Source organism: Triticum aestivum, chromosome 2B (assembly GCF_018294505.1).
Source record: "Triticum aestivum cultivar Chinese Spring chromosome 2B, IWGSC CS RefSeq v2.1, whole genome shotgun sequence".
NCBI classification, from domain to species: Eukaryota; Viridiplantae; Streptophyta; class Magnoliopsida; order Poales; family Poaceae; genus Triticum; species Triticum aestivum.
Window position 1 is genome coordinate 651,269,049 of NC_057798.1, and position 144,179 is coordinate 651,413,227.

A 144,179-nucleotide genomic window follows, 5' to 3' on the forward strand; every position below is an offset into this window, starting at 1 on the left:
CCTTTTGGCCAAAGTGAAAAAGTTGCAAAAGCATAAGCAAAAGCCCAAACAAACAGGGCCATAAAGGTGTCAATCTATTGCAAAGCTACCATAAGCAAGAAATAAGGTGTGAAAGGAGAAAGAAGCTTGGCTAGCCTAAATTATGGCGAACTAAACTCATCTGGGTAATGACGATGTGTGAGTGTGTCACGCTACTTAGTCAGGTCGACCAATTTGTATGTCACCAGTTTCACCATCCTCCTCGCACCTCCTTCCTCCCGAACTCCTCAGACACTTCCTGGGTCAAATCCCCCAACCCCGCATATGACCACATCAGGCGGCACCTCAGTTGACAGGCTGGACTCACCACCTAATGAACATCGCAACAAGGGTCTCCCCCGGAAGGCCAGCCACATGGAGCACGGCTGCGTGTTTCACGAGCTTCTTTGATGCAACCTATTCCTCAAGGTTGGGTCAAGGTTCCCAGGCATCGCTTGATGGTGAAGTTGTGAAAGATCGATAATGTAGGGCCAAGATTTGAACAATAGAACTAATCTGGACGCCAACCTTTGTTGGAGGACAAGGTGAAGACTTAGCTACCTCTGCCTTGGCATCATTCGAACATCACGAGATGTCGGCGCCCTTGGCCTATTGAATATCATATTGAGAAGTGCATGGCCTCTAGAAATAGAAGGTCTTCCACAAGGAAAAATGGGGCTCGATTCCTTGAAAAGCTTCAAAATAAGTGATAAAGCTCACCACTTGAGTATCCCATTCAGGTTCAAGTGGTGAAGCTCCAGTTAATAATGGAGTATCTTGGGAGGAAGGGTGGATAGGCAAGGAGAACCCAGTCTCGAAGAAAAGGTCAAATACCTCCACCTCCCTCTTTCTCTAAGTTTGTGAACTGCTTCACCTTCGGGTACCTTCCATCAAGGTGAGGAGAAAGCACACCTGCCGCCACCAGATTATGTATGTTTGGCACCATCGTCTTCAAAGAAGGCCATGTCAATAGATCTTCCTCGTGTGACCTTTGAATCTCTTCTATACCAGCACCTCCAACACCCTCCCGTCCACATCAGTGGGCACCAGCAACTCCACTGCCAGTGACCCCTAGCTCGGTCTCCGAAATGGGAGACAATGACAGATCTACGGCCTTGGGATCCATGTCGGGAGCTGATGGGGATGCCATATACATTGTCTGGATAGGAGGGACATCACAAGGATGAGAAGTTTAATAGTGATGGACAAACGACTGGGAGATAGAGAAAAGGAGGGGTGTCGCGAGGAATACAAGGGCACCAAGGGCTCGATGACCTTACCACACCCCTCCCCAGCCTATCTTATAGGTAAGGGAGGACCTAAAGCCTCACGTTCGGGAAGCAATATGTTAGCATCTGTGGGACCGATCAGGACATCGGTGGGGCCACCACCGACCCTGTGCATTATGATCGGGATACAAGACTCGGGGTGGTCGATTCCCGGAAGTCTCGACTACCATATCTCGCCTTCATGTGAGAGTGAGGGGGGTTAAACAAGCCACGTGCGCTCCCCCAGGCAAGTCAGACACTCGACACTCAGGGGCTACTGACGAGGATGTGCCACGTAGTCCTGTTTAAATGAGCAACGTCATCATGACCTGGTCGGGTGTAGCACTGATCAATCACTCGAGGCTAGGCATCAGGTCGGGAAACACTCATGCAAAGGCTTCAAAGTTGCAGGACGCCAAGGCGTGGTGCGGTCTGGCGGAACCGAAGGGCGTGAGCCACTGACAACCCAACCCGAGCCATGTAACCTCATTCCAGCTAGATTTAAAAGGGGGGCTTTGGACCTTCTTAGGGAACGCACATGAGTTAGGGGTTCTCACCTACCCCTCCTCTTTCCTGTCCGAGGAGATTGTAACCTGAAATCACTCTCTCTGACGATCCTCCTGATCGTCACTGAGCACTCGAGCGTACAAACAACCAAAGTTGCGCGTAGAATCTTACCTCCTACCGAAGAGCTTGAACAAGGGTAAGTCCCCAGTCTCGCGTCGTCCCATCCTGATCTGCCCCGCGCACCCGACTCCAGACAAATACGTCATCGCTCGATGGCACTACCAGTCTCAAAACACCGACAATGTGTATACAAATATTGTTGTAAATGTAAAATTAGTTTCCAAAATAATATGATTCACTAGCTTGCCACGTCAGTCTCTGTATCTATACAGTAACTATAATCACACCATAGTAGCAATCCTCCAGTGAAAAGTACTACTATACAAACTAAGGTAGAAAAAAATCTCTCGTTAGCATGCATCAGTAGCATGAACAAAGCACAACCTACTCGTTCTCCGAAAAACCAGGAGCCTAGCGACAGGCGACTAGGGTTTTTCGAGGGGAAACGGCGGCGCTCGTTTGATTCCGATCGGCGAGGCGCACCCGGGGCGGCGCTAAGATGAACTCATCCGGCGCTGGGAAAGGTAAAGAAGGTTCGCTCTCGCCGCGAGCGGCGAGAGCAAGGCTTGAGGAGGCGATGGGCAAGTTAGATCTGACTGAAGAAGAAGCCACACCCCTTGTGCTCGACGACGTCGAGGAGGGAGAGCCGGCGAAGTGGTCGCTGGCGGGCAAGGTACTACATCGACACATGCTCCATATTCAGACGATCTCCAACGCCCTGCGTCCCGCCTGGGGAAACCCTAAGGGTTTGTGCTTCAACTCTGTGGGAGAAAACACGTTTGTGGCGGACTTTTCCAACAAGCGCGATCGCGATCGCGTTTGGGACGGCAGCCCGTGGCACATCAGCAAGCATGCAGTAATACTCTCTGAATTCTCCGAGTGCATGCAACCATCTGAACTCCAGTTCAATAATCTGCAGTTATGAGCGAGGGTTCTTAACCTGCCCTTCAACTTGCGCACCGATAAGCGGGGTCAAGCAGTGGCCAAACAAATAGATCCGAACGCCCAACAGGTGCAGTTTGATCCCGTGGGGGGTTTTCTGACGGCGAGAGTCACCATTGATGTCAGAAAACCTCTGAGGAGGTGGATCCTAATAGACTCAGCGGCTCGAGGCAGTCGAGATTGGTATGACATCCAATATGAACACGTCCCAAATTTCTATTTTTCGTGCGGCCGCCTCGGTCACTCGGACCTGGTCTGCTCCACGCCGGGGACTAGAGACGAAAAGGGCAACCTGCCCTTCTCGACCAGTCTGCGAGCGACAGAGGAGAAAAAGAAGGCCTCTTCTGGTGAGAATTCTGGGTCAAATCAGCATAATGCTAAGACGAACCGCAAAGAAAATCCAGAGACCAGCTCAACCAAAGATGCCAACCCGGAAGTCAATTCCCCAATGAAAAAGAACCCCAGCGGGAGGAACAAGAGGAAAGTGGCATCTCCAAAGAAGGTCTATAGACCCCTTGCGCTACCCGCACCGGCTGAAATTGCACAAGAGCCAGTGAACACCACTGCCATTATCCCAGTCAATTCAGCTCAGCCAAGTAGGGGTGACACTTCAGAGGACATTGTGGAGGAACAAGCACCAAAGAAGAAGAGGGAAACACCCACGACATCTGATAATTCGGCAGGAGCTGCAGGTCAGCCCCGCCGGGAACCATGAGTTGTTTAAGTTGGAACTGCCGGGGGCTTGGGAACCCCGAGGCAGTTCGAGAGCTTCGCAATGTGGTGAAGCAAGAAGGGCCCACACTGGTTTTTGTTATGGAGACGAAAATCAGAGGAAAACGTGTAGAGGATCTACACCTTGGGGTTTGCTGGCAGTTTCGCGGTTGACAGTGATGGCCTCAGTGGAGGCATCAGTTTGTTTTGGTCCAATGATGTGCATGTGGAGCTAAAAAATTACAGCATCAACCATATCGATGTGTTGGTGTGGGACTCGTCAGCGGACACACAATGTTGGAGGTTTACAGGGTTTTATGGCGCTCCGAGGGCAGCCGATCACCACCATAGCTAGCGTTTTCTCAGAACCCTGCATGCCATTCCTCATGATTCATGGTTGTGTGTTGGGGACTTCAACGAAACTCTCTTCGCAGAGGAACATTTTAGCCGCTCCCCCCGCCCGGAGTGGCAGATGAGAGCGCTTCGAGAAGCCACAAGCGACTGTGCGTTTCAAGACCTCGGTTGGTCAGGTATTCCCTACACTTGGGATAATCGACAATCAGGGGATGCTAATGTTAAGGCAAGGATCGACAGAGCTTTCGCAAACGAACAATTCAGGCAACGATTTGAGCATACGCGAGTTTGGCATGTGTGTGCGGTGGAGTAGGATCACTGCTTCGTCCTCACTGATTTCAGGCATCACGCCTTCACACATCGGCCGCAGGGTACCAAGCAGTTCAGGTATGAAAATGTTTGGCAATCCCATCAAGATTACGATCAGCTGATTGTAGATACTTGGAAGAATCAGGTGCGAGTTCCAGGGCTGCAGGGCATCGCGGACTCCCTTGCTGGCCTCCAACGCCAACTGGAGCCATGGGGGGCGCGTGAATTTGGTAGGTTGTCTAGGACAGTACGTAACCTGAAGACACGCTTAGACAGATTACGGCAACGTTCAGTGGGTCGGGGGCCTTCAGATGAAGAGACGAGCATCATGAAAAAACTGAGAGAAGCTCTCCGCTTGGAGGAAATATGGCTCCGACAACGTTCTCGTGTGTCGTGGCTGCGGGCAGGAGACCGCAACACGGCTTATTTCCAAGCACAGGCCAGGCAACGGAAACGAACGAATAAAATTGCTAGTCTCACTAGGCCTGACGGCTCGGTCTGTGCAAACGAAGAGGAAGACAAAGCTGAAATCAATGATTTTTATCAGGCTCTGTACATGACACAGGGAGTCAATAACATGGACGTGCTCTTATCGCATGTGCCACTTCGGGTCACACCGGAGATGAACGCGGCCCTATGTAAACCATATGAACCTTCCGAGGTACGCCAAGCTCTATTTCAAATGGCTCCGTCGAAGGCGCCGGGAGTGGATGGTTTTACGGCAGGCTTCGTCCAACACCACTGGAAGCTACTTCATCATGAAGTAATGGAGGCGATGCTGGATTTCCTCAATGGAGGTGAACTACCATTGGGCTTCAACGACACGTCCATCACGCTAATTCCCAAGGTACGTCACCCCCAGAGCATCTCACAATATCATCCAATTGCGCTCTGTCCTGTGCTTTACAAAGTGGCAGCAAAAGTGATAGCCAACAGACTGAGAAGATGCATGGATGACATAGTAAGTGAGGAGCAGAGTGCTTTCGTCCCCGGACGTTTAATCACCGACAATGTACTGGTTGCATTTGAAAGTGTTCATACCATGAGGAGGCGGAAGAAAGGCAAAAACTACACTTGTGCGATTAAGCTGGATATGATGAAGGCTTACGACAGGCTAGAGTGGCATTTTTTGGAGGCTATGCTCTTGAAGTTAGGCTTTCAAGCGAGTCTGGTGAGGCTGATCATGAAGTGTGTTTCTTCAGTTCGCTTCTCAGTGTGCGTAAATGGGGAGCTGCAACCATACTTTAACCCATCGAGAGGGTTGCGACAGGGCTGCCCAGCTTTGCCATACCTATTTCTCCTATGTGCCGAAGGATTCTCATCCCTTCTGAAATATTACGGACAGTTCATCGACCGTGGCATAAGAGTGAATTTCAGAGCACCATGTGTGAGTCACCTCCTTTTTGCTGATGATAGTCTCATCTTCATCAAGGCAAATGCCGACAGTGCAGCAAGGCTTAATCAAATTCTTGAGATCTACGGTGATGCATCTGGACAAAGTGTTAACAGAAGCAAGAGTGCTATATACTTCAGTCCAAACACTCCAGAAAATCTCAGGCAGAATCTGAAACTTCTCCTTGGCGTGCAAGTGGAAGCATTCTCAGAAAAGTATCTCGGTCTACTCACTGCAGCAGGCAAGATTAACAGTGGGACTTTTGAACATTTGGGCGACCGAGCTCGGGGAAAGATGAATGGATGGTCAGAGCGGCTTTTTGCATGTGCCGAAAGGGAGACACTTCTCAAATCTATCGTGCAAGCGATCCCGACATTCAGCATGAGCGTTTTCCTCTTGACAAAAAAGGTGTGTAAGAGTTTGACTTCAGGCATGGCGAAATATTGGTGGGGAAGTTCCCTCGATCGTGGATCCTTACACTGGTTAGCCTGGGATAAATTGGCTACACCCAAACCCAGTGGGGGGGTGGGTTTTCGCGATATGCGAGTTTTCAACTTGGCTCTCCTGGGAAAGCACCGATGGAGATTTATGACCAATCCGGATTCACTTTGCGCCAAGGTTATGAAAGGTAGATATTTTCCCAACTCTGATTTCATGCAAGCCTCTGTGCCAAAGTCATCTTCAGCTGTTTGGAGAGCGATTGTATCAGGCCGGAAAGCACTAAACACAGGGCTTGTGAAGAGAGTGGGCGATGGATCTTCTATTCGGGTGTGGGAGGACAAGTGGATCCCATCCACCAACACCATGACCCCCCTGCTGCGACCATCTCACACGGCAGTCCAAACCGTCAATGACCTCATTGATACATCTAATTGGTCATGGCGTCGTGATCTAGTTCGAGAGACCTTCATTGCTCCGAATGCTGCGGCAGTGCTAAACATTCCACTGCGGCATGGAGGAGGGGAGGATTTCTTAGCCTGGGCACATGAGAAGTCAGGCATCTACTCTGTTAAATCGGCGTATCGAGCTCTGATGAATCAAAAAGAGCGACTAGCTCTAGAAGAGGGGCAGATTACCGGCACTTCAATGAATCAACAACAGATGTGGAAGGATGTTTGGAAGCTCAATGTAGTCCCAAAAGTAAGAGTTTTTTGGTGGCGGGTGTTAAGGGGCATTTTACCAGATGAGAGCACCTTACACCGTCGTCATATTCGACAAACAAGCACCTGCAAGGTCTGTCTCGCCATGGAGGAGGATTTGGAGCATGCGCTGCTGCTCTGTTCCCATGCACGCCGGTTTTGGGAAGAAGCCCGGTTGCTCTTCGACATCCATATCCCGCGGCTGCACCCACACACATGGGCTCGAGATATTTTATGTGATCCTCGCTTCTCCGAGAGAGAACGAGCGATCATCATCATGGTTATATGGGCTATTTGGATGTCGCGCAACCGGTTGACACACGATAGGGACGGGATGGATCCAGCCAGTTCCGTTCGAAGAATCAGGGAGGACCTCGCCATCCTAGAACTGCCTAAACAGTTCAGCTTGGTACTGCCTGGTTATGGTTGGCAACCACCAGTTGATGCTACCATCAAGATCAACACAGATGCGGCTACACATTTGGATGATTTGCATGCAGGAGCAGGTGGAGTTGCTCGGTCTTTCTCGGCTCTAAAGGGCGCATGGTGCAAGCCCCTTCCCGGAGTTACGGATCCCCTCATCGCCGAGGCCCTAGCTCTCAAGGAAGGTGTGATTTTTGCTTCCTTACGCGGCTACACACATGTGATCTTAGAGACCGACTGTCTAGAGGTGGTTAACCTCTGGAACTCGTGCCTCACCGACCGTTCGGTGATAGCACCTATTCTGGCAGAAGTTGGAGAGCTCTCTCTTAGTTTTTTCTCTTTTGTAATTCAACATGTATCGAGACCAGCTAACGGTCCTGCACACCTTTGTGCTAAGCGACCTTGTTCGCTTAATGTGACCGAAAGCTGGTTGGACTCTACCCCTAGCTTCCTGATCAGCAGCCTCCTGGCTGATTGCTCGGCGAATGCGTTTTGTTGAATAAAGCTCTCAAATTCCCCCGCAAAAAAAAACAAATCTCTCGTTGAGTATATACGTATAAAGTGGTAGCATTAATGTGGTACCAACTGGGCAGTTACTAGGCAATACGCATGCATAGCAATAAATTAATTACCTATTTAAAATATATAATCCACGATTTTTATGATATAATCAATCATATACGGTGCTGGCATGAATAACTAATTAATTACCTGTGATTGCAACACGTCGAGAGGACTGCTGGCAGTATCGTGCTCCGATGCCTCTTTGTCCTTGTACGTCCTGACGCCACCAGATGCCGTTTGCACGAACTCTTCAACAACATTGGACTTTCCCTTCTGATCCATCTCTCTGCAAATATTTACACATCAACAAACCGTAAAAATTGATTTTTATTTCTCACAAGAAAACTACACGAACATGTTCAGTCTACTCCTACCGGAGTAGTAGGTAGAAACAAGAGAAAGAAACATGTGTGTAAAGAAATTTAATCAGCACGTATATATATAGTACGAAAATCAGATCTAATTCTCTGTTGATAGAAGTATGAAAATCAGATCTAACTAGCTACAAAACCACAAGTCCAACAAAAATGATAGATGTAGATAAAATATTTGCTGTATGGGAGTTCTAATCAGCGAATAGAAAATTAAGCACGCCCAAGATCTGATCTAATCAGCGAATAGAGTTCTAATCAGCGAATAAAATCAGATCTATCGCTGAAAACATCAGGGACATCAGACATGAACAGATCTAGTTAAGATGCACGACATATATTTCGCAAAAAAAGATGCACGAGATATGTATGTATTGCTTGCCTTGCTTGAATTAAAGGAGAATCCGGCGGAGTATACAGCACGCAGTAGAGGCTCTTCCGTGGTTCAAAGCAAACACCGACTAGGGAGCCGCTGTCGTAACCAGCAGAGGATTTTCTCTTGTTCAAAGGAACACGACTAGAGCCCGGAGGAGGGGGATGAGTGTACAGAATGACTTGAGAATGAGACTTAGGAGCGGGCGAGAGTGAGATATAAGCCGGGCCGGGGGTGGTGCATAGACCACGTTTCTTCTTTTTGCGGGGTGCATGTACGTTTCAACTCGGGAGTGGAATTAGAAGGCAGAAGAATGGCGTGAGCATAGCTGTTGCCATGTGTGTGCGAAGCCAGGGACTAGGCGTGCGTGCGTTACCACAGCACTTTTCCTTGCATGCAACACGCGTTGGCCCATCACGTACGCACAACCAAATTGACGTTGCTGGTCCCCTGCTATGGCTCTGCTGGCTCCGTCCGTCCCCAGAAACGACACAGAGAAAAGAAATAGCGCATTCATGTATATACAATAAATACAAAGATACATGTTTATCGATCGATCGGACACAAGATGTTCCATGTGATGTGATGTGGGCAAGAATTCGGTTCGAGCTGCTCATATTTTAGCTAAGCTAGCTGTAGGTGAGGAGTGTTGTCAGGAATGGCGAGGTGCACCTCCTGATTGTATATTGCATGTATTAGCAGACGAGATCCCCAACTTTATTTAAGTAATGAGTGTGTTTCCACTCAAAAAACTCAAAAAAGAAGAATTTGGTTCGGAAATTAAAAAGGGGGAACTGAGATCATGCAGCATGGAAAGAGCAACCGGCGTGATTTCCCTTTTCTTTCTGAAATCAGCCACGGCCAAATGTGTCCTCCAAGGACCAGATGTTTTTTTGACATGTTTGTAAATTGACTGGCCACTGAAAAAATTTCAGGCGTTAGTCACCTTTTTATCGGCAAAAAAAAAGTCACCTTCTTTAAGCGCAGCTTGGGAGCTCCCAGGCAGGGCGACGGTAAGACATGGAGCCGCAGGCGAGACCGAGAAGGGAGCGAGACGGAGCCAGCAATGACACAGTTGGGCGTGGTGTCGCAAGCTGAGACGAGTCCGGGGCTTGACGAAATACATGGGGGGGGGGGGGCATTTCGTGGTCACACCCACCCATTCAGATTAGAGAGTTGCCGACGTGCTGAGACATGAACTCACCAAAAGCAAGGCAAGGGTGGCGCTGGTGGGAGCAGGAAGAAGATGAACTTCACTTTTCGCATTTGGGTATAATTGTGCCAACGGCCTCTTATTTATTTTTCTAGACTTGAATTTCTTGTTTGGATTTGATGGTTGTTTTATTTATAAAGCGGCATGAATGCCTATTCCGGGAAGATGAACAGAGGACGAAGAAGGAACGGTTGTTGGATTTCAACCCAATGGTCTTAGCGTATTTCACTGAACGGTAGAAAAATATTTTAGCGCATGATAGGTAGTCACTCCCTTTGTTTGATCCTACCATGAAAAATAGATTTATATTTGTAAAGAATAAATTCCAAAAAACCCTTGCAAGGGCGTTGCATGATCAGCTCTACACTTGGGGATCTTTTGAACAAGCGTTATGCAATAGCACTATATTTTATTTGAGATTTTTTTGGAATTTTCAATTTCAGGAAGTTCAGGAGAGCAAAATGATGAAAAAATTGAACTTCCGGCGATGATTCAAACATTCAGAATTTTTCAACTTTAGAAAAGTTAAACTTCCAGATTTTGAACTTTCAAATTTGGATATTTTAAAATCAAGATTTCATAATGTTGGAGCTTTTCATAGTAAAAAAGTTGAGAAAAAAATGTCGCATGACGGCCCCCACCAGAAAAAGGAAAAAAAATGAGAGAGGAGAGACACTGTGTGGGACTCACTAGGACACTTCACCTCCCTCCGGTGTTGTGTCGAATATGTTGTGTGTACTACGATCGCTATCCGATGTGTGTACGACACAAATATGGAGCATACAAATTCAAAATGAGAAAGAAATCAATGAGCCATATTATGATAGTTACCTGATTCGCTCAAACCATTGACGAACTCCGATCTAGATTGATCACTCAATTCGTTCCCGATTTGTGACCCAAGGGCGAACCCATAGGAACATGGGTGTCCTTCATGACCTCATCGTTGCTGCTAGACCGTGCTATCTCCGTCACCATTAATTGCAGGCAAGATGGAGTATCGGTCAACTAATAGCACCGTCAAGGAGAGGCATGGATGTGTCGCTGGGAGATGGGAAAGAGCAACAACCGGTATGGACCAGCATGCACACGACGCTGAGAAGACATGGGGCAACCAGAAGCAGTTCGGTAGAAGAAGGTCGTGGGGCTTGGCTGGAGGAAGGAAGTGAGGAGTGGCGGTAGGTGGTTTCGCTCTCATCAGCTTAGGGCATGTACAACAGTATATAGTCAGCAGTCTGTAAAATGTGCCAACTAGGATTTTCAACCACGTGGAAGAGAGAGACGGAGGAAGGAGAAGGTGCCCGTCTGTAGAAATAAAGACGGTAGGTTCCCATAAAATCGGCTGGTTACCAACACCTTTTTTACCGTTGTATGGATAGGTCGCCTGTTACGCTCCTAGAAAAACTTATTTTCTCTTTTCTTTATGTGCGAAACTAACCTCATCACAACCAAAACTCCAGATCATGGGTGGATGCGCCAGATCGTCTAATAGACATCGTATTTTACCGGGCGTCTTCTGTACCGTCTATAAAGTGACGTGGAGGTAATCTATAGACAACGGCTATCTAAACTGATGTACATGCCCTTATCGGGGAGGTTGGACAGAAATGGGGAGGGACTTCAACAGTTCAAATCACTATTCCAGCATCCCATGGTTCTTATCATGGGAGGGGAGTGACACTAGCTGGGGCGGCCCAACTGCTTGATCAGACGTTTTCTCTTGATCTTTTATTCTTACAAATATACTTCCATCTTTCCCACTCAAAAAAATAATATGTCATCTTTGATTCACAAAACGTAATCACGAATACCATTGAGCCGATTAACGAATCCTATGTCCGATTTGTGAATCAGAAATGTATACTCCCTCCATTTACTTATAAAAGGCCACTATGGAAAATACACTTTACATCTATACAAGGCCATCAACAGTAATCGAGACAAAAGTTAATGATATTTTCTCAAAATAGCAAACCTATTTAATACTTTGCATGCATGCCATCATAATGACACTTCAATCAGCTTTTTATTCCTTCTTTATATGCATGATGTATTAATTTGATGGAAATATGCCCTAGAGGAATAATAAAGTTGTTATTTTATATTTCCTTATATCATAATAAATTTTTGTTATTCATGCTAGAATTGTATTAACCGGAAACTTGATACATGTGTGGATACATAGACAAAAGTCGGTGTCCCTAGTAAGCCCTACTAGACTAGCTCGTTAATTAAAGATGGTTAAGTTTTCTAGCCATAGACATATGCTGTCATTTGATGAATGGGATCACATCATTAGAAGAATGATGTGATGGACAAGACCCATCTGTTAGCTTATCATATTGATCGTCCAGTTTTATTGCTATTGCTTTCTTCATGTCAAATACATATTCCTTCGACTATGAGATTATGCAACTCCCGGATACCAGAGGAATGCCTTATGTGCTATCAAACGTCACAATATAACTGGGTGATTATAAAGATGCTCTACAGGCATAGATCGAGATTAGGGTTCGTCACTCCGAGTATCGGAGAGGTATCTCTGGGTCCTCTCGGTAATGCACATCATAAGAAGCCTTGCAAGCAATGTGACTAATGAGTTAGTTGCGGGATGATGCATGATACGTCTCCAACGTATCTACTTTTCCAAACACTTTTGCCCTTGTTTTGGACTCTAACTTGCATGATTTGAATGGAACTAACCCGAACAGACGCTGTTTTCAGCAGAACTGCCATGGTGTTATTTTTGTGCAGAAATAAAAGTTCTCAGAATGACCTGAAAATCCACGGAGACATGTTTTGGCATTAATAAAAAATATTGGCGAAAGAATCAACATCAGGGGCCCACACCCTGTCGATGAGGGTGTAGGGCGCGCTCCCTGCCTTGTGGGCCCCTTGGGACTCCACCGACCTCAACCCCAACTCCATATATTCACTTTCGGGGAGGAAAAAAATCAGAGAGAGGGATTCATTGCGTTTTACGATACGGAGCCGCCGCCAAGCCCTAATCTTCCTCGGGAGGGCTGATCTGGAGTCCGTTCGAGGCTCCGGAGAGGGGAATCCGTCGCCATCGTCATCATCAACCATCCTCCATCACCAATTTCATGATACTCACCGCAGTGCGTGAGTAATCCCATCATAGGCTTGCTGGATGGTGATGGGTTGGATGAGATTTACCATGTAATCGAGGTAGTTTTGTTAGTTTTGATCCCTAGTATCCATTATGTTCTAAGATTGATGTTGCTATGACTTTTCCATGCTTGATGCTTGTCACTAGGGCCCGAGTGCCATGATTTCAGATCTGAACCTATTATGTTTTCATGAATATATATGAGTTCTTGATCCTATCTTGCAAGTCAATAGTCACCTATTATGTGTTATGATCCGGCAACCCCGAAGTGACAATAATCGGGACCACGGTGATGACCCTAGTTTGAGGAGTTCATGTATTCACTAAGTGCTAATGCTTTGATCTGGTACTCTATTAAAAGGAGGCATTAATATCCCTTAGTTTCCATTAGGACCCCACTGCCACGGGAGGGTAGGACAAGAGATGTCATGCAAGTTCTTTTCCATAAGCACGTATGACTATATTCGGAATACATGCCTACATTACATTGATGAACTGGAGCTAGTTCTGTGTCACCCTATGTTATAACTGTTGCATGAGGAATCGCATCCGACACAATTATCCATCACTGATCCATTGCCTACGAGCTTTTCACATATCGATCTTTGCTTAGTTACTTTTCCGTTGCCACTGTTACGATTACTACAAAACTGCTACTGTTACTTTTGCCACTGTTACCGTTACTTCCATATTACTTTGCTACTAAATATTTTGTTGCAGATATTAAGTCTTTCAGGTGTGGTTGAATTGTCAACTCAACTGCTAATACTTGAGTATATTCTTTGGCTCCCCTTATGTCGAATCAATAAATTTGGGTTGAATACTCTACCCTTGAAAACTTTTGCGATCCCCTACACTTGTGGGTTATCAAGACTATTTTCTAGCGCCATTGCTGAGGAGCATACCTCTATTCTTTGAGTCACTTGGGATTCATATCTATTGATCACTATGAGGAACTTGAAAGATGAAAGAAGATTTTTCCCTCAACTACGAGGGGAGGTAAGGAAATGCCATCTAGCTCTGCACTTGATTCATGTTCTGTTTTAAGTAAACTTGCGACACCTGCACCTGCTATTGATTCTGATATGTCGCATGTTATTGATGATGCCACTTCTGCTATGTATGATGCTTATGATGAAACTACTTCTATGCTTGATAATACTGTGCCATTAGGTGAATTTCTTCATGAACAACTTGTTAGGGTTAGAGAGAAACTGATGATATTAATGAAAGTGATGATGAAGATTCCCCCCCTAGATATGAATTGCCTGATGTACCTGAGGGTTATGTTATGGATGAAGAAACTGCTAGAGACTTTCTTGCTTGCAATGATAGATATGATCTTAAGAAACTGTTAGCTAAGTTGAAAGAAAAGTCTCTGAATGCTAGAATGAAATATGACCCTGCTTTTGCTAATTCACCTATCTGCGTTACTGATAAGGATTATGATTTCTCTGTCGATCCTGAGTTAATTACTTTGGTTAAATCTAATCCTTTTTATGGCTATGAATCTGAAACTGTTGTGGCACATCTTACTAAATTGAATGATATATCCACCCTATTTAGTCATGAGGAAAAGATTCGTTATTACTACATCCTTAAATTGTTTCCTTTCTCACTAAAGGGTGATGCTAAGATATGGTTTAATTCTCTTGCTCCTAGTTGTGTGCGTAGTCCTCGAGATATGATTTATTACTTCTCCGCTAAATATTTCCCCGCTCATAAGAAACAAGCTTCCTTAAGGGAAATATATAATTTTGTGCAAATTGAAGAAGAGAGTCTCCCACAAGCTTGGGGGATGCTTCTCCAATTACTTAATGCTTTGCCTGATCATCCTCTCAAGAAAAATGAAATACTTGATATCTTTTATAATGGACTAACCAATGCTTCCAGAGACCACCTGGATAGTTGTGCTTGTTGCGTTTTCAGGGAAAGAACTGTTGAGCAAGCTGAATTGCTATTGAATAATATATTGAGCAATGATAATGATTGGACACATCCTGAACCAACTCCTCAACCAACTCCGAAGAAAAAGGGGTATTCTATTTCTTAGTCCTGAAGATATGCAAGAGGCAAAGAAATCTATGAAAGAAAAAGGGATTAAAGCTGAAGATGTTAAGAATTTACCACCTATTGAAGAAATACATGGTCTTGATAACCCAACATAGGTAGTAAAGGTAAATTCTCTCTATAGACTTGATGAAGGTGATATCCCTCGTATAAGTCTGCTAGTCAATGCTTGGATGAGTTTGATAATTTTATTGTTAAACAAGAAAACTTCAATGCTGATGTCGGTAGACAATTGAAACATGATACGTCTTCGTTGTATCTACTTTTTGAAACACTTTTGCCCTTGTTTTGGACTCTAACTTGCATGATTTGAATGGAACTAACCCGGACTGACGCTGTTTTCAGCAGAACTGCCATGGTGTTATTTTTGTGCAGAAATAAAAGTTCTCAGAATGACCTGAAACTCTACGGAAGTTATTTTTGGAATTAATAAAAAATACCGGCGAAAGAATCAAGACCAGGGGCCCCACACCCTGTCCACGAGGGTGGAGGGCGCCCCCCCCCCTTCAGGGCATGCCCCCTGCCTCATGGCCCCCCTGGTGCTCCACCGACCTCAACTCCAACTCCATATATTCAGGTTCAGGGAGAAAAAATAGAAGAGAAGGATTCATCGCGTTTTATGATACGGAGCCGCTGCCAAGCCCTAAACTCTCTCGGGAGGGCTGATCTGGTGTCCGTTCGGGGCTCCGGAGAGGGGAATCCGTCGCCGTCGTCATCATCAACCATCCTCCATCACCAATTTCATGATGCTCACCGTCGTGCGTGAGTAATTCCATCGTAGGCTTGCTAGACAGTGATGGGTTGGATGAGATTTACCATGTAATTGAGTTAGTTTTGTTAGGGTTTACCATGTACAGACTTGGGAATCAGGAAGGGAAAACTGCGGCCGTGTTCGGCGTTGGCACCAATCCAACACTCCCGGATGGCTATATAAAGCAAAGCCGAGGAGGCAACGGGAGCACCAGAAAAACCCACCAGCCGCTGCGGCAAGAACAAGGAGGTAGACCCAGGAGGAGACGTGCCCGTGGCGGCGGAGAAGACGACGCGCCTAGCGGAGGAAACCAGAGGAGCGCGATGGCGCCCTCGCACACACGCCCATGGACGACGAGGATGCATGTCAAGCTCGGTGGATACACCGGCGACGACGACGATGGAGATCTTTAGGACATCCATATACATATATGCATCGTTATTACACATGGTGGGTTTATGGTACGCATATGTTTTCTCTGATGTATCAGGTGCAATGGGGCGGCGCCACGCACCAAGCAGGCAGTCAAGACCTCACATACGCACGCACAAGACGAAGCTAGCCACGCACGTCGCAGGCCAGGACCAGAACCTGGTGACGTGCCCCGGCGGCAGCGTCGAGGTGGAGAAGACGCGCCCCTAGCGGCAGCGTCGTCGATGAAGATAGGCAGGAGGCGTCGCAGCTAAAGCAGCGGCCGAGATGACCGCGATGCATGCAGGAGGTGTTTCTTGTTGCAGGCATCAACTATGTTTTGTTTCTTTGTTTTATCAGGTTTCAAAGAACGCACGCATTAGAAGGATAGAATGGAGGAGCTAGCGCAACTCACGCACCAAAGAGATGACGCATTCATCAAGCAGCAGGAGGACGGAGCCATCCAGGCAAGAAGGTGCCGCACAAAGAGAGCAAAAGAGGGAGACAGAGGCAGCCGGCGAGGCAAAAGCACCTCCCGTAGGCTCCTGCACACAGAGAAGACGAGGAGACGCACCCCTGGTGGCAGCGTCGAGAAGATCGGAGAGCGCGCCCATGCAGCGGCTTGTGCGCCAAGGGGATGCAGGCATGCGGCGATGACATCCTCACACGGAAGCAAAGCAGCGACAAGCAGATGAAAGTGCCCGCGGGAGGACTTCCGGCGGTGCAATAATCTTGTTGTTTCTCTATGTGTTATTGCAGGATGGCCAAAGGACATGTTAAGTTCATGATGTACGTATGCATCACTACCGTCTTGCGGCGAGGCGAGAACACATCCACGAGAGCCAGCAACAAGCACACATCCGCAGGCTCCCGCACGCGCAGAGAAGACGAGGAGATGCGCCCCTGGCCACAATGTCAAGGAGATCGGAGGGCGCGCCCATGCGACGGCGCGTACTCCAAGGGGATGCAGTGACGGCATCCTCACATGGAAGCAGAGCATCGACAAGTAGATGAACATGCCCGCGGGAGAACTTCCGGCAGTGCAATAATCTTTCTTTTTCTATGCTTATCATCTATTTTGTAGAATGACCTTCGCACGACGCGCCTAGCAGAGGTGGCCGAGGACGATGGAGCACTCTTCTCAGCTTTGAGGAGGCGAACGACACGCCCAACGGAGGTGGCCACGGACGAAGAGGCGCTCTTCTCGTACCAGGTGTTGTCGAGGCGACGGACGACACGCCCGGCGGTGGTGGCCGCGGATGAAGCGACACTCTTTCTCGTACCAGAGGCAATGAAGACGGCGGACGACGCAGGAAAAGGAGACTACATCAACACCGTCAGGCCCATAGCCAACATCATCAACCCAGTCTGGAGGCGCAGAGCTCGCAAGGATTCCGCCATGTGCGCGGAGGATGCCGTCGCCGTGCCGCAGTGGATCGCGGCGCGGAGTTCGCCAAGATGACGCCGGTGTCAACTTCATCAAGCCGGCACCATGGAGGATGAAGGCATGGAGGCTCGGGAGGATGCCGCCGCCGTACCGCGGTGGATGGCGCCATGGAGTTCGTCAAGATGACGCCAATGTCAACATCATCAACCTGGTGCCGCAAGGATCATGACGGGGAGCTCACAAGAAGGACGCCGGCCATCCACTTCGTCATGTTGGAGCTAGAGGACGGAGGCGTGGCGTCCATTGAGGATGCCGCCGACATCTACTTCGTCAAGCTGGAGCCCGAAGGCACGGAGCTCGCAGGGATGGTGTCGCGTGCTGCTGAGGATGGCGAGACGGAGCTCGCTAGGACGACGCCCGTCCTCTTCTTTATCAAGTCGGCGCCATGGAGGACAAAGGCATGGAGGCTCGCAATGATGCCGCCACCGTGCCGCCTTGGATGGCGGCGCGGAGCTCGCCAAGAGGACGCCCATCACCAACACCCAGTACCGCAGAGAATCGTGGCGTGGAGCTCGCAAGGAGGATACCACCAACGTCAACATCATCAAGCTGGACCGGAGGCATGGAGCTCCCGAGGATGCCACCGCGTGCCGCGAAGGACGACGGAGGCATGGAGCTCGCGGGACATCACCACCAATGTGTACCTCGTCAAGATGGAGCCCGCGACACGGAGCCAATAATATAACACACACTCTCGATGTTGTCTGCAACATGGAGCCGCGATGCGGTGCTGTCCGTGACCTAGAGGAGAAGATGGTGCCAGATGACGGTCTCCACGACCCGGAGCCCATGAAGACGAGGCGTGATGGCGAGGAGGCGACGTGACTTCACCAACACTAACTCCCGATGGCCCCGTGAGGCGGTGCCCTTGTCTTGGAGGACCGCCGTTAAACACGGCGTCCAGCCGAGATGAGGCGCCAACCACACCGGCACTGCCGATACGAACGATTGTTGGTTTTACACCGACGCTGGTCTCCATAAGAATACTCCCGCGAGGCGAACCCCTTGCATACCCGACGAAGCCGCTACATCATCGAGAAGTCCGAGCAGAGCAGGACCCATGCAACTTCAACACCGACTAAATCAACATTGTCAAGACCGACGAGGCGCGCCGGCGAGGGCGAACGTGGCCAGCACAAAGCCATGTTTTGAGCGGCACGTTTACCGACGAGGACACGGGCTTTGCCGCCGCCCACTCCACACACACACCAGCATCATCATGCATGGAGAACTCGAAGCGAAGATGACGAAGACGACCACACGGCTTAATCGTAGGTATCTCGCGGAGCAACCCGCGGGAGTAATTAATCGGGAGCTTTTCGAGGCCCCGGGAACCAGGAGACCGCACATCGCCATAGTCAGGCAGGCCGCGCTAGTAGGCCACGGGGCGCATTGCTTTTTTATGGGATCTTATAATTTTGTTTATCCGATGAGATTAATGAAATACTTGCTTCACATACCATTTTTTGTGTACTATGTACACTGGCACGCCCGCACACTTTTCTTTTTCCCGGCGCATGAGAGAAATCCATACTCCTTCTCTTCCCTAATCACGGAGTGCGTATAAGATTTTTCTCGTGTCAAACAAATTGGCACGCCCGCACACTTTTCTTTTCCCCGGCGCATGAGGGAAATCCATACTCCTTCTCTTCCCTTCTCACGGAGTGCTTATAAGATTTTTCCCGTGTCAAACAAATTCAAGTGTCATTTATCCAATTAACCCTCCAATTAAATGCGAAACTACAATAAAAAAATGTTGGATTTCATGCTCACAAGAGAAGCTACATTGTGTGCCCTTGCCATTTGCGTTTAATCAAATTGTCCTTAGTAAAGATGACTTTTCGACATAGAAACTGAAGGAATACCGTGTCATGTAGAGGTAATTTATATCAAAATCATTAAGATGTAAATCCAACTACTGTACCCAATAATGCCGAATATGCTAAGTGCATAGAAAAAGAATCAGTGGTATGAAGCTCATCCTACTTAAACAAGTCCTGCTCTCGAAGTTAGTTCTGCCTCTGTAACCTTGTAGGACAATCTCATTCCGGTCTACTAAAATACTGACCAATTTGGTCACTAGTGCGTACTTTTTTTACTTCCAAATCTTGAACACCAAGAGCATCTCCAGCCGCGCCCCCAACAGGCCCTCCCCAGGCATTTTTTCCGCGCCAGCGCCGAAAAAACGGCCCAGCAGCCCCCCAGAAGCCCGCTTTTCGCCGGCTCGGGCCGAAATTGGTGTCGGCGGACCCAGGCAGAACCCGGCGCGGGCGCCTGGAGCGCCGGCACAAGTGAAAAGGGGCGTGTGGGTCCGCCCTGTCGGCGAGTCGAGCGCCTCTTTCCACCGTTTCTTCCCGCTTTTCCCCCACTTCCCTCCCATTTGCCCCTTTCCTCCCGCCATTCTCCCTCCCGCTCGCCTCCCAGCCGCCCGTCATGCCGTCGAAGAAGTACGCCGTCCCCCACGCCGCGGCCACAGCTACCGCCTCCGTCGCCGCGCCGAAGCAGAGAAAGCCGAGAGTGCCGCCGTCCAAGCCGTCGGGCATGTCGAACGCCGACTGGAGGGTGGAAGGACAGCGACGGGAGGCCGTCACCGCCTACCGGCGGAACAGGGCCCTTGCCAAGAAGGCCCATGAAAACGCAGCGCGCACGACTGCGGGCGCCGCTGCCGCTGCCGCTGACCAGGACGAGGCCGAGGCGGCTCGCGCGGGTATGATGAATCCCCCCGTCAACCACGCGCAGTACGCGCCCTGGGGGTCGCTTGGCTACGCCGACGGGGACGCACACGATGGGTTCAACCCCAACGTCGTGTTCCCCCATGGCCACCCGGCCCAGCGCACGCCCTCGCCCGCCTTTGCCGGCGTGCAGTACCCTCCATACAACTACTCATCGCCCGTGTACGCGTCCTCCCCGACGCCCCTCTTCGCCATTGCGCGCTGCCCTTCTCTCACCGCGGCGGCGCCGACGAGACCGACGCCGACATGGACGAGATCATCGCGGAAGGTTCGGCCCCGGCCGCCGCGTCCCCCGGGTTCACCACGGACGAGGCAGTGGATCTCAGCGGTGGCATGGAAGGCGAGCTCGGCTATGTCTACGGCGATGAGGAACAGGAGGAGCAGGACAAGGAGGACGAGGAGGACGAGGAGGAGCCGGCGAGGGGCTGCAAGAAGAAGAAGGCGCCGGCCAGGCCAGAGCCGCGCATCAAGTGGGCGTCCAAAGAGGAGGAATGCCTTGCCGATGCATGGAAAGTCGTCTGCCTCGACCCGACCACCGGCGCGAACTAGAGCCTCGAGACGTACTGGGCGCGCATCAAGGCCGAGTTCGACGAGCGCAAGCTCGTCGACCCCTACTTCAAAGGCGTCTACATGCAGCGCGGGGCGAAGGCGATGGCGAACCATTGGGGGCGTATCCAGGGGGCGTGCAACAAATGGCACGGGATCGTCAAGGAGGTCGCCGGTCGCCCGTAGAGCGGCGCCAGCATGGAGGATCAGGTATGCCACGCCGTTCACCCGCCTCTTTTCGCCGTTCACAAAGGTGCCAAGAAGGGGAAACACGCTGACGCGGCCACAACTCGCGTGCAGGAGTCCATCCAGCACTGCCTCGCCGACGCACAGGTCCGGGCCGCCCTTCGTGAAGAGAAGACCGAGGCGCGTTGGTCGGCGTTGATGTTGACCAGCGCCGTCAAGATCGACCTACTCCGGACCAACGTTGCCGCGAAGAAGAGGAACACCGACCTGGTTTTCCTGCTCGATAGGACAGACATGCTCCAGAGAAACGACGAGGCGGTCAAGGCGTGGTACAGGGCGCATGTCGGCCTCATCCTGGACCAGCTTCCCTCGACGCCGCCGCCCACGCCCACAACACCCGCGCACACGCCGCCGCCGCCGCCAAGCCCGACCGGTGATGATGCCGAGACTGCCCGTAGCATAGATGCCACGCCGCCAAGCAAAGAGCACGATGCCCCGTCAAGCCCACGCACGCCGACTCCGGCGACGCCGGAAGCCGACCTCGCCGCCTGATGCGCGATTCCGTCGCGGTGCCGATACTGCCCGCTTTTTTGTACGCCGAACATTTAACTCATCCGGCCACTGATCGCCGCTTCATCGCCGAATTATGGCGTGTATTTTGGGCGCGGGAACGACTATGTTTGAATTTTGCCGTGGCTTGGGGGGTGGGCTGGGGGCGTGACTGGGAGCTAGGCCGGCCCCAGGGGCCGAACTAGCGCCGGCTCGCCCCCAGGCCACGGTTTTTCTGCGCCCTGGAGGGCCGAACGACTGGAGATGCTCTAAGGCCACCTTGGTCTTTCGGAGTAACCAAAATCTCTGACGTGCTAAATGGTATTTTGTATGCTGATTTGACTGCCATAATAAGTAAGAACAACAAAAATCTAACCTCTTCCATTTGGGATCTAAAAAAGGAGATCACAAAGATTGGGAGGCTGCTCGACACTTAATTAATTAAGAACAAACACCCATGATAGGATAAGTTTTTGGATCGCTACTCAGGTGCTTCTCTAAATTATCTTTTTGAATGCCAAAGTTCTTAATAGGGAATGAACCATGCCCGCGACACAAAAGGTATATATACTCTTATATGGGGTTATCCATCTTTTTTCCCGCGAGAGTAGAGTCGAGATTAGTAGAAATAGAAGGGGACCATGATGTAAGCAACCGCCTGAAAAGTAGTCTCCCAAGTCGTGTAAGCAACAACTTATTAACGTCAACTACCACGTCAACTACCCATTGACGTTGGAAGTGAGAGACCCAGAACGCATGATGCCATGTTGCCGGCGCATTTGTTGGGCAATCTAAGGTCAGAAGTGTTGTTGCACCGTGGAGTACGGTCGCAGCATCCACATGTGCACCATGTTCTTACACTTGTTCAAGGCCATCTGCCCTAGGGCCTATTGCTATGCCTTTGGGGGCATCTCATGCCTCAACCGATGCGTCAATTCTCATTTTGCCCACCACAACCTAATTGCTTCGTCACTATCAAACACTTTATATATTACTGAATCCAAAACCTGAATGAATAATTGGGTAGAACATGAATGCATGTTGAAGCCAACCAGCTCTAACGAAATGGTATGACGAACACACAACTTAAGTGCCTAACAAGTCTTTAGACAAGAGGAGGTTTGTTATTTAGTTCTCTTATAGAACCATGCAAATTCACCTAATGTGGAAAACAAAAGCAATTGATCTCACCATAGTTCAATTATTGCATATCAATACGTCTCCAGGAAGGAAGAAGAGACGCACACAAAGAGAACTATGCTAAAAACATTAACACAAGCTAGACGAATATGGTGGTGTTGGTGCAATGGAGCATTAGGGCATCTCCAGCCGTTGCCCCCCCAGGAGGCGCAAAAAATCGCCCCCTGGGGGCGCACCGGCGCTAAACCGCGCACTTGGGGCGTGATGCCCCCCAGTCGCGGCGCCCACGGTTAGTCAAAAAAGTCAAACACGGCGCAAAAACGACTCAAATTTAACGCAAACATCGGCGAGTTCGTTCAAACTTAAATATATTTTACAAAAAAAGAAAAAAAAATACCGTGGGCTACCCCCGCCGTCTCCCTCGCCGCCCGCCTCGCCGCCCGCCCACGCGGTTCTACATGCCGAGGAGGCTGTAGAACCGCGTGTAGTCACCACCGTCGTCGTCATCGTCGTCGTCGTCGTCGTCGCCGCCGCCTACGCCTCCGCCGTCCCTGCTGCATCCCTCCCCCGGTTGGCGCGGCGAGTTGGACGGTCCGGGGGCGGCGTCGTCGTCGTCGTCATCGCTGTCGAGGACCACGACGTCGTGCTCGTCCTCGCGCCCACGCTTGCGGGCAGCGATCTCCTCCAGGGCCCGACGCTGCCGGACCATCTCGTCGCGGAGGTAGTCGTCCCGCGCCCACTGCATGGCGTCCTCGTCGGAGAAGCCGCGCGGGGCTAACTCCTCATACTCCGTGGGGAGGCCGGGCTCCAGCTTGGGCTCGACGAGGACGAAGCATCCGCCGGTGGGTGGAGAGGCGTTGGCGCCGATGCGGACGCCGGAGCTGCGGGTGCACGCGCTGACCGGTGTGTCCTGGGGCTCCGGCTTGACGGGGCGGAGGCAGGGCGAGCCGCCGAACGAGGAGGAGGACCCCCCGGTCTCCATGCGCCTCGGGGTCCAGGAGCTTCCCGACGGCGTGAGAAGGAAGGGGGAGCGGGGTACTCGAGGCGCGGCGTGTTGCCGCCCTCGATGTACTCGAGGACGACCTCCAACGTGTGCCCGGGCACACCCCACCACCGACGCCGGCCGGCGGCGTTGAGCCTGCCGGAGGGCACGACGCCGTTGGTGGCCTCGAGCTGCTGGGCATGACGGCGGCGGAAGTAAGGGTCCCAGAGCGGGCTGTCGGGGACGTACCGTGGCCCCTCCCTCGCCGCACGCGGCAGGTTCGAGCGGATGCGTGCGATCTCAGCACGCCGCGCCGCGCCGGTGGGTACCGGGGGCACCGGCACGCCGCCCGCGCTGATCCTCCATGCCCCGGGCACCCGCATGTCCAGCGGGACCGGGTACTCGGCCTCGTAAAGGAGGCGAGCCTCGTCTTCATGAAGATGGCGGCGGCTGAAGCCGTTTGCCGCCGCGCCGTCGCCTGGGAAGCGCTCGGCCATGGGTGTGAACTGGAGACGGCAAAAGAGAGGAGAGGAGAGGGAGGAACGACGACGGCGGGAGAGTGTGAGTCGCCGAGTGCGCCGAGTGCGCCGGGGCTCGTCATATATAGGCCGAGGCGTGCGTGCCACCGTGTGTACGCGTGGCGGGCGAGGGAGGGCGAGGGACGCGCGTCGTCCGGTCTTCACTGCGCCGCCCGTGAGGCATCAATGGTGCAGCCTGACCGGGCGGCAGCGCGCGGCAGCTTTGGCATTGATTCGCCACGGGAAACGAGGCGATGAGGACGACGAAGGGCCGAGAAGAGAGCCGTGTCGCTGACGCGGCGGGCCCGCGGCTTTTTCACGCCAAAACAGTTCGCCCTGCGCCCCCGGGCGCCCCCCAACGCGCCGGGTTCGGGTTGGGTCCGCCGGCGCTATTTTCGGACCAAGCCGGCAAAAATCAGGCTCCTGGGGGCGCGACTGGGCCGTTTTTTCGGCCCTGGCGCGAAAAAAACGTCTGGGGAGGCCTTCCTGGGGGCGCGGCTGGAGATGCCCTTAGAACCCTTCCCTAGGGTTGACAAGCCTCTCGACCCGCATGATGACGTGTTTTCCGGTGGGTATACTTGACTAGAAGACCCCAGGTGGGCCTCACCATGTCTATGAACACGTTGAACTGCCACTCATTCACCGCGTCAATCACCCGTTGCACCAAATAATTGGCATATTGGTGGATCATCATACCCTACATGACCAAGCAACCACACAAAGATTAGTCATGTACATATGGATAAGTAAGATCTTAAGAGGCAGAGATAAAAGACCGTCTTGTATCCTAGGAAAGCCTCTCTGGTCGCTCCTGGGACTCACAGGGCGAACGTTGCCGCCGACCGAGGAACCCTCCCCAGCGCTCCTTCCCCTTGCCGCCACCGACGGCGGCCTCCGTCCGGCCCGTGGCAGTGGCGGGCCGGGACGCCTCCTCTCCTCTCCCCTGCTCCCTTCACGGGCCCCTCCCTCTCCCACCATGTTCGGGCTGGAACTCGCCCCTGCTGTCTCCTCTCGCCGCGGCGGCTGTGGCCTGCTGCGTGGAGGCGCATCCCTCGACGACTGTGGAGGTGAGCTGGGCTGCTCCCATCGGGTCCTGGTGGCGCGGCTCCTTGCGGGTGGTTGGCAGTCGTGGAGGTGGTTCCCGGCCACCGCTAGGGGCTAGATCCACCAGATTCTGCGGGCTCCAGGTCCGATCTGGTGGCATCCTTGGGCAATGGCCCCTCCCTTGTGGGAGAATCGATTATAACCCCCCTAGTTCATCTGCCTTTGCTCATACACTCCTTTCTTTGTCTGCCTTGCTTATGAGCCCCTTGTTGCTCAAATTTCTTGACCATAGCACCCTTTTCATGTTTAGCTAGACCATTATGCAACTAACAACGATTCTCACCCCTCTGCATCCACTGCTGCCATTCCCATGAGCTTGACAAACTCCGTGCAGTCATCCCCACACCTCGGCCGCGCCTCCCACGAGGGACCTAAATGTCGTGTTGGTGCTTCTTCTACCGGCAACCCCAGCCCAAGCTCCTCCCGCCGGCAGCCCCAGCCCAAGCTCCTCCGCCGCCATTCCCGTGAAACTCAACAACCTCCGCGCATGCGGGGCGGAAGGCCGGATCCCCCTTGAAGCCTCCAGCGCCATGGCGGCTTCTCCCTCCATGCTACATCCACCGCCATTGCCCGTCTCCAACCGAATCCAGCTCTCTCTCCGCGCGCCGTGACTCGAATCCCCTCCCCTTGTGGAAACAGACCAGAGGATATGCAGGCCTAGTCCCGTGAAGAAAAGACAAGGGAGAATATTTCAGTCTTTTGGTTATCTGTATAACAACCGATTCGGAATTAGGTGATGAATTAATGCTTAAACGTGCAAAAGGGGCTTATGATCAAGAGGCAAATCAAACAAAGGGGTTCAAAAGCAAGGCAGACAAAGAAAGGGGCGTATGAGCAAGCAGATGAACTAGGGGGGTTATAATCGATTCTCCCCTCTCTCGTGGGTGGCCCTCGTGGCTGCTTCTTCAGGGTGCCCGATTCCCAGATCTACGGTTCGTCTCCGTGTGGGTGCAAAGGGCAAGATTTGGGTGCAGTGGGTGGTGGATTTGCACAAGTGCGGTAGTAGGGCGGCCGGCTGCGTGCTTGCGGTCCACCGTCATGTGGGTGGTGGATGAGGGTAGTTTCTATTGGTCTCCAGAACGGCAGTTCCGGACGATGGGCAGGATGACACCATTTCAGCGGGTGTCGCCATGCGGGTGCTCTTATGTCGCATCGACTGCTTTGGCAGCGAGGTGGTCCATTTGGGGGCATCCGTCATGCGGGTGTGTTCTTCACAGCCATGCCGCTTTGCTTCGGGCGTCGTCTGCATCTTGCCTTAGCCGCCCATGGCTAATGGACCTAGTAGGTGCGGTCTTTTCCCAAGCGGAAGTTTTTTCCCACTACAAGAAATATGTCAACTTGTGACCACCACTATTGGTCACTGAAAGGTCACAAATTTCCATTTGCAACCTTTTTGTGACCAAAAACAGAAGGTCAAAATCTGGCCGTCATAAACTGACTATAGCGACCTTTCTTCTGGAATGGTCGAAGACGTTTATGACCAAAATACGTCTACTGTGGCGTTTTGGTCACTAGCAACCTCCCCAGGCCACGTAGGCGTCCAGCGTGGCAAGCTGATGTGGCACAAGATTCAGCCCGGTCCAATTCAGTTTTCCACATGGGCCTAGCCCAACAATTCAGCCTTTTTAATGCATTTTTTCTTGTTAATTTTCACTAGCTACATGGGCTTGGGCCATTAATTCGGCTTTTTTCTAAGATGCAGCCTTCTACTAATTTTTTATTTTTGTCCTTTTTTTGCCACTAGTCCCACCAATCAGATTGGTCCCACTTGTCATTCTTATCACAAAATTGACCCCACACATCAAAAATTTCAAAATCTATCAAACAACCATTATAACTTGGACCCCCTTGTCAGGTTTCCATTTGACGGGTATTCAAATCACATACACAATCATTATTTCAAACAATCCAAATAGCAAATGAAATTCGTCCAAAACAACACGGCACTAGTCTATTACAAACGTTACAGTATACTACAGCCCAGATAAGCCTACTACTGCCTACATTTACAACACATAATATGCTAGTCTTTGTTGATATGCTTCACAGCTTCGAACTTGGATTCACACTTCACCTGTGCAAAAAACAAGAATGAACATATAAGAATAAGAATGTGTACAGAACATCAAACAGTAGCCAATGAGGGATCCAATAACTTATAAGCAAGAATTGACAGCAAATGAGATGTACATAAATAGTATGACTAACACTAACCAGCATGCGTTCAATGAGTGACTAAAATGTTCTCACTAGCTAGGATCTTTTTAGTGTACAATATACTGACATGTGCAACTCTCTAAACTGATCATAGAAATGAAAACTGTAGGTGCGCTGCAGGTCAGATCATCATATTTGAGCATTAATATTTATGTATTACTACAACACTAGGAGTACACAGCAACTAGTAGCAGAACTAGAAGAAATAACAAACCGAAGATGGATACAAACTAGTGACTAAGTACAAACTATTATGTCACTGCTCTCCTGCAATTCTCTATACAAAAAGACAATGAAACAAAAAAGATGGAACCATCCACTGCCATTCATACACAAAATATCGAACCATCAACTGCCAGAAAAAAACATGAAACACCATCCACTTCAACAGCCACAAGTCACATGGTAAAGGTTCAGACTAAACTGGGACAAAATGCCATGCCGCGGTCTATGCTCTCGATACAAACAGACACAAAACTACAAACAGCTAACGGTAAGAAGCGAAAAACTGTAACATCTAATGGTATTGCATACACAGAAGCATTATATACTCGTATATTGCAACGAGCGTTTGCCTCGAATCCTTTTGGTAGAACCGTAGAGGCCAAAAATGCTTTTCTGCAGAGACAATCAATATATGCAGAAATTGCTGGCCTTTACAGTGCACATGCCTGCAGGCTTAGCAGCTTGTGTGAGCTGGAAACTGGCCTGGTCAGTCAGGCACACAATTATGCAGCCGGTAAAAGGAACAAATAATTAAAAGAGCCAACAAGAACTCATACAAAAGCAACTCAATAATACCAGGACGTCTTCCATTGTTCTCTATACATTTTCCATTCCATGTTTGAATTTGTTCCATTTATTATTTGCCGCAGAAAATGAAATCACAAAGTCACAACAGTACATTCAGACATTTACTCCATGAACAGACAGGTTGGCCGCTGGAGAGAGATAATCAAGCAGCTTACGCGGCAACTGGTCCAAGCCAAGAAAACATGGGGAACAGGCAAGCGGCCAATGCACGCCCAGCAGCAGCACTGCCATGCACTGGGCGCTCCCCTCCTTTCTACGACCCGAGAGCAGAGCGCAGCGACCATATGCGTGGCGATACAGGTACACGGGCAGGCAGAGGTAGACGGCCTGGCTGGCCGCCCTGCTGCAAGATAGACGGCGCGCGGCGCGCATCTCCATGCATGCGCCGGACGGCCGACAGCCCCCTGTTTTTAGAAAAGATGGGATTGCCGCCGATGCTATAGTAAACCATCACAGGATGCAGCTGAGCTCGACGAAAATGCCACAAATGTAACATCTAACGGTTTTGTATCCGTTGGCACATGGTGTTTTTAGAGTGCACATAGAGCAACATTCAGTATGACATGATTATTATTTATTTTTTGACCAAATTGCATTCACTTTGACATAATAAATTAGTAACATCTAATGCAATACATGATGGAAACAGACCAACAGAGTGGGAGAGAGGGGAGTCACCACCTTGGTGGCCTTGGTGGGCAGGCCCTTGGACCTTCTGCTCCTTCAAACTCGCAGGACCTTGGTGATGGTCTGCACAAACCGCACCTCCATGAACAAATACTACAGAATAAGAAGACAAGGGGAAGATGGATGAACAAGGGCATAGTGCTGAACCTCCATAGATGCCAAATCAGGCACCTTGGTGCGCTCGGTGGAGCGGGCTGGGGTACAGATCTCCCAGTCGAAGTTTCCTGCAACCAACCCAAACCAACAGAGAAGAGAAGCATTCATCAGGGAATGGAAGGGAAGGGGATAGATGAAGAGGAAATAGAGAGAGGGGGGTGGACCTTGATGCGGCGGCTGCTTCTGCTTTTCCTCGTGCTGGAGGAAGAAGGACAATCCATGGCGTCTCGAGCAGAGGAAGCTCCACTCCATGGCGCCTGCCTATAGAACGAGACGAGACGGGGTCAGAGAGCGAGAGAAGAAGAGGAGGAGAAGGAGGGGAGTAGGGATTCATACCAAGCATTGTCGTCGAGGCGAGCCCTGTGCCTGCGCCCTGCGGTCGGTCGCCATGGCCGGCGGCTAGGGTTTCCGGCGCGGGCAGGGGTCGAGGGAGGGCGGGTCTGACCGCGGGCTGAGCAGCTCCAGCGGATCTGCGTCCATGGCGGCCTCCTTGCACAGAGAAGTACAGAGGGGATTGAGACTTGAAAGAAAAAAAGGGAGACACAAACAGAGGGAGGAAGAAGAGCGGGGGAACACGTCGACCTGCGGGACTTCGGTCGACGGCGGAGCTGCTCCGGCGAGGCGCGAGGCCGAGGCAGCGGAGACCGAGGCTGGATCGCGTTGGATCTCCCTCCCTCGGGTTCTTCTCTACCTTCTGGTGAGGGAAGGGGAGGGGCGAGAGGAGGAGGGCGTGGGGGATCAGATCTCTTCTGATGAGAGGAGGTGAGGGGAGGGGAGGGCAGAGGTCGTGGCCGGCGGCGAGGTGAGGGAGACGGGGGCGGTTGGTGGCGGTGCGGCGTGGGGGAGGCCATGGATGGCGGGATGGTGGGGCGGTGGGTGGGCGGCGCGGCGGCGGGTAGGGTTTGGGAGGGAGACGATGGTGGGATGGGATCGGGGTGGGTGGGAGACGAGTGGGAGGGATGGGATCGGGGTGGGTGGGGCCGTGTGGTTTCCCTTTTTATTTAATTTTTTAATTTTTTGTTTTCTATAGATAGATGGATGGATGTGGGATGATGGATGGATGGATGGGCGCCATGTCATTGATCCGTGTCAAACCAACTCCACCAATGGGAATAGAGTATATGTGATTTGTGTTTTTTGTTTTGTTTTTCTTCTACTTTTACACATGAAAAAAAATCAAAAAAATGGTCTCATATTGCGCACAAGGGTGCATCTTGGAATTCCAAACAATGTTGCCTAAGGGAGTTTTCATTTTCTTTGCACGGAAAATTCATTTTCCATTTCCGAGTGCCCGAAATGAGGTTTTTTGTGAAGGAACTACCAAATAATTGTTGCAAAATGGACCAAATCAATTTTATAAAATACTAGGCCATATTTAATGCACAATTGACAAAATGGTTGGGTGAAAAAAGTTTTGATCCACCTCTGATGAAAAAGACAAATTGTCGTCGATTCAGCTGGAAACGGGTCAAATTTGAACTGTAGCTGCCTCATAGTTTGCTCTTTATTTTTTTCCAAAAATCATTTCTAGTTACATAAGTACCTATTTAATCATAGAAACACCAAAAAATTCCAAGATTCAACCACTAGCTAGGAACGGTCAAGCCCGCCGTTTTGACCGCATTTTGAAACGGGCATAAAAAATTCAAAAAAAATCAAAAAATTGGGAAAACCTTCGCATTGTGTCATTATATGTGACCAAGTTTCCAGGAAAAATAATAAACTTGTAATACGGTAATTATTTTAAAAAAGTGTTCTCAGAAATGAGCTATCAAGTGTGAAGATTCATGGCTTTCAAGCCAAATGATCAATCTTATGGCCATATTCATGGCATAGTTTGTTCAAATGATCTAATATTGTGCACAAGGGTGCATCTTGGAATTCCAAACAATGTTGCCTAAGGAAGTTTTCATTTTCTTTGCACGGAAAATTCATTTTTCATTTTCCGAGTGCCCGAAATGAGGTTTTTTTGTGAAGGAACTACCAAATAATTGTTGCACAAATGGACCAAATCAATTTTATAAAATACTAGGCCATATATAATGCACAATTGACAAAATGGTTGGGTGAAAAAAGTTTTGATCCACCTCTGATGAAAAAGACAAATTGTCGTCGATTTAGTTGGAAACGGGTCAAATTTGAACTGTAGCTGCCTCATAGTTTGCTCTTTATTTTTTCCAAAAACCATTTCTAGTTACATAAGGACCTATTTAATCATAGAAACACCAAAAAAATTCCAAGATTCAACCACTAGCTAGGAACGGTCAAGCCCGCCGTTTTGACCGCATTTTGAAACGGGCATAAAAAATTCAAAAAAAATCAAAAAATTGGAAAACCTTCGCATTGTGTCATTATATGTGACCAAGTTTCCAGGAAAAATAATAAACTTGTAATACGGTAATTATTTTAAAAAAGTGTTCTCAGAAATGGGCTATCAAGTGTGAAGATTCATGGCTTTCAAGCCAAATGATCAATCTTATGGCCACATTCATGGCATAGTTTGTTCAAATGATCTCATATTGTACACAAGGGTGCATATTGGAATAGCAAACAATGTTGCCTAAGGAAGTTTTCATTTTCGTTGGACGAAAAAACCATTTTCCATTTTTCGAGTGCCCGAAAGGAGGTTTTTTTGTGAAGGAACTACCAAATAATTGTTGCAAAATTGGACCAAATCATTTTTATAAAATACTAGGCCATATTTAATGCACAATTGACAAAATGGTCTGGTGTAAAAATTTTGATCCACCTCTCGTGAAAAAGACAAATTTCTGCCGATTCAGTTGGAAGCGGGTCAAATTTGAACTGCAGCTGCCTCATAGTTTGCTATTTATTTTTTCCAAAAATCATTTCTAGTTACATAAGGACCTATTTAATCATAAATACATGGTTTGGTGGCGATACGTCGAGGTTTGGGCGGTGGCCGAGGGCCCCAACTCTAGAGCGCGTAAACTCGCATGCCCGCCGCGTGGTCACCGCGTGACCGTGGCGTTGCCATGTGTTCTGGGCGGCCTAGGCATGTCTAGTGGGTTGGGCACTCCCCAGGTTGGTGCTAGGAAGAAAATTACAACATAAGATTCTCACGAGGAGACCAATCGATGCTCAAACATGAATTAGCAGCCAAGTGTTTGATTAGCGGTACGGGAAATGTACATGGCTAATGGGCGTGAGTTTTGGCTGAGGATGATCAGTTACTAAGAAGACCGTTTTCACAAATTTTCAGCTCAAAAGGAGGAGCCTAGGTGGTACTTGCTTTGCAAACTACCACACTGGACATAACTACGAATGTTGAAGCTCGGCTCAAAATAATGACTTGATTGAGCTGGCATTTGGTGGAGGATGGTTATTTGGGCATAGGAAAGCACTATAGAAAATGGATGCTATTTGGACATGCCAAAGTGGTACTTCCTTCACAAACTGTTATTCTGAACAGAATAGGAAAATGAATATTTTTGAATTATTTTTGAACTAGGCAAGGAAGGTTTTTACATATTTGACGAAGATATGACCCAAAGAATTTATGAGATTTGTTTGGGAATTTTGGCCATGACAGAAATATAGGTTGCTTCACAACCTAGGGCAAAAACTGCCACATGGACATGACACATAGGCAAAACTGATGAGATGGCGCCTAGTCATCGCAACCCACCACAATTTACAAGGCTATGACCATCTATATTGGTCGTTAACAACTAGAAATAAGGCAGCGGACTAGCGATGTTTGCTTTATGACCATTTCCTCTAATGAAATTATGACCTTTCTGACCAAAATGGTCATTATGGTTTAGGGTTTAGAGCCCCCCAGACAGCTTTTGACCAATTGGTCTAAAATGGTCATAAATTTATGACCAATTCCTCGAGGGTCACTGACAGAAGGTCATAAGTTGACATATTTCTTGTAGTGTCCGGCGGTGTCGGTGTCGGTGATAGCGACGCTTCTGTGTGCTGTTCCCCTCCTTGGAGGTGTCACCATGGGTGACCTGCATCAACCATGGGCTCTGGGTGAAAACTCTTAGTTTGACATGTTCCAGACCGGGTGGTGGTGGCGTTGTGGGGTCGTTTCCTCCTTGGAGGCTCCTTCCTGTGAGCAAGTTCCCATTTTACTGGTTTCTCGGGTAATCTGTGTGGATGAAAACTTCTCCTCGCCATGTTGAGGAGCCATGCTTCAATGGTAGCGCATTGTTGAGGATCTAGGATCTACAAGCTGGATGTGCTCGAAGGCCTCCCTCTATTGTCTTGGCATTAGCTTCCATTTGCGCTCTAGGGTGTTGAGCACTCCATCGCCCGACGGTGCAGCGCCCTTCGAGCTGGGGCAAGGAGCTAGGGGGCTTCTTATGGCGATGGAACAAGATGGCACTGATCTGCCGGACGCACAAGCAATGGCAATGGCATAGCTTCCTCTGCCGGCTGGTCTCCTTCTCGAGTTAGCTTCCTTTGCGGCGTTGGTCCTCCCATCATGTTTGGAGGGCCCTGATGTCTTGATGTTCTGTTTTCTGAGCCTTGTTGCTACTCCTGGGCATCCATGTATCTTGCCGGAGTTTTTCTTTTGTTTTGTTGTATAGCGGTGTATTGTTGCGTTGGTTGTAAGGGGTTTATCAATTCCATCCTCTTTTCCAAAAAGAGGCAGAGACCAAGAGATGGTCGGTAGTTTGACCATCGCCTGCACAGAGGATCTCATCTACGACTAGCTTGTGATCGTCGTAGAGCTGCCGTAGATTAGGCACTTCGACTTTGGAAGAGTGCTTTTGCTGGTTCATATGTACTAGTACTATTCTCGTGACGAGGCCCTCCATGCTCCACAATGTGCTACACCATGTCCATACAGGTAAAAAAATTTGTTTAGCTGAGATATCATTTCACGAATTACAAACCACTCCATACTGTACATGTACAACATAGTTTCCATATGGGTCTTTTTTCGAAAAAGGGAGCAAGCATCGGCTTCTATATCAAGCGATGCACACAGTCATATTATTAATTATTTAACAAAGATCTGACAAAAACATAAACCAAACAACTCAAAGTCATCACCCACACCTAGAAACTCAACAATGGGGAATGCCCCCATGCCCGGTAACCGCCGATCAGTCCGCATGACGTACCAGAAGCAAACACCCGGTGCAGTAGAGCCAAAGCATACACCACCTGTACAAGCTTCAGAAGCCGCCACCACCATCATACTGCTAACCCATCTTCAAGAAAGAGATCCACATCACCCTTACCAAGCCGGTCAGCCGTCGATGCCGTCACGGTGCCAAATATCACCACTGCCTCTGCACTCGTCCATCAAGACGCATCCACCGCCGAGATTCCATTGCACCATGCCTCTGAGGTTCGACGGCGTTGACACAGTAGATACGACGCCGCTCCACCTCTGGACCCCTCCAGCCAACACTTGTTCCAACAACGATGCCCCCAAGAGGGGGTGTGCTGCCAGACACCACCATCATCCAAACTGGAAGACCCAAATTCAGGGTTTTCCCAAGAGAAAACGACCCTTCTCGGCAAGTCTACGCGGTGATCCAACGCGGCTACGCCTTCACCCTTTCTCCGGCAAAGATGAGTTTCAAAACAGTGCCTCCAAGAAGGTAGATGATGCCACAGGCTGCCACTGTCCGGCTCGGCAAGCCAAACCTGAGGTTTCCCTCTGAGCTTGATGGGACCTCCACCGTGATGATGCGCTCCAAGGAGGTTAGCAGTGTCCGTAGACGTCGCCGCACCATCTGCGCTGTGAAAAGAAAGCAATGCATAAGCTCTGGTTCCTGATACTGTTCGAAAGTAGTGCAAAGAAAAGCGGTACTTCCCAGCAGATCCGGGCAAAAGTTTTCTCCTCGGCGGTAGTCCCTCGAACCAGGAGAGCGGGAGGCAGAAGTGCTCGTCGGAGACGCCCACTAACGTAGAAGGAACGACTACTTCAAGCAAAACAAATCCAGGAACATTGCATGTACCCATCCAACCCGACTCGACTTGAGGAGCCGCCGTCACCGGAGAGAGGATCCGGGCACGCCAGCCCTGGATCTGTTAGGAATAAGCCATGCGTTCATGTGTGTGCGTGTCTGTGGCCGTGGCGATGTTGAGCAGGCCGCCTCCTGCGCATTGGGCGCGCCGTGGACGTGGCCAGGCGGATCACCAGCACTCATTTCTGTTGGAGAGTTTCCAGGGAGTAAGTGCACGTAGGGAGTAGCCACCGCATGCGGTTAGTGGCTAATGTGGTGGTTAGTCTGTTGTTGGCGAACTAGCGCATGCATGGGTTAGTGGCCGGGTCTTGCGTGAGTGCGTGAGTGTGCTGGTGTGTGTGCTAACCTGGGTATAAAAAGCCCTCCGCTGTACTGCTCGGGTGTGCGTGTGGCTCAAGTTGTTGCTCGAGGAAAAGACCGTCGTTGCGGCAGGCATATGTGCGCTGGAAAAACACCACCGAGTCTTGTGTCTTCTTTTTCTTCTATATTTGTTCGTGCGAGAGAGAGAGAGCGAGAGGGAGCTGGGCACCGGCGCAAAGAGCAAGCTAGGGCTTGACGCCAACAGGATCTGCCTCCAATCCCTGCGGCCCATCACCGTGCCATCCTCCACGCGCCGGAGAACTCACACCCCATGATGCCCGGCCTGTGCCATGCCCTAGCCGATGACACTGGCCTGCGCGGGTCTCCCCGCGCAAGAGGACAAGAAAGCCCTGCTGCCGCCAGCGCCAACCAGGCTTTACCCGTCCACGCCCTTTGGTGGCGGTGAGGAAGTATGGAGGAGGGGAGGGAACCGATGGTGGCCGGTGTTGGATGCCCCGGTGTGGCTGGAGGAGCCGCACGGGAGCAATCCCCTTTTTTCTTGGAGATTCTTTTTTTTTCATATGGGTCTACCAATAGCTCGTTCATGTAATATCAAGAATCTTCGCTATAAGGCATGCATAATTTGTGGATCTATGAAGAACTTGAGTATTTCTAGGAAAATCAAGATGGGAAGAATAGTTAGTGAACATCTAAAAACAAACATCAAAATATGGAAGCCAGTCAAAAGTGCAATGCTCAAACTGAAAACCTGAACGACATGGCATCTAAAAGGGTGGGAGGACAGCAGTTTAGCCTTACCACATATGCGTCTATGGATGAATAGAATATATTATGAAGGTACATATTCTATACATTTCTGAACGAGGTTGTATATTATGGATGAATAGACTGGTTGATCACAGACGCATATCGTTGCTACCAAAATCCTTAGCCATCTCTATCTACTAATCAACGTCACTTATTTCAGAAGCCTGAAGAAATCGACACCGGATTAGTGACAAAGCTCACGGCAAAATGATATGGCATATCATGGTACACACTAAAGCAGAAACAAACAAAACCAGTCTAAACTATTTTGTGCATTTCACACAATATGATATGATATTTATAGCAGAAGCTATCTAAGATATAAGAACACCTCAACAAGAGAATAAGAGATAATCAACAGTTCATAATCAACGTCTTGGTTAAATTACATTGTAGCTTACATGAGCATTACACAACAGTCACATTTCTTATTTCTTTCCATCGCAAAATGTTTGAAAAATATAGTGTCCAGTTTACCTTCTGGATCACTCGACGACTATAGAGATGAAGGCTTTAATCCAACACATGTCCAATTATATCATCGATAAGTTTCCTTTTCTAGATCGGTGGTCCATGCTCTAGAAGCTGTTGAAAAAAAGGTAAGAATGTTATTTTGTTTACATTGAGGAAGCCCAACATCCTAGAGCCTTAAGTTACAAAAGACGTGGGAATTGGAGAAAGAAACCTTCTGGATTACGTAATTAGCAAGGACGTCCATGACTAGTGTATAGACATGAAGTTGGATTTCATTGGAGGCAAGTTTGCGGCCATAGGTAGGCTCTAGAAGCTTCTTGTTGTGCCTTGGTGCCCTCCTATCACACCTTGGTTGTGGGCGCCTAGGCACCCTGTCGGCCCTCGTGGCCCAAGTCCAGGTCTCCTAATGCTCTTTGGTGCAAAATCCATCCTCATATTTTTATTGATTTTTTGAAGGTTTGAAATACCTATTTTTCTTGAAAATGGAAAACAGAAACTCACACGGGGTACTATATTCATAGGTTAGTCCAAATAAACTTTTGTACATAAATGGTGGAAATGTGGTATGATCAATGCAAAAGATTATAGATACACTGAAGGTGTGTAGATCATTTATTTTTAAATTTAATATTGTCTGAAGCAGATACAATGAAACAACATTTTATCATGAGATGGAGTTAACCTTCCTCATGGTAATATGTGTTAATATATTGCCATATGAGGCAATTGTAAGCAATTCTTATTATTATACATCAGACTTCCTAAGTTGCAATCATGTTCTTCCTTTCTTATCAATTTCAAAACTTACAATGCATTCTATCCTCCACTGTGTACGTGATATCATGCAATTGAATAATATTAGTGCTTCTGGCAAATCCAATGAGTTACATTTTATACAAAGAGCAAACATATTCAAGTAAACTTTTGTTATTAACCACACATCCAGATATTTTACAGCAAGATAGTACATACTTTCAGAAAAACAACCAGGATCACAACGATTCAGTACTCAAAATATATTTGAAGTGCCAAATTATTTCACAACACAAAACTTATTCTTGGCGCCCCAACTTTAGTTCGCCATAGAAACATATCAAATATCCATAGCAACGAATGTTAGAGTTTTCAAGTCAAGGAGAACACATGAATTATGCATTACGGAAATATTGCATAGAACACTATGCTATCTATTTCATACCATCCACATAGTATGCCGTCTATAATAAAGTGGTTACTATAACCAGGTCATCATTTCTCTTGAAGAACTGCATCATGAGGGCTTTATTCTTCATAATCCCTGCTTGCTCACAGAAAGCCTTCCATCCAGTCACTAGCACAATTCTTCCATCTTTGGGTGGTGCTTTCTTGTATGTTCCGTCGATTTCAAGATTGAAAGTCTTGTACATTACTAACAGTGTCATTCCTTCATTGCAAACATCTAATTCATCAGCAACTTCTCGTGGTATTTTCTGCAATTGTGTGTTTTTCAGTTAGTAATAAACGTTAGAAACATCATACAAATATAAGCTATACATCATTTCTTGATTTTCATATCAGAGCTAAAATTATTACCATTTTTCCCATGTCGCTTTGTGTTATCCTATGCACAAATGAAGAAATCGCGAAAGCACCATAAGTTCTTATGCATTGAACCAAATTATCATCTTCATCTACCATAAGACGACAACCTCTCGTCATCACAACATCATCTATAATATGTTTGACATCATCTTCAACACTCTGTGCAACTAAAACATAAAGAAAAGTAATCAGTTTCTCAATTTAATATTCGGAATAAAAAACACATGTATAGTGTGCAAACCTACGAACCTGCTGTCGGTGACCTGATTTTAAAAACATTTTCCTTACTTATGGCAGCAACAAGCAAACCATATATTGTAACTATAAGTAGAACTTTATCTCCCTCCAATAGATTGTAATCAAATAGAAACTCGTTCCATCTAGCACCATGAATACTCGTGACATCAATCCTTTTAGTCACATTGACCTTATAGTGAAAACCTTCAGGGGTACATAGGACAACTTTATTTCCTGAGATGCTGTTTATGGCTTCTCTCATGTCACATGTAATATTCTGTAATTGAAAATAAATTAATTACAACACCGCAAATAAAACTAAAATAAAATAAATTTTGCTTCAGACATAGACAATTTTATTACATACCACACTTTTACAAAATGTCTGGTGCAGAGTTACTTCAACACAACGTTTTGTTGTTCCATCATTACTGCAATTCCCACGGTCATTCTTGCATGTCAGGCAGCATGACTTCAAACATTTGCATGCATAAACATGTTAGTGATGCCATATAAAAACTTAAATTTGTTAGTCCTTATTTATTTATGCGATATTAATGTTAGATATACAGTATGCAATGGAGGAAAATTTTAGTTTGTGAAATTCGAGAGATTAAAATTCAAACACATTTAGTGTACATAAATTTAAGAACTAGGAATCCAATATTATGTACATTTCTCATATTAAGAATCACATAATTGGTAAATGCATGTGCTTTGTATAGCTGTCAAGTGGAAGGCATTATCTTAAAAAGATCAACATTCAAGAGCTACATGCGCTAGAACACGAACATTCATCAAAAATCGGACATCAAAGATGTATTTTACACATTTAGTGGAGGTTCTATATTAGTTCTTTTGTCAAGTTCTGTTTACATGGTATTAATATGTAAGAGTGCCATAGTAGTATTGATATTTTTGTGCTACATATATATTGAGAAGACAAAATAAAAAATATTACCTACAAGATAGAAGACGATAGAAATGTCCTTACTTCTTCAATTTAATATACGAACATATGTAGACTTTAATTTCGCTAATTCTAAGAATAAAGAACCAAATATTTTTTTATGTAATTACAAGTAACTCAAAAATATAAGAAATTACCCTGTAAATAATGTTTGTTATATATTTTAATCTTATAATCCCATTTTGTTCCACAATCACTATCATGCATCAAACATAATATAGCTGCTAGGGAGCCTGCACACGTCATGTTGGCAACCGACATGCAATCCTCCTGAAAATATTGCTAAATGGCATCAAAATCAGCATAAACCTACATAAATCATCTCTCTCTCTCTCTCTCTCTCTCACTCTCTCTCCTCTGGAAAAGCTCACACTATTTCACACTATACTTACCATTGTATCTTCTGAGAGAAGACATCCTGAAACTGATTCTCCCCTTGTTTATAACGACGCCACTAGTAACTAAAATATTTTTAAAGAAACAATAATTCACCTCCTCCACACACTAGTTGGTTATAAGACACATGTTGTCAGGCAATCTTAGATGTTCATCAAACACTAAGCTTAAATATATCTTGAAAATAGATACTTTCCAAGTGACGAGCTGGAAGATCGTGCGAAGACCACTAATCGATGGGCATGAGAACTGTGTCACTTGACATGGAGCCACCATGTACCAAGTATTGGGAGGTATGCAGCCTATGGTTGGCAAGGAAGATGTCGTGAGAGTGGTTACCAAGGTGCAACAAGGGCGAGGAGGAGGGGCTAGGGCAACAGTTGGCTAAGGGAGATGCAAATAAATATGAGGTAATGAAGGTGGAGCTGGTACCATGCGCCAATGCCATTGGTTGGGCCTTGGAAATTTTCAATGCCTATAGTTGATATGAGACTTGGTTCTAAATCTCGGATTTTAAGCATACCTATTCCTCTGCCTCTCCAATCATCCTAATGGACTAAGAAAACAAACCTAGCACATCGGTAGTTAGATAGCTGTCTTGCAACACTAATTCTTGAAGTCGATTCTATATGAACAACTATTTAAATAATAGAGCTCACTGCCTTCATATTGACTATGTCGAACCCAAACTTCATCCTCGAGCATTCTACATTGTTGCAAATTTCCTCTGTTCCCGGGCAGGCTCACTGTCTAGGTGCATCCTAGTTCTTGCTACATGTTTGCGCACTTTATGATAGTAGACAACGCACGACACCTTGCCACCAATGGCTAGATCATATTTGAGAAACCAAGAACCAACACTCTAGCTCAAGATACTAGAAGGGTTTCAACCTCACATGTAGCTTAGTAAAATTTACACCCTGATAGTAGGTTGGTAGAATTATCATTTTATCTCCTCCATTTAGTTGATTTCCTCACTACGATGTGGGGGGCATATTGATGCATTTTCGTGGTAATTTTTTCTATGCCTTGTTATGTGGTACTTCTCAAGGTAGGTATTGAGACTTAGTTTCTGCTTAGCTTGGGGCTTGATCGAATCCTGCCTCTGAACACTTGGAGGGGAGTGGATGTGATATCTTAAATAGATCATATTGTTTTGTAACAATCATGGCATATACCTAATTTGACCTTTATGTCCAATACATTGTAACTATAATCATAGGTGACAAAATTCTCCCTGCAAAGTTTTAAATGCCTAGGTCATCCTAATATATCTAACACAATCATGTATCACTCTAACTCAACAACAATCCCCAATCTAGAATCCAATAAGCCAAATCTCACTTCTAAAACTATATTGAGTCAGTTGGGGATGAACTAGGAAATTGTGATAGAAAGGACTGGTAGCATACAAAGGGGGCGCCTTAATCACTTTCCACAAAATAAAGATATTTAAAATTACATGTACAACAACACAACTATCATTTGAATAAATTTACAAACTTGTAAGGAATATCAAACAAACCAAGTGGTTGGTTCACTCATTAATTGGTTAATCCATGAGATCAACAACAAATACAAATAATACATATGTTTGTCATTACATATTGCAATGACTTATTATCAATTTTGGTTTTATACATATATTAACAATAATGGTAATTTAGTATTACGATTTTTAAAAAATTATCCAAGAACATTTTTTGATTTAGTTATAAATTAAGTGGCCCCTTAATTTCTCCATGGTAATTATCAGGGTAGCTATCGACACTTAATTTGTTTTCCCGTTACATAGCTTAAAGTTGTGCTTAATAAGTGATATAAGGGAAAAACAAATCTATGATAATCTATTGTCATTATAAATATTTAACAATTTCTTGTAGTACTATCGTAGATTTGATATATACATATTTCTTTGTGTAGGCGCTAGGCAATGTACCCACGTTAGAAGCTTGATTACATGCAATGAGTAACTCTGCCATCATTAAGTGTAACACACCGAATTCAAATCCCAACATACACAACATTCTTAGTAGATATTTTTATGAACTAGCAATGGTGTTTGTTATCTCTCCCCCATAGTTTGACATTATTTTAATCTAACAATGCTATGAGGAACTAGGTCTCCACATAGACCCTATTAATAGGATCCTTGGGGATCATGAGCTCAAAAGGATCTGGGCCCACGCCTAAGCCTAATACACAATGTGCTCTTATGTATATATAGGTGTATGATTGCAACACTAAATCATGATGTGATTTTGGTACTAACATTATAGTTGAGGAAGGTTGAAATTTATATGCCATGACCTTTAACAAGGCATGGCCATGGAGAGTCTTGTGATGCTAACATCGACATAAATTTTCTAGAGATGGGTGTAAAAAAATCTATAGTGAGCCAGGGTTCCATTCCATCATGTAGGTGAGGAATGGTTAGCACGTTACGTTAGGTTTTGTTCACTTGAGCATTTCCAACATGAATGGTTAGTAGCTTGAATTTATAGGAAATAATTGTATGATGATGGTGTAAGATATTAGCTTCATAAATGGTATCTTCCATAGATGGTATTAGTATTATAACCTGACAAAGTTTATATAAGACACTTTCGTAGAAGCAAAATAAAACTTGGTCAAATTCACTACCATTCATGGAGGATGTCCTTTGATAGGATCCTTGTCATCTTACTAAAGTCATCCCCATAGTGTTTTTCTACCTCGCTATTTTATTAGTGGAATTTATGCTATTGTTTTTAGTGGAGAGTTTTTGTGGGTGTTAATTCAAATAAAGTACAGAACCTTCCTTCACATAGGTCACAAGGAAGGACTCTAGTGCATGACAGCGCATTCAATTTTCCCTTGATTCAAACTAGGTTAGAGATATGCTTAAAATCAATGAAATTTAGTTTATTTCTTTGAACAACTCTCTTATTGACAAGATAATTACCTCTTCAAATATCTTATCTAATATCACAAATAAACATAGTTACTCAACATAATAAGTTATTAAACATTACAATGCAATGTTAGTAAATGTCACATAAGTTACTGACCGATTGTGAATGTTCTACAAAGACAAACAAATTTGGATTTCTGACATGACCTTGCCAAGTTAATCTCCTGATTAATGATCCTTAATGACTCTCGCTGTCGGTGAGGAAGGATACCCACTCTAAGAAGGGGCACACACACACATAGAGAGAGAGAGGGAGGGAGGGAGGGAGAAAGAGAGACGACACACCTGGACCTTATTACAGGACCCGGTATATAAGTACTCCAAAGTCTTGCGCCCTCTGCACTCGAGTAGGAACATGTATGGGATAAGGGTCGGGATACCTACTTTAGGGATTATATGGTCGCAGGAAATTTTCACCTCATAACAGTGAAACGTCTAATCGTATCGTAACCATTGAAGGTTGGTACCAAACTATCAACCTGGGCCTGGCTATATAAGGGCAGTACCAGCCCCCACCAAAGGGCGGAAGATACGTGGGAGCTCATACTCATACCGTAACTCGATAGATAAGAAAATGCCATTGTAACAATCTATGGCCATCAATAATCATAGATAGGCATGATATAGGTTGTTATGCATACGGGGTCCTAAACCAAGGTAAAACGATTATGTCATCGTCATCACTAATGAGAACCCTTCGGGCACCATCCCTCTCTCTACAATCTTCCATGACGAAATCGTAAGATCAGTGAAGCATTATTCATCAACGGTCACATCATAGAAGAAGGCTTGCATTTTCATTAGTTGATAATGTAATGAGTGGGACTTACGGGTGTGCTTCCATGTACTAGTCATAATGATTCTGCTAAAACTAGTATGGATAGGATCTTATAGATGCAAAAGAAGCAAGTAGAATCGTTTTTGAGAATTCATGATCTCATATGCAACCAACTCAGCCAATAAAACCGTGCAAGATACTCAATTTTGTACACTCAACTATAATTGATAGCAGTCAAAGCATCTTGATACATGTGTTTACTTACTAACAAAGTTACAACAAGGATGTCTGGTGTATTCGTCCGACCTATGACCATGGGAGCTTCAATCACTACAACACTACAACTCACATCCTTCATAAAGCACATTACTGAAGAGGTAATCATTAAAATTGGGCTGGTTAAAAATTTCACCATTGCACATCACTCTTCGCTCCAATAAGCAGTCTTCGGTAATTGAAGTAGGACTTTGAGGTTGCATAATCCTTTGGGCATGTTGGGATACAAGACTTAAAGGATCAATCATGCCTTGTATTAAAATCACCTCGAAACGAAGTATATTGGTATTGAAGCATGCATTTGAGGCATTGGTCGCAGACCTATTAAGGAGTTCCACTTTTGATGCATGTTTCTCCTTCAACTTACATACTTGGAGGAAGCATGTCGAACTAAGTAGTTTATTTACCCCTTTGACCAACAGGGGTGCTTCTAGAGAAATGATCCATTAACAATGAATGATCTAACGTTGGTTGCCTAACACCCAGTGTTCAAGCCAGCAATGGCTTCACTTGGACACTGCCATACATAAACTTTAGTGTGAAAACCATGTATGTATTACTAGTATGCTACGTGTTTGAAGATTTGAACTAAGTCGTGCACCCGTACCAGCTGGTCCTGATTGTTAATGTATTTTTTGCTAATGCCTGACTACACGTATGCACACATTAAAACTACTAACAGTTACACGGGATGAACCTCAAACCCTCGCGATTAGGAGGCCACTTTTATACATGTGATCTTGCACGAAGATGGCACCAAAACAGGGCACAGACTGGCGTATGCGCTGGCAAGGTAGCAAGCAACCAGTGATAATGAGCAAAGATCAAAGAGGGTCTGGTGGCGGCCATTGGTTGGCGAGGCAAGGTGGAGACCAGCGAGTCAGCAACCCACAAGGCCGCGGGTTGATTATGCAAATGGTGTCGTAGAAAAGGAAGGGCATGTATATAACAAAAGGTAATATGTTATTGTTGTGACTGAAATAAGCTCTACCAATCCAATATTCAGTCCATCTAATGTTGTCCAATTGATGATAGAATAATTAATTAGTTTTATCTTAGGATTTCCTTATACCTTGTCTCCTTTATAACCTCTGCCACACCTTAAAAATAGTGCTACATCCGCCACTGCTCACACCCTAAGCTTCATGGTCATTTAAAGATTGGTGTCAAGGAAGCAATCCACACATCTTGAAAGATAATCACATTGCCTATAACTCAGTGGTTTTCATGATAAGTAGGTGCCTATGGCACGAGAGGAATGCTAAGGTCTTCCATAATGTGTTGATTGGTAGTAAGCCCTCAACAATTTTCATACATGAAAACAATAGGATAAAAAATTTGAATTTTTTTATCAAAGTGTAAGATAAATTTAAGATACATGCATTGATCAAAAACATTGCGGGAATGGGTCCTTCATTTATAGCGCCTAACAAGGAAAGTATCATCTTGTTGCGAGGGAGTGTATTTCCCCTGATGCCATCTTGGCTTCCATGGAGTTTGTGTCGCACAACAAACGAGTTATGTTCCCGAATCTATGGTTCTTCTCTACTTATTGCCTGGTCATGACCCCCATATCTGCGGCATGTATAGTACATTAATTTTCAGCCCCGTCAACTATGATGGAACAATCCCATTGTCAACTTCCTGCTACAACTTGCATGCCATCACTATTCTTTATATTCTAACAACTTATTTGTCTCCTAGCACATACTCAATGGGGCTTCCTAATCTAACACACTGACTAAAATAGAATTTTATTTATGTTTCATTACGGAGGCTATTTACTGGCCCATCAAGGGAGAAAGTGAAAGACCCTATACCATTTTTCCATAAAAAAATTTATGCTTCAAATAATGAAAATTTGTTTCTTTCTAGGGATAATTCTACTGTTGGAAACATCATTAGCTTGTCTAATATATTACCAATTGAGTATCACAAACTAAAATAGTTACTCAACTCGAGAAGTTCAACATTACAACACATTGTTTGTAAATTTTACACAAGTTCCCAACCAATTGGAAATTTGTTACAGACACATAAATTTAGATCCTTTCGAGGGAGCTCACTAAATTAACATCATGGTTAATGGTCCCAGATGGCTCTCACATCATAGAACAAGGTTGCAATTCAGTAGTTCATAGTGCCATGAGTGTGAACATAGAGGTTCTTCCATGCCCTAGCCATATTGATACATTCAAAGCAAACATGACAAGAAGTTGTATATGGAAAAGAAGCAATTAGAATCTTGTCCAAGCACTCATAATCCTATATGCTGCCATCTTAGCTGGTATAACTATACAAGACTTTTAATTACACTTGACTGGAATAGATACCACTCAAATAATCTTGAGACATGTTTTACTTAGTCATAGATTTATAATGTGGATATAAGGTGTTTGCACCCGGTCCCAATCATACAGGTGGAATCACTACAACATGGCGAGCTAAAATAATATCTTCTGACGTATGCATCGCTCTTCGCTAAAAAAAGAAGGCTTTGGTAATTGAAGCATGACTTTGAGGTTGCATCATCCTTTGGGAATGTTGAGAAATAATGATTGAAAGATGGGAGCATGCCTTGTATTAAGAACACCCCAAAAAGTAAGACCTTGGTCACTAAAGCATGTCTTTGAGGCATTGGTAGTGGACCAATTGTGGAGCACCATTCTTGATGCCTTTATGTACTTTAACTTCACATATTTGAATAAAAGGTATGGATCAAAGTATTTTGTTTATCTATTTTTATCTCTTGGGGCTGCCACTAGAAGCAATACTCTATTAACAATAGGTGGGCTAACCTTAGTTCTCTAACTCCCAATGCTTCATGTTCCTTTTAAGATTAGTGTCATGCATAGGAGCCAAATGTAGATCCAGAAACACAAGCTCTAGGTATACGAAGAAGTGGTTGTAATGAAGATTAGGTCCCTATGGCATGTGACAAACGCCAGCTTCTTCCAAAATGAGCAGATTAATAGTCAATCCTCATCACAATTCACACTTGAAATCAAAGGAAGAGTAAAAAACTAAAGACCTTTGCTTTAAGTATAGGATAAAAATGTAGATATATGTGCTAATCGGGCAAATTGCAGGAATGGATTCTTGGTTTTAGTACATACCTAGAATAAGCCAGACATTGTCCTAGCTTCTAGGAGTGTCCTACAACTGAGGTGGCTTGGCTTCCATGGGAGTTTAAATAGTTCATGAAATGACTGCAATCCCTGGATCTACGATTCCCATCCCCTATTGCTCGACCGTTGCTTTGCGCTCGAGGCCATCCATGCAAAAAGTGAGCGATTGCGCATCCATGAACCCGTGTCTCCATGGCACGTGCGATAGATGTATTTTTGGCTCAACCAGATGTGTTCGGATCATTATGTCGCCAACTTTTTGCAACCACATACCTCACCACTGCCACTATTGTTGCTTCCGAAGTTCTTTAACTTGTGACACAAACTAAATGTACTTTAATATTTTGTAGCACTGGCATGAATAGAAGATCTTTCATTTCACCAAGCAGGCTATGAAGTGGCCCATTAAGGAATAACAAGATGCAAAAACAATTATGTGAAAAAGGTAAAGATCTTTCCCAACCCATTCTCCTTCACTTAGGAGAGAGCAGTCGACACATATTTGTTTGCATAAATTTACAAATAGAAGTACAAACGACACAACCAATATGTCATTGTGCATGTGGTGAGGATGTGCCATGTCGACCTATCTAAATGGGTAAAGTCCTTGTCAGTTGGTCGAGCATAGCACTCAGGCTAGTGCACCAGCCTAATTGGTACTCACATAAAAGGCATGGAACTTGGAGGTGACCAATGCACGGCGCGGTTCGCCAGGACCGAAGGGTGACCCCACCAACGATCTGATCCAAGCCATGCAACCCCAGCCCATCCAGATATTCTAGAACACCAACAATAGGGAGGACCTTCTCGGGGCATCCAAGACATTCTAGAACACACAGAAGCTAGTGTTTCTCACATATTCCCTCATTTATACTCTCTGCCAACAGTAACCCAAGCAATCACTCTCTCTGATGGTCCTCCCTATTGTTGGTTAGCAATCGAGCAATACAAACTACCAAAGGTAGGATTAGGGTCTTGCCTTCTCCAGCAGGGTCCAAGCCTGGGTAAATCCCCTGTCTCGTGTCATACCAAACTGATCCTCCTCGTGTACCCCTTCAAACAAATAATTCAACGCTCGATGGCATTGTCGGTCTCAAAACACCGCCAGTTCACTTAGCAATTAGGGGGTGGTGAGCAGAGATCCTTTGATCGGCTCGGGATGGCTCTCTCGACCAAGATTGACGGACGCTCTCTAGGCCAAAATCTTGACCTATGTACTCTTTGCTTCTCCTCCAAGAGAGTTGATTCCCAGATCCTCGTAGTCCCCTTCACCAAGGGCTAGGCTTTTCTCTATAGAGGTCGTAATTTTGTCATAGACAACTTCAACAAATTTTGGTCCTATGACCTCGACCCCGATAGAGTTGATGGATCGACAAGCTACGATTCCACTCACAAAGTCTTCATGATGGAGGCAGGCACGGTATGATTGCCAAATTTGATACCTTTTTTACCCCCATCACCAAGAAGAACCGAAAGGGGGGCAACAGCTTGAATCAGTGCCCATCCAACTCACAGCCGAATGGGACAAATTCAAATGCCAAATGAATGAGCTCGCGACCTAGTTTAGCGAGCGGGTGCATGAGATGTGCAATCGTGCTAGTCGGGTCAATTCTAAATCCCCCCCCCCCCGGGGGGAAGAAGAAGAGCATCCTCATTGTCGCCTCTCCAAAGTAGAATCTTCTTGAGCCCGTAATAGCCATGGACGGGATCTAGATACCCCCAAGGGCTTTTGGCCATGACAAGCTCCATGAAATATGCATGCCGCTTGAGGAGACCATTGTCCTATAAGAGCAATTCTCCAAGTCAAGGCATGTTTAATTTTGGCAAGATCCAAGACTAGGCACATGAAGAACCGACAGTCCTCAGGCCCTTCTGCTCACCGCTCAGGGGCTCCGATCATGTCCACATCTAATCCCAGGACATGCACGAACTCGCCATCGTCTGCCTCCCATAAGGACATAAGATACCCTTAGAAGGGAATTGAAGAGCATCCACTACATGCAGCACAACCCCTGAGCCTTGACACAATGCGTCCATCGTGAGGGTGAAACTCTTAGAGAATACATTGAGCATTACTCCCATGTGAAAAACTAATTGTTTTGCCGACTGATGCGGAGGTCAATCTCCTTATCCACCAAAATTGTGTGCCTACTGATATTCCACAAGATTGGGCGCATGGCTATCTGGACAGTGCAAGACCTCCTCGACCTTGCTAATAGCTATGTGACCAAACATATGATAGTCTATAGCAACCATTACTGCGAGCACAAGCATGAATGAGAGGACGACTAGGCCACTACCATGAAGCGCGGTCCATCACATCATAATTCCCGAGCCACCACCACCTTCGATGAAATCATGGACGGGCCCTACATCTTCCATACACCAAAATCCAGCAGCAAGATGAGGAGGTACAACTTCTGCGACAAGATGACGAGGAACAAGGTCCCGCCATCATATTAGGGCGGCAAGGTGAAGAGGTGCCCTAGAGGATAAGGTGATACTTTTGATCTTTCTGGTCGCAGACACTACAAGTCCAAGCACAGGAGCTAGGAAACAACTTGCGAGGTCCTCATTGTTGAGCATGTGGTATCACACTACCTAAGGTGGTCAGACCAGCCAAGGGTCAGTCCGATCGCGTGCTCGGATCAGGACGTTCCTAGTGGTGGTGTATCCCATTCTCGAGGGAGTTAAACTTTCCAATATGCTCATGGATGGTGGGAGTGGACTCAACATCCTCTACCTAAGACCCTCAAAGGAATGAGATCTCTCTCTCGAATCAAGACTAATGGATTGCCCTTCCATGGGATCATCTCGGGGTACGAGCAATCACCCCCTGGATAGATTGCCCTTTGTGTGAACTTCGGCAACCATGATTACTTCAGGATGGGAGTGCTTGCTCTTCGCGATGGTTGACCTCTTGGGCTGCTACTACAGGATCCTATCGCATATGTATTACACCAAATTCATGGTGGCAATCCCTGACTATGTCTACTTCAACATAAAGGTTCCAGGCTCCAAGGGAGTCATAGCTGTGCGCAACAACTTCGAGAAGGCATACAAGTGTGAACAGTGTGAACCTCACTGATGCTTTGGCCGCGGCAAAGTGGAAGGGCCCCATTATCCAGGGACAACCCCTGGGTGTTACAATCCAAGAAATCATAGGTCGTAGTCCCACACCCTGAGACCCCAAGGTCTTATGTGCCACTAATTCCTTCTACGGCTACACTGAGGGTGGAATCTATCAGGACATGATTCAAGCGCCTTGGTGAGGATATTGCGAAGGTCGATGATGAGATCCTAGTTTTTCCTAGTAAAGTATCCTTGTACTTTCAGATTAAAATATCTGTTCTCATATTCACTACATGAATAAAAAGTAGTTTATCCTAAATTATGGACATTACTCTCTGCTCAAGCCCCAATGCTTGAATGCTTTGCTTTGACAGCCATGGCGTGTGCCCACCAAGCATTCGGGGGATTGACTTACCTCCCCTTGGTGCATGTCACCGCCTTCAATCCATTCCCACCTCGCTATCATCTCTCCTAGGAGCATGTAAGGTACTCAAAGTGTATCCCCTAACTCCGACCAACATTCTATGCCTTAGAGCTACTACGAGTTGGTAAGAGTGCACACGGAAGGTCCGCTTTACAAACAAAAGTGCAATGAAAAACATGCAATGGATACTAAGGGTTTGCTTTTTTATTCAAGTCATATTTTGCAAATATAACTTCGCACCACGAGTGTTGTAGCTACAATAATACCAAGAAGAGACAATCCTTGCTCTTTCTCATCATTTCCTATGAGATAGGGACAACTTCCTTTGCCTTCATCGCAGTGATGATGCCCCCCACAATCTTGTGGTCAGCACACATGCTTGGTCGGTCAGGGTCACCACCTCTTCTTGGGGAGTCCCTTGGGCAATCCCCATCCAACAATCTTTGTATCAACCCTCGTGTAAACAGACATGGCGGTGGTGATCACTACCTCAACACCCTCTGTATCAGCCTCCATCACAGGTGCCTCAAACTTTGGGGGCTCCACGAAGCGTCTGCTACAAGAACGACGGGCTCGGGGACACGCAACCGCCTCACCAAAGTACACCGCAGGCACGAACACCTCCCACAGCAACTATGTCATCTCAGCAAGGGCCCTTTGTAGGTGCCAAACAAGCTACTCTGCCTCGTTCACCTCTTCAGACGGAGTTTTGCCAAAGTTGGAGTGGCAAGAACCCTGGCAATCTGGTGGAAGAGTTTCTCCATGCCACATGCAACATCAAGATCCAAATTTTCCCGAGTCGACAGACAACTCGGATCAAGTGAAAACCCACACGAGGAGAAGGACATCACCCTTAACAAGAGATGTCACCCATTTCGATTCCTAAAGAGTGGTGTTGCTCTCCAGCTCAATAACGCGGTTTTGCTTCGCTAGTGCTTTGAGTTTCTTATCGAGATCCAACTCCTTGAGGAGCTTATTGGCATCCACCTGGTCGTGCTCCTATCTAAAGGTACAAGACTTCATAGCATTAAGCTCATCTCAGAGAACTCAATCTAGGTCATCCTCCTTTATCAATCCTAACGATCTTCTACAAAGACATCATCCAAAAGATGCTTAAGGACCCTACACTCTCCCTTGTTGGGTGAACCATCAGCTCGGGGGCCTACACCAAGTACAAGCGTCACTCAAGAAAATTGGCAAAAAAGGAGGAACTTACATGAGCTAGAGAAGGATTGCAAGCTAACTCTAGGTGAATATTCCTCATCATATCCATCAAACCGGGGAGTTGAGCGACGCTTCAACCTGCGCCTACAACTCCGCCCCTTGTCCATGTTTGACTCATGGTCCAACTTCTTAGCCACAACTATCAAATTAAGTTGGCAGGGGAGTACCAAAAGCGCATCCTTTATTGTCCATCCCCGACCTGGTCCCCTCTTGGTCGATAGGCAGTGTGAAACTTTGCTGGGCACCACCCGAGAATTCCACGCCATGGGTTGGGGGCTCCCGGGTTGGGAGGTCGACAATTCCTATTTAATACACCTTGACATGCATTCGTATGATGGGACTTCCATGCAAATCCTCCATCGTTGCTGCCATGCGCGAACTAGACCAAAATAATACAAAAACGAACTAGTTAGAAGTCTGACATAGAGGATGGATTAGACATTCACGCATATGACCTAGGAAGCGAAGAGGCCAGTTTGGACACCAGGCCGACCACTCCCTCCTCAATGATCGCAGGAGAGGACTTCCTCTTTCTCTTTTTGGTGGTCCCTCAAGGGCGACGCTTGGGGGCTTTATCACAAACAAGGGTCACATAGGGGCCTGGGCTGGGGCAACCTCCTACCACCCTACCTATTCTGCAGGGAGGGGAGGTCTAGATATAGGCCATGTTTGTTTGGGCTTTTGCTTTTGCTTTTGCAGCTTTTCCACTTTGACCAAAAGCCATAAAAGCTCCTAAATATATGCTTTTGGAGCTTTTATGGCTTTTGTAGCAAGCTCCAAAAGCACCTATTTAGGAGCTTTTATGGCCTTTTTGCCAAAGTGAAAAAGTTGCAAAAGCATAAGCAAAAGCCCAAACAAACAGGGCCATAAAGGTGTCAATCTATTGCAAAGCTACCATAAGCAAGAAATAAGGTGTGAAAGGAGAAAGAAGCTTGGCTAGCCTAAATTATAGCGAACTAACCTCATCCGGGTAATGACGATGTGTGAGTGTGTCACACTACTTAGTCAGGTCGACCAATTTGTATGTCACCAGTTTCACCGTCCTCCTCGCACCTCCTTCCTCCCGAACTCCTCAGACACTTCCTAGGTCAAATCCCCCAACCCCGCATATGACCACATCAGGCGGCACCTGAGTTGACGGGCTGGACTCACCGCCTGATGAACGTCGCAACAAGGGTCTCCCCCGGAAGGCCAGCCACATGGAGCATGGCTGCGTGTTTCACGAGCTTCTTTGATGCAACCTATTCCTAAAGGTTGGGTCAAGGTTCCCAGGCATCGCTTGATGGTGAAGTTGTGGAAGACCGGTAACGTAGGCCCAAGATTTGAACAATAGAACTAGTCTGGACGCCAACCTTTGTTGGAGGACGAGGCGAAGACTTTAGCTACCTCTGCCTTGGCATCATTCAACATCACGAGATGTCGGCGCCCTTGGCCTATTGAATATCATCTTGAGAAGTGCATGGCCTCTAGAAATAGAATGTCTTCCACAAGGAAAATGGGGCTCGATTCCTTGAAAAGCTTCAAAATAAGTAATAAAGCTCCCCACTGGAGTATCCCATTCAGGTTCAAGTGGTGAAGCTCCAGTTAATAATGGAGTATCTTGGGAGGAAGGGTGGATAGGCAAGGGGAACCCCGTCTCGAAGAAAAGGTCGAATACCTCCACCTCCCTCTTTCTCTAGGTTTGTGAACTGCTTCACCTTCGGGCACCTTCCATCGAGATGAGGAGAAAGCACACCTGCCGCCACCAGCTTATGTATATTTGGCACCATCGTCTTCAAAGAAGGCCATGTCAATAGATCTTCCTCGTGTGACCTTTGAATCTCTTCTATACCAGCACCTCCAACACCCTCCTGTCCACATCAGTGGGCACCAGCAACTCCACTGCGAGTGACCCCTAGCTCGCTCTCCGAAATGGGAGACAATGACAGATCTACGGCCTTGGGATCCATGTCAGGAGCTGATGGGGATGACATCTACGTTGTGTGGATAGGAGGGACATCACAAGGATGAGAAGTTTAACAGTGATGGACAAACGACCGGGAGATAGAGAAAAGGAGGGGCGTCGCAAGAAAGACAAGGGCACCAAGGGCTCGATGACCTTACCACACCCCTCCCCAGCCTATCTTATAGGTAAGGGAGGACCTAAAGCCTCACGTTCGGGAAGCAATATGTCAGCATCTGTGGGACCGATCAGGACATCGGTGGGGCCGCCACCGACCCAGTGCGTTATGATCGGGATACAAGACTCAGGGTGGTCGATTCCCGGAAGTCTCGACTACCAGATCTCGCCTTCATGTGAGAGTGAGGGGGGGTTAAACAAGCCACGTGCGCTCCCCCAGGCAAGTCAGACACTCGACGCTCAGGGGCTACTGACGAGGATGTGCCACGTAGTCCTGTTTAAATGAGCAACGTCATCATCGCCTGGTCGGGTGTAGCACCGATCAATCACTCGAGGCTAGGCATCAGGTCGGGCAACACTCATGCGAAGGCTGCAAAGTTGGAGGACGCCAAGGCGTGGTGTGGTCTGGCGGAACCGAAGGGCGTGAGCCACTGACAACCCAACCCGAGCCATGTAACCTCATTCCAGCTAGATTTAGAAGGGGGGCTTTGGACCTTCTTAGGGAACGCACATGAGTTAGGGGTTCTCACCTACCCCTCCTCTTTCCTGTCCGAGGAGATTGTAACCCGAAATCACTCTCTCTGACGATCCTCCTGATCGTCGGTGAGCACTCGAGCGTACAAACAACCAAAGTTGCGCGTAGAATCTTACCTCCTACCGAAGGGCTTGAACAAGGGTAAGTCCCCAGTCTCGCGTCGTCCCATCCTTATCTGCCCCGCGCACCCGACTCCAAACAAATACGTCATCGCTCGATGGCACTACCGGTCTCAAGACACCGACAATGTGTATACAAATATTGTTGTAAATGTAAAATTAGTTTCCAAAATATATGATTCACTAGCTCGCCACGTCAGTCTTCGTATCTATACAGTAACTATAATCACACCGTAGTAGCAATCCTCCAGCGAAAAGTACTACTATACAAACTAAGGTGGAAAACAAATCTCTCGTTGAGTATATACGTATAAAGTGGTAGCATCAATGTGGTACCAACTGGGCAGTTACTAGGCAATACGCATGCATAGCAATAAATTAATTACCTATTTAAAATATATAATCCACGATATTTATGATATAATCAATGATACACGGTGCTGGCATGAATAACTAATTAATTACCTGTGATTGCAACACGTCGAGAGGACTGCTGGCAGTATCGTGCTCCGATGCCTCTTTATCCTTGTACGTCCTGACGCCACCAGATGCCGTTTGCACGAACTCTTCAACAACATTGGACTTTCCCTTCTGATCCATCTCTCTGCAAATATTTACACATCAACAAACCGTAAAAGTTGATTTTTATTTCTCACAAGAAAACTACACGAACATGTTCAGTCTACTCCTACCGGAGTAGTAGGTAGAAACAAGAGAAAGAAACATGTGTGTCAAGAAATTTAATCAGCACGTATATATATAGGACGAAAATCAGATCTAATTTTTGGTTGATAGAAGTATGAAAATCAGATCTAACTGGCTACAAAACAACAAGTCAAACAAAAATATGTTAGATCTAGATAAAATGTTTGCTATATCACATAAGGGAGTTCTAATCAGCGAATAGAAAATTAAGCACGCCCAAGATCTGATCTAACGTTGCCTTGCGTAATTTTTGAACATGTACAAGAAGTTAATAAAGATGGGCCAAAGATGAGTATATAGCGACTGAAAATAAAATCAGATCTAGCACTAGAAAATATAGCGTCTGGAGAATAAAATCAGATCTATCGCTCAAAACATCAGGGACATCAGACATGAACAGATCTAGTTAAGATGCACGAGATATATTTCGCAAAAAAAGATGCACGAGATATGTATGTATTGCTTGCCTTGCTTGAATTAAAGGAGAATCCGGCGGAGTATACAGCACGCAGTAGAGGCTCTTCCGTGGTTCAAAGCAAACACCGACTAGGGAGCCGCTGTCGTAACCAGCAGAGGATTTTCTCTTGTTCAAAGGAACACGACTAGAGCCCGGAGGAGGGGGATGAGTGTACAGAATGACTTGAGAATGAGACTTAGGAGCGGGCGAGAGTGAGATATAAGCCGGGCCGGGGGTGGTGCATAGACCACGTTTCTTCTTTTTGCGGGGTGCATGTACGTTTCAACTCGGGAGTGGAATTAGAAGGCAGAAGAATGTCGTGAGCATAGCTGTTGCCATGTGTGTGCGAAGCCAGGGACTAGGCGTGCGTGCGTTACCACAGCACTTTTCCTTGCATGCAACACGCGTTGGCCCATCACGTACGCACAACCAAATTGACGTTGCTGGTCCCCTGCTATGGCTCTGCTGGCTCCGTCCGTCCCCAGAAACGACACAGAGAAAAGAAATAGCGCATTCATGTATATACAATAAATACAAAGATACATGTTTATCGATCGATCGGACACAAGATGTTCCATGTGATGTGATGTGGGCAAGAATTCGGTTCGAGCTGCTCATATTTTAGCTAAGCTAGCTGTAGGTGAGGAGTGTTGTCAGGAATGGCGAGGTGCACCTCCTGATTGTATATTGCATGTATTAGCAGACGAGATCCCCAACTTTATTTAAGTAATGAGTGTGTTTCCACTCAAAAAACTCAAAAAAGAAGAATTTGGTTCGGAAATTAAAAAGGGGGAACTGAGATCATGCAGCATGGAAAGAGCAACCGGCGTGATTTCCCTTTTCTTTCTGAAATCAGCCACGGCCAAATGTGTCCTCCAAGGACCAGATGTTTTTTTGACATGTTTGTAAATTGACTGGCCACTGAAAAAATTTCAGGCGTTAGTCACCTTTTTATCGGCAAAAAAAAAGTCACCTTCTTTAAGCGCAGCTTGGGAGCTCCCAGGCAGGGCGACGGTAAGACATGGAGCCGCAGGCGAGACCGAGAAGGGAGCGAGACGGAGCCAGCAATGACACAGTTGGGCGTGGTGTCGCAAGCTGAGACGAGTCCGGGGCTTGACGAAATACATGGGGGGGGGGGGGGCATTTCGTGGTCACACCCACCCATTCAGATTAGAGAGTTGCCGACGTGCTGAGACATGAACTCACCAAAAGCAAGGCAAGGGTGGCGCTGGTGGGAGCAGGAAGAAGATGAACTTCACTTTTCGCATTTGGGTATAATTGTGCCAACGGCCTCTTATTTATTTTTCTAGACTTGAATTTCTTGTTTGGATTTGATGGTTGTTTTATTTATAAAGCGGCATGAATGCCTATTCCGGGAAGATGAACAGAGGACGAAGAAGGAACGGTTGTTGGATTTCAACCCAATGGTCTTAGCGTATTTCACTGAACGGTAGAAAAATATTTTAGCGCATGATAGGTAGTCACTCCCTTTGTTTGATCCTACCATGAAAAATAGATTTATATTTGTAAAGAATAAATTCCAAAAAACCCTTGCAAGGGCGTTGCATGATCAGCTCTACACTTGGGGATCTTTTGAACAAGCGTTATGCAATAGCACTATATTTTATTTGAGATTTTTTTGGAATTTTCAATTTCAGGAAGTTCAGGAGAGCAAAATGATGAAAAAATTGAACTTCCGGCGATGATTCAAACATTCAGAATTTTTCAACTTTAGAAAAGTTAAACTTCCAGATTTTGAACTTTCAAATTTGGATATTTTAAAATCAAGATTTCATAATGTTGGAGCTTTTCATAGTAAAAAAGTTGAGAAAAAAATGTCGCATGACGGCCCCCACCAGAAAAAGGAAAAAAAATGAGAGAGGAGAGACACTGTGTGGGACTCACTAGGACACTTCACCTCCCTCCGGTGTTGTGTCGAATATGTTGTGTGTACTACGATCGCTATCCGATGTGTGTACGACACAAATATGGAGCATACAAATTCAAAATGAGAAAGAAATCAATGAGCCATATTATGATAGTTACCTGATTCGCTCAAACCATTGACGAACTCCGATCTAGATTGATCACTCAATTCGTTCCCGATTTGTGACCCAAGGGCGAACCCATAGGAACATGGGTGTCCTTCATGACCTCATCGTTGCTGCTAGACCGTGCTATCTCCGTCACCATTAATTGCAGGCAAGATGGAGTATCGGTCAACTAATAGCACCGTCAAGGAGAGGCATGGATGTGTCGCTGGGAGATGGGAAAGAGCAACAACCGGTATGGACCAGCATGCACACGACGCTGAGAAGACATGGGGCAACCAGAAGCAGTTCGGTAGAAGAAGGTCGTGGGGCTTGGCTGGAGGAAGGAAGTGAGGAGTGGCGGTAGGTGGTTTCGCTCTCATCAGCTTAGGGCATGTACAACAGTATATAGTCAGCAGTCTGTAAAATGTGCCAACTAGGATTTTCAACCACGTGGAAGAGAGAGACGGAGGAAGGAGAAGGTGCCCGTCTGTAGAAATAAAGACGGTAGGTTCCCATAAAATCGGCTGGTTACCAACACCTTTTTTACCGTTGTATGGATAGGTCGCCTGTTACGCTCCTAGAAAAACTTATTTTCTCTTTTCTTTATGTGCGAAACTAACCTCATCACAACCAAAACTCCAGATCATGGGTGGATGCGCCAGATCGTCTAATAGACATCGTATTTTACCGGGCGTCTTCTGTACCGTCTATAAAGTGACGTGGAGGTAATCTATAGACAACGGCTATCTAAACTGATGTACATGCCCTTATCGGGGAGGTTGGACAGAAATGGGGAGGGACTTCAACAGTTCAAATCACTATTCCAGCATCCCATGGTTCTTATCATGGGAGGGGAGTGACACTAGCTGGGGCGGCCCAACTGCTTGATCAGACGTTTTCTCTTGATCTTTTATTCTTACAAATATACTTCCATCTTTCCCACTCAAAAAAATAATATGTCATCTTTGATTCACAAAACGTAATCACGAATACCATTGAGCCGATTAACGAATCCTATGTCCGATTTGTGAATCAGAAATGTATACTCCCTCCATTTACTTATAAAAGGCCACTATGGAAAATACACTTTACATCTATACAAGGCCATCAACAGTAATCGAGACAAAAGTTAATGATATTTTCTCAAAATAGCAACCTATTTAATACTTTGCATGCATGCAATCATAATGACACTTCAATCAGCTTTTTATTCCTTCTTTATATGCATGATGTATTAATTTGATGGAAATATGCCCTAGAGGAATAATAAAGTTGTTATTTTATATTTCCTTATATCATAATAAATTTTTGTTATTCATGCTAGAATTGTATTAACCGGAAACTTGATACATGTGTGGATACATAGACAAAAGTCGGTGTCCCTAGTAAGCCCTACTAGACTAGCTCGTTAATTAAAGATGGTTAAGTTTTCTAGCCATAGACATATGCTGTCATTTGATGAATGGGATCACATCATTAGAAGAATGATGTGATGGACAAGACCCATCTGTTAGCTTATCATATTGATCGTCCAGTTTTATTGCTATTGCTTTCTTCATGTCAAATACATATTCCTTCGACTATGAGATTATGCAACTCCCGGATACCAGAGGAATGCCTTGTGTGCTATCAAACGTCACAATATAACTGGGTGATTATAAAGATGCTCTACAGGTATCTCCAAAGGTGTTTGTTGGATTGGCATAGATCGAGATTAGGGTTCGTCACTCCGAGTATCGGAGAGGTATCTCTGGGTCCTCTCGGTAATGCACATCATAAGAAGCCTTGCAAGCAATGTGACTAATGAGTTAGTTGCGGGATGATGCATGATACGTCTCCAACGTATCTACTTTTCCAAACACTTTTGCCGTTGTTTTGGACTCTAACTTGCATGATTTGAATGGAACTAACCCGAACAGACGCTGTTTTCAGCAGAACTGCCATGGTGTTATTTTTGTGCAGAAATAAAAGTTCTCAGAATGACCTGAAAATCCACGGAGACATGTTTTGGCATTAATAAAAAATATTGGCGAAAGAATCAACATTAGGGGCCCACACCCTATCGATGAGGGTGCAGGGCGCGCTCCCTGCCTTGTGGGCCCCTTGGGACTCCACCGACCTCAACCCCAACTCCATATATTCACTTTCGGGGAGGAAAAAAATCAGAGAGAGGGATTCATCACGTTTTACGATACGGAGCCGCCGCCAAGCCCTAATCTTCCTCGGGAGGGCTGATCTGGAGTCCGTTCGAGGCTCCGGAGAGGGGAATCCGTCGCCATCGTCATCATCAACCATCCTCCATCACCAATTTCATGATACTCACCGCAGTGCATGAGTAATCCCATCATAGGCTTGCTGGATGGTGATGGGTTGGATGAGATTTACCATGTAATCGAGGTAGTTTTGTTAGTTTTGATCCCTAGTATCCATTATGTTCTAAGATTGATGTTGCTATGACTTTTCCATGCTTGATGCTTGTCACTAGGGCCCGAGTGCCATGATTTCAGATCTGAACCTATTATGTTTTCATGAATATATATGAGTTCTTGATCCTATCTTGCAAGTCAATAGTCACCTATTATGTGTTATGATCCGGCAACCCCGAAGTGACAATAATCGGGACCACGGTGATGACCCTAGTTTGAGGAGTTCATGTATTCACTAAGTGCTAATGCTTTGATCTGGTACTCTATTAAAAGGAGGCATTAATATCCCTTAGTTTCCATTAGGACCCAACTGCCACGGGAGGGTAGGACAAGAGATTTCATGCAAGTTCTTTTCCATAAGCACGTATGACTATATTCGGAATACATGCCTACATTACATTGATGAACTGGAGCTAGTTCTGTGTCACCCTATGTTATAACTGTTGCATGAGGAATCGCATCCGACACAATTATCCATCACTGATCCATTGCCTACGAGCTTTTCACATATCGATCTTTGCTTAGTTATTTTTCCGTTGCCACTGTTACGATTACTACAAAACTGCTACTGTTACTTTTGCCACTGTTACCGTTACTTCCATATTACTTTGCTACTAAATATTTTGCTGCAGATATTAAGTCTTTCAGGTGTGGTTGAATTGTCAACTCAACTGCTAATACTTGAGTATATTCTTTGGCTCCCCTTATGTCGAATCAATAAATTTGGGTTGAATACTCTACCCTTGAAAACTTTTGCGATCCCCTACACTTGTGGGTTATCAAGACTATTTTCTAGCGCCATTGCTGAGGAGCATACCTCTATTCTTTGAGTCACTTGGGATTCATATCTATTGATCACTATGAGGAACTTGAAAGATGAAAGAAGATTTTTCCCTCAACTACGAGGGGAGGTAAGGAAATGCCATCTAGCTCTGCACTTGATTCATCTTCTGTTTTAAGTAAACTTGCGACACCTGCACCTGCTATTGATTCTGATATGTCGCATGTTATTGATGATGCCACTTCTGCTATGTATGATTCTTATGATGAAACTACTTCTATGCTTGATAATATTGTGCCATTAGGTGAATTTCTTCATGAACAACTTGTTAGGGTTAGAGAGAAACTGATGATATTAATGAAAGTGATGATGAAGATTCCCCCCCTAGATATGAATTGCCTGATGTACCTGAGGGTTATGTTATGGATGAAGAAACTGCTAGAGACTTTCTTGCTTGCAATGATAGATATGATCTTAAGAAACTGTTAGCTAAGTTGAAAGAAAAGTCTCTGAATGCTAGAATGAAATATGACCCTGCTTTTGCTACTTCACCTATCTGCGTTACTGATAAGGATTATGATTTCTCTGTCGATCCTGAGTTAATTACTTTGGTTAAATCTAATCCTTTTTATGGCTATGAATCTGAAACTGTTGTGGCACATCTTACTAAATTGAATGATATATCCACCCTATTTAGTCATGAGGAAAAGATTCGTTATTACTACATCCTTAAATTGTTTCCTTTCTCACTAAAGGGTGATGCTAAGATATGGTTTAATTCTCTTGATCCTAGTTGTGTGCGTATTCCCCGAGATATGATTTATTAATTCTCTGCTAAATATTTCCCCGCTCATAAGAAACAAGCTTCCTTAAGGGAAATATATAATTTTGTGCAAATTGAAGAAGAGAGTCTCCCACAAGCTTGGGGGATGCTTCTCCAATTACTTAATGCTTTGCCTGATCATCCTCTCAAGAAAAATGAAATACTTGATATCTTTTATAATGGACTAACCAATGCTTCCAGAGACCACCTGGATAGTTGTGCTAGTTGTGTTTTCAGGGAAAGAACTGTTGAGCAAGCTGAATTGCTATTGAATAATATATTGAGCAATGATAATGATTGGACACTTCCTGAACCAACTCCTCAACCAACTCCGAAGAAAAAGGGGTATTCTATTTCTTAGTCCTGAAGATATGCAAGAGGCAAAGAAATCTATGAAAGAAAAAGGGATTAAAGCTGAAGATGTTAAGAATTTACCACCTATTGAAGAAATACATGGTCTTGATAACCCAACATAGGTAGTAAAGGTAAATTCTCTCTATAGACTTGATGAAGGTGATATCCCTCGTATAAGTCTGCTAGTCAATGCTTGGATGAGTTTGATAATTTTATTGTTAAACAAGAAAACTTCAATGCTGATGTCGGTAGACAATTGAAACATGATACGTCTTCGTTGTATCTACTTTTTGAAACACTTTTGCCCTTGTTTTGGACTCTAACTTGCATGATTTGAATGGAACTAACCCGGACTGACGCTATTTTCAGCAGAACTGCCATGGTGTTATTTTTGTGCAGAAATAAAAGTTCTCAGAATGACCTGAAACTCTACGGAAGTTATTTTTGGAATTAATAAAAAATACCAGCGAAAGAATCAAGACCAGGGGCCCCACACCCTGTCCACGAGGGTGGAGGGCGCCCCCCCCCTTCAGGGCATGCCCCCTGCCTCATGGGCCCCCTGGTGCTCCACCGACCTCAACTCCAACTCCATATATTCAGGTTCAGGGAGAAAAAATAGAAGAGAAGGATTCATCGCGTTTTATGATACGGAGCCGCTGCCAAGCCCTAAACTCTCTCGGGAGGGCTGATCTGGTGTCCGTTCGGGGCTCCGGAGAGGGGAATCCGTCGCCGTCGTCATCATCAACCATCCTCCATCACCAATTTCATGATGCTCACCGTCGTGCGTGAGTAATTCCATCGTTGGCTTGCTAGACAGTGATGGGTTGGATGAGATTTACCATGTAATTGAGTTAGTTTTGTTAGGGTTTACCATGTACAGACTTGGGAATCAAGAAGGGAAAACTGCGGCCGTGTTCGGCGTTGGCACCAATCCAACACTCCCGGATGGCTATATAAAGCAAAGCCGAGGAGGCAACGGGAGCACCAGAAAAACCCACCAGCCGCTGCGGCAAGAACAAGGAGGTAGACCCAGGAGGAGACGTGCCCGTGGCGGCGGAGAAGACGACGCGCCTAGCGGAGGAAACCAGAGGAGCGCGATGGCGCCCTCGCACACACGCCCATGGACGACGAGGATGCATGTTAAGCTCGGTGGATACACCGGCGACGACGACGATGGAGATCTTCAGGACATCCATATACATATATGCATCGTCATTACGCATGGTGGGTTTATGGTACGCATATGTTTTCTCTGATGTATCAGGTGCAATGGGGCGGCGCCACGCACCAAGCAGGCAGTCAAGACCTCACATACGCACGCACAAGACGAAGCTAGCCACGCACGTCGTAGGCCAGGACCAGAACCTGGTGACGTGCCCCGGCGGCAGCGTCGAGGTGGAGAAGACGCGCCCCTAGCGGCAGCGTCGTCGACGAAGATAGGCAGGAGGCGTCGCAGCTAAAGCAGCGACCGAGATGACCGCGATGCATGCAGGAGGTGTTTCTCGCTGCAGGCATCAACTATGTTTTGTTTCTTTGTTTTATCAGGTTTCAAAGAACGCACGCATTAGAAGGATGGAACGGAGGAGCTAGCGCAACTCACGCACCAAAGAGATGACGCATTCATCAAGCAGCAGGAGGACGGAGCCATCCAGGCAAGAAGGTGCCGCACAAAGAGAGCAAAAGAGGGAGACAGAGGCAGCCAGCGAGGCAAAATCACCTCCCGTAGGCTCCTGCACACAGAGAAGACGAGGAGACGCACCCCTGGTGGCAGCGTCGAGAAGATCGGAGAGCGCGCCCATGCAGCGGCTCGTGCGCCAAGGGGATGCAGGCATGCGGCGACGACATCCTCACACGGAAGCAAAGCAGCGATGAGCAGATGAAAGTGCCCGCGGGAGGACTTCCGGCGGTGCAATAATCTTGTTGTTTCTCTATGTGTTATTGCAGGATGGCCAAAGGACATGTTGAGTTCATGATGTACGTATGCATCACTACCGTCTTGCGGCGAGGCGAGAACACATCCACGAGAGCCAGCAACAAGCACACATCCGCAGGCTCCCGCACGCGCAGAGAAGACGAGGAGATGCGCCCCTGGCCACAATGTCAAGGAGATCGGAGGGCGCGCACATGCGACGACACGTACTCCAAGGGGATGCAGTGACGGCATCCTCACATGGAAGCAGAGCATCGACAAGCAGATGAACGTGCCCGCGGGAGAACTTCCGGCAGTGCAATAATCTTACTTTTTCTATGGTTATCATCTATTTTGTAGAATGACATTCGCACGACGCGCCTAGCAGAGGTGGCCGAGGACGATGGAGCACTCTTCTCAGCTTTGAGGAGGCGAACGACACGCCCAACGGAGGTGGCCGCGGACGAAGAGGCGCTCTTCTCGTACCAGGTGTTGTCGAGGCGACGGACGACACGCCCGGCGGTGGTGGCCGCGGACGAAGCGACACTCTTTCTCGTACCAGAGCCAATGAAGACGGCGGACGATGCAGGAAAAGGAGACTACATCAACACCGTCAGGCCCATAGCCAACATCATCAACCCAGTCCCGGAGGCGCAGAGCTCGCAAGGATTCCGCCATGTGCGCGGAGGATGCCGTCGCCGTGCCGCAGTGGATCGCGGCGCGGAGTTCGCCAAGATGACGCCGGTGTCAACTTCATCAAGCCGGCACCATGGAGGATGAAGGCATGGAGGCTCGGGAGGATGCCGCCGCCGTACCGCGGTGGATGGCGCCATGGAGTTCGCCAAGATGACGCCAATGTCAACATCATCAACCTGGTGCCGCAAGGATCATGACGGGGAGCTCACAAGAAGGACGCCGGCCATCCACTTCGTCATGTTGGAGCTAGAGGACGGAGGCGTGGCGTCCATTGAGGATGCCGCCGACATCTACTTCGTCAAGCTGGAGCCCGAAGGCACGGAGCTCGCAGGGATGGTGTCGCGTGCTGCTGAGGATGGCGAGACGGAGCTCGCTAGGACGACGCCCATCCTCTTCTTTATCAAGTCGGCGCCATGGAGGACAAAGGCGTGGAGGCTCGCAATGATGCCGCCACCGTGCCGCCTTGGATGGCGGCGCGGAGCTCGCCAAGAGGACGCCCATCACCAACACCCAGTACCGCAGAGAATCGTGGCGTGGAGCTCGCAAGGAGGACACCACCAACGTCAACATCATCAAGCTGGACCGGAGGCATGGAGCTCCCGAGGATGCCACCGCGTGCCGCGAAGGACGACGGAGGCATGGAGCTCGCGGGACATCACCACCAATGTGTACCTCGTCAAGATGGAGCCCGCGACACGGAGCCAATAATATAACACACACTCTCGATATTGTCTGCAACATGGAGCCGCGATGCGGTGCTGTCCGTGACCTGGAGGAGAAGATGGTGCCAGATGACGGTCTCCACGACCCGGAGCCCATGAAGACGAGGCGTGATGGCGAGGAGGCGACGTGACTTCACCAACACTAACTCCCGATGGCCCCGTGAGGCGGTGCCCTTGTCTTGGACGACCGCCGTTAAACACGGCGTCCAGCCGAGATGAGGCGCCAACCACACCGGCACTGCCGATACGAACGATTGTTGGTTTTACACCGACGCCGGTCTCCATAAGAATACTCCCGCGAGGCGAACCCCTTGCATACCCGACGAAGCCGCTACATCATCGAGAAGTCCGAGCAGAGCAGGACCCATGCAACTTCAACACCGACTAAATCAACATTGTCAAGACCGCCGAGGCGCGCCGGCGAGGGCGAACGTGGCCAGCACAAAGCCATGTTTTGAGCGGCACGTTTACCGACGAGGACACGGGCTTTGCCGCCGCCCACTCCACACACACACCAGCATCATCATGCATGGAGAACTCGAAGCGAAGATGACGAAGACGACCACACGGCTTAATCGTAGGTATCTCGCGGAGCAACCCGCGGGAGTAATTAATCGGGAGCTTTTCGAGGCCCCGGGAACCAGGAGACCGCACATCGCCATAGTCAGGCAGGCCGCGCTAGTAGGCCACGGGGTGCATTGCTTTTTTATGGGATCTTGTAATTTTGTTTATCCGATGAGATTAATGAAATACTTGCTTCACATACCATTTTTTGTGTACTATGTACACTGGCACGCCCGCACACTTTTCTTTTTCCCGGCGGATGAGAGAAATCCATACTCCTTCTCTTCCCTAATCACGGAGTGCGTATAAGATTTTTCTCGTGTCAAACAAATTGGCACGCCCGCACACTTTTCTTTTCCCCGGCGCATGAGGGAAATCCATACTCCTTCTCTTCCCTTCTCATGGAGTGCTTATAAGATTTTTCCCGTGTCAAACAAATTCAAGTGTCATTTATCCAATTAACCCTCCAATTAAATGCGAAAGTACAATAAAAAAATGTTGGATTTCATGCTCACAAGAGAAGCTACATTGTGTGCCCTTGCCATTTGCGTTTAATCAAATTGTCCTTAGTAAAGATGACTTTTCGACATAGAAACTGAAGGAATACCGTGTCATGTAGAGGTAATTTATATCAAAATCATTAAGATGTAAATCCAACTACTGTACCCAATAATGCCGAATATGCTAAGTGCATAGAAAAAGAATCAGTGGTATGAAGCTCATCCTACTTAAACAAGTCCTGCTCTCGAAGTTAGTTCTGCCTCTGTAACCTTGTAGGACAATCTCATTCCGGTCTACTAAAATACTGACCAATTTGGTCACTAGTGCGTACTTTTTTTACTTCCAAATCTTGAACACCAAGAGCATCTCCAGCCGCGCCCCCAACAGGCCCTCCCCAGGCATTTTTTCCGCACCAGCGCCGAAAAAACGGCCCAGCAGCCCCCCAGAAGCCCGCTTTTCCCCGGCTCGGGCCGAAATTGGTGTCGGCGGACCCAGGCAGAACCCGGCGCGGGCGCCTGGAGCGCCGGCACAAGTGAAAAGGGGCGTGTGGGTCCGCCCTGTCGGCGAGTCGAGCGCCTCTTTCCACCGTTTCTTCCCGCTTTTCCCCCACTTCCCTCCCATTTGCCCCTTTCCTCCCGCCATTCTCCCTCCCGCTCGCCTCCCAGTCGCCCGTCATGCCGCCGAAGAAGTACGCCGTCCCCCACGCCGCGGCCACAGCTACCGCCTCCGTCGCCGCGCCGAAGCAGAGGAAGCCGAGGGTGCCGCCGTCAAAGCCGTCGGGCATGTCGAACGCCGACTGGAGGGTGGAAGGACAGCGACGGGAGGCCATCACCGCCTACCAGCGGAACAGGGCCCTTGCCAAGAAGGCCCATGAAAACGCAGCGCGCGCGACTGCGGGCGCCGCTGCCGCTGCCGCTGACCAGGACGAGGCCGAGGCGGCTCGCGCGGGTATGATGAATCCCCCCGTCAACCACGTGTAGTACGCGCCCTGGGGGTCGCTTGGCTACGCCGACGGGGACGCACACGATGGGTTCAACCCCAACGTCGTGTTCCCCCATGGCCACCCGGCCCAGCGCACGCCCTCGCCCGCCTTTGCCGGCGTGCAGTACCCTCCATACAACTACTCGTCGCCCGTGTACGCGTCCTCCCCGACGCCCCTCTTCGCCATTGCGCGCTGCCCTTCTCTCACCGCGGCGGCGCCGACGAGACCGACGCCGACATGGACGAGATCATCGCGGAAGGTTCGGCCGCGGCCACCGCGTCCCCCGGGTTCACCACGGACGAGGCAGTGGATCTCAGCGGTCGCATGGAAGGCGAGCTCGGCTATGTCTACGGCGATGAGGAACAGGAGGAGCAGGACAAGGAGGACGAGGAGGACGAGGAGGAGCCGGCGAGGGGCTGCAAGAAGAAGAAGGCGCCGGCCAGGCCAGAGCCGCGCCTCAAGTGGGCGTCCAAAGAGGAGGAATGCCTCGCCGATGCATGGAAAGTCGTCTGTCTCGACCCGACCACCGGCGCGAACCAGAGCCTCGAGACGTACTGGGCGCGCATCAAGGCCGAGTTCGACGAGCGCAAGCTCGTCGACCCCTACTTCAAAGACGTCTACATGCAGCGCGGGGCGAAGGCGATGGCGAACCATTGGGGGAGTATCCAGGGGGCGTGCAACAAATGGCACGGGATCGTCAAGGAGGTCGCCGGTCGCCCGGAGAGCGGCGCCAGCATGGAGGATCAGGTATGCCACGCCGTTCACCCGCCTCTTTTCGCCGTTCACAAAGGTGCCAAGAAGGGGAAACACGCTGACGCGGCCACAACTCGCATGCAGGAGTCCATCCAGCACTGCCTCGCCGACGCACAGGTCCGGGCCGCCCTTCGTGAAGAGAAGACCGAGGCGCGTTGGTCGGCGTTGATGTTGACCAGCGCCGTCAAGATCGACCTACTCCGGACCAATGTTGCCGCGAAGAAGAGGAACACCAACCTGGTTTTCCTGCTCGATAGGACAGACATGCTCCAGAGAAACGACGAGGCGGTCAAGGCATGGTACAGGGCGCATGTCGGCCTCATCCTGGACCAGCTTCCCTCGACGACGCCGCCCATGCCCACAACACCAGCGCACACGCCGCCGCCGCCGCCAAGCCCGACTGGTGATGATGCCGAGACTGCCCGTAGCATAGATGCCACGCCGCCAAGCACAGAGCATGATGCCCCGTCAAGCCCACGCACGCCGACTCCGGCGACGCCGGAAGCCGACCTCGCCGCCTGATGCGCGATTCCGTCGCGGTGCCGATACTGCCCGCTTTTTTGTACGCCGAACATTTAACTCATCCGGCCACTGATCGCCGCTTGATCGCCGAATTATGGCGTGTATTTTGGGCGCGGGAACGACTATGTTTGAATTTTGCCGTGGCTTGGGGGGTGGGCTGGGGGCGTGACTGGGAGCTAGGCCGGCCCCAGGGGCCGAACTAGCGCCGGCTCGCCCCCAGGCCATGGTTTTTCTGTGCCCTGGAGGGCCGAACGACTGGAGATGCTCTAAGGCCACCTTGGTCTTTCGGAGTAACCAAAATCTCTGACGTGCTAAATGGTATTTTGTATGCTGATTTGACTGCCATAATAAGTAAGAACAACAAAAATCTAACCTCTTCCATTTGGGATCTAAAAAAGGTGATCACAAAGATTGGGAGGCTGCTCGACACTTAATTAATTAAGAACAAACACCCATGATAGGATAAGTTTTTGGATCGCTACTCAGGTGCTTCTCTAAATTATCTTTTTGAATGCCAAAGTTCTTAATAGGGAATGAACCATGCCTGCGACACAAAAGGTATATATACTCTTATATGGGGTTATCCATCTTTTTTCCCGCGAGAGTAGAGTCGAGATTAGTAGAAATAGAAGGGGACCATGATGTAAGCAACCGCCTGAAAAGTAGTCTCCCAAGTCATGTAAGCAACAACTTATTAACGTCAACTACCACGTCAACTACCCATTGACGTTGGAAGTGAGAGACCCAGAACGCATGATGTCATGTTGCCGGCGCATTTGTTGGGCAATCTAAGGTCAGAAGTGTTGTTGCACCGTGGAGTACAGTCGCAGCATCCACATGTGCACCATGTTCTTACACTTGTTCAAGGCCATCTGCCCTAGGGCCTATTGCTATGCCTTTGGCGGCATCTCATGCCTCAACCGATGCGTCAATTCTCATTTTGCCCACCACAACCTAATTGCTTCGTCACTATCAAACACTTTATATATTACTGAATCCAAAACCTGAATGAATAATTGGGTAGAACATGAATGCATGTTGAAGCCAACCAGCTCTAACGAAATGGTATGACGAACACACAACTTAAGTGCCTGACAAGTCTTTAGACAAGAGGAGGTTTGTTATTTAGTTCTCTTATAGAACTATGCAAATTCACCTAATGTGGAAAACAAAAGCAATTGATCTCACCATAGTTCAATTATTGCATATCAATACGTCTCCAGGAAGGAAGAAGAGACGCACACAAAGAGAACTATGCTAAAAACATTAATACAAGCTAGACGAATATGGTGGTGTTGGTGCAATGGAGCATTAGGGCATCTCCAGCCGTTGGCCCCCTAGGAGGGGCAAAAAATCGCCCCCTGGGGGCGCACCGGCGCTAAACCGCGCACTTGGGGCGTGATGCCCCCCAGTCGCGGCGCCCACGGTTAGTCAAAAAAGTCAAACACGGCGCAAAAACGACTCAAATTTAACGCAAACATCGGCGAGTTCGTTCAAACTTAAATATATTTTACAAAAAAAGAAAAAAAATACCGTGGGCTACCCCCGCCGTCTCCCTCGCCGCCCGCCTTGCCGCCCGCCCACGCGGTTCTACATGCCGAGGAGGCTGTAGAACCGCGTGTAGTCACCACCGTCGTCGTCATCGTCGTCGTCGTCGTCGTCGCCGCCGCCTACGCCTCCGCCGTCCCTGCTGCATCCCTCCCCCGGTTGGCGCGGCGAGTTGGACGGTCCGGGGGCGTCGTCGTCGTTGTTGTCATCGCTGTCGAGGACCACGACGTCGTGCTCGTCCTCGCGCCCATGCTTGCGGGCGGCGATCTCCTCCAGGGCCCGGCGCTGCCGGACCATCTCGTCGCGGAGGTAGTCGTCCCGCGCCCACTGCATGGCGTCCTCGTCGGAGAAGCCGCGCCGGGCTAACTCCTCGTACTCCGCGGGGAGGCCGGGCTCCAGCTTGGGCTCGACGAGGACGAAGCATCCGCCGGTGGGTGGAGAGGCGTTGGCGCCGATGCGGACGCCGGAGCTGCGGGTGCACGCGCTGACCGGCGTGTCCTGGGGCTCCGGCTTGACGGGGCGGAGGCAGGGCGAGCCGCCGGACGAGGAGGAGGACCCCCCGGTCTCCATGCGCCTCGGGGTCCAGGAGCTTCCCGACGACGTGAGAAGGAAGGGGGAGTGGGGTACTCGAGGCGCGGCGTGTTGCCGCCCTCGATGTACTCGAGGACGACCTCCAACGTGTGCCCGGGCACACCCCACCACCGACGCCGGCCGGCGGCGTTGAGCCTGCCGGAGGGCACGACGCCGTTGGTGGCCTCGAGCTGCTGGGCGTGACGGCGGCGGAAGTAAGGGTCCCAGAGCGGGCTGTCGGGGACGTACCGTGGCCCCTCCCTCGCCGCACGCGGCAGGTTCGAGCGGATGCGTGCGATCTTAGCACGCCGCCCCGCGCTGGTGGGTACCGGGGGCACCGGCACGCCGCCCGCGCTGATCCTCCACGCCCCGGGCACCCGCATGTCCGGCGGGACCGGGTACTCGGCCTCGTAAAGGAGGCGAGCCTCGTCTTCATGAAGATGGCGGCGGCTGAAGCCGTTTGCCGCCGCGCCGTCGCCTGGGAAGCGCTCGGCCATGGGTGTGAACTGGAGACGGCAAAAGAGAGGAGAGGAGAGGGAGGAACGATGACGGCGGGAGAGTGTGAGTCGCCGAGTGCGCCGGGGCGCGTCATATATAGGCCGAGGCGCGCGTGCCACCGTGTGTACGCGTGGCGGGCGAGGGAGGGCGAGGGACGCGCGTTGTCCGGTCTTCACTGCGCCACCCGTGAGGCATCAATGGTGCAGCCTGACCGGGCGGTAGCGCGCGGCAGCTTTGGCATTGATTCGCCACGGGAAACGAGGCGATGAGGACGACGAAGGGCCGAGAAGAGAGCCGTGTCGCTGACGCGGCAGGCCCGCGGCTTTTTCACGCCAAAATAGTTCGCCCTGCGCCCCCGGGCGCCCCCCAACGCGCCGGGTTCGGGTTGGGTCCGCCGGCGCTATTTTCGGACCAAGCCGGCGAAAATCGGGCTCCTGGGGGCGCGACTGGGCCGTTTTTTCGGCCCCGGCGCGAAAAAAACGTCTGGGGAGGCCTTCCTGGGGGTGCGGCTGAAGATGCCCTTAGAACCCTGCCCTAGGGTTGACGAGCCTCTCGACCCGCATGATGACATGTTTTCCGGTGGGTATACTTGACTAGAAGACCCCAGGTGGGCCTCACCATGTCTATGAACACGTTGAACTGCCACTCATTCACCGCTTCAATCACCCGTTGCACCAAATAATTGGCATATTGGTGGATCATCATACCCTACATGACCAAGCAACCACACAAAGATTAGTCATGTACATATGGATAAGTAAGATCTTAAGAGGCAGAGATAAAAGACCGTCTTGTATCCTAGGAAAGCCTCTCTGGTCGCTCCTGGGACTCACAGGGCGAACGTTGCCGCCGACCGAGGAACCCTCCCCAGCGTGGAGGCGCATCCCTCGACGACTGTGGAGGTGAGCTGGGCTGCTCCCATCGGGTCCTGGTGGCGCGGCTCCTTGCGGGTGGTTGGCGGTCGTGGAGGTGGTTCCCGGCCACCGCTAGGGGCTAGATCCACCAGATCCTGCGGGCTCCAGGTCCGATCTGGTGGCATCCTTGGGCAATGGCCCCTCCCTTGTGGGAGAATCGATTATAACCCCCCTAGTTCATCTGCCTTTGCTCATACACTCCTTTCTTTGTCTGCCTTGCTTATGAGCCCCTTGTTGCTCAAATTTCTTGACCATAGCACCCTTTTCATGTTTAGCTAGACCATTATGCAACTAACAACGATTCTCACCCCTCTGCATCCACTGCTGCCATTCCCATGAGCTTGACAAACTCCGTGCAGTCATCCCCACACCTCGGCCGCGCCTCCCACGAGGGACCTAAACGTCGTGTTGGTGCTTCTTCTACCGGCAACCCCAGCCCAAGCTCCTCCCGCCGGCAGCCCCAGCCCAAGCTCCTCCGCCGCCATTCCTGTGAAGCTCAACAACCTCCGCGCATGCGGGGCGGAAGGCCGGATCCCCCTTGAAGCCTCCAGCGCCATGGCGGCTTCTCCCTCCATGCTGCATCCACCGCCATTGCCCGTCTCCAACCGAATCCAGCTCTCTCTCCGCGCGCCCCGACTCGAATCCCCTCCCCTTGTGGAAACAGACCAGAGGATATGCATGCCTAGTCCCGTGAAGAAAAGACAAGGGAGAATATTTCAGTCTTTTGGTTATCTGTATAACAACTGATTCGGAATTAGGTGATGAATTAATGCTTAAACTTGCAAAAGGGGCTTATGATCAAGAGGCAAATCAAACAAAGGGGTTCAAAAGCAAGGCAGACAAAGAAAGGGGCGTATGAGCAAGAAGATGAACTAGGGGGGTTATAATCGATTCTCCCCTCTCTCGTGGGTGGCCCTCGTGGCTGCTTCTTCAGGGTGCCCGATTCCCAGATCTAGGGTTCGTCTCCGTGTGGGTGCAAAGGGCAAGATTTGGGTGCAGTGGGTGGTGGATTTGCGCAAGTGCGGTAGTAGGGCGGCCGGCTGCGTGCTTGCGGTCCACCGTCATGTGGGTGGTGGATGAGGGTAGTTTCTATTGGTCTCTAGAACGGCAGTTCTGGACGATGGGCAGGATGACAACATTTCAGCGAGTGTCGCCATGCGGGTGCTCTTATGTCGCATCGACTGCTTTGGCAGCGAGGTGGTCCATTTGGGGGCATCTGTCATGCGGGTGTGTTCTTCACAGCCATGCCGCTTTGCTTCGGGCGTCGTCTGCATCTTGCCTTAGCCGCCCATGGCTAATGGACCTGGTAGGTGCGGTCTTTTCCCAAGCGGAAGTTTTTTCCCACTACAAGAAATATGTCAACTTGTGACCACCACTATTGGTCACTAAAAGGTCACAAATTTCCATTTGCGACCTTTTTGTGACCAAAAACAGAAGGTCAAAAGCTGGCCGTCATAAACTGACTATAGCGACCTTTCTTCTGGAATGGTCGAAGACGTTTATGACCAAAATACGTCTACTCTGGCGTTTTGGTCACTAGCAACCTCCCCAGGCCATGTAGGCGTCCAGCGTGGCAAGCTGATGTGGCACAAGATTCAGCCCGGTCCAATTCAGTTTTCCACATGGGCCTAGCCCAACAATTCGGCCTTTTTAATGCATTTTTTTCTTGTTAATTTTCACTAGCTACATGGGCTTGGGCCATTAATTCGGCTTTTTTCTAAGATGCAGCCTTCTACTAATTTTTTATTTTTGTCCTTTTTTTTGCCACTAGTCCCACCAATCAGATTGGTCCCACTTGTCATTCTTATCAGAAAATTGATCCCACACATCAAAAATTTCAAAATCTATCAAACAACCATTATAACTTGGACCCCCTTATCAGGTTTCCATTTGACGGGTATTCAAATCACATACACAATCATTATCTCAAACAATCCAAATAGCAAATGAAATTCGTCCAAAACAACACGGCACTAGTCTATTACAAACGTTACAGTATACTACAGCCCAGATAAGCCTACTACTGCCTACATTTACAACACATAATATGCTAGTCTTTGTTGATATGCTTCACAGCTTCGAACTTGGATTCGCACTTCACCTGTGCAATAAACAAGAATGAACATATAAGAATAAGAATGTGTACAGAACATCAAACAGTAGCCAATGAGGGATCCAATAACTTATAAGCAAGAATTGACAGCAAATGAGATGTACATAAATAGTATGACTAACACTAACCAGTATGCGTTCATGGAGTTACTAAAATGTTCTCACTAGCTAGGATTTTTAGTATACAATATACTGACATGTGCAACTCTCTAAACTGATCATAGAAATGAAAACTGTAGGTGCGCTGCACGCCAGATCATCATATTTGAGCATTAATATTTATGTATTACTACAACACTAGGAGTACACAGCAACTAGTAGCAGAACTAGAAGAAATAACAAACCGAAGATGGATACAAACTAGTGACTAAGTACAAACTATTATGTCACTGCTCTCCTGCAATTCTCTATACAAAAAGACAATGAAACAAAAAAGATGGAACCATCCACTGCCATTCATGCACAAAATATCGAACCATCAACTGCCAGAAAAAAAACATGAAACACCATCCACTTCAACCGCCACAAGTCACATGGTAAAGGTTCAGACTAAACTGGGACAAAATGCCATGCCGCGGTCTATGCTCTCGATACAAACAGACACAAAACTACAAACAGCTAACGGTAAGAAGCGAAAAACTGTAACATCTAATGGTATTGCATACACACAGAAGCATTATATACTCGTATATTGCAACGAGCGTTTGCCTCGAATCCTTTAGGTAGAACCGTAGAGGCCAAAAATGCTTTTCTGCAGAGACAATCAATATATGCAGAAATTGCTGGCCTTTACAGTGCACATGCCTGCAGGCTTAGCAGCTTGTGTGAGCTGGAAACTGGCCTGGTCAGTCAGGCACACAATTATGCAGCCGGTAAAAGGAACAAATAATTAAAAGAGCCAACAAGAACTCATACAAAAGCAACTCAATAATACCAGGACGTCTTCCATTGTTCTCTATACATTTTCCATTCCATGTTTGAATTTGTTCCATTTATTATTTGCCGCAGAAAATGAAATCACAAAGTCACAACAGTACATTCAGACATTTACTCCATGAACAAACAGGTTGGCCGCTGGAGAGAGATAATCAAGCAGCTTACGCGGCAACTGGTCCAAGCCAAGAAAACATGGGGAACAGGCAAGCGGCCAATGCACGCCCAGCAGCAGCGCTGCCATGCACTGGGCGCTCCCCTCCTTTCTACGACCCGAGAGCAGAGCGCAGCGACCATACGCGTGGCGATACAGGTACACGGGCAGGCAAAGGTAGATGGCCTGGCTGGCCGCCCTGCTGCAAGATAGACGGCGCGCGGCGCGCATCTCCATGCATGCGCCAGACGGCCGGCAGCCCCCTGTTTTTAGAAAAGATGGGATTGCCGCCGATGCTATAGTAAACCATCGCAGGATGCAGCTGAGCTCGATGAAAATGCCACAAGGGTAACATATAATGGTTTTGTATCCGTTGGCACATGGTGTTTTCAGAGTGCACATAGAGCAACATTCAGTATGACATGATTATTATTTATTTTTTGACCAAATTGCATTCACTTTGACATAATAAATCAGTAACATCTAATGCAATACATGATGGAAACAGACCAACAGAGTGGGAGAGAGGGGAGTCACCACCTTGGCGGCCTTGGTGGGCAGGCCCTTGGACCTTCTGCTCCTTCAAACTCGCAGGACCTTGGTGATGGCCTGCACAAACCGCACCTCCATGAACAAATACTACAGAATAAGAAGACAAAGGGGAAGATGGATGAACAAGGGCATAGTGCTGAACCTCCATAGCTGCCAAATCAGGCACCTTGGTGCGCTCGGTGGAGCGGGCTGGGGTACAGATCTCCCTGTCGAAGTTTCCTGCAACCAACCCAAACCAACAGAGAAGAGAAGCATTCATCAGGGAATGGAAGGGAAGGGTATAGATGAAGAGGAAATAGAGAGAGGGGGTGGACCTTGATGCGGCGGCTGCTTCTGCTTTTCCTCGTGCTAGAGGAAGAAGGACAATCCATGGCGTCTCGAGCAGAGGAAGCTCCACTCCATGGCGCCTGCCTACAGAACAAGACGAGACGGGGTCAGAGAGCGAGAGAAGAAGAGGAGGAGAAGGAGGGGAGTAGGGATTCATACCAAGCATTGTCGTCGAGGCGAGCCCTGTGCCTGCGCCCTGCGGTCGGTCGCCATGGCCGGCGGCTAGGGTTTCCGGCGCGGGCAGGGGTCGAGGGAGGGCAGGTCTGACCGCGGGCTGAGCAGCTCCAGCGGATCTGCGTCCATGGCGGCCTCCTTGCACAGAGAAGTACAGAGGGGATTGAGACTTGAAAGAAAAAAAGGGAGACACAAACAGAGGGAGGAAGAAGAGCGGGGGAACACGTCGACCTGCGGGACTTCGGTCGACGGCGGAGCTGCTCCGGCGAGGCGCGAGGCCGAGGCAGCGGAGACCGAGGCTGGATCGCGTTGGATCTCCCTCCCTCGGGTTCTTCTCTACCTTCTGGTGAGGGAAGGGAGGGGCGAGAGGAGGAGGGCGTGGGGGATCAGATCTCTTCTGATGAGAGGAGGTGAGGGGAGGGGAGGGCAGAGGTCGTGGCCGGCGGCGAGGTGAGGGAGACGGGGGCGGTTGGTGGCGGTGCGGCGTGGGGGAGGCCATGGATGGCGGGACGGTGGGGCGGTTGGTGGGCGGCGCGGCGGCGGGTAGGGTTTGGGAGGGAGACGATGGTGGGATGGGATCGGGGTGGGTGGGAGACGAGTGGGAGGGATGGGATCGGGGTGGGTGGGGCCGTGTGGTTTCCCTTTTTATTTAATTTTTTAATTTTTTGTTTTCTATAGATAGATGGATGGATGTGGGATGATGGATGGATGGATGGGTGCCATGTCATCGATCCGTGTCAAACCAACTCCACCAATGGGAATAGAGTATATGTGATTTGTGTTTTTTGTTTTGTTTTTCTTCTACTTTTACACATGAAAAAAATCAAAAAAATGGTCTCATATTGCGCACAAGGGTGCATCTTGGAATTCTAAACAATGTTGCCTAAGGGAGTTTTCATTTTCTTTGCACGGAAAATTCATTTTCCATTTTCCGAGTGCCCGAAATGAGGTTTTTTTGTCAAGGAACTACCAAATAATTGTTGAAAAAATGGACCAAATCAATTTTATAAAATACTAGGCCATGTTTAATGCACAATTTACAAAATGGTTGGGTGAAAAAACTTTTGATCCACCTCTGATGAAAAAGACAAATTGTCGTCGATTCAGCTGGAAACTGGTCAAATTTGAGCTCTAGCTGCCTCATAGTTTGCTCTTTATTTTTTTCCAAAAATCATTTCCAGGTACATAAGTATCTATTTAATCATAGAAACACAAAAAAAATTCCAAGATTCAACCACTAGCTAGGAACGGTCAAGCCCGCCGTTTTGACCGCATTTTGAAACGGGCATAAAAAATTCAAAAAAAAATCAAAAAATTGGAAAACCTTCGCATTGTGTCATTATATGTGACCAAGTTTCTAGGAAAAATAATAAACTTGTAATACGGTAATTATTTTAAAAAAGTGTTCTCAGAAATGAGCTATCAAGTGTGAAGATTCATGGCTTTCAAGCCAAATGATCAATCTTATGGCCACATTCATGGCATAGTTTGTTCAAATGATCTAATATTGTGCACAAGGGTGCATCTTGGAATTCCAAACAATGTTGCCTAAGGAATTTTTCATTTTCTTTGCACGGAAAATTCATTTTTCATTTTCCGAGTGCCCGAAATGAGGTTTTTTTGTGAAGGAACTACCAAATAATTGTTGCACAAATGGACCAAATCAATTTTATAAAATACTAGGCCATATATAATGCACAATTGACAAAATGGTTTGGTGAAAAAAGTTTTGATCCACCTCTGATGAAAAAGACAAATTGTCGTCGATTAAGTTGGAAACGGGTCAAATTTGAAGTGTAGCTGCCTCATAGTTTGCTCTTTATTTTTTCCAAAAATCATTTCTAGTTACATAAGGACCTATTTAATCATAGAAACACCAAAAAAATTCCAAGATTCAACCACTAGCTAGGAACGGTCAAGCCCGCCGTTTTGACCGCATTTTGATACGAGCATAAAAAATTCAAAAAAAATCAAAAAATTGGAAAACCTTCCCATTGTGTCATTATATGTGACCAAGTTTCCAAGAAAAATAATAAACTTGTAATACGGTAATTATTTTAAAAACGTGTTCTCAGAAATGAGCTATCAAGTGTGAAGATTCATGGCTTTCAAGCCAAATGATCAATCTTATGGCCACATTCATGGCATAGTTTGTTCAAATGATCTAATATTGTGCACAAGGGTGCATCTTGGAATTCCAAACAATGTTGCCTAAGGAAGTTTTCATTTTCTTTGCACGGAAAATTCATTTTTCATTTTTCGAGTGCCCGAAATGAGGTTTTTTTGTGAAGGAATTACCAAATAATTGTTGCACAAATGGACCAAATCATTTTTATAAATAACTAGGCCATATTTAATGCACAATTGACAAAATGGTTGGGTGAAAAAAGTTTTGATCCACCTCTGATGAAAAAGACAAATTGTCGTTGATTCAGTTGGAAACGGGTCAAATTTGAACTGTAGCTGCCTCATAGTTTGCCCTTTATTTTTTCCAAAAATCATTTCTAGGTACATAAGTATCTATTTAATCATAGAAACACCAAAAAAATTCCAAGATTCAACCACTAGCTAGGAACGGTCAAGCCCGCCGTTTTGATCGCATTTTGAAACGGGCATAAAAAATTCAAAAAAAATCAAAAAATTGGAAAACCTTCGCATTGTGTCATTATATGTGACCAAGTTTCCAGGAAAAATAATAAACTTGTAATACGGTAATTATTTTAAAAAAGTGTTCTCAGAAATGAGCTATCAAGTGTGAAGATTCATGGCTTTCAAGCCAAATGATCAATCTTATGGCCACATTCATGGCATAGTTTGTTCAAATGATCTCATATTGTGCACAAGGGTGCATATTGGAATAGCAAACAATGTTGCCTAAGGAAGTTTTCATTTTCGTTGGACGAAAAAACCATTTTCCATTTTTCGAGTGCCCGAAAGGAGGTTTTTTGTGAAGGAACTACCAAATAATTGTTGCAAAATTGGACCAAATCATTTTTATAAAATACTAGGCCATATTTAATGCACAATTGACAAAATGGTCTGGTGTAAAATTTTTTGATCCACCTCTCGTGAAAAAGACAAATTTCTGCCGATTCAGTTGGAAGCGGGTTCAAATTTGAACTGCAGCTGCCTCATAGTTTGCTATTTATTTTTTCCAAAAATCATTTCTAGTTACATAAGGACCTATTTAATCATAAATACATGGTTTGGTGGCGATACGTCGAGGTTTGGGCGGTGGCCGAGGGCCCCAACTCTAGAGCGCGTAAACTCGCATGCCCGCCGCGTGGTCACCGCGTGACCGTGGCGTTGCCATGTGTTCTGGGCGGCCTAGGCATGTCTAGTGGGTTGGGCACTCCCCAGGTTGGTGCTAGGAAAAAAATTACAACATAAGATTCTCACGAGGAGACCAATCGATGCTCAAACATGAATTAGCAGCCAAGTGTTTGATTAGCGGTACGGGAAATGTACATGGCTAATGGGCGTGAGTTTTGGCTGAGGATGATCAGTTACTAAGAAGACCGTTTTCACAAATTTTCAGCTCAAAAGGAGGAGCCTAGGTGGTACTTGCTTTGCAAACTACCACACTGGACATAACTACGAATGTTGAAGCTCGGCTCAAAATAATGAATGGATTGAGCTGGCATTTGGTGGAGGATGGTTATTTGGGCATAGGAAAGCACTGTAGAAAATGGATGCTATTTGGACATGCCAAAGTGGTACTTCCTTCACAAACTGTTATTCTGAACAGAATAGGAAAATGAATATTTTTGAATTATTTTTGAACTAGGCAAGGAAGGTTTTTACATATTTGACAAAGATATGACCCAAAGAATTTATGAGATTTGTTTGGGAATTTTGGCCATGACAGAAATATAGGTTGCTTCACAACCTAGGGCAAAAACTGCCACATGGACATGACACATAGGCAAAACTGATGAGATGGCACCTAGTCATCGCAACCCACCACAATTTACAAGGCTATGACCATCTATATTGCTCGTTAACAACTAGAAATAAGGCAGCGAACTAGCGATGTTTGCTTTATGACCATTTCCTCTAATGAAATTATGACCTTTCTGACCAAAATGGTCATTATGGTTTAGGGTTTAGAGCCCCCCAGACAGCTTTTGACCAATTGGTCTAAAATGGTTATAAATTTATGACCAATTCCTCGAGGGTCACTGACAGAAGGTCATAAGTTGACATATTTCTTGTAGTGTCCGGCGATGTCGGTGTCGGTGATAGCGACGCTTCTATGTGCTGTTCCCCTCCTTGGAGGTGTCACCATGGGTGACCTGCATCAACCATGGGCTCTGGGTGAAAACTCTTAGTTTGACATGTTCCAGACCGGGTGGTGGTGGCGTTGTGGGGTCGTTTCCTCCTTGAAGGCTCCTTCCTGTGAGCAAGTTCCCATTTTACTAGTTTCTCGGGTAATCTGTGTGGATGACAACTTCTCCTCGCCATGTTGAGGAGCCATGCTTCAATGGTAGCGCATTGTTGAGGAGCTAGGATCTACAAGCTGGATGTGCTCAAAGGCCTCCCTCTATTGTCTTGGCATTAGCTTCCATTTGTGCTCTAGGGTGTTGAGCACTCCATCGCCCGACGGTGCAGCGCCCTTCGAGCTGGGGCGAGGAGCTAGGGGGCTCCTTATGGCGATGGAACAAGATGGTACTGATCTGCCGGACGCACAGGCAATGGCAATGGCATAGCTTCCTCTGCCGGCTGGTCTCCTTCTCGAGTTAGCTTCCTTTGCGGCGTTGGTCCTCCCATCATGTTTGGAGGGCCCTGATGTCTTGATGTTCTGTTTTCTGAGCCTTGTTGCTGCTCCTGGGCATCCATGTATCTTGCCGGAGTTTTTCTTTTGTTTCGTTGTATAGCGGTGTATTGTTGCGTTGGTTGTAAGGGGTTTATCAATTCCAGCCTCTTTTCCAAAAAGGGGCAGAGACCAAGAGATGGTCGGTAGTTTGACCATCGCCTGCACAGAGGATCTCATCTACGACTAGCTTGTGATCGTCGTAGAGCTGCCGTAGATTAGGCACTTCGACTTTGGAAGAGTGCTTTTGCTGGTTCATATGTACTAGTACTATTCTCATGACGAGGCCCTCCATGCTCCACAACGTGCTACACCATGTCCATACAGGTAAAAAAATTTGTTTAGCTGAGATATCATTTCACGAATTACAAACCACTCCATACTGTACATGTACAACATAGTTTCCATATGGGTCTTTTTTCGAAAAAGGGAGCAAGCATCGGCTTCTATATCGAGCGATGCACACAGTCATATTATTAATTATTTAACAAAGATCTGACAAAAACATAAACCAAACAACTCAAAGTCATCACCCACACCTAGAAACTCAACAATGGGGAATGCCCCCATGCCCGGTAACCGCCGATCAGTTCGCATGACGTACCAGAAGCAAACACCCGGTGCAGTAGAGCCAAAGCATACACCACCTGTACACGCTTCAGAAGCCGCCACCACCATCATACTGCTAACCCATCTTCAAGAAAGAGATCCACATCACCCTTGCCAAGCCGGTCAGCCGTCGATGCCGTCACGGTGCCAAATATCACCACTGCCTCTGCACTCGTCCATCAAGACGCATCCACCGCCGAGACTCCATTGCACCATGCCTCTGAGGTCCGACGGCGTTGACACAGTAGATACGACGCCGCTCCACCTCTGGACCCCTCCAGCCAACACTTGTTCCAACAACGATGCCCCCAAGAGGGGGTGTGCTGCCAGACACCACCATCATCCAAACTGGGAGACCCAAATTCAGGGTTTTCCCAAGAGAAAACGACCCTTCTCGGCAAGTCTACGCGGTGATCCAACACGGCTACGCCTTCGCCCTTTCTCCGGCAAAGATGAGTTTCAAAACAGTGCCTCCAAGAAGGTAGATGATGCCACAGGCTGCCACTGTCCGGCTCGGCAAGCCAAACCTGAGGTTTCCCTCTGAGCTTGATGGGACCGCCACCGTGATGATGCGCTCCAAGGAGGTTAGCAGTGTCCGTAGACGTCGCCGCACCATCTGCGCTGTGAAAAGAAAGCAATGCATAAGCTCTGGTTCCTGATACTGTTCAAAAGTAGTGCAAAGAAAAGCGGTACTTCCCAGCAGATCCGGGCAAAAGTTTTCTCCTCGGCGGTAGTCCCTCGAACCAGGAGAGCGGGAGGCAGAAGTGCTCGTCGGAGACGCCCACTAACGTAGAAGGAACGACTACTTCAAGCAAAACAAATCCAGGAACATTGCATGTACCCATCCAACCCGACTCGACTTGAGGAGCCGCCGTCACCGGAGAGAGGATCCGGGCACGCCAGCCCTGGATCTGTTAGGAATAAGCCATGCGTTCATGTGTGTGCGTGTCTGTGGCCGTGGCGATGTTGAGCAGGCCGCCTCCTGCGCATTGGGCGCGCCGTGGGCGTGGCCAGGCGGATCACCAGCACTCATTTCTGTTGGAGAGTTTCCAGGGAGTAAGTGCACGTAGGGAGTAGCCACCGCATGCGGTTAGTGGCTAATGTGGTGGTTAGTCTGTTGTTGGCGAACTAGCGCATGCATGGGTTAGTGGCCGGGTCTTGGGTGAGTGCGTGAGTGTGCTGGTGTGTGTGCTAACCTAGGTATAAATAGCCCTCCGCTGTACTGCTCGGGTGTGCGTGTGGCTCAAGTTGTTGCTCGAGGAAAAGACTGTCGTTGCGGCAGGCATATGTGCGCCAGAAAAACACCACCGAGTCTTGTGTCTTCTTTTTCTTCTATATTCGTTCGTGCGAGAGAGAGAGAGCGAGAGGGAGCTGCGCACCGGCGCAAAGAGCAAGCTAGGGCTTGACGCCAACAGGATCTGCCTCCAATCCCTGCGGCCCATCACCGTGCCATCCTCCACGCGCCGGAGAACTCACACCCCATGATGCCCGGCCTGTGCCATGCCCTAGCCGATGACACTGGCCTGCGCGGGTCTCCCCGCGCAAGAGGACAAGAAAGCCCTGCTGCCGCCAGCGCCAACCAGGCTTCACCCGTCCACGCCCTTTGGTGGCGGTGAGGAAGTATGGAGGAGGGGAGGGAACCGATGGTGGCCGGAGTTGGATGCCCCGGTGTGGCTGGAGGAGCCGCACGGGAGCAATCCCCTTTTTTCTTGGAGATTCTTTTTTTTTCATATGGGTCTACCAATAGCTCGTTCATGTAATATCAAGAATCTTCGCTATAAGGCATGCATAATTTGTGGATCTATGAAGAACTTGAGTATTTCTAGGAAAATCAAGATGGGAAGAATAGTTAGTGAACATCTAAAAACAAACATCAAAATATGGAAGCCAGTCAAAAGTGCAATGCTCAAACTGAAAACCTGAACGACATGGCATCTAAAAGGGTGGGAGGACAGCAGTTTAGCCTTACCACATATGCGTCTATGGATGAATAGAATATATTATGAAGGTACATATTCTATACATTTCTGAACGAGGTTGTATATTATGGATGAATAGACTGGTTGATCACAGACGCATATCGTTGCTACCAAAATCCTTAGCCATCTCTATCTACTAATCAACGTCACTTATTTCAGAAGCCTGAAGAAATCAACACCGGATTAGTGACAAAGCTCACGGCAAAATGATATGGCATATCATGGTACACACTAAAGCAGAAACAAACAAAACCAGTCTAAACTATTTTGTGCATTTCACAAAATATGATATGATATTTATAGCAGAAGCTATCTAAGATATAAGAACACCTCAACAAGAGAATAAGAGATAATCAACAGTTCATAATCAACGTCTTGGTTAAATTACATTGTAGCTTACATGAGCATTACACAACAGTCACATTTCTTATTTCTTTCCATCGCAAAATGTTTGAAAAATATAGTGTCCAGTTTACCTTCTGGATCACTCGACGACTATAGAGATGAAGGCTTTAATCCAACACATGTCCAATTATATCATCGATAAGTTTCCTTTTCTAGATCGGTGGTCCATGCTCTAGAAGCTGTTGAAAAAAAGGTAAGAATGTTATTTTGTTAACATTGAGGAAGCCCAACATCCTAGAGCCTTAAGTTACAAAAGACATGGGAATTGGAGAAAGAAACCTTCTGGATTACGTAATTAGCAAGGACGTCCATGACTAGTGTATAGACATGAAGTTGGATTTCATTGGAGGCAAGTTTGCGGCCATAGGTAGGCTCTAGAAGCTTCTTGTTGTGCATTGGTGCCCTCCTATCACCCCTTGGTTGTGGGCGCCTAGGCACCCTGTGGGCCCTCGTGGCCCAAGTCCAGGTCTCCTAATGCTCTTTGGTGCAAAATCCATCCTCATATTTTTATTGATTTTTTGAAGGTTTGAAATACCTATTTTTCTTGAAAATGGAAAATAGAAACTCACACGGGGTACTATATTCATAGGTTAGTCCAAATAAACTTTTTTACATAAATGGTGGAAATGTGGTATGATCAATGCAAAAGATTATAGATACACTGAAGGTGTGTAGATCATTTATTTTTAAATTTAATATTGTCTGAAGCAGATGCAATGAAACAACATTTTATCATGAGATGGAGTTAACCTTCCTCATGGTAATATGTGTTAATATATTGCCATATGAGGCAATTGTAAGCAATTCTTATTATTATACATCAGACTTCCTAAGTTGCAATCATGTTCTTCCTTTCTTATCAATTTCAAAACTTACAATGCATTCTATCCTCCACTGTGTACGTGATATCATGCAATTGAATAATATTAGTGCTTCTGGCAAATCCAATGAGTTACATTTTATACAAAGAGCAAACATATTCAAGTAAACTTTTGTTATTAACCACACATCCAGATATTTTACAGCAAGATAGTACATACTTTCAGAAAAACAACCAGGATCACAACGATTCAGTACTCAAAATATATTTGAAGTGCCAAATTATTTCACAACACAAAACTTATTCTTGGCGCCCCAACTTTAGTTCGCCATAGAAACATATCAAATATCCATAGCAACGAATGTTAGAGTTTTCAAGTCAAGGAGAACACATGAATTATGCATTACGGAAATATTGCATAGAACACTATGCTATCTATTTCATACCATCCACATAGTATGCCGTCTATAATAAAGTGGTTACTATAACCAGGTCATCATTTCTCTTGAAGAACTGCATCATGATGGCTTTATTCTTCATAATCCCTGCTTGCTCACAGAAAGCCTTCCATCCAGTCACTAGCACAATTCTTCCATCTTTGGGTGGTGCTTTCTTGTATGTTCCGTCGATTTCAAGATTGAAAGTCTTGTACATTACTAACAGTGTCATTCCTTCATTGCAAACATCTAATTCATCAGCAACTTCTCGTGGTATTTTCTGCAATTGTGTGTTTTTCAGTTAGTAATAAACGTTAGAAACATCATACAAATATAAGCTATACATCATTTCTTGATTTTCATATCAGAGCTAAAATTATTACCATTTTTCCCATGTCGCTTTGTGTTATCCTATGCACAAATGAAGAAATCGCGAAAGCACCATAAGTTCTTATGCATTGAACCAAATTATCATCTTCATCTACCATAAGACGACAACCTCTCGTCATCACAACATCATCTATAATATGTTTGACATCATCTTCAACACTCTGTGCAACTAAAACATAAAGAAAAGTAATCAGTTTCTCAATTTATTATTCGGAATAAAAAACACATGTATAGTGTGCAAACCTACGAACCTGCTGTCGGTGACCTGATTTTAAAAACATTTTCCTTACTTATGGCAGCAACAAGCAAACCATATATTGTAACTATAAGTAGAACTTTATCTCCCTCCAATAGATTGTAATCAAATAGAAACTCGTTCCATCTAGCACCATGAATACTCGTGACATCAATCCTTTTAGTCACATTGACCTTATAGTGAAAACCTTCAGGGGTACATAGGACAACTTTATTTCCTGAGATGCTGTTTACGGCTTCTCTCATGTCACATGTAATATTCTGTAATTGAAAATAAATTAATTACAACACCGCAAACAAAACTAAAATAAAATAAATTTTGCTTCAGACATAGACAATTTTATTACATACCACACTTTTACAAAATGTCTGGTGCAGAGTTACTTCAACACAACGTTTTGTTGTTCCATCATTACTGCAATTCCCACGGTCATTCTTGCATGTCAGGCAGCATGACTTCAAACATTTGCATGCATAAACATGTTAGTGATGCCATATAAAAACTTAAATTTGTTAATCCTTATTTATTTATGCGATATTAATGTTAGATATACAGTATGCAATGGAGGAAAATTTTAGTTTGTGAAATTCGAGAGATTAAAATTCAAACACATTTAGTGTACATAAATTTAAGAACTAGGAATCCAATATTATGTACATTTCTCATATTAAGAATCACATAATTGGTAAATGCATGTGCTTTGTATAGCTGTCAAGTGGAAGGCATTATCTTAAAAAGATCAACATTCAAGAGCTACATGCGCTAGAACACGAACATTCATCAAAAATCGGACATCAAAGATGTATTTTACACATTTAGTGGAGGTTCTATATTAGTTCTTTTGTCAAGTTCTGTTTACATGGTATTAATATGTAAGAGTGCCATAGTAGTATTGATATTTTTGTGCTACATATATATTGAGAAGACAAAATAAAAAATATTACCTACAAGATAGAAGACGATAGAAATGTCCTTACTTCTTCAATTTAATATACGAACATATGTAGACTTTAATTTCGCTAATTCTAAGAATAAAGAACCAAATATATTTTTTATGTAATTACAAGTAACTCAAAAATATAAGAAATTACCCTGTAAATAATGTCTATTATATATTTTAATCTTATAATCCCATTTTGTTCCACAATCACTATCATGCATCAAACATAATATAGCTGCTAGGGAGCCTGCACACGTCATGTTGGCAACCGACATGCAATCCTCCTGAAAATATTGCTAAATGGCATCAAAATCAGCATAAACCTACATAAATCATCTCTCTCTCTCTCTCTCTCACTCTCTCTCCTCTGGAAAAGCTCACACTATTTCACACTATACTTACCATTGTATCTTCTGAGAGAAGACATCCTGAAACTGATTCTCCCCTTGTTTATAACGACGCCACTAGTAACTAAAATATTTTTAAAGAAACAATAATTCACCTCCTCCACACACTAGTTGGTTATAAGACACATGTTGTCAGGCAATCTTAGATGTTCATCAAACACTAAGCTTAAATATATCTTGAAAATAGATACTTTCCAAGTGACGAGCTGGAAGATCATGCGAAGACCACTAATCAATGGGCATGAGAACTGTGTCACTTGACATGAAGCCACCATGTACCAAGTATTGGGAGGTATGCAGCCTATGGTTGGCAAGGAAGATGTCGTGAGAGGGGTTACCAAGGTGCAACAAGGGCGAGGAGGAGGGGCTAGGGCAACAGTTGGCTAAGGGAGATGCAAATAAATATGAGGTAATGAAGGTGGAGCTGGTACCATGCACCAATGCCATTGGTTGGGCCTTGGAAATTTTCAATGCCTATAGTTGATATGAGACTTGGTTCTAAATCTCGGATTTTAAGCATACCTATTCCTCTGCCTCTCCAATCATCCTAATGGACTAAGAAAACAAACCTAGCACATCGGTAGTTAGATAGCTGACTTGCAACACTAATTCTTGAAGTCGATTCTATATGAACAACTATTTAAATAATAGAGCTCACTGCCTTCATATTGACTATGTCGAACCCAAACTTCATCCTCGAGCATTCTACATTGTTGCAAATTTCCTCTCTTCCCGGGCAGGCTCACTGTCTAGGTGCATCCTAGTTCTTGCTACATGTTTGCGCACTTTCTGATAGTAGACAACGCACGACACCTTTCCACCAATGGCTAGATCATATTTGAGAAACCAAGAACCAACACTCTAGCTCAAGATACTAGAAGGGTTTCAACCTCACATGTAGCTTAGTAAAATTTACACCCTGATAGTAGGTTGGTAGAATTATCATTTTATCTCCTCCATTTAGTTGATTTCCTCACTACGATGTGGGGGGCATATTGATGCATTTTCGTGGTAATTTTTTCTATGCCTTGTTATGTGGTACTTCTCAAGGTAGGTATTGAGACTTAGTTTCTGCTTAGCTTGGGGCTTGATCGAATCCTGCCTCTGAACACTTGGAGGGGAGTGGATGTGATATCTTAAATAGATCATATTGTTTTGTAACAATCATGGCATATACCTAATTTGACCTTTATGTCCAATACATTGTAACTACAATCATAGGTGACAAAATTCTCCCTGCAAAGTTTTAAATGCCTAGGTCATCCTAATATATCTAACACAATCATGTATCACTCTAACTCAACAACAATCCCCAATCTAGAATCCAATAAGCCAAATCTCACTTCTAAAACTATATTGAGTCAGTTGGGGATGAACTAGGAAATTGTGATAGAAAGGACTGGTAGCATACAAAGGGGACGCCTTAATCACTTTCCACAAAATAAAGATATTTAAAATTGCATGTACAACAACACAACTATCATTTGAATAAATTTACAAACTTGTAAGGAATATCAAACAAACCAAGTGGTTGGTTCACTCATTAATTGGTTAATCCATGAGATCAACAACAAATACAAATAATACATATGTTTGTCATTACATATTGCAATGACTTATTATCAATTTTGGTTTTATACATATATTAACAATAATGGTAATTTAGTATTACGATTTTTAAAAAATTATCCAAGAACATTTTTTGATTTAGTTATAAATTAAGTGGCCCCTTAATTTCTCCATGGTAATTATCAGGGTAGCTATCGACACTTAATTTGTTTTCCCGTTACATAGCTTAAAGTTGTGCTTAATAAGTGATATAAGGGAAAAACAAATCTATGATAATCTATTGTCATTATAAATATTTAACAATTTCTTGTAGTACTATCGTAGATTTGATATATACATATTTCTTTCTGTAGGCGCTAGGCAATATACCCACGTTAGAAGCTTGATTACATGCAATGAGTAACTCTGCCATCATTAAGTGTAACACACCGAATTCAAATCCCAACATACACAACATTCTTAGTAGATATTTTTATGAACTAGCAATGGTGTTTGTTATCTCTCTCCCATAGTTTGACATTATTTTAATCTAACAATGCTATGAGGAACTAGGTCTCCACATAGACCCTATTATTAGGATCCTTGGGGATCATGAGCTCAAAAGGATCTGGGCCCACGCCTAAGCCTAATACACAATGTGCTCTTATGTATATATAGGTGTATGATTGCAACACTAAATCATGATGTGATTTTGGTACTAACATTATAGCTGAGGAAGGTTGAAATTTATATGCCATGACCTTTAACAAGGCATGGCCATGGAGAGTCTTGTGATGCTAACATCGACATAAATTTTCTAGAGATGGGTGTAAAAAAATCTATAGTGAGCCAGGGTTCCATTCCATCATGTAGGTGAGGAATGGTTAGCACGTTACGTTAGGTTTTGTTCACTTGAGAATTTCCAACATGAATGGTTAGTAGCTTGAATTTATAGGAAATAATTGGATGATGATGGTGTAAGATATTAGCTTCATAAATGGTATCTTCCATAGATGGTATTAGTATTATAACCTGACAAAGTTTATATAAGACACTTTCGTAGAAGCAAAATAAAACTTGGTCAAATTCACTACCATTCATGGAGGATGTCCTTTGATAGGATCCTTGTCATCTTACTAAAGTCATCCCCATAGTGTTTTTCTACCTCGCTATTTTATTAGTGGAATTTATGCTATTGTTTTTAGTGGAGAGTTTTTGTGGGTGTTAATTCAAATAAAGTACAGAACCTTCCTTCACATAGGTCACAAGGAAGGACTCTAGTGCATGACAGCGCATTCAATTTTCCCTTGATTCAAACTAGGTTAGAGATATGCTTAAAATCAATGAAATTTAGTTTATTTCTTTGAACAACTCTCTTATTGACAAGATAATTACCTCTTCAAATATCTTATCTAATATCACAAATAAACATAGTTACTCAACATAATAAGTTATTAAACATTACAATGCAATGTTAGTAAATGTCACATAAGTTACTGACCGATTGTGAACGTTCTACAAAGACAAACAAATTTGGATTTCTGACATGACCTTGCCAAGTTAATCTCCTGATTAATGATCCTTAATGACTCTCGCTGTCGGTGAGGAAGGATACCCACTCTAAGAAGGGGCACACACACACATAGAGAGAGAGAGGGAGGGAGGGAGGGAGAAAGAGAGACGACACACCTGGACCTTATTACAGGACCCGGTATATAAGTACTCCAAAGTCTTGCGCCCTCTGCACTCGAGTAGGAACATGTATGGGATAAGGGTCGGGATACCTACTTTAGGGATTATATGGTCGCAGGAAATTTTCACCTCATAACAGTGAAACGTCTAATCGTATCGTAACCATTGAAGGTTGGTACCAAACTATCAACCTGGGCCTGGCTATATAAGGGCAGTACCAGCCCCCACCAAAGGGCGGAAGATACGTGGGAGCTCATACTCATACCGTAACTCGATAGATAAGAAAATGCCATTGTAACAATCTATGGCCATCAATAATCATAGATAGGCATGATATAGGTTGTTATGCATACGGGGTCCTAAACCAAGGTAAAACGATTATGTCATCGTCATCACTAATGAGAACCCTTCGGGCACCATCCCTCTCTCTACAATCTTCCATGACGAAATCGTAAGATCAGTGAAGCATTATTCATCAACGGTCACATCATAGAAGAAGGCTTGCATTTTCATTAGTTGATAATGTAATGAGTGGGACTTACGGGTGTGCTTCCATGTACTAGTCATAATGATTCTGCTAAAACTAGTATGGATAGGATCTTATAGATGCAAAAGAAGCAAGTAGAACCGTTTTTGAGAATTCATGATCTCATATGCAACCAACTCAGCCAATAAAACCGTGCAAGATACTCAATTTTGTACACTCAACTATAATTGATAGCAGTCAAAGCATCTTGATACATGTGTTTACTTACTAACAAAGTTACAACAAGGATGTCTGGTGTATTCGTCCGACCTATGACCATGGGAGCTTCAATCACTACAACACTACAACTCACATCCTTCATAAAGCACATTACTGAAGAGGTAATCATTAAAATTGGGCTGGTTAAAAATTTCACCATTGCACATCACTCTTCGCTCCAATAAGCAGTCTTCGGTAATTGAAGTAGGACTTTGAGGTTGCATAATCCTTTGGGCATGTTGGGATACAAGACTTAAAGGATCAATCATGCCTTGTATTAAAATCACCTCGAAACGAAGTATATTGGTATTGAAGCATGCATTTGAGGCATTGGTCGCAGACCTATTAAGGAGTTCCACTTTTGATGCATGTTTCTCCTTCAACTTACATACTTGGAGGAAGCATGTCGAACTAAGTAGTTTATTTACCCCTTTGACCAACAGGGGTGCTTCTAGAGAAATGATCCATTAACAATGAATGATCTAACGTTGGTTGCCTAACACCCAGTGTTCAAGCCAGCAATGGCTTCACTTGGACACTGCCATACATAAACTTTAGTGTGAAAACCATGTATGTATTACTAGTATGCTACGTGTTTGAAGATTTGAACTAAGTCGTGCACCCGTACCAGCTGGTCCTGATTGTTAATGTATTTTTTGCTAATGCCTGACTACACGTATGCACACATTAAAACTACTAACAGTTACACGGGATGAACCTCAAACCCTCGCGATTAGGAGGCCACTTTTATACATGTGATCTTGCACGAAGATGGCACCAAAACAGGGCACAGACTGGCGTATGCGCTGGCAAGGTAGCAAGCAACCAGTGATAATGAGCAAAGATCAAAGAGGGTCTGGTGGCGGCCATTGGTTGGCGAGGCAAGGTGGAGACCAGCGAGTCAGCAACCCACAAGGCCGCGGGTTGATTATGCAAATGGTGTCGTAGAAAAGGAAGGGCATGTATATAACAAAAGGTAATATGTTATTGTTGTGACTGAAATAAGCTCTACCAATCCAATATTCAGTCCATCTAATGTTGTCCAATTGATGATAGAATAATTAATTAGTTTTATCTTAGGATTTCCTTATACCTTGTCTCCTTTATAACCTCTGCCACACCTTAAAAATAGTGCTACATCCGCCACTGCTCACACCCTAAGCTTCATGGTCATTTAAAGATTGGTGTCAAGGAAGCAATCCACACATCTTGAAAGATAATCACATTGCCTATAACTCAGTGGTTTTCATGATAAGTAGGTGCCTATGGCACGAGAGGAATGCTAAGGTCTTCCATAATGTGTTGATTGGTAGTAAGCCCTCAACAATTTTCATACATGAAAACAATAGGATAAAAAATTTGAATTTTTTTATCAAAGTGTAAGATAAATTTAAGATACATGCATTGATCAAAAACATTGCGGGAATGGGTCCTTCATTTATAGCGCCTAACAAGGAAAGTATCATCTTGTTGCGAGGGAGTGTATTTCCCCTGATGCCATCTTGGCTTCCATGGAGTTTGTGTCGCACAACAAACGAGTTATGTTCCCGAATCTATGGTTCTTCTCTACTTATTGCCTGGTCATGACCCCCATATCTGCGGCATGTATAGTACATTAATTTTCAGCCCCGTCAACTATGATGGAACAATCCCATTGTCAACTTCCTGCTACAACTTGCATGCCATCACTATTCTTTATATTCTAACAACTTATTTGTCTCCTAGCACATACTCAATGGGGCTTCCTAATCTAACACACTGACTAAAATAGAATTTTATTTATGTTTTATTACGGAGGCTATTTACTGGCCCATCAAGGGAGAAAGTGAAAGACCCTATACCATTTTTCCATAAAAAAAATTATGCTTCAAATAATGAAAATTTGTTTCTTTCTAGGGATAATTCTACTGTTGGAAACATCATTAGCTTGTCTAATATATTACCAATTGAGTATCACAAACTAAAATAGTTACTCAACTCGAGAAGTTCAACATTACAACACATTGTTTGTAAATTTTACACAAGTTCCCAACCAATTGGAAATTTTTTACAGACACATAAATTTAGATCCTTTCGAGGGAGCTCACTAAATTAACATCATGGTTAATGGTCCCAGATGGCTCTCACATCATAGAACAAGGTTGCAATTCAGTAGTTCATAGTGCCATGAGTGTGAACATAGAGGTTCTTCCATGCCCTAGCCATATTGATACATTCAAAGCAAACATGACAAGAAGTTGTATATGGAAAAGAAGCAATTAGAATCTTGTCCAAGCACTCATAATCCTATATGCTGCCATCTTAACTGGTATAACTATACAAGACTTCTAATTACACTTCACTGGAATTGATACCACTCAAATAATCTTGAGACATGTTTTACTTAGTCATAGATTTATAATGTGGATATAAGGTGTTTGCACCCGGTCCCAATCATACAGGTGGAATCACTACAACATGGCGAGCTAAAATAATATCTTCTGACGTATGCATCGCTCTTCGCTAAAAAAAGAAGGCTTTGGTAATTGAAGCATGACTTTGAGGTTGCATCATCCTTTGGGAATGTTGAGAAATAATGATTGAAAGATGGGAGCATGCCTTGTATTAAGAACACCCCAAAAAGTAAGACCTTGGTCACTAAAGCATGTCTTTGAGTCATTGGTAGTGGACCAATTGTGGAGCACCATTCTTGATGCCTTTATGTACTTTAACTTCACATATTTGAATAAAAGGTATGGATCAAAGTATTTTGTTTATCTATTTTTATCTCTTGGGGCTGCCACTAGAAGCAATACTCTATTAACAATAAGTGGGCTAACCTTAGTTCTCTAACTCCCAATGCTTCATGTTCCTTTTAAGATTAGTGTCATGCATAGGAGCCAAATGTAGATCCAGAAACACAAGCTCTAGGTATACGAAGAAGTGGTTGTAATGAAGATTAGGTCCCTATGGAATGTGACAAACGCCAGCTTCTTCCAAAATGAGCAGATTAATAGTCAATCCTCATCACAATTCACACTTGAAATCAAAGGAAGAGTAAAAAACTAAAGACCTTTTCTTTAAGTATAGGATAAAAATGTAGATATATGTGCTAATCGGGCAAATTGCAGGAATGGATTCTTGGTTTTAGTACATACCTAGAATAAGCCAGACATTGTCCTTGCTTCTAGGAGTGTCCTACAACTGAGGTGGCTTGGCTTCCATGGGAGTTTAAATAGTTCATGAAATGACTGCAATCCCTGGATCTACGATTCCCATCCCCTATTGCTCGACCGTTGCTTTGCGCTCGAGGCCATCCATGCAAAAAGTGAGCGATTGCGCATCCATGAACCCGTGTCTCCATGGCACGTGCGGTAGATGTATTTTTGGCTCAAACAGATGTGTTGGGATCATTATGTCGCCAACTTTTTGCAACCACATACCTCACCACTGCCACTATTGTTGCTTCCGAAGTTCTTTAACTTGTGACACAAACTAAATGTACTTTAATATTTTGTAGCACTGGCATGAATAGAAGATCTTTCATTTCACCAAGCAGGCTATGAAGTGGCCCATTAAGGAATAAAACACAAGATGCAAAAACAATTATGTGAAAAAGGTAAAGATCTTTCCCAACCCATTCTCCTTCACTTAGGAGAGAGCAGTCGACACATATTTGTTTGCATAAATTTACAAATAGAAGTACAAACGACACAACCAATATGTCATTGTGCATGTGGTGAGGATGTGCCATGTCGACCTATCTAAATGGGTAAAGTCCTTGTCAGTTGGTCGAGCATAGCACTCAGGCTAGTGCACCAGCCTAATTGGTACTCACATAAAAGGCATGGAACTTGGAGGTGACCAATGCACGGCGCGGTTCGCCAGGACCGAAGGGTGACCCCACCAACGATCTGATCCAAGCCATGCAACCCCAGCCCATCCAAATATTCTAGAACACCAACAATAGGGAGGACCTTCTCGGGGCATCCAAGACATTCTAGAACACACAGAAGCTAGTGTTTCTCACATATTCCCTCATTTATACTCTCTGCCAACAGTAACCCAAGCAATCACTCTCTCTGATGGTCCTCCCTATTGTTGGTTAGCAATCGAGCAATACAAACTACCAAAGGTAGGATTAGGGTCTTGCCTTCTCTAGCAGGGTCCAAGCCTGGGTAAATCCCCTGTCTCGTGTCATACCAAACTGATCCTCCTCGTGTACCCCTTCAAACAAATAATTCATCGCTCGATGGCATTGTCGGTCTCAAAACACCGCCAGTTCACTTAGCAATTAGGGGGTGGTGAGCAGAGATCCTTTGATCGGCTCGGGATGGCTCTCTCGACCAAGATTGACGGACGCTCTCTAGGCCAAAATCTTGACCTATGTACTCTTTGCTTCTCCTCCAAGAGAGTTGATTCCCAGATCCTCGTAGTCCCCTTCACCAAGGGCTAGGCTTTTCTCTATAGAGGTCGTAATTTTGTCATAGACAACTTCAACAAATTTTGGTCCTATGACCTCGACCCCGATAGAGTTGATGGATCGACAAGCTACGATTCCACTCACAAAGTCTTCATGATGGAGGCAGGCACGGTATGATTGCCAAATTTGATACCTTTTTTACCCCCATCACCAAGATGAACCCGAAGGGGGGCAACAGCTTGAATCAGTGCCCATCCAACTCACAGCCGAATGGGACAAATTCAAATGCCAAATGAATGAGCTCGCGACCTAGTTTAGCGAGCGGGTGCAAGAGATGTGCAATCGTGCTAGTCGGGTCAATTCTAAATCCCCCCCCCCCCCGGGGAAGAAGAAGAGCATCCTCATTGTCGCCTCTCCAAAGTAGAATCTTCTTGAGCCCGTAATAGCCATGGGCGGGATCTAGATACCCCCAAGGGCTTTTGGCCATGACAAGCTCCATGAAATATGCATGCCGCTTGAGGAGACCATTGTCCTATAAGAGCAATTCTCCAAGTCAAGGCATGTTTAATTTTGGCAAGATCCAAGACTAGGCACATGAAGAACCGACAGTCCCCAGGCCCTTCTGCTCACCGCTCAGGGGCTCCGATCATGTCCACATCTAATCCCAGGACATGCACAAACTCGCCATCGTCTGCCTCCCATAAGGACATAAGATACCCTTAGAAGGGAATTGAAGAGCATCCACTACATGCAGCACAACCCCTGAGCCTTGACACAATGCGTCCATCGTGAGGGTGAAACTCTTAGAGAATACATTGAGCATTACTCCCATGTGAAAAACTAATTGTTTTGCCGACTGATGCGGAGGTCAATCTCCTTATCCACCAAAATTGTGTGCCTACTGATATTCCACAAGATTGGGCGCATGGCTATCTGGACAGTGCAAGACCTCCTCGACCTTGCTAATAGCTATGTGACCAAACATATGATAGTCTATAGAAACCATTACTGCGAGCACAAGCATGAAGGAGAGGACGACTAGGCCACTACCATGAAGCGCGGTCCATCACATCATAATTCCCGAGCCACCACCACCTTCGATGAAATCATGGATGGGCCCTACATCTTCCATACACCAAAATCCAGCAGCAAGATGAGGAGGTACAACTTCTGCGACAAGATGACGAGGAACAAGGTCCCGCCATCATATTAGGGCGTCAAGGTGAAGAGGTGCCCTAGAGGATAAGGTGATACTTTTGATCTTTGTGGTCGCAGACACTACAAGTCCAAGCATAGGAGCTAGGAAACAACTTGCGAGGTCCTCATTGTTGAGCATGTGGTATCACACTACCTAAGGTGGTCAGACCAGCCAAGGGTCAGTCCGATCGCGTGCTCGGATCAGGACGTTCCTAGTGGTGGTGTATCCCATTCTCGAGGGAGTTAAACTTTCCAATATGCTCATGGATGGTGGGAGTGGACTCAACATCCTCTACCTAAGACCCTCAAAGGAATGAGATCTCTCTCTCGAATCAAGACCAATGGATTGCCCTTCCATGGGATCATCTCGGGGTACGAGCAATCACCCCCTGGATAGATTGCCCTTTGTGTGAACTTCGGCAACCATGATTACTTCAGGATGGGAGTGCTTGCTCTTCGCGATGGTTGACCTCTTGGGATGCTACTACAGGATCCTATCGCATATGTATTACACCAAATTCATGGTGGCAATCCCTGACTATGTCTACTTCAACATAAAGGTTCCAGGCTCCAAGGGAGTCATAGCTGTGCGCAACAACTTCGAGAAGGCATACAAGTGTGAACAGTGTGAACCTCACTGATGCTTTGGCCGCGGCAAAGTGGAAGGGCCCCATTATCCAGGGACAACCCCTGGGTGTTACAATCCAAGAAATCATAGGTCGTAGTCCCACACCCTGAGACCCCAAGGTCTTATGTGCCACTAATTCCTTCTACGGCTACACTGAGGGCGGAATCTATCAGGACATGATTCAAGCGCCTTGGTGAGGATATTGCGAAGGTCGATGATGAGATCCTATTTTTTCCTAGTAAAGTATCCTTGTACTTTCAGATTAAAATATGTGTTCTCATATTCACTACATGAATAAAAAGTAGTTTATCCTAAATTATGGACATTACTCTCTGCTCAAGCCCCAATGCTTGAATGCTTTGCTTTGACAGCCATGGCGTGTGCCCACCAAGCATTCGGGGGATTGACTTACCTCCCCTTGGTGCATGTCACCGCCTTCAATCCATTCCCTCCTCGCTATCATCTCTCCTAGGAGCATGTAAGGTACTCAAAATATATCCCCTGACTCCGACCAACATTCTATGCCTTAGAGCTACTACGAGTTGGTAAGAGTGCACACGGAAGGTCCGCTTTACAAACAAAAGTGCAATGAAAAACATGCAATGGATACTAAGGGTTTGCTTTTTTATTCAAGTCATATTTTGCAAACATAACTTCGCACCACGAGTGTTGTAGCCACAATAATACCAAGAAGAGATAATCCTTGCTCTTTCTCATCATTTCCTATGAGATAGGGACAACTTCCTTTGCCTTCATCGCAGTGATGATGCCCCCCACAATCTTGTGGTCAGCACACATGCTTGGTCGGTCAGGGTCACCACCTCTTCTTGGGGAGTCCCTTGGGAAATCCCCATCCAACAATCTTTGTATCAACCCTCGTGTAAACAGACATGGCGGTGGTGATCACTACCTCAACACCCTCTGTATCAGCCTCCATCACAGGTGCCTCAAACTTTGGGGGCTCCACGAAGCGTCTGCTACAAGAACGACGGGCTCGGGGACACGCAACCGCCTCACCAAAGTACACCGCAGGCACGAACACCTCCCACAGCAACTATGTCATCTCAGCAAGGGCCCTTTGTAGGTGCCAAACAAGCTACTCTGCCTCGTTCACCTCTTCAGACGGAGTTTTGCCAAAGTTGGAGTGGCAAGAACCCCGGCAATCTGGTGGAAGAGTTTCTCCATGCCACATGCAACATCAAGATCCAAATTTTCCCGAGTCGACAGACAACTCGGATCAAGTGAAAACCCACACGAGGAGAAGGACATCACCCTTAACAAGAGATGTCACCCATTTCGATTCCTAAAGAGTGGTGTTGCTCTCCAGCTCAATAACGCGGTTTTGCTTCGCTACTGCTTTGAGTTTCTTATCGAGATCCAACTCCTTGAGGAGCTTATTGGCATCCACCTGGTCGTGCTCCTATCTAAAGGTACAAGACTTCATAGCATTAAGCTCATCTCAGAGAACTCAATCTAGGTCATCCTCCTTTATCAATCCTAACGATCTTCTACAAAGACATCATCCAAAAGATGCTTAAGGACCCTACACTCTCCCTTGTTGGGTGAACCATCAGCTCGGGTCCTACACCAAGTACAAGCGTCACTCAAGAAAATTGGCAAAAAAGGAGGAACTTAGATGAGCTAGAGAAGGATTGCAAGCTAACTCTAGGTGAATATTCCTCATCATATCCAGCAAACCGGGGAGTTGAGCGACGCTTCAACCTGCGCCTACAACTCCGCCCCTTGTCCATGTTTGACTCATGGTCCAACTTCTTAGCCACAACTATCAAATTAAGTTGGCAGGGGAGTACCAAAAGCGTATCCTTTATTGTCCATCCCCGACCTGGTCCCCTCTTGGTCGATAGGCGGTGTGAAACTTTGCTGGGCACCGCCCGAGAATTCCACGCCATGGGTTGGGGGCTCCCGGGTTGGGAGGTCGACAATTCCTCTTTAATACACCTTGACATGCATTCGTATGATGGGACTTCCATGCAAATCCTCCATCGTTGCTGCCATGCGCGAACTAGACCAAAATAATACAAAAATGAACTAGTTAGAAGTCTGACATAGAGGATGGATTAGACATTCACGCATATGACCTAGGAAGCGAAGAGGCCAGTTTGGACACTAGGCCGACCACTCCCTCCTCAATGATCGCAGGAGAGGACTTCCTCTTTCTCTTTTTGGTGGTCCCTCAAGGGCGACGCTTGGGGGCTTTATCACAAACAAGGGTCACATAGGGGCCTGGGCTGGGGCAACCTCCTACCACCCTACCTATTCTGCAGGGAGGGGAGGTCTAGATATAGGCCATGTTTGTTTGGGCTTTTTCTTTTGCTTTTGCAGCTTTTCCACTTTGACCAAAAGCCATAAAAGCTCCTAAATAGATGCTTTTGGAGCTTTTATGGCTTTTGTAGCAAGCTCCAAAAGCACCTATTTAGGAGCTTTTATGGCCTTTTTGCCAAAGTGAAAAAGTTGCAAAAGCATAAGCAAAAGCCCAAACAAACAGGGCCATAAAGGTGTCAATCTATTGCAAAGCTACCATAAGCAAGAAATAAGGTGTGAAAGGAGAAAGAAGCTTGGCTAGCCTAAATTATAGCGAACTAACCTCATCCGGGTAATGACGATGTGTGAGTGTGTCACACTACTTAGTCAGGTCGACCAATTTGTATGTCACCAGTTTCACCGTCCTCCTCGCACCTCCTTCCTCCCGAACTCCTCAGACACTTCCTAGGTCAAATCCCCCAACCCCGCATATGACCACATCAGGCGGCACCTGAATTGACGGGCTGGACTCACCGCCTGATGAACATCGCAACAAGGGTCTCCCCCGGAAGGCCAGCCACATGGAGCATGGCTGCGTGTTTCACGAGCTTCTTTGATGCAACCTATTCCTAAAGGTTGGGTCAAGGTTCCCAGGCATCGCTTGATGGTGAAGTTGTGGAAGACCGGTAACGTGGGCCCAAGATTTGAACAATAGAACTAGTCTGGACGCCAAACTTTGTTGGAGGACAAGGTGGAGACTTTAGCTACCACTGCCTTGGCATCATTCGAACATCACGAGATGTCGGCGCCCTTGGCCTATTGAATATCATCTTGAGAAGTGCATGGCCTCTAGAAATAGAACGTCTTCCACAAGGAAAATGGGGCTCGATTCCTTGAAAAGCTTCAAAATAAGTAATAAAGCTCGCCACTGGAGTATCCCATTCAGGTTCAAGTGGTGAAGCTCCAGTTAATAATGGAGTATCTTGGGAGGAAGGGTGGATAGGCAAGGGGAACCCCGTCTCGAAGAAAAGGTCGAATACCTCCACCTCCCTCTTTCTCTAGGTTTGTGAACTGCTTCACCTTCGGGCACCTTCCATCGAGATGAGGAGAAAGCACACCTGCCGCCACCAGCTTATGTATATTTGGCACCATCGTCTTCAAAGAAGGCCATGTCAATAGATCTTCCTCGTGTGACCTTTGAATCTCTTCTATACCAGCACCTCCAACACCCTCCTGTCCACATCAGTGGGCACCAGCAACTCCACTGCGAGTGACCCCTAGCTCGCTCTCCGAAATGGGAGACAATGACAGATCTACGGCCTTGGGATCCATGTCAGGAGCTGATGGGGATGACATCTACGTTGTGTGGATAGGAGGGACATCACAAGGATGAGAAGTTTAACAGTGATGGACAAACGACCGGGAGATAGAGAAAAGGAGGGGCGTCGCAAGAAAGACAAGGGCACCAAGGGCTCGATGACCTTACCACACCCCTCCCCAGCCTATCTTATAGGTAAGGGAGGACCTAAAGTCTCACATTCGGGAAGCAATATGTCAGCATCTGTGGGACCGATCAGGACATCGGTGGGGCCGCCACCGACCCTGTGCATTATGATCGGGATACAAGACTCAGGGTGGTCGATTCCCGGAAGTCTCGACTACCAGATCTCGCCTTCATGTGAGAGTGAGGGGGGGTTAAACAAGCCACGTGCGCTCCCCCAGGCAAGTCAGACACTCGACGCTCAGGGGCTACTGACGAGGATGTGCCACGTAGTCCTGTTTAAAGGAGCAACGTCATCATCGCCTGGTCGGGTGTAGCACCGATCAATCACTCGAGGCTAGGCATCAGGTCGGGCAACACTCATGCGAAGGCTGCAAAGTTGGAGGACGCCAAGGCGTGGTGCGGTCTGGCGGAACCGAAGGGCGTGAGCCACTGACAACCCAACCCGAGCCATGTAACCTCATTCCAGCTAGATTTAGAAGGGGGGCTTTGGACCTTCTTAGGGAACGCACATGAGTTAGGGGTTCTCACCTACCCCTCCTCTTTCCTGTCCGAGGAGATTGTAACCCGAAATCACTCTCTCTGACGATCCTCCTGATCGTCGGTGAGCACTCGAGCGTACAAACAACCAAAGTTGCGCGTAGAATCTTACCTCCTACCGAAGGGCTTGAACAAGGGTAAGTCCCCAGTCTCGCGTCGTCCCATCCTTATCTGCCCCGCGCACCCGACTCCAAACAAATACGTCATCGCTCGATGGCACTACCGGTCTCAAGACACCGACAATGTGTATACAAATATTGTTGTAAATGTAAAATTAGTTTCCAAAATAATATGATTCACTAGCTCGCCACGTCAGTCTTCGTATCTATACAGTAACTATAATCACACCGTAGTAGCAATCCTCCAGCGAAAAGTACTACTATACAAACTAAGGTGGAAAACAAATCTCTCGTTGAGTATATACGTATAAAGTGGTAGCATTAATGTGGTACCAACTGGGCAGTTACTAGGCAATACGCATGCATAGCAATAAATTAATTACCTATTTAAAATATATAATCCACGATATTTATGATATAATCAATGATACACGGTGCTGGCATGAATAACTAATTAATTACCTGTGATTGCAACACGTCGAGAGGACTGCTGGCAGTATCGTGCTCCGATGCCTCTTTATCCTTGTACGTCCTGACGCCACCAGATGCCGTTTGCACGAACTCTTCAACAACATTGGACTTTCCCTTCTGATCCATCTCTCTGCAAATATTTACACATCAACAAACCGTAAAAGTTGATTTTTATTTCTCACAAGAAAACTACACGAACATGTTCAGTCTACTCCTACCGGAGTAGTAGGTAGAAACAAGAGAAAGAAACATGTGTGTCAAGAAATTTAATCAGCACGTATATATATAGGACGAAAATCAGATCTAATTTTTGGTTGATAGAAGTATGAAAATCAGATCTAACTGGCTACAAAACAACAAGTCAAACAAAAATATGTTAGATCTAGATAAAATGTTTGCTATATCACATAAGGGAGTTCTAATCAGCGAATAGAAAATTAAGCACGCCCAAGATCTGATCTAACGTTGCCTTGCGTAATTTTTGAACATGTACAAGAAGTTAATAAAGATGGGCCAAAGATGAGTATATAGCGACTGAAAATAAAATCAGATCTAGCACTAGAAAATATAGCGTCTGGAGAATAAAATCAGATCTATCGCTCAAAACATCAGGGACATCAGACATGAACAGATCTAGTTAAGATGCACGAGATATATTTCGCAAAAAAAGATGCACGAGATATGTATGTATTGCTTGCCTTGCTTGAATTAAAGGAGAATCCGGCGGAGTATACAGCACGCAGTAGAGGCTCTTCCGTGGTTCAAAGCAAACACCGACTAGGGAGCCGCTGTCGTAACCAGCAGAGGATTTTCTCTTGTTCAAAGGAACACGACTAGAGCCCGGAGGAGGGGGATGAGTGTATAGAATGACTTGAGAATGAGACTTAGGAGCGGGCGAGAGTGAGATATAAGCCGGGCCGGGGGTGGTGCATAGACCACGTTTCTTCTTTTTGCGGGGTGCATGTACGTTTCAACTCGGGAGTGGAATTAGAAGGCAGAAGAATGTCGTGAGCATAGCTGTTGCCATGTGTGTGCGAAGCCAGGGACTAGGCGTGCGTGCGTTACCACAGCACTTTTCCTTGCATGCAACACGCGTTGGCCCATCACGTACGCACAACCAAATTGACGTTGCTGGTCCCCTGCTATGGCTCTGCTGGCTCCGTCCGTCCCCAGAAACGACACAGAGAAAAGAAATAGCGCATTCATGTATATACAATAAATACAAAGATACATGTTTATCGATCGATCGGACACAAGATGTTCCATGTGATGTGATGTGGGCAAGAATTCGGTTCGAGCTGCTCATATTTTAGCTAAGCTAGCTGTAGGTGAGGAGTGTTGTCAGGAATGGCGAGGTGCACCTCCTGATTGTATATTGCATGTATTAGCAGACGAGATCCCCAACTTTATTTAAGTAATGAGTGTGTTTCCACTCAAAAAACTCAAAAAAGAAGAATTTGGTTCGGAAATTAAAAAGGGGGAACTGAGATCATGCAGCATGGAAAGAGCAACCGGCGTGATTTCCCTTTTCTTTCTGAAATCAGCCACGGCCAAATGTGTCCTCCAAGGACCAGATGTTTTTTTGACACGTTTGTAAATTGACTGGCCACTGAAAAAATTTCAGGCGTTAGTCACCTTCTTTTAATCGGCAAAAAAAAGTCACCTTCTTTAAGCGCAGCTTGGGAGCTCCCAGGCAGGGCGACGGTAAGACATGTAGCCGCAGGCGAGGCCGAGAAGGGAGCGAGACGGAGCCAGCAATGACACAGTTGGGCGTGGTGTCGCAAGCTGAGACGAGTCCGGGGCTTGACGAAATATATGGGGGGGGGGGGGGGGGGCATTTCGTGGTCACACCCACCCATTCAGATTAGAGAGTAGCCGACGTGGCTGAGACATGAACTCACCAAAAGCAAGGCAAAGGTGGCGCTGGTGGGAGCAGGAAGAAGATGAACTTCACTTTTCGCATTTGGGTATAATTGTGCCAACGGCCTCTTATTTATTTTTCTACACTTGAATTTCTTGTTTGGATTTGATGGTTGTTTTATTTATAAAGCGGCGTGAATGCCTATTCCGGGAAGATGAACAGAGGACGAAGAAGGAACGGTTGTTGGATTTCAACCCAGTGGTCTTAGCGTATTTCACTGAACGGTAGAAAAATATTTTAGCGCATGATAGGTAGTCACTCCCTTTGTTTGATCCTACCATGAAAAATAGATTTATATTTGTAAAGAATAAATTCCAAAAAACCCTTGCAAGGGCGTTGCATGATCAGCTCTACACTTGGGGATCTTTTGAACAAGCGTTATGCAATAGCACTATATTTTATTTGAGATTTTTTTTGGAATTTTCAATTTCAGGAAGTTCAAGAGAGCAAAATGCTGAAAAAATTGAACTTCCGGCGATGATTCAAACATTCAGAATTTTTCAACTTTAGAAAAGTTAAACTTCCAGATTTTGAACTTTCAAATTTGGATATTTTAAAATCAAGATTTCATAATGTTGGAGCTTTTCATAGTAAAAAAGTTGAAAAAAAAATGTCGCATGACGGCCCCCACCAGAAAAAGGAAAAAAAATGAGAGAGGAGAGACACTGTGTGGGACTCACTAGGACACTTCACCTCCCTCCGGTGTTGTGTCGAATATGTTGTGTGTACTACGATCGCTATCCGATGTGTGTACGACACAAATATGGAGCATACAAATTCAAAATGAGAAAGAAATCAATGAGCCATATTATGATAGTTACCTGATTCGCTCAAACCATTGACGAACTCCGATCTAGATTGATCACTCAATTCGTTCCCGATTTGTGACCCAAGGGCGAACCCATAGGAACATGGGTGTCCTTCATGACCTCATCGTTGCTGCTAGACCGTGCTATCTCCGTCACCATTAATTGCAGGCAAGATGGAGTATCGGTCAACTAATAGCACCGTCAAGGAGAGGCATGGATGTGTCGCTGGGAGATGGGAAAGAGCAACAACCGGTATGGACCAGCATGCACACGACGCTGAGAAGACATGGGGCAACCAGAAGCAGTTCGGTAGAAGAAGGTCGTGGGGCTTGGCTGGAGGAAGGAAGTGAGGAGTGGCGGTAGGTGGTTTCGCTCTCATCAGCTTAGGGCATGTACAACAGTATATAGTCAGCAGTCTGTAAAATGTGCCAACTAGGATTTTCAACCACGTGGAAGAGAGAGACGGAGGAAGGAGAAGGTGCCCGTCTGTAGAAATAAAGACGGTAGGTTCCCATAAAATCGGCTGGTTACCAACACCTTTTTTACCATTGTATGGATAGGTCGTCTGTTACGCTCCTAGAAAAACTTATTTTCTCTTTTCTTTATGTGCGAAACTAACCACATCACAACCAAAACTCCAGATCATGGGTGGATGCGCCAGATCGTCTAATAGACATCGTATTTTACCGGGTGTCTTCTGTACCGTCTATAAAGTGACGTGGAGGTAAAGTGACGTGGAGGTAATCTATAGACAACAGCTATCTAAACTGATGTACATGCCCTTATCGGGGAGGTTGGACAGAAATGGGGAGGGACTTCAACAGTTCAAATCACTATTCCAGCATCCCATGGTTCTTATCATGGGAGGGGAGTGGCACTAGCTGGGGCGGCCCAACTGCTTGATGAGACGTTTTCTCTTGATCTTTTATTCTTACAAATATACTTCCATCTTTCCCACTCAAAAAAATAATATGTCATCTTTGATTCACAAAACGTAATCACGAATACCATTGAGCCAATTAACGAATCCTATGTCCGATTTGTGAATGAAATGTATACTCCCTCCATTTACTTATAAAAGGCCACTATGGAAAATACACTTTACATCTATACAAGGCCACCAACAGTAATCGAGACAAAAGTTAATGATATTTTCTCAAAATAGCAACCTATTTAATACTTTGCATGCATGCAATCATAATGACACTTCAATCAGCTTTTTATTCCTTCTTTATATGCATGATGTATTAATTTGATGAAAATATGCCCTAAAGGAATAATAAAGTTGTTATTTTATATTTCCTTATATCATAATAAATTTTTATTATTCATGCTAGAATTGTATTAACTGGAAACTTGATACATGTGTGAATACATAGACAAAAGTCGGTGTCCCTAGTAAGCCCTACTAGACTAGCTCGTTAATTAAAGATGGTTAAGTTTTCTAGCCATAGACATGTGCTGTCATTTGATGAATGGGATCACATCATTAGGAGAATGATGTGATGGACAAGACTCATCTGTTAGCTTATCATATTGATCGTTCAGTTTTATTGCTATTGCTTTCTTCATGTCAAATACATATTGCTTCGACTATGAGATTATGCAACTCCCGGATACCGGAGGAATGCCTTGTGTGCTATCAAACTTCACAATATAACTGGGTGATTATAAAGATGCTCTACCGGTATCTCCAAAGGTGTTTGTTGGATTGGCATACATCGAGATTAGGGTTCGTCACTCCGAGTATCGGAGAGGTATCTCTGGGTCCTCTCGGTAATGCACATCATAAGAAGCCTTGCAAGCAATATGACTAATGAGTTAGTTGCGGGATGGTGCATGATACGTCTCCAACGTATCTACTTTTCCAAACACTTTTGCCCTTATTTTGGACTCTAACTTGCATGATTTGAATGGAACTAACCCGAACAGACGCCGTTTTCAGCAGAACTGCCATGGTGTTATTTTTGTGCAGAAATAAAAGTTCTCAGAATGACCTGAAAATCCACGGAGACATGTTTTGGCATTAATAAAAAATATTGGCGAAAGAATCAGCATCAGGGGCCCACACCCTGTCCATGGGGGTGCAGGGCGCGCTCCCTGCCTTGTGGGCCCCTTGGGACTCCACCGACCTCAACCCCAACTCCATATATTCACTTTCGGGGAGGAAAAAAAATCAGAGAGAGGGATTCATCGCGTTTTACGATACGGAGCCGCCGCCAAGCCCTAATCTTCCTCGGGAGGGCTGATCTGGAGTCCGTTTGAGGCTCCGGAGAGGGGAATCCGTCACCATCGTCATCATCAACCATCCGCCATCACCAATTTCATGATACTCACCACAGTGCGTGAGTAATCCCATCATAGGCTTGCTGGATGGTGATGGGTTGGATGAGATTTACCATGTAATCGAGGTAGTTTTGTTAGGTTTGATCCCTAGTATCCATTATGTTCTAAGATTGATGTTGCTATGACTTTTCCATGCTTGATGCTTGTCACTAGGGCCCGAGTGCCATGATTTCAGATCTGAACCTATTATATTTTCATGAATATATGTGAGTTCTTGATCCTATCTTGCAAGTCAATAGTCACCTACTATGTGTTATGATCCGGCAACCCCGAAGTGACAATAATCGGGACCACGGTGATGACCGTAGTTTGAGGAGTTCATGTATTCACTAAGTGCTAACGCTTTGATCTGGTACTCTATTAAAAGGAGGCCTTAATATCCCTTAGTTTCCATTAGGACCCCGCTGCCACGAGAGGGTAGGACAAGAGATGTCATGCAAGTTCTTTTCCATAAGCACGTATGACTATATTCGGAATACATGCCTACATTACATTGATTAACTGGAGCTAGTTCTGTGTCACCCTATGTTATAACTGTTGCATGAGGAATCGCATCCGACACAATTATCCATCACTGATCCATTGCCTACGAGCTTTTCACATATTGATCTTTGCTTAGTTACGTTTCCGTTGCCACTGTTACGATTACTACAAAACTGCTACTGTTACTTTTGCCACTGTTACCTTTACTTTCATATTACTTTGCTACTAAATATTTTGCTGCAGATATCAAGTCTTTTATGTGTGGTTGAATTGTCAACTCAACTGCTAATACTTGAGTATATTCTTTGGCTCCCCTTATGTCGAATCAATAAATTTGGGTTGAATACTCTACCCTCAAAAACTTTTGCGATCCCCTACACTTGTGGGTTATCAAGACTATTTTCTAGCGCCATTGCTGAGGAGCATACCACTATTCTTTGAGTCACTTGGGATTCATATCTATTGATCACTATGAGGAACTTGAAAGATGAAAGAAGATTTTCCCCTCAACTACGAGGGGAGGTAAGGAACTGCCATCTAGCTCTGCACTTGATTCATCTTCTGTTTTAAGTAAACTTGCGACACCTGCACCTGCTATTGATTCTGATATGTCGCATGTTATTGATGATGCCACTTCTGCTATGTATGATGCTTATGATGAAACTACTTCTATGCTTGATAATACTGTGCCATTAGGTGAATTTCTTCATGAACAACTTGCTAGGGTTAGAGAGAAACTGATGATATTAATGAAATTGATGATGAAGATTCCCCCCTAGATATGAATGAAGAAACTGCTAGAGACTTTCTTGCTTGCAATGATAGATATGATCTTAAGAAATTGTTAGCTAAGTTGAAAGAAAAGTCTCTGAATGCTAGAATGAAATATGACCCTGCTTTTGCTACTTCACCTATCTGCGTTACTGATAAGGATTATGATTTTTCTGTCAATCCTGAGTTAATTACTTTGGTTGAATCTAATCCTTTTTATGGCTATGAATCTGAAACTGTTGTGGCACATCTTACTAAATTGAATGATATATCCACCCTATTTACTCATGAGGAAAAGATTCGTTATTACTACATCCTTAAATTGTTTCCTTTCTCACTAAAGGGTGATGCTAAGATATGGTTTAATTCTCTTGCTCCTAGTTGTGTGCGTAGTCCCCGAGATATGATTTATTACTTCTCTGCTAAATATTTCCCCACTCATAAGAAACAAGCTTCCTTAAGGGAAATATATAATTGTGTGCAAATTGAAGAAGAGAGTCTCCCACAAGCTTGGGGGATGCTTCTCCAATTACTTAATGCTTTGCCTGATCATCCTCTCAAGAAAAATGAAATACTTGATATCTTTTATAATGGACTAACCAATGCTTCCAGAGACCACCTGGATAGTTGTGCTAGTTGGGTTTTCAGGGAAAGAACTGTTGAGCAAGCTGAATTGCTATTGAATAATATATTGAGCAATGATAATGATTGGACACTTCCTGAACCAACTCCTCAACCAACTCCGAAGAAAAAGGGGTATTCTATTTCTCAGTCCTGAAGATATGTAAGAGGCAAAGAAATCTATGAAAGAAAAAGGGATTAAAGCTGAAGATATTAAGAATTTACCACCTATTGAAGAAATACATGGTCTTGATAACCCAACATAGGTTGTAAAGGTAAATTCTCTCTATAGACTTGATGAAGGTGATATCCCTCGTATAAGTCTGCTAGTCAATGCTTGGATGAGTTTGATAATTTTATTGTTAAACAAGAAAACTTCAATGCTTATGTCGGTAGACAATTGAAACGTGATACGTCTTCGTCGTATCTACTTGTCCAAACACTTTTGCCCTTGTTTTGGACTCTAACTTGCATGATTTGAATGGAACTAACCCGGACTAACGCTGTTTTCAGCAGAACTGCCATGGTTATATTTTTGTGCAGAAATAAAAGTTCTCGGAATGACCTGAAACTCCACGGAAGTTATTTTTGGAATTAATAAAAAATATCGGTGAATGAATCAAGACCAGGGGCCCCACACCCTGTCCACGAGGGTGGAGGGCGCCCCCCCTTCAGAGCATGCCCCTGCCTCGTGGGCCCCCTGGTGCTCCACCGACCTCAACTCCAACTCCATATATTCAGGTTCAGGGAGAAAAAAATAGAAGAGAAGGATTCATCGCGTTTTACGATACGGAGCCGCTGCCAAGCCCTAAACTCTCCCGGGAGGGCTGATCTGGTGTCCGTTCGGGGCTCCGGAGAGGGGAATTCGTCGCCGTCGTCATCATCTACCATCCTCCATCACCAATTTCATGATGCTCACCGTCGTGCGTGAGTAATTCCATCGTAGGCTTGCTGGACAGTGATGGGTTGGATGAGATTTACCATGTAATTGAGTTAGTTTTGTTAGGGTTTGATCCCTAGTATTCACTATGTTCTGAGATTGATGTTGCTATGACTTTGTTATGCTTAATGCTTGTCACTAGGGCCCGAGTGCCATGATTCCAGATCTGAACCTATTATGTTTTCATGAATATATGTGAGTTCTTGATCCTATCTTGCAAGTCTATAGTCACCTATTATGTGTTATGATCCGTTAACCCCGAAGTGAGAATAATCGGGATACTTATCAGTGATGACCGTAGTTTGAGGAGTTCATGTATTCACTAAGTGTTAATGCTTTGGTCCGGTGCTCTACTAAAAGGATGCCTTAATATCCCTTAGTTTCCGATAGGACCCCGCTGCCACGGGAGGGTAGGACAAAAGATGTCATGCAAGTTCTTTTCCATAAGCACGTATGACTATATTCGGAATACATGCCTACATTACATTGATGAATTGGAGCTACTTCTGTGTCACTCTATGTTATAACTATTGCATGAGGAATCGCATCCGACATAATTATCCATCACTGATCCAATGCCTACAAGCTTTTCACATATTGTTCTTTGCTTAGTTACTTTACCGTTGCCACTGTTACAATTACTACAAAACTGCTACCGTTACTTTTTCCATTGCTAGCATTACTTCTGTACTACTTTGCTACTAAATACTTTGCTACAGATATTAAGTTATCCAGGTGTGGTTGAATTGACAACTCAACTGCTAATACTTGAGAATATTGTTTGGCTCCCTTTGTGTTGAATCAATAAATTTGGGTTGAATACTCTACCCTCGAAAACTGTTGCGATCCCCTATACTTGTGGGTTATCAAGACTATTTTCTGGCGTCGTTGCCGGGGAGCATAGCTCTATTCTTTGAGTCACTTGGGATTTATATCTGCTGATCACTATGAAGAACTTGAAAGACGAAAGAACTAAGATTTGTCCCTCAACTACGAGGGGAGGTAAGGAACTGCCATCTAGCTCTACACTTGATTCTCCTTCGGTTATGAGTAAATTTGCAACACCTAAACCTGCTTGTGCTATTAATTCTGATATGTCACATGTTATTGATGATGCCACTTCTGCTATGCATGATACTTATGATGAAACTACTTGTATGCTTGATACTACTGTGCCATTAGGTGAATTTCTTGATGAACAACTTGCTAGGGCTAGAGAGAATGAAATTATTGAAACTGATAATATTGATGAAAGTGATGATGAAGGTTCTCCCCCTAAATATGAAATGCCTGTTGTTCCTGAGGATTATGTTATGGATGAAGAATTTGCTAGAGATTTTCTTGCTTGCAATGATTGATCTGATCTTAAGAAATTATTAGCTAAGTTGAAATAAAAGTCTCTGAATGCTAGAATGAAACATTATCCCGCTTTTGCTACTTCACCTATCTTTGTCACTGATAAGGATTATGATTTCTCTGTTGATCCTGAGATAATTACTTTTGTTGAATCTGATCCTTTTTATGGTAATGAATCTGAAACTATAGTGGCACATCTTACTAAGTTGAATGATATTGCCACCCTGTTTACTAATGATGAGAAATCTCGCTACTACTATATCCTTAAAATATTTCCGTTCTCATTAAAGGGTGATGCTAAAACATGGTTTAATTCTCTTGATCCTGGTTGTGTGCGAAGTCCCTAGGATATGATTTATTACTTCTATGCTAAATATTTCCCTGCTCATAAGAAACAGGCTGCCTTAAGGGAAATATATAATTTTGTGCAAATTGAAGAAGAGAGTCTCCCACAAGCTTGGGGGAGGCTTCTCCGATTACTTAATGCTTTGCCTGATCACCCTCTAAAGAAAAAATAAATACTTGATATCTTTATAATGGACTAACCGATGCTTCCAAGGACCACCTGGATAGTTGTGCTGGTTGTGTTTTCAGGGAAAGAATAGTTGAACAGGCTCAACTGCTATTGAATAATATGTTGGCAAATGAAAATAATTGGACACTTCCTGAACCAACTCCTAATCCAACTCTGAAGAAAAGAGGTGTTCTATTTCTCAGTCCTGAAGATATGCAAGAGGCAAAGAAATCTATGAAAGAGAAGGGTATTAAAGCTGAAGACGTTAAGAATTTACCTCCTGTTGAAGAAATACATGGCCTTAATATATCACCTATTAAAGAAATACACGGTCTTGATAACCCGACACAGGTAGTGAAGGTAAATTCTCTCTATAGATATGATAAAGTTGAAATCCCATCTACTAAGTTTGCTAGCCAATGCTTGGATGAATTTGATGACTTTATGACTAAGAAAGAAAATTTCAATGCTTATGTTAGTAGACAATTGAAAAGTAATGCTTATATGATTGGACTCTGGAGAAATTATATGTCTAGAGTTAAGGGTGAACTTAAACTCACTAGTAAACATGCTTCGATGGTTACCACTCAAGTAGAACAAGTGCTTAAGGCTCAGAATGATCTGCTCAATGAATTAAATGATAAGAGAAATGATAATGGTGTTAGAGTTATGACTAGAGTTGGTAGAATGACTCATGAACCTTTGTATCCTGAGGGCCACCCTAAGAGAATTGAGAAAGATTCTCAGGGAAATAATGCTGATGCACCTTAGTGTCGTGGTACTAAGACTGACAGTAAGAGTAGGGGGTACGTAGGAGGAGGCAAGGTCCTAGCTACAGTGAGGTTGTACGCAAGTGTTTACGAGTTCAGGCCCCTCTCGGAGGAGCTAAAAGCCCTATGTCTCGGTGCCCGGAGGCGGTCGACTGGATTTTAGTATATGCGTGTGTGTTACAGGGGGTGCAAACCCTTGTGCCAGAGGAGGGGGTGGCTTATATAGAGTGCGCCAGGACCCCAGCCATCCCCCATTACAGAGGGTTCAATGTACATAAAGGAGGGACGTTACTGATAACGCCTGCCATAAGTGTCATTAATGCCCATGAAGACTACGGAGTGAATGCATGACCGTTGCGGTTCCGTGTGACTCCTGGTCTTCATAGGTCGAGTGGTTTCTTGTGTGGTCGAGTGGTATTCGGGAAGGAGGGATATCCAAGTGATATAATTGGTCGAGTGGATTGTACTCGACGTCTTCGTTGGGTACTCCCTGTTGTCACTTGAGCTCCTTTGCTTCCAGGGTAGTGACCTTGGGTAGGGTATGTTGGTCAGGCCCATGACCCTACCCTAGGTCTATATCCTCATCACTAGCCCCCGAATGGATTGAGGTCCGAGTGGAAAGAACGTTGAAGTGGATCTTGCTTCAACCCTTGTGCTTCACAAATACTTGCGCTGAACGGGAGGTTCATGTTGGAACTTCGGCTTCGTTCCAGTCGCCTTGATCGATTCAGAAATTGTCGAGTGAATTTGTAGCATCGTCTATCGATTGTTGCTTTCTGGTGCGAGATCTTCGGCACGATTGGTTACTGCGTATCCTGGATTCTGTGGGATTCGAAATTTTGGGGAAGCGCGTAGGACGGGGCGAGCCACAGCAGGCAGGATGGATAGGCAGGAGCACCTCGATCTCCGCGCCACCTTTTCCGCCATGTATCCAGCGCACGACTGTTGTGCGATTTGATAGGATCACCCGGGCCCACGCGTCAGCCACTCAGAAGTGGGCCTTTAAAAGGCGATGGAGCCGAGGTGCCTGCACTGTGCACGTCCATTCTCTCCCCTTCTCCTCTGCTTCTCCACTGCATCCGGCTCCTCTGTCCTTGACGTCGCTGCCCCGCCGCCATGGTGAAGGACAAAACAGCGATGCTGGAACATGTGAAGAAGGCGACGGGAGCGGCAAAAGGCAAGAAGACCAAGTGGGGGTCGTCGGGGCGGTCGGCGTTGCCTCCGGGTTGAATCCAGGGCGACTGGATCCGATCCTTGCTTTGGCAGGAAGACTTGGTCGAGCTAGCTGAGTCCGGGCTAATCGCCCACGGTGTTGTGTGGTTGCCGGAGGGGGAGACGAAGCCGTAGCCGCGACCGGGTGAGTGCGTTCTGCTCGCCACCCACATCGACCGTGGTTTTTCGCTTCCTCTGCATCCTTTTTTCCGAGGTCTTCTGAACTTCTTCGGGGCCCAACTTCATCACTTTTCTCCCAACACCATCACATACCTCGCGGCATTCTTGTCCATGTGCGAGAATTTTCTTGGTTGTCGACCGCATTGGGGCCTCTTCAAGCACATCTTCACTATCCTCTCCCAGTCGGTGAAGAAAGCAAACATGAACGACGAGAAAACACATGTTATCCAGATGTGTGGGGGCTTGGGCATCCATAAGAGGAAAAGGAGATCTTTCCCTTCCATGACCCTTCCTGAGTCGGTCAGGGGCTGGCAGTCGACCTGGTTCTACTGCCAGGACGTCGCCACTCCGGGCCAGTCGACCGGACTTCCCCCCTTTTCCTTCAATCGTGTTCAAACTCCTTCCTTGCTGAAAGTGACTGCTGCGGAGAGGGTGGAGATGGACATGCTAGTCGAGAGGGTGGTGTCGTGGTTCTAAGCGTGACAGTAGAGTGGGGGGTAGGTATGGAGAGGCAAGGTCCTAGCTATGGAGAGGTTGTAAACACAAGGGATGTACGAGTTCAGGCCCTTCTCGGAGGAAGTAAAAGCCCTACGTCTCGGAGCCCGGAGGCGGTCGAGTGGATTTTGTGTATATGAGTTACAAGGTGCCGAACCCCTCTACCTGTGGAGGGGGTGGCTTATATAGAGTGCGCCAGGACCCCAGCCAGCCCACGTAGGAGAGAGTTTAAGGTGAGTTAAGTCTGGGGTGTTACTGGTAATGCCCCACATAAAGTGTCTTTACTATCATAAAGTCTACTTAATTACAGGCTGTTGCAGTGCAGAGTGCCTCTTGACCTTCTGGTGGTCGAGTGAGTCTTCGTGGTCGAGTCCTTCAAGTCAGTCGAGTGAGTCCCTCGTTGGTCGACTGGAAGGCGACCTCTTCTAAGGGTGTCCTTGGGCAAGGTACTTAGATCAGGTCCATGGCCCTACCCTAGGTACATGACCCCATCATTAGCCCCCGAATGGATTGAGGCTTCGAGTGAGGAAGTAGTTGATGTTGTTTCCGATTAACCTTTGCACACTGGTCGTGCGTTGTTCTGGACCAAAGAATCTCTTCGTCGATAGTGAGCAACTTGTCTTCAGTCGACTCGATCCATTCTCTTCTTTCGTCGAGTGATCTTTCGGGCTTCGACGATCTCCGAGCGACGGATCGCAGGAAACCCCGCGTCTGACAGACCAATCTGCCGTTCGCGGATTCCGCGGGATGCGACATTTGGGGAAGCGCGCGAAGCGGAGCGGACCGCGGCGTTCGGATGGGACGGGACATAGACGCCTCGATCTCCGCGCCACTTTCTTCGCCACGTATCTCGCCTGCATAACTGTTCCTGGATATGATTAGATCGACCGGGCCCACCTGTCATCCACTCGGAAGGGACCTTATAAATGCGCCCGGCGAGGGTTTTTTGTACTGTGCCTCAGCATTCTCTCTCTCCCTGCTCCCTTCGTCTCCGTCCAGCGCGCTCGCCCTCGCCTCTGCACCACTTCTGTCACATCCCTAGTCTGGTATGACTTAGACTAGCTAGCTATTTGTGCATCATATTTAAATTTCATTTAAATTTGAAATGAGGATTGGTGGAACCCTCAGAATCATTTTTGAAAATGACCCAAATAAAAAAATTCTCCAAAAGGGGCCAAGAAAATGCTCATGTTGCCCTCTGAAAATATTGGACAGAGATAAAAATCAAAAACAATATTTTTAGGAGCTCATGGACATTTATTTTGGCCATTTGGATTAATTCGATAAATATTTGCATTGGAAATATATTTCTATATATATGAAATATGGTCCAAAAATTATGCCAATTATAAAAGAGCTCTAGAATAATATATCTAGCTCCTGCAAAAATTGGCATAATAAAATTAAATGATTTAATATATTTATTAAATCAAACAAATGTCAGAAAATTAGAAAAGAAAACAGAATAGGGGAGAGAAACTTACCTGGGCCACTTACCCGATCGGCCCAGTAGCTCGGCCCAGCTGACTGGCCGACGCCAGTCGTCCTCCACCTCCCGCCAGGAGGCCAGGGGCGTGTGGCCGGCGCGTGCGCATCGCCGTGCCGCCACGGCACCTGCCTGCCTGTCCTCCCCCCCTCGACGCCTGGACGTCCGGAACGTCGCCACGCGCTGCCCCGCACCGCTCTCACTCCCTCTCCCTCGCCCTCCTCCTCTCCCCCTGCTCTCTCTCTCTCACCCGAGAACCACCGCCGCCGCCGATCGCCATAGCCATCGCCACTGACCTCCCCTCGCCTCCCCGACACACGCGGAAGCTCCGCCCCCTCGCCCTGAAGCTCCTCGTCGAGCCACGCACCTCCGGACGGCCTCCATCGCCGCTATCGCCCTCGTCTTCCTCCTCGGGCTCCGCCGTCCGCCGCCGTCGATTCGCCGTCACCAGGTCTTCCCCGACCCCGCTGTGCTGCTCTGCGTGATCGCCGTGAGCTTCTTCCCGTTTCCCCTCTCTTCTCCCCCTCGTTTCCGCGCCGTAGCCCCGTTCCCCCACCATGGCCGAAGCCATCGCCGCCGCAGCCCCTCGCCGTCGTGGCCAGAGCCACCGCAGCCCGTGCCTGCACCTGCCACCGCGCTCAGTAGCCTCCCAGAAGTCCAACGCCTCCGCCCGCAGCTCCTGCCATGCCCCGCAGCCCGTTCCCGCTCGAAGCCGAGCTCCGGCAGCCGCCCCGAGCTTCGCCCCGGCGAGCTCCGCCGCCCCCGCAGCCTCCCGCGTGTTCCACTGGATACGCGTGAGCGCGGGCTTCGCTCCCGTGGTCTCCGCCGCCCGAATGGTCGCCGGAACGGCGATCCCGAGCCCTCCGCCGCGTTTGTTGCCACCGGCAGCTAAACGCCGGCGTTTTAGCCCCGGTTGACCAGGGGTTTGACCTCCCCTGGCTCAATGACAGTGGGCCCCGTCGTCAGGTGATTAGCTTAGTGCTAATCACCGTTAACTAACCCCCCCCTGACGCTGACCAGTGGGCCCGACCCCCTAACCTTTTAATTAAACTAATTAACCCCTGTTTAACCCCCCTGTCACTGACGTGTGGGTCCCACACGTCAGGTTTGACCCGGACCAGCCCAGTTGACCGCTGACGTCGTGCTGACGTCATGCTGACGCAATTATTTATTTTCTGGAATTAAAATAATTCAGAAAATCCAGAAAATGATTTAAACTTCAAAAATTCATAACAATTCAACCGTAGCTCAGATTGAAATAATTTATATATGAAAAATTATCAGAAAAATGCAATCTTTCCATCTGTACTAGTTTCATGCATGACAAACCAACTTATACATGCTGAATATGAGAAAACACATTATGGCATATTAAGAGACTTAATTTAGTAATGCATTTGAACCTTTGGTTCAAATGGACTTCAAACCAAATGTTTACTAGTTGCATTAGCTCAACAGCATCACATCTACATGCCATGTTCATGCATCATATTGTTGCATATGATTGTGTATTGATTGCCGGCACCGTTCCTTCTCGATAGGTCCTGCTCCGGAGACGTTCCAGAGTACCTGTCTGTGAAGCAGTGCCTCCCTTGTTGATTTACCAGGCAAGCAAACCCCCTTGTTCATTTCGATAAAACCCTACTCTCTCGCTCCTGCTCTCAGTTATTGCATTAGGACAACAACGATTCATCTGCTACTTTGTGCTGCGGTAGTTGAACCCATTCCTCTGCATGACCTGTCATTGCCACAGTAAATAGTTGAAACCCACTAGCATGTGTAGGAGTTGATTGAAGCCATTGTTGTGTTCCTACCATGCTATGCCTGCTATTGCTTAGAGTTGTGTCAGGTCTGATTCATTGGGAATGAATTGGAGTGTTACGATATGTTCTGATGCTGAGAGTGAAGTGTGTGAACACGATTTGGTAAAGGTAGCGGTGAGAGGCCATGTAGGAGTACATGGTGGGTTGTCTCACTGGAACCGTCCTTAAGCACTGAGTTCTATGTATGTTGTCCAATGACTCGATACTACCACACATTGGGCTCCGGGCGCTCCAAGCCCTCTCGACTTATTAACCAACTTGATCTCTGTCCAGGAGTCGCAACTAGTTTCTGGTGTTTGTAGGTAGTGCTATTTTTCTACCAAGTGGCACCCGGCAGGGTGGGCTTGGGACAGACTAGGCACACGTGGCCGGTGTACCGAGTGGCACCCGGATGGTGGGCTCGGGAACCCTGTACACATCGTTTGGGGCCGTAAGCGACACCCCGGCCGGATCTCCTTGCGGATGGAACCCGAATAGGCGATAAACCTGGACTAGAGTCTTGTGTGGTTAGTCAGGTCGTGGCCGACACCCTCGCCAGGCTTCCGCTTGAAGGTTGCCGAGATACATGACGTGTACATGGCGGTAAGTGGCGAGAGCGTGTGTGAAGAAGTACACCCCTGCAGGGTTAACATGATCTATTCGAATAGCCGGGTCCGCGGTTATGGACTTCTTGGATGCTTACATGGTACATAGACAACTTGAAGTGGATACTCTAAAATGCTCAAGACAAGTGTGAGTGCTATGGATGGCCTTCTCGTAGGGAGACGGGGATGAATCCATAGTAGTGTATTGTGTGGTGATTAGTGGACTCGTGTACGTTGTTTCACCTCCAGAGTTTCTGGTAGTCGTAGAACAGGATAGCCACAGAGTCAAAGCTGGCTTGCTGCAACTAAACCCCACATTACCCTCTTGATACAAATGCATGTACGATAGGATCTGATGTAAGTCTTGCTGAGTACCTTTGTACTCATGTTGCTTTATTTATGTTTTTGCAGCGGAGACTTCGGTCTTACTAGTGTTCTCGTGGACTTCGACTAGTAGCTAGTACCTCAGCTACGATCTTGATCGGATGGTTGTAGATAGTCAGGCTCTTCAGCCTTTTTCATTTGTAGATGTCTGTACTCAGACATGTAATGCTTCCGCTTGTTGCTTGATTGCTCTGACTGTTGGGTCATGTGACCCCTGTTTGTAATAATGCTGTGATGGCTCTTCTGAGTCTTTATCTATATGAGTTGTTGAGTTATGTTGTGATGCCATGTTGTACAACACATACTTGCATGTTATGCGTACGTGTAATGTGTATTGCTATGTGTGGGATCTGACTATCTAGTTGTTTATTCTTAGTAGCCTCTCTTACCGGGAAATGTCTCCTAGTGCTTCCACTGAGCCCTGGTAGCTTGCTACTGCTCCGGAACACTTAGGCTGGCCGGCATGTGTCCTTCTTCGATCCTGTGTCTGTCCCTTCGGGGAAATGTCACGCGATGAATACCGGAGTCCTGCTAGCCCGCTACAGCCCGGTTCACCGGAGTCCTGTTAGCCCAGTGCTACAGCCTGGATTCACTCGCTGATGACCGACACGTTCGATGCTGGGTCATGAATGCCTGTCCCTGTAAGTTAGTGCCACTTTGGGTTTACGACTAGCCATGTCAGCCCGGGCTCTTTATCATATGGATGCTAGCGACACCATCATATACGTGTGCCAAAATGCGCAAACGGTCCCGGGCAAAGGTAAGGCGACACCCGTGGGGATACCGTGCGTGAGGCTGCAAAGCGATATGAGGTGTTACATGCTAGATCGATGTGGCATCGAGTCGGGGTCCTGACAGCTTTGGTATCAGAGCCTGACTGCCTGTAGGATTACCAAGCCATTCTGGTCGAAGTTGAGTCTAGAAATTCTTTAGTTATGTAAGGGAATTGATTGTGGGAAGGAACGTAAGGCTCTTTTACTCCTTTACCTCATGGCCTTCTGATCTGAGTCCTCCTATCTTCCTCCGGGGTTAAGGAATTAGGCTTCTCTTCCGTCTATCAGGATCACGTGTTACTACTCCGTAGTTCCATAAGACTGGTTGATCAGAGTCATACCCCAGTTTCGAGTACTTCCGGTGTAGTCTGTTTAGTACTATCCCAGAACCTTGAGTAATGTTGATGAGTGTGTTACCACCCCATTTTTAGTAGGATGTCTCATTCTGAGCATTTTACTGCCGTTATGCTGCCGGATTTTTCCTAAGGAGTTCGAGTGATACTAATCCCTTGTCCTACATTCTACAGTCCATAGTTGATGCTGATTCCGTCCCTGGTTTCGTTTCTCAGGATGTCATCAAGTTCTATTATTCGTAGCCAGAACCATGGAGATGGTAGGAATGAGGATCCTTCCGACCCGCCTTCGTTGGCAGAGTTCATGTTAGAAATGGAGAGGAACAAGCGTGAGTCTAACCGTTTGTTGGCACGTATCGAGAAGAACACCGCACATCAGTTCAAAGGATCTGTGACCATTCATGACTTCATTCGCTTGCACCCACCTACCTTTCATCATTCCATTGAGCCACTCGATGCAGATGACTGGCTCCGTAGCATCACTCATAAGCTGCGTTCCGCGAACGTAGCTGAAGATGACAAGGTCACTTATGCCACATACCACCTGGAAGGTCCTGCTAGTCTTTGGTGGCAGAACTATGAGGCTTTGCTTCCAGCTGGCCAGATTCCTACCTGGAAGGATTTCACTGAGGCTTTTCGCGAGCATCACATTCCCCAGGCCCTCCTTGATCGCAAGAGAGAAGAGTTCTGTAGTTTCACCCAGAGTAAGATGGCTGTTGATGCTTATAGCAGAGAGTTCGAGAACCTCGCCCGTTATGCCACAGAAGAAGTGTCCACGGACGCCAAGAAGCAAGCTAGGTTCCGGAAGGGTCTCAACCCCAAGTTGCGTCGTGATCTCCACCTGCATCATTGTGATACATTCCAAGCCCTTGTGAACAAGGCCATCAATGCAGAGACAGCTCAACTCACTTACGAGGAGTCTCGTAAGCACACCCGTGATTTGGGATCTCCTCTGGCTCTAGTTCCCAGAAGCGCCGGATTTGGGTTCCAAACTCCGCTCTTCCTTCCGGTTATACACCGAGGCCATCCTCATGTGGTGCCTTCCCCAGCTCAGTCGTATGTTCCACCCAGGCCTACTGGTAGACCGCTTGTCAGTGCGGGTCCCCGTCCAACCTCAGGGACTTGCTTCACATGCGGGAAGCCAGGACACTATGCACGTGACTGCTCTCAGACTAGTTATGCTCCACCCCAGCCCGAGAAGACTGTTGGCTGTATTAAGCCATCACGCAAGATGATCAGTGTCAAGTCAGCCCCCACTGAACGTGGACGTGTGCATCACGTCTCAGCTAAAGACGCTCATGATGATCCGGATGTCGTTCTTGGTACACTCCTTGTCAATTGTCACCCAGCATCAGTTCTATTCGATACTGGAGCATCTCACTCCTTCATTTCTGAAGGCTATGCTCGTTTGCACGACATGTCATTTTGTGATATGCCAACTCCGCTTGAAATCCAAACCCCAGGGTCTAGATGGCAGACCACCAGAATCAGCCATGGTAACGAAATCCTTGTTGATAGACTTGTATTCCTTGCATCACTTGTAGCCCTCAAGTCCTCAGATATTAACATCATCTTGGGTATGGACTGGATGACAGCTCATCATGCCAAGATTGATTGTTACACAAGATCTGTTCAGCTTACACACCCATCTGGCAAGATAGTCACCGTCTCCACTAGAGTTGCAAAGCGTCAGCTCTATTCTCTTAATGCCAGCCCTCTTCCAGACCTTGAAGATATCCCGGTAGTCCGTGACTTTCCGGATGTCTTTCCAGAGGAACTGCCAGGTGTTCCACCTGACAGAGATGTAGAGTTCGTCATAGATCTTATCCCAGGAACAGCTCCAATCTCCCGGAGACCTTACAAGATGGCACCCCTAGAACTAGCCGAGCTTAAGAAACAACTCGATGAGTCCTTGCAAAAGGGTTTCATCCGTCCTAGTTCTTCTCCTTGGGCTTGCCCCGTCCTCTTTGTCAAGAAGAAAGACGGTACGGACCGGATGGTTGTAGATTATCGTCCCGTTAATTTGGTCACGATAAAGAACAAGTATCCGCTCCCCAGGATCAACGACCTGTATGATCAGCTCGCTGGATCCTCAGTCTTCTCCAAGATGGATTTAAGGTTAGGATACCACCAAATCAAAATCAGAAACGGGGACATTCCCAAGACAGCTTTTGTCACTCGTTATGGCCAGTACGAGTACACCGTCATGTCCTTTGGTCTAACCAACGCCCCAGCCACATTCTCCCGCTTGATGAACTCGATCTTCATGGAGTACTTAGATAAGTTCGTCGTGGTTTACCTCGATGATATTCTTATTTACTCGAAGAACGAGGAAGAGCATGCCGAACATCTTAGACTTGTTTTAGAAAAACTCAGAGAGCACCGCCTTTATGCCAAGTTCTCCAAGTGTGAATTTTGGTTGCCAGAAGTGACCTACCTAGGCCACGTAATCTCTGGTAAGGGCATTGCTGTCAATCCCGAGAGAGTTCAAGCCGTTCTCGATTGGACTCCACCTGAGACCGTTAAACAAGTTAGGAGCTTCCTTGGTCTAGCCAGCTATTGTCGCCGCTTTGTTGAAAACTTCTCCAAAGTAGCCAAACCCCTCACGGAACTTCTCAAGAAAGATAAAAAGTTCGAGTGGTCCCCACAGTGTGAGTACAGTTTTCAGGAACTGAAAAGACGCCTGACTTCTGCTCCCATACTTGTGCCACCGGATTTCACTAAAGACTTTATTATCTACTGCGACGCCTCACGACAGGGACTAGGTTGCATCCTTATGCAGGATCGTCATGTGATTGCCTATGCATCTCGACAGTTGCATCCACATGAGGAGAATTATCCTACACATGATCTAGAGCTTGCAGCCGTAGTCCATGCACTCGAGACCTGGAGACATTACCTCCTTGGTAAACGTTGCGAGATCTACACCGATCACCAGAGTCTCAAGTATATCTTCACCCAACCGGATCTGAACCTTAGGCAAAGACGTTGGTTGGAGTTAATCACAGATTATGATCTAGGGATTACCTACACCCCAGGCAAAGCCAATGTCATGGCTGATGCGCTAAGCCGTAAATCCTATTGCAACAATCTCATGTTGCAGCAAGGCCAACCACTTCTCCATGAGGAATTCTGTAAGCTTAATCTTCACATAGCTCCTCGCGGATTCCTTTCTACCCTTGGTGGCGAAACCTGATCTTGAGGATCGGATTATCGCTGCTCAAAAGCAAGACACAGGGAATTACCCGGATCAAGAGAAACATTAAGAAGGGAGTTGGTGGATGTTTCTCTATGGATGATCGTGGTGTTGTTTTCTTTGAGAATCGCTTGGTGGTTCCCAAGAATCAACATCTACGACAATTGATTCTTAAGGAGGCGCATGAATCTCCTCTCACGATTCATCCCGGTAGTACTAAGATGTATCAGGACCTACGCCAGAGGTTCTGGTGGACTAGGATGAAGAGAGAAATCGCTGAGTTCATTGCTAAATGTGACATTTGTCGTCGCGTTAAGGCAGAGCATCAAAGACCTGCTGGCACCCTTCAGCCTTTAGCTATTCCTGAATGGAAATGGGATAAAGTTGGTATGGACTTCATCACCGGCTTTCCCAGGACCAAGAGAGGGAATAATGCTATCTTCGTAGTCATTGATCGTCTCTCCAAAGTGGCTCACTTCCTTCCTGTTCGAGAAATATCACTGCTAGTCAGCTTGCTGACTTATATATTTCTCGAATAGTGTCACTCCATGGTGTTCCACTAGAGATCAATTCAGACCGTGGCAGCCTTTTCACTTCTCATTTCTGGGAGAGTTTCCAAACTGCCATGGGAACCCATCTTTCCTTCAGTACCGCTTTCCACCCTCAGTCGAGTGGTCAGGTGGAACGGGTCAATCAAATTCTCGAAGACATGCTCAGAGCTTGCGTTATCTCATTCGGTATGGATTGGGAGAAATGTCTTCCTTTCGCCGAGTTTGCTTATAACAATAGCTACCAATCCAGCCTCAAGAAAGCTCCTTTTGAGGTTCTCTATGGACGAAGATGTCGAACACCTTTGAACTGGTCAGAAACCGGTGAAAGACAATTCTTTGGACCGGATATGATCCAGGAGGCAGAAGAGCAAGTTCGCATCATTCGTGAGAATTTGAAAACAGCCCAGTCTCGTCAGAAAAGTCAGTACGATCGTCATCATAAGGATGTGACTTATGAAATTGGCGACCAAGCTTACCTTCGGGTTACTCCTTTGAAGGGTACCCATCGTTTCGGTATCAAGGGCAAGTTGGCTCCTCGTTACATTGGTCCTTTTCGTATTCTCGCTAAACGAGGAGAGGTTGCCTACCAATTGGAACTACCCCCACATCTTTCTCGAGTTCATGATGTCTTCCACGTCTCTCAACTCAGGCGTTGCTTCTCGGATCCCATCCGCGGAGTGGACCACGAAACGCTTGATCTCCAAGATAACCTCACATACCGAGAGTACCCGGTTCGCATTCTTGATCAAGCAGAGCGTGTTACCCGACGTCAGAACATCAAGTTTCTCAAAGTTCAGTGGTCTCATCATTCCGAGAGAGAAGCTACTTGGGAGCGAGAAGATCGTCTTCGACTGGAGTACCCCGCTTTCTTTCCGTCGACCCCTGAATCTCGGGACGAGATTTTTTCAAGTGGGGGCGAGTTGTCACATCCCTAGTCTGGTATGACCTAGACTAGCTAGTCATTTGTGCATCATGTTTAAATTTCATTTAAATTTGAAATGAGGATTGGTGGAACCCTCAGATTCATTTTTGAAAATGACCCAAATAAAAAAATTCTCCAAAAGGGTCCAAGAAAATGCTCATGTTGCCCTCTGAAAATATTGGACAGAGATAAAAATCAAAACAATATTTTTAGGAGCTCATGGACATTTATTTTGGCCATTTGGATTAATTCGATAAATATTTGCATTGGAAATGTATTTCTATATACATGAAATATGGTCCAAAAATTATGCCAATTATAAAAGAGCTCTAGAATAATATATCTAGCTCCTGCAAAAATTGGCATAATAAAATTAAATGATTTAATATATTTATTAAATCAAACAAATGTCAGAAAATTAGAAAAGAAAACAGAATAGGGGAGAGAAACTTACCTGGGCCACTTACCCGATCGGCCCAGTAGCTCGGCCCAGCTGACTGGCCGACGCCAGTCGTCCTCCACCTCCCGCCAGGAGGCCAGGGGCGTGTGGCCGGCGCGTGCGCATCGCCGTGCCGCCACGGCACCTGCCTGCCTGTCCTCCCCCCTCGACGCCTGGACGTCCGGAACGTCGCCACGCGCTGCCCCGCACCGCTCTCACTCCCTCTCCCTCGCCCTCCTCCTCTCCCCCTGCTCTCTCTCTCTCACCCGAGAACCACCGCCGCCGCCGATCGCCATAGCCATCGCCACTGACCTCCCCTCGCCTCCCCGACACACGCGGAAGCTCCGCCCCCTCGCCCTGAAGCTCCTCGTCGAGCCACGCACCTCCGGACGGCCTCCATCGCCGCTATCGCCCTCGTCTTCCTCCTCGGGCTCCGCCGTCCGCCGCCGTCGATTCGCCGTCACCAGGTCTTCCCCGACCCCGCTGTGCTGCTCTGCGTGATCGCCGTGAGCTTCTTCCCGTTTCCCCTCTCTTCTCCCCCTCGTTTCCGCGCCGTAGCCCCGTTCCCCACCATGGCCGAAGCCATCGCCGCCGCAGCCCCTCGCCGTCGTGGCCAGAGCCACCGCAGCCCGTGCCTGCACCTGCCACCGCGCTCAGTAGCCTCCCAGAAGTCCAACGCCTCCGCCCGCAGCTCCTGCCATGCCCCGCAGCCCGTTCCCGCTCGAAGCCGAGCTCCGGCAGCCGCCCCGAGCTTCGCTCCGGCGAGCTCCGCCGCCCCCGCAGCCTCCCGCGTGTTCCACTGGATGCGCGTGAGCGCGGGCTTCGCTCCCGTGGTCTCCGCCGCCCGAATGGTCGCCGGAACGGCGATCCCGAGCCCCTCCGCCGCGTTTGTTGCCGCCGGCGGCTAAACGCCGGCGTTTTAGCCCCGGTTGACCAGGGGTTTGACCTCCCCTGGCTCAATGACAGTGGGCCCCGTCGTCAGGTGATTAGCTTAGTGCTAATCACCGTTAACTAACCCCCCCTGACGCTGACCAGTGGGCCCGACCCCCCTAACCTTTTAATTAAACTAATTAACCCCTGTTTAACCCCCCCTGTCACTGACGTGTGGGTCCCACACGTCAGGTTTGACCCGGACCAGCCCAGTTGACCGCTGACGTCGTGCTGACGTCATGCTGACGCAATTATTTATTTTCTGGAATTAAAATAATTCAGAAAATCCAGAAAATGATTTAAACTTCAAAAATTCATAACAATTCAACCGTAGCTCAGATTTAAATAATTTATATATGAAAAATTATCAGAAAAATGCAATCTTTCCTTCTGTACTAGTTTCATGCATGACAAACCAACTTATACATGCTGAATATGAGAAAACACATTATGGCATATTAAGAGACTTAATTTAGTAATGCATTTGAACCTTTGGTTCAAATGGACTTCAAACCAAATGTTTACTAGTTGCATTAGCTCAACAGCATCACATCTACATGCCATGTTCATGCATCATATTGTTGCATATGATTGTGTATTGATTGCCGGCACCGTTCCTTCTCGATAGGTCCTACTCCGGAGACGTTCCAGAGTACCTGTCTGTGAAGCAGTGCCTCCCTTGTTGATTTACCAGGCAAGCAAACCCCCCTTGTTCATTTCGATAAAACCCTACTCTCTCGCTCCTGCTCTCAGTTATTGCATTAGGACAACAACGATTCATCTGCTACTTTGTGCTGCGGTAGTTGAACCCATTCCTCTGCATGACCTGTCATTGCCACAGTAAATAGTTGAAACCCACTAGCATGTGTAGGAGTTGATTGAAGCCATTGTTGTGTTCCTACCATGCTATGCCTGCTATTGCTTAGAGTTGTGTCAGGTCTGGTTCATTGGGAATGAATTGGAGTGTTACGATATGTTCTGATGCTGAGAGTGAAGTGTGTGAACACGATTTGGTAAAGGTAGCGGTGAGAGGCCATGTAGGAGTACATGGTGGGTTGTCTCACTGGAACCGTCCTTAAGCACTGAGTTCTATGTATGTTGTCCAATGACTCGATACTACCACACATTGGGCTCCGGCGCTCCAAGCCCCTCTCGACTTATTAACCAACTTGGTCTCTGTCCAGGAGTCGCAACTAGTTTCTGGTGTTTGTAGGTAGTGCTATTTTTCTACCAAGTGGCACCCGGCAGGGTGGGCTTGGGACAGACTAGGCACACGTGGCCGGTGTACCGAGTGGCACCCGGATGGTGGGCTCGGGAACCCTGTACACATCGTTTGGGGCCGTAAGCGACACCCCGGCCGGATCTCCTTGCGGATGGAACCCGAATAGGCGATAAACCTGGACTAGAGTCTTGTGTGGTTAGTCAGGTCGTGGCCGACACCCTCGCCAGGCTTCCGCTTGAAGGTTGCCGAGATACATGACGTGTACATGGCGGTAAGTGGCGAGAGCGTGTGTGAAGAAGTACACCCCTGCAGGGTTAACATGATCTATTCGAATAGCCGGGTCCGCGGTTATGGACTTCTTGGATGCTTACATGGTACATAGACAACTTGAAGTGGATACTATAAAATGCTCAAGACAAGTGTGAGTGCTATGGATGGCCTTCTCGTAGGGAGACGGGGATGAATCCATAGTAGTGTATTGTATGGTGATTAGTGGACTCGTGTACGTTGTTTCACCTCCAGAGTTTCTGGTAGTCGTAGAACAGGATAGCCACAGAGTCAAAGCTGGCTTGCTGCAACTAAACCCCACATTACCCTCTTGATACAAATGCATGTACGATAGGATCTGATGTAAGTCTTGCTGAGTACCTTTGTACTCATGTTGCTTTATTTATGTTTTTGCAGCTGAGACTTCGGTCTTACTAGTGTTCTCGTGGACTTCGACTAGTAGCTAGTACCTCAGCTACGATCTTGATCGGATGGTGTAGATAGTCAGGCTCTTCAGCCTTTTTCATTTGTAGATGTCTGTACTCAGACATGTAATGCTTCCGCTTGTTGCTTGATTGCTCTGACTGTTGGGTCATGTGACCCCTGTTTGTAATAATGCTGTGACGGCTCTTCTGAGCCTTTATCTATATGAGTTGTTGAGTTATGCTGTGATGCCATGTTGTACAGCACATACTTGCATGTTATGCGTACGTGTAATGTGTATTGCTATGTGTGGGATCTGACTATCTAGTTGTTTATTCTTAGTAGCCTCTCTTACCGGGAAATGTCTCCTAGTGCTTCCACTGAGCCCTGGTAGCTTGCTACTGCTCCGGAACACTTAGGCAGGCCGGCATGTGTCCTTAATGTCACGCGATGAATACCGGAGTCCTGCTAGCCCGCTACAGCCCGGTTCACCGGAGTCCTGTTAGCCCAGTGCTACAGCCTGGATTCACTCGCTGATGACCGACACGTTCGATGCTGGGTCATGAATGCCTATCCCTGTAAGTTAGTGCCACTTTGGGTTTACGACTAGCCATGTCAGCCCGGGCTCTTTATCATATGGATGCTAGCGACACCATCATATACGTGTGCCAAAATGCGCAAACGGTCCCGGGCAAAGGTAAGGCGACACCCGTGGGGATACCGTGCGTGAGGCCGCAAAGCGATATGAGGTGTTACATGCTAGATCGATGTGGCATCGAGTCGGGGTCCTGACAACTTCCCCTCGCGCGTCTCACCGGCAACCATGGCCAAGGAGAAGACGGCGGTGCTGGAACGCGCGAAGAAGGCGTCGGCGACGGAGAAGGCGAAGGGGAGATCCACCAGCCGCGGCGGGTCTTCGTCCAGATCCCGCCTGCCGAAGGGCTGGGTCCAAGGAGACTGGATCCAGTCGACCATCACAGAGAAAGATCTCCTCGACATGGCCAACGAGGGCTTGATCCCCCATGGAGCTGCGAGGCTTCCGGGGAAGGAGTGGCAGCCCCAGCCAGAAAAGGGTGAGTGCGTGCTCTTGGCCACCCATGTTGATCGTGGATTTTCTTTGCCGCCGAGTATTTTCTTCCGTGGTTTCTTGAACTTCTTTGGAGCGCAGCTCCACCACTTTACCCCAAACTCTATCGCTTATCTTGTCGCGTTCGTGTCCATGTGTGAGGGTTTTCTGGGCTGTCGACCGCACTGGGGCTTGTTCAAGCATATATTCACGTGTCGCTCTCAGACCGTGAAGAAAGCGAGCCCAGGCGACGAAAGAACCCGAGTCGTCCAAATGTGTGGGGGCCTGGGGATCCAGGTGAGGAATAAGAGCACCTTCCCAGCCATGACCTTTCCCGAGTCAGTCAGAGGCTGGCAGTCGACCTGGTTCTACTGCCAGGATCAGTCGACGCCGGGGCAGTCGAGTGGACTCCCTCAGTTTACCATGGACCGAGTGAACAAGCCCTCCTCTCTGAAGTTGATTCCAGAGGAGAAAGCTGACGTGAAGATGTTGATGGAGCGCGTGGTGCAGTTGGTTCGGGAGGGAGTGACGGGCATGGATCTCCTGGAGGTTTTCCTTAGGCGTCGTATCCAGCCCCTTCAGTTCCGGAGCCACTGCATGTGGTTGTACTGTGGGACTGAAGACGAGACTCGAGTCCATCCAGAAGCAGTCGACGATGTCACTCTGGAAAGATGGATGGCCGCCGTTACCGGAAACAAGGATAACCCACGCGGAGCCAGAAGAATTCCTCCACTCGACCACAACAGTGATCCAAACAAGGTATGCCTGCTCTGCTCTCCACTGTGTTCTTGTCATATTCATTTCTGTTTATTCTGCCAATTGGTCGATTGATCCTTGTCTTGATGTCTATCAGGCCCTCACCGAGTTGTACTTGATGCCCAATGGAGCACAGGCTCCGACTGAGGAGGGTGAGGCAAGTGGGGGCGAGAGCCAGGAGGAGGAGGAATGGGACTCGGACGTTGCTGACGATGATGATGACGATGACGACGATGACGGTGATGAAGATGACGCTGAAGACGAGGAAGAAGAGGAGGAGGAGGTCGTACCACCGCGCTCAGAAAGGCGGTCGAAGCTTGTCCACGACCCTTCGACTGAACGTGGCAAGGGGGTTCCGACCGTTGTACAGTCGACCAAGCTCCCTCGGACCACCTCTCCGGTGCCGACGGAAAAGGCGCCGAAGCAGCCCCGGGCGGCTCCGTCGAAGCCGACCAAGCTCCTGCCGAAGATGAAGGTGTCCATCCCCACCATATCAGGGTAATCATGCTGCTTAAGTCTTCTTATTTTGTGTAAACTTTGTCTCTGGTTGACGCTGAAGTTAGTCGACTGATTCTTTGGAGTTGCAGTGCCGCTACTTCTGAGACCTCAGCCCGGGCTGATGACCATGAGATGGAGGACGCAGCCACCTCAAAACCAGGTACAATATTCTTAATGCCGTTTTTAGTCGACTGACTCATGATCTCTGATCCTGATTCTTCTCTGTAGCTCCACCCAATGATGTTATCACTCTCCCTGATGATGATGAGGATGAGGAACCGCTGAAGCGCAGAATGAGTAGGAAAGCGTCCGCCAGCAGGGTGCCCCAGGATGTGACGACGCCTGAGATTCTGATTGCGGAGGAAGAGAACACCACTCGACACACTGTGTCCTTCGCAGATCCACTGACGAGTGCCCCGCAGCCCTCTCTCTTCATGACGCACCATGTCCCAGAGGACCAAGCTGGCGCGGCGAAGGAGGCGATACGCCAGGCAGGAATCATGATGGAGCAGTTGAAGACCATCCGGGAGGCGAGCCAGGCAGCTTACGACGTCAGTTCTGCCCTCCAAAGCAATGTTCAGGTCAGTCGACCATCGTTTGTTCTGTTAGGATATGCACTTTTCTTTCTAGAATTTATCGTAGTCACCCAGTGGGTGTGTCGATTCAGACTCCGTGTTAGCGGGGGCACGCTGAGTGCACCCGCTGGGTGTAGTCCCCAAGGCTAAGGTCGACTGCTGGCAGTCGGCCTTAGGCTTTATAATTTCAGTCTTTCTGTCATTCGACCAAGTCGACTGGATTTCGCAAACCGGTCGACTGGTCGACTCTATCTTCAATAGGATTAGTGGGGGCACGCTGAGTGCACCCAGTGGGTGTAGTCCCCAAGGCTAAGGTCGACTGCTGGCAGTCGGCCTTAGGCTTTATAATTTCAATCTTTCGGTCATTCGACTATGTCGACTGGATTTCGCAAACCGGTGGGGGCACGCTGAGTGCACCCACTGGGTGTAGTCCCCGAGACTGTGGTCGACTGCTTGCAGTCGATTACAGTCTTTAAGAATACATCTCTCTTATTTTATTTTTTTATTTTTTTGGAGGTCGACTGGTCGACTCTATCTTCAATAGGATTAGTGGGGGCACGCTCAGTGCACCCACTGGGTGTAGTCCCCGAGACTACGGTCGATTGCTTGTATTCGGCTGTAGTCTTAGAAACGTGTGATTTTTCCCTTTTTCACTCGGAAGTGAATTATTTTTGACATCTAGTCGATTGATTCTTCGTAGAACTCCTGTGATCCTGTGGCTCGCTACTCTGAGCTGGAAAACAAGCACACTCAACTCGAGCTGAACTTGAAGCTGGTCCAGGAGAAGCTGACGAAGGCAAAGGAGGAGACCGAAGGTATGTTTGGTGAGACCCTGACGACTGCTTTTCCCCTTGTTTGTTTCAAAATCTGATCTTGCTGTAACTTGCAGGTAAGGTAAGGGAGGCCCAACAGAAGAAAGACCTTGAACTAGCTGAGAAGATCAAGCTTGCTGATGAGAAGTTAGCTTCAGTCACCAAGCTTGAACAAGACAATACCAATCTGAAAGCTGCTCTTGGGATCGCCAACAAGGAGGTCAGTCGACTGAAACCTGATAAAGCTGCCCTGACCGACCAAGTCAGTAAGTTGATTGGGAAGAAAAATGATCTGGAGGCCTTCCTGAGTGGTCTTGCCAAGAAGCTGTTTCTTATGCTTGAAGGTAAACCTCTATGCTAGGCAATCATTTCCAATCGTGGTTTTTCCATTCGACCATTCCCTTGACTCAGTGATCATCCTTGCAGAATTTTGCCAAAACTTTGAAGAAGAAACTAGCCGGCTGGAGCCAAACCTCGACCCCGTCAATTCTCCGGTGAACGACGAAGTTGCCATGGATGTTTTCCGACTGGAGTCCCGTGTTGCAGCTGCCGTGGACTATCTCGCCAGGCTGAAGGTCGCCACATCTCGCATCGACTCGACGCTCTGGCCCAGGGAGACACTTCAGAACGACATTGAGTCGCTGATGGCTCGCTTGAACACGATCCCTGGTCGAGTGTAGGAATGGAAGAAGTCCTCGGCTCGGTGCGGTGCAGATGTTGCTCTGTGTCTGGCCCGAGTCCACTGCAAAGATGCGCGAGAAGAGAAGCTGGCGGCCCTCCGGGTGGCCAACACCAAGAAACACGACTTCAGGTCCTTTATGGAAACTTTCCTTGCGGCTGCCACTCGGATCGCAGACGGAATTGATCTTGATGAATTTGTTGCACCTTCCAGCCCTCCACAGGAGGGGTAAAAAACTTCTTCTAAGCTCGACGCTTTAAATTTGCCTCGGTATGCCGAGTGGAGTTGTAACCGATAAACCTTAACACGCTTAACGCCTGAGCACTTTCGGTTCCTTTAGACATCAATTCGAACTTGAATTTGGTGCTTGAATATGATTGCTTTTGGCTCGAAATGTCTTTTGCAGGTTCAAAGCAGGGCGCCTTTACTGCAATCGACTTATTCCTTAGTCCACTTAGGTGAGCACTGGGCTGCGGCTAAGTCCCCGAGTGGAAGACCGGCTTACCACTCGGTAGGATTTCGATAACTTAGGCGAGTACTTGGACTGCAGCTAAGCCTCCGAGTGGAAGTCCGGCTTACCACTCGGTAGGATTTTTATATCTTAGGCAAGCACAGGTCTGCAGCTAAGCCTCCGAGTGGAAGTCCGGCTTACCACTCGGTAGGATTTTTATATCTTAGGCGAGCACTGGGCCGCAGCTAAGCCTCCGAGTGGAAGTCCGGCTTACCACTCAGTAGGATTTTTATATCTTAGGCGAGCACTGGGCCGCAGCTAAGCCTCCGAGTGAGAGGCTTGCTCTTCACTCGGTAGGATTTTCATAAACTTAGGCGAGTTCTTGGACTGCAGCTAAGCCCCCGAGTGAGAGGTTTGCTCTTCACTCGGTAGGATTTCGATAACTTAGGCGAGTGCTTGGACTGCAGCTAAGCCCCCGAGTGAGAGGTTTGCTCTTCACTCGGTAGGATTTCGATAACTTAGGCGAGTGCTTGGACTGCAGCTAAGCCCCCGAGTGAGAGGTTTGCTCTTCACTCGGTAGGATTTCGATAACTTAGGCGAGTGCTTGGACTGCAGCTAAGCCCCCGAGTGAGAGGTTTGCTCTTCACTCGGTAGGATTTCGATAACTTAGGCGAGTGCTTGGACTGCAGCTAAGCCCCCGAGTGAGAGGTTTGCTCTTCACTCGGTAGGATTTTTATAACTTAGGCAAGTGCTTGGACTGCAGCTAAGCCCCCGAGTGAGAGGTTTGCTCTTCACTCGGTAGGATTTGTATATCTTAGGCGAGCACTGGGCCGCAGCTAAGCCCCCGAGTGAGAGGTTTGCTCTTCACTCGGTAGGATTTTTATAACTTAGGCGAGTGCTTGGACTGCAGCTAAGCCCCCGAATGAGAGGTTTGCTCTTCACTCGGTAGGATTTTCATAAACTTAGGCGAGTGCTTGGACTGCAGCTAAGCCCCCGAGTGAGAGGTTTGCTCTTCACTCGGTAGGATTTTTTACAAACTTAGGCGAGCACAGGGATGCAGCTAAGCCCCCGAGTGGAAGTCTGGCTTACCACTCGGTAGGATTTCGATAACTTAGGCGAAACGGATTCGCAGCTAAGCCTCCGAGTGGGAGTCTGGCTCACCACTCGGTAGGATTTTTACAAACTTAGGCGAAACGGATTCGTGGCTAAGTCACCCACTGAGGGGGAATTTTATTTAGACAAAAATAAAAAGTGACAAAAATTATGGAGGAACTATGACACTATTATTTTGAGGTCCATGAACTACAGAAGTACTTTATTGCAACTCATCCGAGTGATAAACCTTAAGTGTAAAATGGGCGGAGTAGTTCCGCGTTCCAAGCTCGGGGCTCGTCGATATTATGCTCGACGTTGTAAAGACGGTACGCCCCGTTGTGGAGAACCTTGGTGACGATGAAGGGACCTTCCCAAGAAGGAGCAAGCTTGTGTGGTTTGTGCTGATCCACTCGGAGAACCAAATCTCCTTCCTGGAAGGCTCGACCTCTCACATTTCTGGCGTGGAAACGACGCAAATCTTGTTGGTAGATGGTCGACCGGATCAGAGCCATCTCCCTTTCTTCCTCTAAAAGGTCGACTGCGTCCTGCCGCGCTTGTTCAGCTTCTGCTTTGTTATAGACTTCAACTCGAGGAGCATTGTGGAGAAGATCACTCGGCAAGACTGCTTCAGCTCCGTAGACCAAGAAGAATGGAGTTCTTCCGGTCGACCGATTAGGTGTGGTCCGCAGTCCCCAAAGCACTGAGGGAAGTTCGTCGACCCAAGCTCCAGCTGCATGCTTGAGATCACACATCAGTCGGGGTTTCAATCCCTTGAGAATCAGGCCATTAGCTCGCTCTGCTTGTCCATTCGACTGCGGATGGGCGACTGAAGCGTAGTCGACCCATGTGCCTTGGGAGCTACAGAAATCTCTGAATTCCTCCGAGTCAAAGTTCGACCCATTATCCGTAATGATGCTGTGCGGGACTCCATATCTGAATATTAATTCCCTGATGAAGCTAACAGCAGTACCGGTGTCAAGGTTCTTGATTGGTTTAGCCTCGATCCACTTGGTGAACTTGTCGACTGCCACCAGTACATGCGTGAAGCCGCTTCGTCCTGTTCTCAAAGGACCGACCATGTCCAACCCCCATACCGCGAAAGGCCAAACGAGTGGGATGGTCTTCAGAGCCGATGCGGGCTTGTGCGACATATTCGAGTAGAACTGACATCCCTCGCACTTATCCACTATCTCCTTTGCCATCTCACTCGCCTTTGGCCAGTAAAATCCGGCTCGGTATGCTTTGGCCACGATGGTCCGAGAGGACGCATGATGACCACAGGTCCCCGAGTGGATATCATTGAGGATGAGTCGACCTTCTTCTGGTGTTATGCACTTCTGACCAACTCCAGTCGCGCTTTCTCTGTATAATTGTCCTTTGATTACGGTAAAGGCCTTAGATCGACGGACGATCTGTCGAGCCTCTTCCTCATCCTCCGGAAGCTCTTTTCTCAGGATATACGCGATATATGGAACTGTCCAGTCGGGAATGACCACCAATACCTCCATGATCAAGTCGACCACCGCTGGGACTTCAACCTCAGTCGGATCTGTGGCGCTCTTGGGCTGTGGAGCTTCTTCGGTGAAAGGATCTTCTTTGACTGACGGAGTGTGTATATGCTCCAAGAACACACCACTCGGAATGGCTTCTCTCTTGGAACCTATCTTTGCTAGATCATCAGCTGCTTGATTTTTCAGTCGGGGTATATGATGGAGCTCCAACCCCTCGAACTTCTTTTCTAGCTTCCTCACTGCACTGCAGTATCCAGTCATGGCTGGGCTTCTCACGTCCCACTCCTTCATCACTTGGTTGACCACTAAATCCGAGTCGCCATAGACCATCAGGCGACGGACGCAGAGTGATATGGCCATGCGCAACCCATATAAGAGGGCCTCATACTCTGCCTCATTGTTGGAGGAATCAAAGTGAATCTGGAGCACATATCGGAGCTTATCTCCTCTGGGGGAAACCAGGACAACCCCAGCACCGGAACCATTCAACATCTTAAAGCCATCAAAGAACATGGTCCAATGCTTCGAGTGAACTTCAGTCGGCTGCTGCTGTTCAATCCACTCGGCGAGGAAATCTGCTATTGCCTGGGACTTAATGGCTTTCTTTGCCTCAAACTTGATATCAAGGGGAAGAAGTTCAATCGCCCATTTGGCCACTCGACCAGTTGCATCTCTGTTGTGCAAAATCTCCGATAGTGGAGCGTCGCTGACGACTGTGATGGAATGATCAGAGAAATAATGAGCAACCTTCTTTGTGGTCATGTATATTCCATACACAAGCTTCTGATAATGAGGATATCTCTGCTTGGATGGAGTCAAGACTTCAGATAAATAATACACTGGGCGCTGAACTTTGAGAGCTTTTCCTTCTTCTTCCCGCTCGACCGTTAGCACAGTACTGACGACTTGTCCTGTGGCTGCGATATAGAGCAACAGAGGCTCTTTGCTGATTGGAGCAGCAAGCACCGGCTGGGTGGAGAGTAGAGCTTTTAGCTCGGCAAACGCTGCATCAGCTTCTGGAGTCCACTTGAACTTGTCTGCCTTCTTCATCAGTCAGTAAAGAGGCAATGCCTTTTCACCGAGTCGTGAGATGAATCGACTTAATGCAGCCAAGCATCCAGTAAGCTTCTGGACATTGTGCACTCGCACAGGGCGTTTCATTCGGAGAATAGTGCCGATCTTCTCTGGATTAGCGTCGATTCCCCGTTCGGAAATGAGAAAACCGAGTAACTTGCCACCAGGAACTCCAAATGTGCACTTTAATGGATTGAGCTTGATATCATACCTTCTGAGGTTGGCAAATGTTTCGGCGAGATCAGCGAGCAGGTCGGAACCTTTTCGTGACTTGACAACGATATCATCCATATATGCTTCCACATTCCGACTGATTTGAGTGAGTAGACACTTCTGAATCATTCGCATAAATGTGGCTCCGGCATTCTTGAGGCCGAATGGCATGGTGATATAGCAGAAGCACCCGAATGGAGTGATGAAAGCTGTTTTTACCTCGTCGGGTCCGTATAGACGGATCTGGTGGTACCCGGAGTAGGCGTCTAGAAAAGACAGTCTCTCGCATCCCGCGGTCGAGTCAACAATTTGATCTATGCGAGGGAGAGGAAAATGATCTTTCGGGCAGGCCCGGTTGATGTGCTTGAAATCAATGCACATTCGGAGTGATTTGTCCTTCTTAGGAACCATGACGACATTAGCGAGCCACTCGGAGTGGTATATCTCCCGGATAAATCCTGCCGCCAACAGTCGAGCCACTTCCTCACCAATGGCTTTTCTCTTCTGGATGGCGGAGCGCCAAAGATGTTCTTTGACTGGTCTTGCAGATGAGTCAACTCTTAGGCGATGCTTAGCCAGTCCCCTGGGAACACCTGGCATGTCAGCGGGCTTCCATGCAAAAATGTCCCAGTTCTCACGGAGGAACTGGATGAGCGCTTCTTCCTATTTTGGGTCGAGTGTTGTGGAGATGCGGGTCGGAGCTTCATCGGGGTCGGTCGGGTGAATGTGAACAGGCTTCGTCTCACCGGACGACTGAAATGCAGACTCTGTGGCGGGTTTCTTGGATCGCAGCAAGTCACTCGGATCTGCGTTTTGCTTGTATTCCTCGAACTCGACCGCTGTCACCTGGGAATCAGCAATCTTTGAGCCCTTCTGAAAGCACTCTTCTGCCTTTTTCCGATCACCGGTGACAGTGATCACTCCTTTGGGGCCGGGCATCTTCAATTTGAGGTACACGTAACATGGTCGAGCCATGAACCGTGCGTAAGCTGGTCTCCCCAAAATGGCATGATATGCACTCTGAAAATCCATGACCTCAAATGTCAACTTTTCTTTGCGAAAATGTTTCGAATCACCAAACACCACATCCAGAGCTATTTGGCCGAGTGACTCGGCTTTCTTCCCTGGTATAACTCCATGAAAACTCATGTTACTGGTGCTCAGTCGGGACATCGGAATGCCCATTCCTTTCAGTGTGTCTGCATACAACAAATTCAGCCCGCTTCCGCCGTCCATCAGCACTTTAGTCAGTCGAGTGCCTTCGACAACTGGATCGACCACCAAAGCTTGCCTCCCAGGGGTGGCAATATGAGTCGGGTGATCAGATTGGTCGAATGTGATGGGTATTTGGGACCATTTCAGATAATTTGCTTTTGCCGGGGCAACCATGTTCACCTCACGGTTAATTACTTTCAATCGACTCTTGCTTTCCACATCTGCAAAGATCATCAGAGTGGAGTTGATATGCGGATATCCTTCCTCACTGTCCTCCTTGTCTTCGGCCTTGTCCGACTCCTTCTCCTTGTCCTTAGACTGTTTTCCCTGAAACTGTTGGATCAGGAGTCGACATTGGCGAGTGGTATGCTTCGGGTAGATGATATTCCCCTCTTCGTCTTTCTTCGTGTGGATGTGACACGGCATATCCATCACGTCGTTCCCTTCTTTATCCTTCACCTTCTTAGGGTTCCAGGATCCTTTCGGTTTCCCTTTAAACTTTCCCTGAGTCACGGCCAGAGCCTCTCCAGGAGCTGCCGGTTCAGCCTTCCGCTTCTGTTTCCGACTGGTGTTTCCTTTTTCCGACTGACTCGGCTTGTGCTTGCCGCTTCGGAGTCGGTCTTCTTCTTCGCCGTTGGCGTACTTGGTAGCAATCTCCATCATCCGACTCAAGGTCATGTCACCGGTTCGACCAAATTTCAAACTTAATTCTCTGTTCTTGACACCATCCTTGAAGGCGCAGACTGCCTGATGATCAGACACATTCTCCACAGTATGGTGCAAAGTGATCCATCTCTGAATATACTCTCTGAGAGTCTCATTGGTCTTCTGCACGCAGACTTGCAACTCTGTCAGTCCAGCTGGTCACTTGCAAGTTCCTTCAAACGTTCTGATGAACACTCGGGACAGATCTTCCCAAGTGTAAATGCTGCTAGGAGGTAATTGAGTCAACCATGCCCTGGCAGAACCTTCCAGCATGAGGGGAAAATGCTTCATGGCCACCTCGTCGTTCCCACCACCAATCTGAACTGCCACTCGGTAGTCCTCAAGCCAAGTTTCAGGCTTAGACTCACCAGTGAACTTGCTGACTCCTGTTGCCAACCTGAAATTGGGAGGGATAACTGCGGCTCTAATAGCTCTGCTGAAACATTCAGGACCAGAAACATGCACTCGACTGCTTGTGGGTGCATCTCTATCGAGTCCGCCTCGATGGGCTCTGTTCCGGTCGACCAAACCTTGCACGATAATGGATCGCGCGTCGAAGCCTGGTTCTCTGGGGTCGACTAGAACCCTTCGTCCTGTACTGAACTGACGTCTGTCATCGTGCTGCCGAGGAGCGTAAGACCCACCCCTCGGAGGGGAATTGGGCACTCGACGCCTATCATCTCGGTCGAGTCGGTCACCATATTGGTCTCGCCGATTCTCGCGCCCCTCACGCCGCGGAGGCGATCTGGGGCTGTGAGCCGACTGAACCGTATCCGCAGCGACGGATCGACTGTGAATTTGGTTGCGCGACTGCGACACAGCTGAATTCTGGTCTCCTGCTGCCCGGAGTAGATCCCTGATCTGCATCAAGCCTCTGCCAGCTTCCGACTGAGAAGGCTGGATGGACTCTGCTATACGGGTCGCAGCTGCTAAATTCTGGATTGGGCTTTGATATACCTGAGTCGGCGGGAAGAGTTGACGTCGACTGGTGTCGGGAACTCGTTGCCGCGCGCGCTCGTCGAGTGCTCGCTGAAGATTCTCCAATCGAGTGCGTTCGGCCAAATTGGCCAAACGTGCCTCCTCCAAGGCGCGAGCCTCGGGGGTTTCTCCTGCAATGGGAGTACGCAGGGCATCCACGTTCCTGCGGCGAAGTTCCTCTCTTTGCAAAGAGTCGAGTGGCTCGGGTTGGTACTCTTCGTGGTCTCGTGCGGGGTCGCCTCCGTCGCCTGCCCCACCATCACGGGCGAAGCCAGGGGGACTGCGGGGCCCGTCGACCATCAGGATTTCCGCCGCTGGATCACTGCTATCGCACTCGGATGCAGTCTCTACGGAGCCAGTCGACAGATCGAATAGGCCGTAGAGAGATTCGTCGGGCTCGATTGCCGCAACATGAGTGGTGGTCGTCTGGCGAGCCACCGCGTGTCTCACCCACCGCTGAAGCCTCGACCGGCACGAGCGCTTGCGCTGGCGGGAGACCGAGAGAGTGGACGATGGGGGAGTCGACCGATACGGCGTCGACGGTTGCCGCAGCAGAACGCCGCGGACACATGCGCGAAAGTGCGTCGCACCGCGGACGGGGAGCGCATCAACGTCGAGTGGAGCCTCCTGGAGCCAGGCGGAGTCGTCGGCGATGAAGGTGAGAGCGCCGAGACGGATCTCTCAACCCTCGACCAAAACTCCAGCAGCCACCATGATGAAAGTACTCGGAAGAATCGCAACTTCCCCACAAAATCGCTAAAACACCTGCCCCACGATGGGCGCCAACTGTCGTGGTTCTAAGCCTGATAGTAGAGTGGGGGTAGGTATGGAGAGGCAAGGTCCTAGCTATGGAGAGGTTGTAAACACAAGGGATGTACGAGTTCAGGCCCTTCTCGGAGGAAGTAAAAGCCCTACGTCTCGGAGCCCGGAGGTGGTCGAGTGGATTATGTGTATATGAGTTACAAGGTGCCGAACCCCTCTACCTGTGGAGGGGGGTGGCTTATATAGAGTGCGCCAGGACCCCAGCCAGCCCACGTAGGAGAGGGTTTAAGGTGAGTTAAGTCCGGGGTGTTACTGGTAACGCCCCACATAAAGTGTCTTTACTATCATAAAGTCTACTTAATTACAGGCCGTTGCAGTGCAGAGTGCCTCTTGACCTTCTGGTGGTCGAGTGAGTCTTCGTGGTCGAGTCCTTCAAGTCAGTTGAGTGAGTCCCTCGTTGGTCGACTGGAAGGCGACCTCTTCTAAGGGTGTCCTTGGGCAAGGTACTTAGATCAGGTCCATGGCCCTACCCTAGGTACATGACCCCATCAGGTGGTTCAGCTGATCAATCAGGGCGTGACTGGAATGGACCTGCTGGAGGTATTTCCCAGTCGACGCATCCAACTACTTCAAGCTCAGGATCACTCGATGTGGATGTACTCTGGTGTCAATGACACTGCTCGGGTTCATCCGGAGGAAGTCCTGGCCAAGACGGTGGCCATGTGGTTGAAGAGCATCACGGGAAACAAGGACAACCCCAGGGGAGCCAGGAGGGTCGTCCCATTCAGCGACAACAATCCACCAGACAAGGTTCGAACTTTTGCCACCGACTGTTTTCTTGTGCATCTTGCATCTGTCTCTAGATACGACTGAAGTGCACTCGACTCTTTGTTCTTTAGGTTTATACCGAGATGTATTCCATGCCAAACAATGAGAAAATTCTAGAGCAGGACCAGGAGGGGGAGGATAGCGCGGACGAGAGCGGCGACTGGCAGTCCCCAGAGGACGACGAGGAGGAGGAGAGCGACGAGGCGGATGACGACGAGGGGGTCGACTCGCCGCCATGCTTGGAGCGTTGATCCAAACATTTTCTCGATCCAGCGGACGAGCATGGTAAGACCGCGGCTCCCAGTACCCAGGCGTAGAAGCGCACTCGGACGTTGACTCTGGAGCCGACAGAGAAGGTTGCCAAGCAGCCCAAGGTTGTGCCCTCGAAGACTCGGAAAACCTTGCCGAAGATCAAGATGGACGTTCCAGTCGCCTCTGGGTGAGTGTTCTATCTTTCTGTGTTTCTTTTCTCCTTTTGATACTTCTGTTGTTACCGAGTGGACTATGAACTTTTTCAGTGTTGCGACTTCTGTGACTGATATGGATGTCGACAAGGCCCCTGGGGACGAGGAAGTTGATGACGCGGCCTCTTCTAGAGCAGGTAGGCCTTTCTCAACTTGAACTTATTCTGTTGATTGATATATTGGTCGACTAAACTCTTGGCATCGTTTTTGTAATAGTCCCGTAGAACATCATTACTCTTCCGGACGATGATGATGAGGAGGTGCCTCTAAGGGAGAGGAGAAGGAAGGGCAAGGCCTTGAGCGGGAAGGCGAATGAGGGACAGACGCTTGAGTCGGTGGTCGAGCGATCCGGAGATCTGGCTTGGACCAGCGTCACATTCGCCAATCCGCCATCGACTGACCGCCCGTCAGGGTCGATTGCTTAGGCTCCTGCTGCTCCGGTACAAGTCCACGGATTTGATCCTATAGCTTCTCCGACTGTATTGCCGGCATCTCTCTTCACTACATCCAGACCCGGACCATCCATCGAGCGCTGCCGGGGAAGCTCTTCTCCAAGTGAATCTTGTGATGGAACGGATGAAAGTGGTGCATGAGGCCAGTCAGGTTGCTTACAAGGCCACAACTGCGCTGCAGGCGAACGTCAAGGTTAGTTGATCTCCAACTGATCTTCTGAGTAGTGATAGTTGCGACTGTTGCTTTACTGCCCATATGATGTCTTTAAATGATTGCTTTGGAACCTTTTATGTGCATCTACGAGTCTTTGTTCCACATCCAATCACCCACTGGGTGTTTTCCTTATAGTCAATCGGAAATAGCTTCTCTGCTTGAGTCGACTAGGTTGAGTCAAATGTTTTTCTGAACCAGTGGGGGCATGCATAGTGCACCCACTGGGTGTAGTCCCCGAGACCGCAGTCGACTGCTGGCAGTTGACTGGGGTCTGAGAATCTTTTTGTGACGCCCCCGATTCAATCGTACACTAATCATGCACGCAAATGTCTACGATCAAGATCAGGGACTCACGGGAAGATATCACAACACAACTCTAAAACATAAATAAGTCATACAAGCATCATAATACAAGCCAGGGGCCTCGAGGGCTCGAATACAAGTGCTCGATCATAGACGAGTCAGCGGAAACAACAATATCTGAGTACAAACATAAGTTAAACAAGTTGCCATAAGATGGCTAGCACAAACTGGGATACAGATCGAAAGAGGCACAGGCCTCCTGCCTGGGATCCTCCTAACTACTCCTGGATGTCGTCAGCGGGCTGCACGTAGTAGTAGGCACCTCCGGTGTAGTGGTCGTCGTCGACGGTGGCGTCTGGCTCCTGGACTCCAGCATCTGGTTGCGACAACTAGAAAGAAAGGAAAGGGAAAAAAGGGGGGAGAAAGCAACCGTCAGTACTCATCCAAAGTACTCGCAAGCAAGGAGCTACACCACATATTCATGGGTATATGTGTAAAGGGCCATATCAGTGGACTGAACTGCAGAATGCCAGAATAAGAGGGGGATAGCTAGTCTTATCGAAGACTACGCTTCTGGCAGCCTCCGTCTCGCAGCACGTAGAAGAGAGTAGATTGAAGTCCTCCAAGTAGCATCTCCAAGTAGCATCTCCAAGTAGCATCTCCAGTAGCATCGCATAGCATAATCCTACCCGGCGATCCTCTCCTCGTCGCCCTGTGGAAAAGCGATCACCGGGTTGTCTGTGGAACTTGGAAGGGTGTGTTTTATTAAGTATCCGGTTCTAGTTGTCATAAGGTCAAGGTACAACTCCAAGTCGTCCTGTTACCGAAGATCACGGCTATTCGAATAGATTAACTTCCCTGCAGGGGTGCACCAACTTACCTAGCACGCTTGATCCCATTTGGCCGGACACACTTTCCTGGGTCATGCCCGGCCTCGGAAGATCAACACGTCGCAGCCCCACCTAGGCTCAACAGAGAGGCCAGCACGCCGGTCTAAACCTAAGCGCACAGGGGTCTGGGCCCATCGCCCATAGCACACCTGCACGTTGCGTACGCGGCCGAAAGCAGAAC

General features: G+C 47.2%; 2 protein-coding genes across 2 annotated transcripts; both read right to left on the reverse strand.

The window, feature by feature from the left end:
• Positions 1 to 37,692: 37,692 nt before the first annotated feature.
• LOC123041904 (uncharacterized) lies at positions 37,693 to 55,958 on the reverse strand. The gene is made up of 6 exons (XM_044464460.1): positions 55,688 to 55,958; positions 54,981 to 55,119; positions 38,889 to 38,993; positions 38,534 to 38,798; positions 38,276 to 38,451; positions 37,693 to 38,172 (listed from the first exon to the last, which is right to left on the reverse strand). The coding sequence occupies exons 2-6, from the start codon at positions 55,113 to 55,115 to the stop codon at positions 37,921 to 37,923; spliced, it is 933 nt and encodes a 310-aa protein (XP_044320395.1). The 5' UTR covers positions 55,116 to 55,119; positions 55,688 to 55,958; the 3' UTR covers positions 37,693 to 37,920.
• Positions 55,959 to 85,388: 29,430 nt separating this feature from the next.
• On the reverse strand, positions 85,389 to 103,594 carry LOC123041905 (uncharacterized). The gene is made up of 6 exons (XM_044464461.1): positions 103,385 to 103,594; positions 102,678 to 102,816; positions 86,585 to 86,689; positions 86,230 to 86,494; positions 85,972 to 86,147; positions 85,389 to 85,868 (listed from the first exon to the last, which is right to left on the reverse strand). Exons 2-6 carry the CDS (start codon positions 102,810 to 102,812, stop codon positions 85,617 to 85,619), a joined length of 933 nt encoding a protein of 310 aa, XP_044320396.1. The 5' UTR covers positions 102,813 to 102,816; positions 103,385 to 103,594; the 3' UTR covers positions 85,389 to 85,616.
• Positions 103,595 to 144,179: the final 40,585 nt, after the last annotated feature.

Excerpts from the sequence above, each read along its gene's own strand:
- LOC123041905 (XM_044464461.1), bottom strand. The coding sequence starts at position 102,812 with ATGGATCAGAAGGGAAAGTCCAATGTTGTTGAAGAGTTCGTGCAAACG. Across the intron at positions 86,495-86,584 it reads AGACATTTTGTAAAAGTGTG|AATATTACATGTGACATGAG; the intron begins GTATGTAATAAA and ends TTTCAATTACAG. Across the intron at positions 85,869-85,971 it reads AAAGCGACATGGGAAAAATG|AAAATACCACGAGAAGTTGC; the intron begins GTAATAATTTTA and ends ACACAATTGCAG.
- LOC123041904 (XM_044464460.1), bottom strand. The coding sequence starts at position 55,115 with ATGGATCAGAAGGGAAAGTCCAATGTTGTTGAAGAGTTCGTGCAAACG. Across the intron at positions 38,452-38,533 it reads AATCAGGTCACCGACAGCAG|TTGCACAGAGTGTTGAAGAT; the intron begins GTTCGTAGGTTT and ends TTTATGTTTTAG. Across the intron at positions 38,173-38,275 it reads AAAGCGACATGGGAAAAATG|AAAATACCACGAGAAGTTGC; the intron begins GTAATAATTTTA and ends ACACAATTGCAG.